At 42.5% G+C, this 125,472-nt stretch overlaps 16 protein-coding genes across 29 annotated transcripts; 9 read left to right on the plus strand and 7 right to left on the minus strand.

Annotated features, from left to right (window-relative positions):
• Positions 1–1,946: 1,946 nt before the first annotated feature.
• LOC136116631 (uncharacterized) lies at positions 1,947–14,434 on the plus strand. The gene is made up of 2 exons (XM_070994828.1): positions 1,947–2,646; positions 13,824–14,434. The coding sequence occupies exons 1-2, from the start codon at positions 2,532–2,534 to the stop codon at positions 14,084–14,086; spliced, it is 378 nt and encodes a 125-aa protein (XP_070850929.1). The 5' UTR covers positions 1,947–2,531; the 3' UTR covers positions 14,087–14,434.
• Positions 14,435–17,108: 2,674 nt separating this feature from the next.
• Positions 17,109–18,253, minus strand: LOC108008670 (uncharacterized). The gene is made up of 3 exons (XM_017072564.4): positions 18,067–18,253; positions 17,791–17,999; positions 17,109–17,729 (listed from the first exon to the last, which is right to left on the minus strand). Exons 1-3 carry the CDS (start codon positions 18,143–18,145, stop codon positions 17,412–17,414), a joined length of 606 nt encoding a protein of 201 aa, XP_016928053.1. The 5' UTR covers positions 18,146–18,253; the 3' UTR covers positions 17,109–17,411.
• A 696-nt stretch (positions 18,254–18,949) lies between these two features.
• LOC108008567 (uncharacterized) lies at positions 18,950–21,796 on the minus strand. The gene is made up of 4 exons (XM_017072437.4): positions 20,294–21,796; positions 20,006–20,238; positions 19,557–19,953; positions 18,950–19,492 (listed from the first exon to the last, which is right to left on the minus strand). Exons 1-4 carry the CDS (start codon positions 21,755–21,757, stop codon positions 18,983–18,985), a joined length of 2,604 nt encoding a protein of 867 aa, XP_016927926.3. The 5' UTR covers positions 21,758–21,796; the 3' UTR covers positions 18,950–18,982.
• A 1,433-nt stretch (positions 21,797–23,229) lies between these two features.
• On the plus strand, positions 23,230–28,295 carry Cap-G (Chromosome associated protein G). The gene is made up of 7 exons (XM_017073054.4): positions 23,230–23,645; positions 23,716–23,892; positions 23,964–24,778; positions 24,833–26,363; positions 26,431–27,030; positions 27,090–27,245; positions 27,548–28,295. The coding sequence occupies exons 1-7, from the start codon at positions 23,403–23,405 to the stop codon at positions 28,133–28,135; spliced, it is 4,110 nt and encodes a 1,369-aa protein (XP_016928543.3). The 5' UTR covers positions 23,230–23,402; the 3' UTR covers positions 28,136–28,295.
• Positions 28,296–28,640: 345 nt separating this feature from the next.
• On the minus strand, positions 28,641–38,576 carry Ack-like (activated Cdc42 kinase-like). 2 transcript variants are annotated; one of them, XM_070995158.1, is made up of 8 exons: positions 38,543–38,576; positions 37,202–37,271; positions 36,733–37,132; positions 35,593–36,675; positions 34,801–35,531; positions 34,522–34,738; positions 29,246–30,565; positions 28,641–29,025 (listed from the first exon to the last, which is right to left on the minus strand). In XM_070995158.1, exons 1-8 carry the CDS (start codon positions 38,559–38,561, stop codon positions 28,834–28,836), a joined length of 4,032 nt encoding a protein of 1,343 aa, XP_070851259.1. In that variant the 5' UTR covers positions 38,562–38,576; the 3' UTR covers positions 28,641–28,833. The 2 variants fall into 2 exon arrangements, with proteins under 2 accessions (XP_070851259.1, XP_070851258.1); XM_070995157.1 differs by lacking the exons at positions 28,641–29,025; positions 29,246–30,565 and adding an exon at positions 30,703–34,299.
• A 961-nt stretch (positions 38,577–39,537) lies between these two features.
• TppII (Tripeptidyl-peptidase II) lies at positions 39,538–45,362 on the minus strand. Its single transcript, XM_017073055.4, has 12 exons — positions 45,053–45,362; positions 44,405–44,741; positions 43,796–44,345; positions 42,988–43,542; positions 42,401–42,522; positions 42,186–42,342; positions 41,917–42,122; positions 41,697–41,860; positions 41,526–41,637; positions 40,470–41,465; positions 40,080–40,407; positions 39,538–40,022 (listed from the first exon to the last, which is right to left on the minus strand). Exons 1-12 carry the CDS (start codon positions 45,221–45,223, stop codon positions 39,650–39,652), a joined length of 4,071 nt encoding a protein of 1,356 aa, XP_016928544.2. The 5' UTR covers positions 45,224–45,362; the 3' UTR covers positions 39,538–39,649.
• A 452-nt stretch (positions 45,363–45,814) lies between these two features.
• ND-MWFE (NADH dehydrogenase (ubiquinone) MWFE subunit) lies at positions 45,815–47,502 on the plus strand. 2 transcript variants are annotated; one of them, XM_017073059.4, is made up of 3 exons: positions 45,815–46,022; positions 46,198–46,284; positions 47,091–47,502. In XM_017073059.4, exons 1-3 carry the CDS (start codon positions 45,924–45,926, stop codon positions 47,283–47,285), a joined length of 381 nt encoding a protein of 126 aa, XP_016928548.3. In that variant the 5' UTR covers positions 45,815–45,923; the 3' UTR covers positions 47,286–47,502. The 2 variants fall into 2 exon arrangements, with proteins under 2 accessions (XP_016928548.3, XP_016928549.1); XM_017073060.3 differs by lacking the exon at positions 47,091–47,502 and adding an exon at positions 46,890–46,999 and having other exon boundaries at positions 45,817–46,022.
• A 149-nt stretch (positions 47,503–47,651) lies between these two features.
• Nrk (Neurospecific receptor kinase) lies at positions 47,652–51,023 on the plus strand. The gene is made up of 4 exons (XM_017073056.4): positions 47,652–48,026; positions 48,170–48,449; positions 48,522–48,764; positions 48,822–51,023. The coding sequence occupies exons 1-4, from the start codon at positions 47,652–47,654 to the stop codon at positions 50,102–50,104; spliced, it is 2,181 nt and encodes a 726-aa protein (XP_016928545.3). The 3' UTR covers positions 50,105–51,023.
• A 5-nt stretch (positions 51,024–51,028) lies between these two features.
• Positions 51,029–51,433, minus strand: LOC108009053 (uncharacterized). Its single transcript, XM_017073057.4, has one exon. It carries the CDS (start codon positions 51,431–51,433, stop codon positions 51,029–51,031), a length of 405 nt encoding a protein of 134 aa, XP_016928546.3.
• A 146-nt stretch (positions 51,434–51,579) lies between these two features.
• On the minus strand, positions 51,580–56,119 carry GLaz (Glial Lazarillo). The gene is made up of 5 exons (XM_017072452.4): positions 55,990–56,119; positions 54,568–54,778; positions 52,340–52,494; positions 52,206–52,278; positions 51,580–52,017 (listed from the first exon to the last, which is right to left on the minus strand). Exons 2-5 carry the CDS (start codon positions 54,700–54,702, stop codon positions 51,745–51,747), a joined length of 636 nt encoding a protein of 211 aa, XP_016927941.3. The 5' UTR covers positions 54,703–54,778; positions 55,990–56,119; the 3' UTR covers positions 51,580–51,744.
• Positions 56,120–57,475: 1,356 nt separating this feature from the next.
• Positions 57,476–77,010, minus strand: Drip (aquaporin homolog protein drip). Of its 2 annotated transcripts, none has more exons than XM_017074923.4 (4): positions 76,399–77,010; positions 66,217–66,395; positions 58,200–58,553; positions 57,476–58,137 (listed from the first exon to the last, which is right to left on the minus strand). In XM_017074923.4, the coding sequence occupies exons 1-4, from the start codon at positions 76,412–76,414 to the stop codon at positions 57,949–57,951; spliced, it is 738 nt and encodes a 245-aa protein (XP_016930412.1). In that variant the 5' UTR covers positions 76,415–77,010; the 3' UTR covers positions 57,476–57,948. The 2 variants fall into 2 exon arrangements, with proteins under 2 accessions (XP_016930412.1, XP_036669236.2); XM_036813341.3 differs by lacking the exon at positions 76,399–77,010 and adding an exon at positions 74,952–74,970.
• LOC108010103 (uncharacterized) lies at positions 61,189–62,001 on the plus strand. Its single transcript, XM_017074924.4, is given in 3 exon segments — positions 61,189–61,330; positions 61,391–61,688; positions 61,691–62,001. Coding segments are annotated over 3 exon segments (672 nt in total). The 5' UTR covers positions 61,189–61,252; the 3' UTR covers positions 61,987–62,001.
• Positions 77,011–84,055: 7,045 nt separating the features above from the next.
• Positions 84,056–90,384, plus strand: Prip (aquaporin prip). Of its 4 annotated transcripts, none has more exons than XR_005013885.3 (7): positions 84,056–84,205; positions 87,991–88,061; positions 88,149–88,304; positions 88,364–88,507; positions 89,217–89,639; positions 89,884–90,015; positions 90,080–90,384. XR_005013885.3 is itself a non-coding variant. In XM_017075153.4 (6 exons), exons 2-6 carry the CDS (start codon positions 88,026–88,028, stop codon positions 90,113–90,115), a joined length of 795 nt encoding a protein of 264 aa, XP_016930642.1. In that variant the 5' UTR covers positions 84,056–84,205; positions 87,991–88,025; the 3' UTR covers positions 90,116–90,384. The 4 variants fall into 4 exon arrangements, 1 of the variants encoding a protein (XP_016930642.1); XR_010653547.2 differs by having other exon boundaries at positions 89,887–90,015; XR_011603788.1 differs by lacking the exon at positions 89,884–90,015 and having other exon boundaries at positions 87,992–88,061; positions 89,217–89,764.
• A 334-nt stretch (positions 90,385–90,718) lies between these two features.
• Positions 90,719–100,554, plus strand: qvr (protein quiver). 2 transcript variants are annotated; one of them, XM_017073892.4, is made up of 7 exons: positions 90,719–91,340; positions 93,241–93,335; positions 93,387–93,464; positions 94,064–94,111; positions 95,984–96,036; positions 96,097–96,190; positions 96,357–100,554. In XM_017073892.4, the coding sequence occupies exons 3-7, from the start codon at positions 93,416–93,418 to the stop codon at positions 96,578–96,580; spliced, it is 468 nt and encodes a 155-aa protein (XP_016929381.2). In that variant the 5' UTR covers positions 90,719–91,340; positions 93,241–93,335; positions 93,387–93,415; the 3' UTR covers positions 96,581–100,554. The 2 variants fall into 2 exon arrangements, with proteins under 2 accessions (XP_016929381.2, XP_016929380.2); XM_017073891.4 differs by lacking the exon at positions 94,064–94,111 and adding an exon at positions 94,841–94,897 and having other exon boundaries at positions 90,720–91,340.
• Positions 100,555–101,230: 676 nt separating this feature from the next.
• On the plus strand, positions 101,231–103,308 carry LOC108009263 (uncharacterized). Of its 7 annotated transcripts, none has more exons than XM_017073461.4 (2): positions 101,231–101,383; positions 102,482–103,308. In XM_017073461.4, exon 2 carries the CDS (start codon positions 102,682–102,684, stop codon positions 103,306–103,308), a length of 627 nt encoding a protein of 208 aa, XP_016928950.3. In that variant the 5' UTR covers positions 101,231–101,383; positions 102,482–102,681. The 7 variants fall into 7 exon arrangements, with proteins under 7 accessions (XP_016928950.3, XP_016928951.3, XP_036669664.3 ...); XM_017073462.4 differs by having other exon boundaries at positions 101,270–101,454; XM_036813769.3 differs by having other exon boundaries at positions 101,354–101,372.
• A 152-nt stretch (positions 103,309–103,460) lies between these two features.
• Positions 103,461–112,911, plus strand: E(Pc) (Enhancer of Polycomb). Its single transcript, XM_036813768.3, has 10 exons — positions 103,461–103,613; positions 103,679–103,814; positions 104,067–104,305; positions 104,375–104,529; positions 105,054–105,221; positions 105,286–105,467; positions 106,045–106,430; positions 106,488–106,603; positions 106,671–109,999; positions 110,206–112,911. Exons 1-10 carry the CDS (start codon positions 103,461–103,463, stop codon positions 111,423–111,425), a joined length of 6,084 nt encoding a protein of 2,027 aa, XP_036669663.3. The 3' UTR covers positions 111,426–112,911.
• Positions 112,912–125,472: the final 12,561 nt, after the last annotated feature.

The following is a 125,472-nucleotide window of genomic DNA, read 5'->3' on the forward strand; positions in this document are numbered from 1 at the left end:
TAATTGCAGGGGAATGAGTGAGCCAAGTCGGGAGCCGGCAATCTCGGCAGGGCAGAGTCAATATTGTTCCAGCATGAAATTGTCCAAGGAAAAGCAGGAGTACGTGTCTCTACCAGGATTCTTAATGATGGATGGCCACAGGGAGGGGATGCCGGGGGGATAACAGATTATTATTCATTACTGCTCAGACTGCTCCTCAGTTTCTCAGCTCTTCAGCTCCTTGGAAGTAATTGAAAAGTTTTCCCACTCCAAGCCATCCATTCAGGGCTCATCTTCTGCTCATCGCATCTCATCAGCCTCGTTCGGTTCCGGAGACAATGGAAAATGCTCAATTTGTCACTTGCCGGAGGAGTTGAAATTGGAGTAGGAGTTGTAGGACTTGGAGGCGTGCCAGACTGACGGATGATGCGTGTGACTGAGCAGAAACCCCATTAGAAATCTCTACCCACTGCAGCTCCTTTGCCTGATTATGATTGAGTTGATGTAGTTAATATGTTATCGACTAAGATGATGACTGTAATAAGGAATGTGCTTCAAGCCAGCCCTTCCCAGCGTCAATATAACTTCTCATCTTGAAGTACTTACACCCTGCTGGCTGTTTGTCTTCTGCTCCATTCGAATCAGTTACAGTGATTCCACTCAGAAAACACAGCCAAAAACAAACATTCCCCTTCGTTTATTTGTCTTTTGAATTATTAATGCACTCGCTGAATGATTTCGGAAGCCCAAGGATTCCTGGGCCAACTACGGTAGTCCTGCTGAAGATGCTTTTGCCTCGGATGTTGTTGAAGGAGATGGTGGGGCTGATAGGAAGTGTGGAAAATGGTTCCCGAAATTTAGGATCGCTTTGCCAACAAACCCGCGATGCTCTTTTGGGCAGATAAGTTTAATTAAAAGGACCGCAGCATTCTTTGGCTTAACTCGGGAATTGCTTCCATCCGCTAGAAAACTATCTTGTGTTGGTTAAACTTTAAAATTCCAAAAATGTTTCAAGGCAGAAAAAAGGGGGAATCGGAAAATGAAGGCAACAAACTTTTCTGATTTCGATTTTTATTGCGGCCAGAAAATGGGGAAAAGCGAGAAGAGTATTGGGGCAAGAGTCAAGTGGAGAACGGGAAAGAAGCAGTTCTGGTTGCTTCTTGGCAACAATTTTGTTTTGGGAGCACTCGACGATGCCGGTTCCATTGCCATGCCCACGATCTCCACCCAATCACCCACCGACCCTTGCACTTTGACCTACCTTCCCCTGCAGTTGGCATTCCTTTCGGGTTACCTGCACACGCAACCACCAAGGATAAGGGGGCAATGGATAAGAGGTAGGGGGAAGGAGCAGCTGAATAAACACGTAGACCAAACAACAATGAGCCAAGAGGGGTAAGCCACCTCAACCACTTGAACCACAAACATTTCGAAAGCCAAAAGTTGTTCCCTTTTCCCAGTTCATAATTTATGCCAAACAAACACATAAATATTACCTCAAATTTATTAAAGCACCAGCCATATCCAACCACCAACTCATATGCGAAGAAAGTAAGTGGGAATGGATCTCTTTTGGAACCCGTAAGCTGTTAATCATTTTGCAACTTTCTAATTACTTTTGCAGGGAACAAACTTTTTATTTTGCTTCTGCAAATTGTTTGCACCACTGAACCACACATCACCACATATACAGACCCCAAATCCCTAATCCAAACTCCTCACATTGAAGAAATCCCCTCCTTATAAACGCATCTCCTTTTGTCAACTTCTGTTTTCTTTTCTGCAGTCTGATTTGCACTAAACTAAATCACTTTCTATTCACCAGGAACCGAACTTTAACGAGGGAGAAATTGGAGGAGAGTTGGGTAGCTGGAGAAAGGAGAAAGGAATATGCAGTGACCAGCAGCAGAAAAGTGGACAAAGTGACAGGCGATAGCCGCAGAACAACACAGGAAAGTGGAAGGCAGGACCAGTTGACAGGAGCTCAGCCAATAAAAGCCAACCAAACTCGGTCCGGGCCAAATTTGGACACACTGATGCAAAAGGGCAGCGGAGGAGGCCAACAGCAACCGCAGCAAAACAAAACTGGAAAAGTTGGTCTAAAGGACTGCAGAAGGGGCAAAAGAGAGCAGCCAGCGGAAGCCGAGGCTGAAAAGTTCCCAAATTTGGTAGACAGACCTCTTTCAGGCCATCCTATCCCATCCCAGTTCCCACTTCCTACCGGAACAGTTAGCAGCAGTTGGAATTTGATTTTAACGCTGGGATCTGTTCTGAGTCCTCTGTTTGTGGCACCAGCAACTGACAACCATCACCCAAAGCAGGGGCAACTGGCAGCCGAATTAAAATCCGCACCAGGGAAACTTCACCCGGAAAACTCCACTCCCCCCTCCCTTCAAGGATACGCATCAATGGAGACACATTGAGATTGGCTGTCAAAGGGAGGATCCGGAAAAGGGAAGTGGAGCTGTGGAAATGCTCGCCACTTGCGGCGACACATGCTCTGACAACTTATTGACTCCTCGCAGCACCCACTAAACAAAACCCACTCCAATATGGGACTCCTCCCGCCGCCCATCCCGATCCTGCTCTTGTGCCTGGCGATATCCACTTCAGTCAGCGGCTATCTGAACATTTTCATCAGCCACCACGAGGTGATGAAACTGATGGGTAAGTCCAGTTCCAGTTCCGGAATAGCTCCTAATCCATTAATGAAACCTCGATGGGGAAGTGACACACCCACTCCAACCCAGATCTATGATTAATAGTTGGAGGCCAAAGTGCGACAGGACAAATTCATTGATCCCTGAACACGAAAACACAAACAGTTGGGGACCATGTCACAGTCATTAATAGTTCCGAAATTATAGTTGACCATTAAGGAAAGGTTGGTTGATGGAGGGGAGGTGGAAAATAGGGGAATACTTATCCAGGCGAACCAAAACAAATCGCACACAAATCGATTTCCGCCGGGCCTAAACCACCCGCCTCCACCTTGCTGACAGCTGCAAGTAGCTTTTCCATTTTCCACTTTCCTCGAACCTTTCCCTGGCACCCTCCTTCAACCCACGTTCTCCTTGTTTGTTTTCTTGTTTTTCCGTTTGTTGCTCCACGCGAATCCTTGTTATTGATGGCGCCGGCTCCATATCGAGCCAAGGCCAAGTTCCCCAGCCCTACTCCACCAACTCCTCCTGGTGGGAGCTACACGGATTTCATAGACGTGCCAAGGCGGAATGGCCTCGTGCTTGTCGTTTGGCTCGCGATTTCCCTGCTCCTCAGCTTGATTAATGGACCTCAGAAATACAGGATGGGAATATAGGAGAGGAAGGGAAACTCCGATGGAGTGGCATGGAAAACTGGCCTAGTTCGCGGTGCTACTCCATCAATCGTCGCTTAGCTGGTCACAGCGTTTTCCGGCACTTAGCTGTAATTGGAGCATAAATGCTTCCATCTCATTATGCAGGTTCTCCTATTCGTTTCCTGGTTGCCAAATCAGGGCACTTCAATTAGCTGATGGCGTAAATATAATCCGCTGTCGGATAAGAATGGATACTAGATTGATGGATGAATAAGCTGCGCTGCATCCAATTATTCTCATCCACCTGCTATCATCCATCTCTCAAGGCATTCAAATGCATTCCGGATCACTGGGGCAAGTGGGCTCCTTCCTGGCAATTGCACTTTATAAGCAACCATCACTTTCCCACTCTCTGAACTATTTACCCCGCATGCAAATCGGATTTCATTAGCGACATTTCAAAAGATGTTTCCACTTTGTTTGTTGCTCCTCGCCATTTCCTTTGCTCCACCAGAGGGGATTCCTTTTGAGCTTCATCCCAGAATTCCTCCTTCCATTTTGAAAAGCTCGTTATGTTTCTAACGACCAGTTAACACCCCTGGTATACTTCCCCCCTATTTGCCATGGTTGCCACCCTCCGAGTTGTTTCGATTTGAAAATTAACAAGCAGCATGAAATCAAACAAACTGACCCTCATCCTCCGCATTTTTCTCACACCCTCGATGAAAAATTCCTGTGCATGATTTTCCCTTAGACTTCCACCTCATTTCCCTTTCATCCTCCGCTGCTTTTCCGTCTCCATGGGAGTTTCTTCATGCGGAAGACTCGTCACGGATGCATGAACTAGTTCCGTTTCCATGGGATTCTCTTGATGCATTTCCCCACATGGAAATATAGACTTTCTTCCTATAGTTTGTTGTGCAGTTTTCGGCTCTTTTGAAGACTTTCTCTGTGCAGAAAAGTAAACAAAGTTCAGATCTGTCTTCCCATTTCGTCTCTATTGTCACAGACGAATCCTTGAACTTTGGCCTTCGATGAAGTGTCGACAGCATTAAAATTAAATATTTTCTGCGCTTTTGTTGGAGATTTTCCGCCTCTGAGTTCAATTTGGATGTGTTGTCCCAGCAACGAACCATTTTCCCCGTTGCCACCGACTGCGTCACTCCCCCCCCCTTTCTGAACCCCCCTTCCGTTGAAGACTTTCCTGTTCAAGGGTGCGTAAAAATGCAATTTCAACAAGTTTCGCTTTGATGTGCACACTTTTTCTTTGCCACCCGATCCCTGGTCCCGCCCTTCGGACCTGCTTCCATCTGCCCCACCCCAGGGTGGACCACAACCTCCGGCGGGTGGGCTCGGAAATTTCCCTGCAAATGAAAAGTTAATGCAAAAGAAAATTATTTTTAATGAATAGAAAACAGTCGAAAAATCCCCACATTAATATGCTTCCCCCAGGAGATGTTCCGTCTTCAAGGGTGGTTCGGCATCTGGAATCCATCTTAATTGCCCAGAAATTGGGGGAGCAGTAGGGGGAGGAAATCAGAAACTGTGCCAATTGAACGAGCACTTCTCATCTCTGATTTATTGGACAATTAGCAGGAAGACCCTTAATCAGCGACGAGGTGAAACTGCACTCCCCTGAGATCCTGAGATCGGAAGAGGAGGATTACGAGGAGTGCAGTGCACCTCCCCTACTAATGACACTAATTATCCTCGTAATCTTTTATGCAAATAGTGTCTCCTCTTTGTTGGCTATGTGAGAGCTGCAAAACCTACACGGCACTGAGATTCACCTCAGCCGGTTTCTGCCAGTCTTCCGCTTTCACCCCACTTTCTCCTCCGTCCCTGGAATCATATATGCCCCCCTTTTCCCCTCTATAAGAATATGAGTTGCGGTCGTAGAGTCACGTGTGTGTGGCGGAGTCATTCAGACAATCGCAATTGCAGGAATTAAAATTACGACCAGGGAGGAAGACAAGTTGAGGTGGTATTACCATGGAAGAAGGGGTATTGCAAGAAGAGAGCTGGGAAGAAAGGGGGGCCTCTATAAGCGCGTCGAAACTTTCGCAGGCAAAGTTGGCGGCACCGTGATATGAAAGACGAGCAAAGTTTGAGACTGAAAGGGGATTCCACGAGATATCCCATCCAGGAGCAGGATGAACTTATGCAGGGGGTGAGAATGCCAATTGATGCTGCTTAAAGTGCAGTTCAGGATGGTGCTCCCCAGTGAAGCCAATAGAGGTGACAGGAATTACAAGGGTTAAGGAAATCGAGAGATTGAACATTTGTGACATCCCGAAATCAGGACTGAATTAATTGCGGCAGTCACTTATTCAAATAACTTCCACTTCCCTGAAACTTCCCTTGGGAATGCTGACAAAAAAAGGTAAAGGACTAAAAGGCACAGGATGACATAGGAACATTGTCCTTTTTCCGTGCTTTTGCATATTTGATGGGAAGCACTTTGGGGTTATGTTTGTGTTTTCCCACTAGCTCAAAGAAATTTCGTGTAGCAGCAGGTAGTTGAGGATCCAGAAAAGTTGGAGGAAAGTGGTGCACTTGGCCCAGTCTGAAACCCAGGCTAAAAACGCGACGGGGAGCAAAGCAATTTGGGACTCAAAAACAAACCAGAAATGAAAATGAGAGAGTGGAAAACGCATAGAAAACTGAACTGGCGTGGAAAACAGTCTGAAGATGTAGATGAAGCTGAGACCTGAATGAAAGCTAACGAAAAATGCTTTTTCTTGTTCTGTAATTGGATTTAAAATTGTTTTAAGCAGCTAGCGAGCGCTTTGTTCTATCCTAAATGCAGGGGCTTTCCTCCTTTCCTTCCAATCACCCCCAACTCGTTTCGCCGGAAGCGGAATTGCTACATTCAACATCCGGCGGAGTCTGAGGAAGAACAAGCAGCAGCAGCTCGAACTTGAAGCGGGTAAACATCCAGGACACCACTCCGCTCCCACTCCTTTTGGCTCTGGTGAATAGCGAACTTAGCCTGATCCCGTGGAGTAAATAATGCACCCCCTTAAGAGGTGGAGGAGGAATAGAAGTAGGAAGAGCCACAATAAAAGCGGATGAAGAAATTTAATTTCACGTCGTTTTAACTCAACCAGCTCGTCTTTCAATGCCAGCGGGTGGGGAGTTCGGATGGAGAGTGGGAAAGATCAGGATACTCCAGGACTTTTGAACCCTCCAATACGGTTCTATCCGATGAGGAAGCAGTCGCAGTTGACACCTTTTAATATCCCCACCCGAATCCCTTCTCCCAGAAGACCTTATCCTAGTCCTAGAGGAGAACTCGAGACACTCCCTGCATCGTCGCCTGCTGGTGACGGATTCGATTTCGATTATTATTGTGTCTTGGGTTTTGTTTACCCACCAGCATTGTCACCTCGTGTCGAGTTGTCCCCTTTTCTCCAATGAGAAAATCAATTTCCGCTTAATGGTAAAAAGAAAAGCTCGAGGGGAGTGTAAACAGCAAATGCACGTAGTTTGCTCAGCAGGAGGGATCTCAGCATGTAAGGAAATGGATGCAGTCTATCCAAGTTGCGTTAAAACTTTCGTTTATCGTCTGCTTTCGCTTTTATATTCTATCCTTTGTAGAACTTACTCATCACCTTTCCAGTACAAGCAACTATCAACATCCTTGAAGACTCCTTAAAACATTTACCCTTTACGAGGTTCCAGTTCCCCCTGATCTTTATGCATCGCACCTGTAGCTGCCCATCAATGTCAACAAGATAATAAGCTTTTCCCCGACTTAAAAGTACAAGTAACACCCTCACTCAACTTATTATTCATCAGCCATCACTCATAGGAAGCCCCAATCTCATTAACAAGCATCTCACCTGAGCCCAATCAATCGCTCTTCCTCTGATATCCTGGCAGGCCAGCACAAGTCTTTAGACCAAAAGTTGTCTATAAGAACCATTGCCACCCTCAACAAATATTAAGCTCCACTCTTTGTGACCCTGGGAATTTCCTCAACCAATCCACAGGTTTCAGGAACGACGAACAAACCGCATAGGCGATTTACTCGATGACCGAGTCGATCTGTCCCTCGAGGATTTCCTACTATGCCTCCTCTCAACTGACCCAGGTGAGTGCTGAACCACTATCTGAACCACTACCGACTATTACTATCCCTGGGGTTTGATTGGATTTGAAATGGGGATTCGGACTGGGCTCCACTGCGGAATCAAAGCCTTTGATATATTACGACACGTGGCGGGCGCAAATGGAAATGGAAATGGCAATCCCCTTGAAGCAGACTCTCCTTTCCCCGTTGCCAGGACTACCCTCTAATTTGTGCCGAGCACCACTCGATTGCTCCCCAGGCGGAGGACCCTTCATCCAACCACCTTTCCTCGACGATAAAAATTAAATTCTAATTTATATTTACGAGCTGATAAAGCTCCCGTAGTGCGTTAAACTCGAAACAAGAGCCATTCATAAATATGCGGCTTTTGCCACCCGCTCGCCCCTCAAGGATGTCTAGATGTCTGGTGTCTGGTACTGATTTCGGAAGGGGAAACTTTCGTGTGGCGCTCACGTACCTCATGTGGCAGGTGGAAGGCATAGACTGGAAGGTGGAAAGTGGGCGAAGGTGAGGCGACACACAAACCCAGTGCCTCGAGAGGCAAATGATGTGAGTCCCTTGAGGAAGGGCTGGGATGTCCGCTTAGATAAGCGAAAGGTGCTCCATTGAGTCAGACGCAGACAGTCTGCCCCTGTTTATCTTAGCTTTGTTTCCAATCCAGTGAATTTCAGGCAGTGCATGCCCCTTGGGCGAAAATTAGTAAACTTAATCCAAACTAACCACAGAATGAACCGAAATCATTAAGAATCCCTTCAAAACATTGGGATTATTTCCCATCAACTTGAGGCTTGATGTCTCCTCCTTAAAGGCACTTGCTCCCTCTAGGGAGAACATTAGCATTTCTTTCGGGCCAAGTTAACTTCTTGGTGTTGTGGAAATCTCTGGCAAATTGGAATAAATTATTTAGCAGCCTCTTTCAATTGTTGTCCTTGGAAACATTCCTGCGACCCAACTCTGGAATTTTTCTAGTCCTCCGCCACTCTGTCTAACATCATGATGTCTGGGCCATTTTCGTCACCAAAGTCTAACGCAATTTCCATCGACGCATAATTAAATATTCAATTTCCATGGGGACTCGAGGGGATTTTTATGTGCTTGGCTTAAAGCAGCTCCTTTGGCCTGATCCTGTCTGTTTGCCCAACGAATTCAGTTTGTTTAGACTTCAATTCCATCCTCATTATGAGAACAGCCTCCCATTGCAGATGGGAGGGGAGGCAAGGGCTGCTCCTCCACTCACCCACTCGGTTATCGGGCCACACACAATGCCAAGAGTCATATCCATTTGGGTCCGCTCTATCTAGTGGAAGGATGCACGCATCGAAGCAGACGGCAGGGAATTAAATGAATTCCCCATCTCCCTCTAGCTTCGCCTCTATCCCAATCTCTCCTAGGATATACATAATTCCCCCATTTCCACCAAAATGGGAGTGGATATTCTCTTGGATGCGAAGTGGGGATGGTGAAGGGGATGCGGTTGGAGTTTGAGAGTGCTTGCCATAATTATTGTTGTTCCATTCTGTTCGGCTCCCCATCCAAAGGATCCTTTGCACCCCGACCCCAACCCACTCCTTCCTTCTGGCCATGTGTGAGCGTTAAGCGAAGTATGGCACATTTTGGGGGCACAAACAAGAGGCGAACGCACTCATTTAGTCAAACAATTATATCCAATTGCACACAGATACTCAACGCACCCACACACACACATCCGAAGTCTGGCTCTGTTCATTTGTGTGGAAATATCTCATTTGTGCGGGGATCCAACCCCTCTGCCTCCCCTTTTGATTCTATTAAATCAGTCTATAAACGTCGACCAAATGGCTTTAATGTGCAGCGAAAGTTTAGCAAAAAGCAGTAACAGTAGAGGCCATAACAATGGGTTTGGAAGGGGGTTGGAAGGGGTTCTTTATGGAAGTAGTGGTACATAACAATAAAAACAGCAGCGAGCAGAAAGCAGGCTACAGCTGTTGAAACATGACTCGGTGCTTGTTTAGAAACACTTGCAAAATATTATTGCAGCACCAACAACAAAAGCCAAATTCCTAGGGGGTGGGTTTAAGCAGGGACCACAGGGCGGATGCGCCATTTGCAGGAGATCCAACAACCATGGAAACAGGCTCCAAGCAGAGGCATTAGTATATTGGATCAGCTGAAAAATGAGAGCAAACAGTGGAATCAGAGCAAAAAGAACCCAGTTAGGCTGTAATGGGTTAAGCAGAAGCCAAGAACATCGTGCCACGCATTTGAATTGCATCATTAGGGGGAAAGTTGTCGAAGTGCTTGGGCGTACTCGCAGTACCGAGGAAATTACGAGGCGAGCAGCGGGGAAAAGTTGGAAATTAATTTCCATGGAGCTGCGAGCATGTCCTCCTGTTTTATGGAGATTACTGGATCGACAAATGGCTGACTAACCTGAACAACAGCAGAAGCAGGTGCTAATTAAAAATGTTGTTGGCGCCCCATTAAAGAAATTTGTAAATCAACCTGCTCAGCGGGGGAGCAAGTCTAGCTCCATGGGGGGAAGTCCTAGAGAAAAGGGGAGCTAGCTATATTTGGAAGTATATAGTTCGAGGCAACACGTACTCCCTTAATGGATTTAGCACTGTTGTTCTATTTGATTAAAACGCATTATTCACATTTGTGACAAATTTTGGGGGAATGGTGAAACAAGTTGGGGCTTTGAGAGGACAGTTAATGGGTGTCATAGTACGATGGTGATTCCAAGCGATTAAGCCGCCAGACAAAAGCCACGGCCACAGGTTGACAAATTACACAATGGTCAGTCGTGGGTTTTTTCGGCTGGTTCGCAATTCAGCAGTATTCCCGAGTATTAATGTCGCAACTGAACGGACCAACTTCACCGGAAGCACTACACTATTGATCGCTTCAGAGGTCAGCGGAAGTTGGTCCTGGTGCAGGGATATCCCGTAGACCACACAATCGGACATCGTCCATAGTTTTGGCCTCCGGCGGGATGCCGCGGTTTTCGCACCCAACCGCTTGAACGGATCCAACTGTAGGATGGACACTATAGATGCCCCCGCTGATTTCATTTGCGGTCAAGTGGTTGTGGGCCAACAACAGCTGGCCCTAATCGCCCCACCCGATGAATTGCAAAATGGGTGGTTGGGTGGTTCAGTGGGTGGTTGGGCCTGCACTTAATGCCCACTGTCAACTATAATGGCGCAATCGGGGTACATGATTAGCAAACAGTAATTGAAGACAAGGGTTTTCCATAAAAGTACCGGCTATAACTGGGTCAAAGTGCTCCACTGAATGGGAGGATTTGGATCGGTCGAGTGTTTGACAGGCTCTCCACTGAAATGTCAATTAGAGCGGTGGGTGGAAACGCATTGTGCAATTAAATCGATGTTTCAAAACGATTAAATTTCTTCCTTCAAAAGATTATTGGAACCAAATCGATAGTCTCGAAACCCCTTTGATTATTTTCCCTTTGCAACCCAAATTGCTTATGTGGGTCAATGCAATTTTCTTTCGATACCAACGCATGTTATGTGTTTTGGGTTTATTGCCTTGACTTTCTTATTTTTAGAAAGGAAATGAGAGTGACATTAATTTTGTTTCTGTACAAAACTCTCAAGAGATTTGCATTATAAAGCTTTAGAAAATCCTTTTAAAAGGGAATAATGCGAGATATGTTTTATTTAAATACATTTCAGAGATTTTATTCGCTTCCATCCTGATTTATAGGGTGTTGAATGCAAATTCTTTGCTGTTAAAGTGGTTTGAAGCAGTTAAGGAAGTTCTCCAAACAAATTTTGTCTCATATTGGACTCGTTAACTCAATGCTTGTCATAGAATTTAAACTGAAAAGGAAAAAGGGCCTGCTTTAAACTGACCTTGAAAGAACTAAGTTTAGTTTATTATATTATTTTCTTTGAGCTTTCACTTTTGCTGTTTCTAATCTACCTACTCTTTTAATACTTATCTAATTTAAATCTACATTTTCTCCTTAACAAATCTCAAGCTAGTCAAGATAAAGGAAAAAAGTGAAGTCAAGCTGCGACCTTGATTAAGGACCTCGAGAATAGGGAATCTCGTGGGTGTCCCGCCGCACAGCGGAAGTTACGAGCGACAAAATTGAAATATAAACGCATGCTGTGCCACGCCCCCGGGTTTCAAAAGAGGGCGGTAGGGGGGAAAAGGACACCGAGCAGCGACACCTGACTAATTTATGTTCATTAAGCAGGCGTTAAGTCGCCTTGAGAGCAGCTGGCAACATCGTGGGGTCCTCATTTGCATACGCTCGAGGGGATGGGTCCGCAAGGGGGTTTTCGGGGTGTAGTTCGGGGCAGAAGGCCAACTTGGGGGATTCCCGAAAGCTTTGCACACACAGCTGATTACGTTTTACGTGCCGTAATGCCGAGGTGACAAACCAAAATGTGTAGTTCCGTGTAATTTCGGAAAGGTTGCCAGGACATAGGGATGAAAGGGATGAAAGGAGTTGGGGTTGGGGAAAGAAACCCAAGATTAATATGCAAATTCATGTAAAGCATTAAACGTGAGCAGAGAAACATTTTGTGTGTGCATCCAAGTGAATCTCCCTGCACAGAGAACTAAATGCTATACAATAGAAAACTTTAAATGTGCGCGCTAGACACTAAAAACTATGATATGTTAAGTTTCTTTATTACAATTGGCATAATAAGTAGCGTAAAGTTTATAAAATTCAGCTTGATCTAGAGAACAAATTGTATCTTTTACTAATTCCAATTATGTTAGAACAGAACACTATATCATATTATATTTTTACTTTCACTTTTATTTTTTCTAAAAGGTTCATGTATTTTACCATTATTTAGCCTTTCTATATAGAGTTTTTCCCAGTGTGACTGTGTGCGAGCAAATTACCGTAAAGCTGGCAAAAGAAAAGACACGAGAAAATCAATTTCCCAACAAGAAATTTCCCCTGCGCTCTCTAATTTACGCTTAGTGCGTTTCCGTGTCCTGCAGCTGGTGAAAATGGTAGAAATTAAATCCAGAAGTCTGTGGGTGGGCGAAAGGGACTCCAACCAGTCAGCGGGCAAATTCGAGTCACTCGAGACGAAAGCGAACTCGAAACCAAAACCGAAATCCCATCAAAATCTATCAAAATCGTTTACGCAAATCGCAAGAGCAGAGCAAGCTCTTAATGGAGAAAATCCAAAGTCCTACGATTTTCCACTATCTCTTTATCCCTATTTCAGTTCGCTCCGCTTCCATCAACATCGCTTTTGCAGCACAGAAAGCTGAAAATCCAATAAGGGATGAGCTGCCGGCAGCAGACTGGTGAAAGTTTATTAAAAAAAAAAGAAAAACGAAAACATTTCGCACCCAAAGTGGCGCCAACTGACAGCTTAGGTCACCACCCAAACACCCAGACACCCAGTCACCCAAAACACCCATCCCCCGCCCACTATAATGCCCCCAGGATGTCAGGCAGTCAGTCAATTGTAGTTTTCGTGGCTGTTACTCAAAGTTTTAATTACACAGTCGCTGCAAGGGACCCTACCCTCCAGCAGTGGGTGGTGTGTTGTGGGTGGTTGTTATTGTAAGGGGGGCCTCGAAACAGGCGTCTACAAGGCCACTGACATTCGGGGGCTGTCAATGGACGTGGGTGGCAGGAACATCAGCCAGGTCTTGTAGCTGCCTGCTGCGCCATGCCCCGCCAGATGTTGCCGCCTTGTTGGCCCTTGTTTTTGGCCAATTTTCGGTGTTCTGCATGTGCATCCTGTTGCCCAGGCGACAAGGACTTATCACCCTCGAGGGGATATGAGAAGGCTGTTTAAAGAACCCGTTTAAGGAATTTTATGACTAACAGTTTTTACAAATGCAGAAAGCAAATAGAAAACTGGCAAGGTGGCCCACAATTTCGTCTGAGGTATATTTAAGCTCTCGTATTTTCATAAATTGTTGGATTAAAGAATTGACTTGTTTGGTCTATCCTGTAATTTTTTAAAAATATTCTGCTACCTAAAAAATAAGTTAGGAGCAAACTATAAATTATAAAACAATGATCTTTTCAAACCAATCTGTCTGTTGCATATTTTTCGATTACAACCATTAACTTAATCAAAGCCTTTAAGATAATTATTTTATAACTGGTCTTTTATTCTTTACTATTTTTTGTGCTTCCCTATGATATTGAGGATTAGTACACATAAAACCGTAACTATTTTTTAATACTACATATTATCTCCTCTTAACTCAAAGACTTGAATGACGCTGAAGCCAAAATATTTCAATATTTTCCAATAGGATAATTTGTGGTTATCAAACCCCATCGGATGAAAAATTAAAGAAAATGCGGTATTCAAAAAGTATGCTACACAAAGTGCTCGGAAATCATAAATAGAAATAGTTCTAAACTTATTATCTATCATAAAAGCACGTCCAAAGTTGGAACTTGAGAATCTTTCCCACTAAACTTGCTGAAATTAAACTTATTTTCCCTAGCTCATTATGGCAGTTTCCAAAAACACTGGCCAAAACTCCCCATTGCCGTCTGGCCAAAAACTTGCAGCAATGAAAAGTCATTTGCCAGCCATTGGCGAGACGTGCGACTTTCGTGGCTGCCAAATTCTAGGGGTCTACCAACAGAGAGGAGTACCATGGAGGAGTACCAGGGAGGAGTACCAGGAGGAGCACTAGGAGGAGTACCAGGATTCCAGGCGGGGGAATGTGTCGCGGTTTGTCAGCTTGGCGCGTCGCCACGATGATGGAGTGCGGCATTGTTGCATTTTAATTGAAATTTCTTTGTGGACTTGGCGCGACAAAGCAGCAACAACAACCGCTAACGAGTGCACAGAGTGATGGCAAATAAAAACAGACAAAAAAAAGGACAAACAACCAGAAACATGGCGAAACACAGTGCCAATGCCAAAGTGGCAATACATAATAATGAATGAATAAAGCGGGCAAAGCAATAAAGCGAGCGGGAATCTCTGTGACATTTCCCCTATAAAACCGGAGGGGTATGTTAAACATTTTAATGATTTTAAAACAATTTTCGCAGACTGATTTTTAAAAACCCATAAAAGTACACATTTGGGTGAATATCTTAAAAATGTATACTTTTTCCCTTTTAATAGTCGATAAAAATTTAAAGAATTTCAAATTTTGACCCACAATGACCTAGAATATTCGTGACCTTAAAAGTTGGGCCAAAATCACATGATCTCACAGAGATAATAATGGATCTAGGGATCTAGAAGAACTTGAAGTTACAACTCCAAACTTTCCTTTTTGCAGATTGATTTTAAAAAACCCATAAAAGTACACATATCGGTGAATATCTTAAGAATGTATACTTTTTTCCCTTTCAATGATCGATAAAAATTTAAATAATTTAAAATTTCGACCCACGATGACCATAAAAGTAGGGCCAAAATCACATGATCACAGATAGATAATAATGGATCTACTGATCTAGAAGAAGTTGAAGTTACAACTCCAAACTTTCCTGCAGAAATAGGTTCTATCGGTCGTCGTCGTTGACATGTTTTATCACTAAGTATGGGTTTTACTGCCCAACTGACAGATTATAATATAAGAAAAAATCATTCAATGTTGTAACTATAAAGAAGAGGTCAAAAAACGCACTTCTACGAGGTATTACTGAGATTCAATTTACTAACTTAAAGAAACCAAAATAACATGTAATTTATTAAAAAACATTTATAATTTTAAAGTAAAAAAAATAAAACGGAAAGTGTATTTTTAACTCACTATCGCTCGTTCGAACAGTGTCATCAACATTTTGGGGTCGAGGTTCGAAATCCGTCGCATTTTTGCGGCTCAACGCAAATATAATAATAAATTTTGCATATTGCTGTGGCTATTATTTTTCATAAATGAAACTGTTGTCAATGGTTGGGCCGCAGTCGCCTCCTCATTCTCTCCTTTAATGGTTATTTTGGTTGTTGTGCTATGGCATTGTTGTTGCTGTTTTTATGCCCATCCTGTTTGCCTTTTTGTCACCGCTTATTGTTTTTCCTGTCCAAGGATATGGAGGGCTGGGTCCTCGCATTGCGGTCACTTTATTGTTCGCCGGATACGTTCCGCCACATTTCGAAAAGTGCCCCCGATACAGCAAAGGATGCCGCAAGGAGCGGTGGGTGTGAGGCACAATGGAAACCACGTAATTTGCCGTCTGATGAAGATTTACGACATGAAAGCCGCAAAAATAAACGCCAAATACACGAAGGCCACATAAAGCCATCCGCCCCCCACTACGGCACCCCCACACTCCGCCACCCACGGAGACCCATGATGGATGGCCAGCCGGCTGAACCTGAACCTGAACCCTATCCGACATCCTGGCCCTCCCCTCGGTCATTTATGTAAATTTGCTAAGAAAATTAAGCCCGAAATGAAGAGATTTGTCTCGGCTTTATTAGCCAAGATGGAGGAACCTAGAAGCCGGAAGTTCATCTAGGAGTCTTCGCAGCACAGCATTTTTGGCCCGGCAAATGTCCCTCCAGGGGCCTGAAAACTGGAGCAGGAAAACCTCATGTGCACTGGGAAACAAAATGATGCTTCAAATGCTCGGATTTCCAAAGAATCATTTATATTACAAGAAAACACGAAGTACTGAAATCTTCTGATTGTTAAATCGGGGTCAACATAAACTATATTTAAATTTATATTATATTTAAAATTTAAGTTTTTAAAAAAAATGTAAGGTTGATATATTAAGATACCTTTTTTCTGTTCTTCCTTCAACGCTTGGTGATATTACATTTCTCTGTGTAAGAATCCTTCTGCAATTCATGGGCGTTAACGAGCCTTCTTGTATGTGTGTCCCAAATGAGGGGGCGTGGTGCATTCCAGATCCGAAAATAAGGACAAAACAAGAGTGCCACGCACGGAAACACGGATGCAGCATGTCTCATGTTAGTATCTGTTTTTAATGGCAACTCCATTAGATGTTCAGGATCTGCCGCCCACCCAAGGCCGGATAAGAGGTCCTGATCCCCGCCCCTCCCTGCTTATGAATACTCCTCCATTGCGGCGACTGCTTGTCCAATAAATAATTCATGTCTGCCCAGAAGAGCCGCCCCACAGAATCCGCCACCCGCCTCCAAAAACCGTAATGCGGATGCAGACAGAGGAAACTGGCCATGTTGAAGCGGAAGCGTAATGCAATTTACGGGGCCAATTGAAGGGCTTAATGCATGTATTCATGGCACCAATGTTTACCAGAATATGGAATACAATTTCCCTTGGGGCCAACGGATACCGGGCATACACCCAAAATTTAGAGATTACAATTATTCTATTAACATTTTGCATGGGACTAAGCTAATGGCATACGAAGCTGTAATATTCGACCTTCAATTAAGTAATGCGCTTAGTATTTGAAATGTTGTGCAATTAGCCAGATTAATTTCGAAATTGTCTTTGAAACTTAACCAAAAATAGGAATAAAACACCATATTTTTATAAGCTATACCAAATGTAGAACCAAAATGGGCGAAGAAAAAAGATTTAGAAGTTAAGAAATTCAAACATGTCTTTGAAAAGATTCAAATGTGGAATACATTTTAACGATCGTTCACAAAATAGTTTACACCATCAATAATTTTTATAATACACTCTTCGAATTTAAATTAGTAAAATATATTAAAACTTATACAAATAATTTTAAAACGATTCATTTAAGGGCTATAATATAACTGCTTGTTTAGGTAATGATGACGGAATTTGATGAATTTAATGATAAGCTAATTGAAACACACCTTGACTAGGGAAATCTATATTTAATTTAATGCAATCCATGGTAAAATATAATATTATTACTAGCCTACAGAAACAAGAGGCAAAATGTGGATTTCTCGACTTGTTGGGTGTGAACTCGCTGCAGTGACGAGGCCAGCTTTCAATATCACACGGCATCCTGATGGCCTAACTACTTTACAGGAGACACACGTAGATCTAAAATTAGCTAGGATTTGGCATTGAATGGAGTTGAGCTGTGGAGTGTGGAGCAGCATCCTTAAGAGGACTCTCTGCCCATAAATTCAATGAGGTGACCCCGCAGGACTATTGCAGCTTGAGGAGAACGTGGCCGGCGTGCCGTTTGTACAGCACCAGCGACATGTTGACCAAAAAGGGGGCGGCCAGCCAGAAGAGTCGTGTGCCAATGCCCGTGTCCTCGCGATGGAAGATCCCAGAGGCGGCTCCGCGTCCCGTGTTGCAGAAGGACTCCTCGCAGCAGGAGGTGCAGGCATACAGCTTGGTCCGTTCGCCAATAATGATGCAGCCGGGCTCACAGTTGGCGGCACACCGCCGATCCAAGGACCACATCTTGGGTGAGCTGGTGGAGTTCTCCGTGCTGGTGGTGTACGAGAATCGCTTGACCTGGAGTCCAGAGAGCGATATGGTTAATGTTTCTAGTGGTTAACCCCTGACCAGCACGCACCATGCAGATGAACTCCTCGCCGTGGCACTTCTTCATCAGAGCCGTGTCGTTCCTGACCGCCACATCCACGCAGGCCTCCCCGTCGTCCATCGTGTGGCAGGCGTAGCACCACAGCAGATTCACCCTCTCGATGGCCGCCGCCGTCCGGTGGATGTGCCCGCTGGTCAGCGAGGTACTTGGTCCTGGCCCCGGTGAACTGGTACCCGTGACTAGACATTTGGATGGAGGGTTGTATTGATTTTTCCCTGCCAAGGTCGCCTTGCCCCCAGGACTCACCATTATTCACGCAGGCCGTGAAGACGATGGAGGAACTGGTCAGCAGGAAGTAGAGCAGCGTGACGAAGGGCCTGATCATCCTGCCGCTGACCTCTGGATTCGTTGGCTAATCTACCGAGGCCCGAGAATCTATTGTTTACGTGCTCCTCATTCCGCGGACCTCACTGCTCTCCAACTGACACTTGAACCCAGAATGTCAGACGCAGTGCCAGACGACGAGGACATGCGCAGTGCCTTTCCAGAAATAGTCGGGATGCAAACCATGGTTTTCGAAAAAACATATATTTTTTAAAAATACCATATCTTTATAACAACTGAAAAACATTTCCTTTTCCCTTTTTTTCGATAAAATTTCATATAATTAAATAATCTCCCAATACAAGAATAGGAAATGTTTCCTCAAATAAATTATTCCACCCAAATGTTATTTTTTATATAAACAGAAAAAAATTGTATAAGATATGATCATTTTTTGAAATTCACTACAAATTCTTTCTAGATACGGGGATTATGTTTTTGATGTGTTTGCCATCTTGCTTTTTGCCCTCTTTTTTAAAGACATTGAGTTCGAATAATTAATTTTAGGAGCTATCTCCTTGAATTTTTAAAAAATAAAAAATTATAATTAATTAAATTACAATGCGATATAAAATTGAACACTTTGATTTTTTTAACACGGTTAGAAACTATCTCTCGACTGCTTGAACCTAATTCACTTTAAGGATAAAGAATTGTTAAATTATTAACTTGATCTGCTGTTAATTAAAAACACGACTTTTATTTTGAAAAACTTTAGGCCTGCATTTTCGAAATAAAAGCTTAGGAATTATAAGACTACATTTTCCGAAAAAATATCTTTAGCACTAACACGACAAACAACTGGACAGGATAATTTTGTAAATTGAGAAAGTGGGAATCAGTAAAGTCGCAGGTACTGCAGCGCCTGCCGACTCTGCATCGGATACAGTTCGCCCACGTTGTACATAAGGTCCACCACGTGGGTGGGTCGCAGCATGCGCCAGGGCATGAACTTGAGCGTCTTCTTGTCGCAGTGCACATCCTTCTCGGGCTCCAGGGGCAGTGGTACCTCGTTGAAGAGCATCCTGCCGTCGACACTGCGCTGCAGGGTACACGGTAGACCGATCTGGTCAGCCAGGCCCTTGAAGAGCACAGCCCGCTCGAACTGGCAGCCACTGCGCACCATTCCCAGTGGAATAAAGTTCGTATGGAGGACATGGCGCAGGTCCTGCAGATGACAGCGGACCGTATTCTTGCAGCACTCCTCCGTCGCATTGAGGTCCAGAGGCTTGAGATTCTCGTTCATCACTGCAAAGACTGCCTGGGCGATCAGCTTGCTCCGCTTGGCCACGTTGTCAAAGTCGATGGAACGACGGATGCGCTCCGGATTCTCCACCAAACCATGGATCTTAAGGAAAAGAAGGGTTTCATATATATATTCCTAGTACCCATCGAAATCAAGGTTAACCCACCGCTAAAGTCTGATTAAGTGCCTCCAAGTACTGCGGCAAGTAGAAGTCTCCCGGTCGCTTACAATAATCCCAGCTCAGATCTCCAGGCATATCGGAGACCGTATTTAAACATCTTAGTGGCACGTCGATCACATCGTTCTCATCCGGCTTGGGACGATCGAAGTTCACCACCAGGACGGCGTCCAAGGGCGAGCAATCGTTGCGCAGAATGTCCTGGAATTTACGGAAGTCCTCGAACTTCCTGCGCGACACGTAGAAGTCCTTGCCGGCGGTGATGTCCGTGAAGGTCAGGCAGTTGCGGATGGCGAACTTCATTGTGGGGCACTTGGAAAGGATGCTCTCGATGGCAGGACCCCAGGTGGAAACGCAGAAAGCATGCTTCTGGAACTCCAGCAAACTGGGAACGAAAGGTATCAACACAATTGTGGGAAGAGATGATAGATTCTTACACTTCCAGGATCCCACGATCGATGTAGGCGTCTATAAACTCATTGAAGCGCGTGGTCTGCAGAATAAAGTTGGTCACCGAGGTCTTGACCAGATTGGACAAGGACTTGAGGGCCCGCTTGATGGAGGAGACTATGAAGTTGGCCAGCAGGGTCTCGCGCACCGGAGCCTCATCGATCAGGGTGCACAGGCAGCGGAAGATGTTGTTCACCAGGATGGAGTGGGCATAGGATCGCTGTCATCGGAACACTCGATTATTAGGATACAAGATGATATATCTGAATAACCACCATTAGTAGCTGGGCAAGCTGCTCGGTTAGCGATCTATACTCGCCCAGGATCGTGCGGTACTCCTCGTTCTGGGCCAGACTCTCGATGATCGTCAGCAGCGAGAGGATGAGATCAATGGACAGCGTTGGCTGACCCTGGGTGATGACCGCTGTGAGAACGGCGGCGATGTCCTGCTCCTGCAGTTGGGCAGCTGTGTCCCGGAAGGCGGCCACCAAAAGGCGGGACAGGAACTCCGCCGCCTGCTCCCGGACCTTGATGGGCACGTCGGGCGACAGGAGGATGGCCACCAGCTTACGGATCGCTCCCTCCTCGTAGGCGGCTACAATGCGACGCAGTGCATCCGGATGCTGGGACATGCGGTGGAGGCCCTGAATGACGAAGGCTGCCGGCGCCGGCTTGTTTTGCATCAGGCAGTTGAGGAACATGTCCGTGATCTCGGCCCTGTGCATCCGCTTCAAGAACTGCTCATACTGAGCCGTCTCCGCGAAGATCGCGATGATGGTGCAGCGCATCTCCAGCGGCATCAGGTCCATGTGGCTGCGCACCTGCTCGACAACCAGGTCGAAAAGATTCTGCTCGAAGAACAACTTGGTCATCTTCTCGGACCGCAGAGCCGTGGCCAAAACCTCCACGATATCGGCGGCCTCCGGTCCCTGGGGATTCTCGCAGAAGGCCTTCACCAGCTGCTCCAGAACGAAGAAGCAGCGATGCAGTGGCTCGAAGACACTGTCCTCGCCGGTGTCCGCCAGCAGGGTCTTTAGGGTTTTCAGCGCCGCCTTGCGGATCTCCTGGAACTCGTTGGTCACCTCGCAGATAATCCGATCCACTGGAAAGTCAGGCTGCGTGGTAAACTCCAGCATCTGCTCGGCACTTTGGACTAGCAGCATCCGATGCAGTGCCTCAATTGAATTGAACACCGTGTCGGGATTCTCGGAATTGACAAAGACCAACTTGAACTTCTCCAGGAACTCGGTGGCCTCCACAATGCCGTGGGCCATCTGGGGATCACGCAGGCACACGTTGAGTATATAGGTCAGGTACTCGATGCAGAAGTCGTCGCTCTCCTTCAGGTAGAATCGGCAGGCCAGTTCCAGGATCTGATCCGCCTGCTCTGGCTCGTAGGTGGACATGTCCGTGTTGTCCAGCAGAGCAGTGAGCAGGTACAGGGCGAAGCGGCGGATCATCGTGTTCGCCGAGCTGATGAACAGTTCCTTCTCCAGGAGCAGCTCCAGCAAGCCGTAAGCCCGCAGCTCCAGGACATTCACATCCTGGCGGCGGGCAAAGTCCGTGATGTGGCTAAAGACGGTCAGCAGGACGCACTCCTCCTTGGAGCTTAGCAGGAGGAGGGCCGTGTCCAGCTTCTTAATCGGCACATTTACCTCCGTGAAGGACTTCTCCTCGGACTTGGTGCGATCCGGATAAGTGGTCTTCGCCTCGTAGACGCGCTTGGAAATGCGAGACATGTTCGTGGCCCAGTCAGAATTGTTTTCTATTAGTATAAGCACGTCTTACATGTATGTTAAGATTTTTCAAATGACATTCTTCTACCAACGGTAATGATCTTCTATTAATAAAGTTTAAGTTTGTCATAATGGCAAAATTAATACAAAATACAATATCAACAAAATTCACGACCGATTTCAGTACTTTCTCCCTTTAATCAACTTGCAGTCGATCTGTAGCTTATTTCTCTTCTTTCTCATCCCGCCCAGATAATTTTTAAGGAAGGACTAATAAGTTCGACCTTCAACCCATCTGAGAATTTAGGCCTTCTTTCGATCTCGAATAGGTGGCCCATAACGTCTGCTTTGGATATATTCTAGGATAGAAGAGTATTTATAAGTATTAGAGAAAAATTCTGACTTATTTAAGCGCAACATTAAATAAAAGAGATTAAGCACTGAAACAAACACCTTGCCTAGGGAAAGCAAAAGAAATCAAAGTAGTAGTAGATAAAGCTATTCTAAACAATCGATTCTGAGTAATGGGTTCTCCTTGTTACAAAACTAGATTTGAGCTTTAACAGCTTAAGTAAAGAATACTGTTTTTCATATAATCCAATGTCAAGTGATAAGCGACACATATCGTGAACACACGATATACCACAATATCTGAAACTCAAAAGCAAATACAACCCGTTCTTATCAAAGGATAGATTTCCTTGCAGTATTTGTTTTTAAATTTGAATTCCGCCATTTCGAGATAAAATTCGTAAATATATTTCTGAGTATTCGGAAATACAGTACGTGGTTTTGAAAAACCACCACCAAAAATACTTATTGCCTTTTCTGGGCGGCAGATCAGAAGTACAGCATCATTATGTTACAATTTGTTAGGTACCATTAGGTATCGGGGTTGAAAATGCAATGATCTTTTAAAAAACAAATTTAAAATAGAAAGGCTTAGTTTTTAGGATTTCAATTTAATATAAAAATATAATTTTATAATGTTTTAAAACTAAAGCCATTTTAAGAATTATATTATTGAATATTTTTTTTAAATACCATTTTATATTTTTCTCCCTCACAATCTTTATTAAAATCATTAAATTTGGAATGCAAAAAAAACTAATATTATTATTAAATAATAATAATATTACACTTTAAAAAAATGTTAACTCTAAAACTTTTTTTAAAATTGTAATCCTTTAGCTAAAAAAAAATATTTACATTTTTTGTTTTATACTATATATTGATCTGAGGTCTAAGCAAAAGCAATAACGAAATAACGCATGGACAGGCTTAGGATCAGACAATTGGAAATCAAAATTCAAAAAATTCTAATAAAATGTTTCAGATAACTGATTATTTTGTTATCGGTGTATACATATTTCAGTTAAATTCAAAATGGAACACAGCAACCGATAGGCAAGCGATCTCACTCATCGATCGCAGCCCCGTACAAAAACACACTAAAAAATCCACACGCGTCATTTGAATTTAACAAGCGAACGGGGGTGGAAAGCGGAGAAAGCAATAACGCGACGCTTGTTTGTTTCGCCATCGCTTGGTGCAATTTGAAAACAGTTTTTAACTTAAACTTAAAACACGAAAAAAGCCGCACCAACAACGGCTGCGGATCACGATCACGCGAATCAAGCTACACGGAATGGCCAGACCAAAGGGGAAGGCGGCCGAGAAGGCCAAACCAAAGGCAACGGTTGGGAGAAAGCCTCGGGTGGCCACCAAAAAGTCCAGCAAAGATGTTGAGAAGGAGAACGAGGATCAGGGCGTGGCGGCGACCACATCCTCCACATCCCCGGAAGTCATGTACTCGATAATGCGACAGACCGAACTCAAGGAATCTCTACACAAGCGCTACGTGAAGGAGATGCAGCAACTGTACACAAAGGTAAGTGGCGTCGGTACTGCTGGCCGATTTATCTGGGATTTCAAGCCCTAACTCTGGTAATTCCCGGCAGATGGGCCACGAGCACTTCCAGCAGGTCTTCATCAACGTCCTGAAGGCCGTCCTCGAAGCTGAGGAGGGCAATGAGAACGCCACCATGGCGCTGAACTTCTGCGCCACCTTCGTCACGACTCCCACCGAGGATCGCACGGAGCCCATGCTGGCCGAGACCTTCCGCTGGCTGCTCACGGTGAGTGTCTACTGTACCTACTGTACTGTCAAAATGTACCTATAACCTCCCGGGTTTCCCCGCCTTCACAGACATATTCCAGCAATCCGCACATACGCTACCGCATCTGCTACTTTGTGAATCTCATACTTAAGGAACTGGGGCCCAATGCCGCCTTGGATGACAATCAGTGCGATGATATCCTGGACGGAATGCTGGACCGCGTCAAGGATGTGTCCGCCAGTGTGCGCAAACAGGCCGTGCTAGCCATGCAACGTCTCCAAAATCCGGACAATCCCAACGACCCCGTCGTCTGCGCGTATCAGTACCACCTAACCGCCGATCCCTCGCCCAATGTGCGCCAGTGCATCATCACGTGCATGGGCCGCAACTACATCACCATTCCGCACATCCTGCAGCGGCTGTGGGACGTCGATGAGAAGGTGCGCCGCCACACGTATGTGAACATGTGCAACTACCCGGTGCGCTCCTACAAGGTGGCGCAGCGACTCACACTGCTGGAGCAGGGTCTGAACGACACCTCGGCCACCGTGCGCAAAACGGTGGTCAACTACATGCTTAAGACGTGGATCGAGTCGTACCAGCACAACTACATCGCCCTCACGGCGGCCCTTAAGCTGGACTCCAACGAGGAGGAGCTGCTGCGTTTCCGGCGTGTGGCCAAGCAAATGCTGAGAGTGATTTTCGACCAGACAGACCACCAGAAACTCATCGAACAGCTGCCGTTAAGCGACGACTGTGAACTGCACCGCTGCATCCCACACGATTTGCTGACCGTGGAGCTGCTGCTATACTGGCAGTGTCTCAGCGAGTACCTGGAGATGGAGGCGCCCGAAACGGAGCCCGTTCTGCCGGAACTCAGTGTTTTCTGTAACTATATGGATAAGTAAGTCAGTCTGCTCCTCAGCAACATTCGGTACTAAATGCATTCCGTTTGCAGATTCTGTCAGTTTCAAAAGCCCGACATGGACAAGTTCGCCCAGGTCGAGTTTCAAAACATGCTGCTCTCGCTGGTGGAGATACTGGAGTCGTACGATCTGGGCGACGAGATCGGAAGAGGAAATATGCGCTTGCTGATCTCAAACCTGCTGAAGGACTGCCTCTTGGACCACAAGATCGTGTGCGTGCTGGTGCGCTGCATGGAGCAACTGATCACCGACATGAACGATAGGATGCAGTTCTTCATTGAGATTGTCTACGAACTATGCGAACTTAACACCAAGCAGAATGAGCTGATACACGACCGCAGTTTGATCAATAAGTTGCTGGACGACTTGGACACGCCGCTGAAGATGAAGATATCCTCGCTGAAGGTCAGGATTCTAGAGATGGAAGAGCAGGAGGACAACTATGTGCGCCAGAAGGAATACATACGGGCGCAGTCCGTAAACGATGAGAAGATGGCTGTCACCGAGGAGTATACGGAGTTGATTCGCCCTCTGCTGGAGCGGAACGGAGTGCTCGAGGTGCCCGCCCGCCCAAAGCTGTCTAAGCAGGAGCGTGTGCTAAAGGGCCTGTACATCTGCTACTACATGACCGCTTCTCCGCACGTCGACAAGCTGACGCCGAGCCTTTGCCAGCTGTACAAGGACTTCATATGTCGCTATCTTCCCTGCGCCGAGGTGGATATCTTCGAGTGGGCAATCAAGTGCGGCACCACGTTTAGCATGTTTTATGAGGCATACTGCAAGGAGGTCTTCGAGGTGGTGGTGGACCAGTTCTGCAACAACAACATCGTGCGGCTGTGCGAAACGGCGGCCAACTGCATGCTGGAGCTGCTGGATCGCTACGGCGTGGACTACTTCAACGATCTTAACCAGACCGGCGGGCCGCAGGTGTCGAAAACGAAGCGACGACAGCTGTACACCATGCAGGACCTCTACGATGACGACGATGGCACCCAGTCTCAGAACAACGAGCAGAACAGCGATATCATCATGGTTATGGGACACTACGTGGAGCGAGTGCAGAACAAAGGCGTTGGCTTGGCCATCGTTCGCGGTCTGTGCCGCTTGGTGCTCCGCGGTCATCTTGACGATCGAACAGATGTGATGGAGCAGCTGCTGAAGCGCTACTTTAACCCGAACACCGAGCCCATTATCAGCCAAGTGCTGGGAATGTTCTTCGAAGAACTGAGACGCCTCAACAAGCAGAATCTCTTGCAGCCGTGTTTCCTGCCCACCGTTTGGACCATCATGAATTGCAGCTTTGACTCGCCGCTTAACGGCGTCCAGCCCGAAAACTTAACCAAGTTCTTCCTCGAAATGACAGTGCAAGAGATCAGCACGCCCCAAACGAATATCCACAACAAAATGGCCATAAGTTTTCTGCAATATATTCAGAACTACTTCACGGAACGCAAGGAAATGTGCCGTCTGCTAGCCAAGGAGCTTACGGCTTTATCAATAAACGTTTTCAACGGATCGGAGATTAAGACTGAAATGTTCGAACTGGCGGACAAGCTGATAGCTGTGAGTACTTTTGCATTATATGTTTCAAAAAAATCTTGTTCTTATTTGATTCTTGTTAATTTTACAGAGCGACTTGGATCCCCGCGTGATTAAGAACATTGAGAATTTCAAGCTGGTGGTGAACGGTAGCTTCAATCCGCCCCCTCGTCAAAATCCCGGAGAAGGCGAAAGCGATGAGGAATGCGATACAGCCACTGTGACAACTGCGGAGTTGGAAACTGAAGTGCCAGCACAGTCAGCCCCTCCAGTTCCCGAAGATACGACTCATACAACTCAAACCGCTGCTTCAGAAACTCAGCAAAGCGAAGCATCGGTACAAGAATCTGCTGAAACTCCAAGACCAGTCGAACCAGCAGCGCCAACGCCCGAGCCCATCGTAACTACTTATGGAAAGGATAATATTGTCGGAATACGTCACCTGCGTCGATCCATGGCCATCAGCCATTCGGAAGCCGAAAGCTTATTAGGTCCACAAACGCCTGAACCGGAGGAAAAAACTGAAACGGAGGCCGCAGAGACATCCAGGCGAAATTTACGACAGCCGCAGATAAGACGTCGCCTTGAAATGGCGATGGCTAGGTCGTCGAAAACACCAGAAAAACGGGTGTCTAGTGAAGAGGAATCGTCCGACGAGGAGATTTCTGAGAGTCCAACCGTGACAAATAGGGTAAGAATACCATTTCTCCCCACACAATTGCAGCTACTAACTTTGGGTCTCTCTTTAAGTCAAACGATTCGGAGGTAATCGAAGCATCGCCCACAGCCGCCTCACCCAGTCCGAAAAGTGCACCGGATGCCAGCCATCTACGCGTTCGATCGCTGCGCAACAGAAAAGCGGCCAGCAATTCTATATCCCAGACAACACCCAACCCAGTTAGCAAAGTGAGTATCAGGCGCTTGCGCATGCAGCTCTAGCCACTGCCAAAGGACTCACTCACCATCTACCAGCTGTTTAGTTTAAGATCAAAGTTGCAATCGGCATTAACAATCAACAAATGTTTCCAAAACTGAACACAAATTGTAGTTTCCTTTAAGCTTACTAGAATTAATGATGCACGCCCTGTTTAGTTTCGCATCCGGGTAGATCCTGTATAAGACACTCACTAATCTTACTTGGTAAAGGGGACAGCAGCATTCATTTGATTTTCACATTTTTGTTTTCGTTTGTTTTTGATTATCATCAGCGAAAAGTCCTGCATCTGGAGACGCCTTTAAGAAACGGCCGGAAAAGAGTGCTGAGACGAACTCCGTCAGATCCCAACTCCCGCTCCGTGCAATCAAGTGAATCGACAGCTCCATCACCGCCCCGCGATTCACCGCTAAGAAAGCAACCGTGTCTGGACAACAGGAGTTCCCGGCGACAGCAGATGGCCAAGAACACGAACAGTCCCACGGACAGCACTTCGTCGGTCAAGGAAAACCAAGTGCCTCCTGCAGTTGTTGTACAATCGGACTCCGAAATAGAGTCTAGTTCTGAATCTGAACCCGAAACTGCAAATGCACCAGAGCCAAGGCCTACCAAGTCCAAGAAGCCAATCAATAAGGCGTTGTCCTTAATCCGATCCCGCCCCAGTTCCAGCACCCCAAAAGTCACCACGCGCAACGAGGCGCGGGCACAGCGGATCAATTCCATGTGCATGACCCGGAAACGGATGTCCCTCGAGATGAACCTCAGTGGCGGCCAGCTGCAAGTGTCCACGCCAAAGCGAGTGACGCGGGCCGTGGCCCTGACCATGAGCATGGACGGCAAGCGCGGCGGCAGGCGGAAATAGCGCCCAACTGAATTCACCCTGACCATTTCCCGTTGTGTATTCTGTGTTCGTTCGTTAGAGTTAAGTTGTGTTGCCGTTTCTTTGTGTAAAATATGTGTAAATTTTATAGTAGTTTCAAGTTTAAATAAATCGTTAAATAATTTAACACAAATTCAATAAACATTTTTGCATTTTAATTGGTAAAAGGCGTATATGGTTTCTAAACAAACGTTGATTTGAGAAACACGCGATTGAGCTCAGGACTGTATAGCGTAACTTCGAAAACAAATGTCTTGGCCGATCGTTTTAAAATTGGTCTAAACACACAACATAGAAAAACCGGTTAAGTTTGCTCCAAGAAAAAATAGATTTATTAAGGTACTTCAACCATACAAGTCCCCTCAACCCATAAAAAGTACTAAAAATAATTGAGTTACAAAACTAAATCTCTGAGTGAGTTTTTTTATAATTTATTGAAAATTATATAAGTAGGTGTATAAATGTGTATTTTGATGCTGCAATGCAGACCAAGCATGCGTGAATAAGTACATGCTGAGATTCGATCGATCCGAATGAAGGAAGCCAATGGCGAGCAGTGATTACGTTAGTTACTTAAGTCTTAGCTTACGAATTAGAAACGATAGTTATGAGGTTAAGGCAACGGCGGTCGTTTAAAACAGATCAGGGCGATCGAAGAGTAGGGGTCCTTAGGGGACTATTTAAAGTTTAAGGCCATTCAGTTTGTGGGCCGTGGTGTGCAAATCCCATTCGTGCTGCTGCAGCGCCTCGAAAGAGGCTTCCAGACTGAGATTGGCTTCGCTGACCAGGTTCTGCAGCTTGATTAGCTTGATGGACTTATGAACGTCCCAATTGATAAACTCCAGGGCTCCCAAGCAGCGGTTGGGCGTACTCTGTGGAACAACCATTATGATTAGTATTAGGGTTATATATAGTTGTACAAAGAATAATTTATGACTCAATTTCGAATAGAAAATATGAATTTAAAGTTTTGTCTTGTATAATCTTATTTTTAAAAAACTATTACTAATCTTATTTGAAGTTGAATAATAAGTCTTTCTAAAAAAAATAGTCTAAATGGTTTGTTGCCACATAAAGCAAAAAATAACTCACATCCTTGCCGAGAACTTTCACCATGATGCGCACTTCATCCGAGTCTACGCCCCTTTCGCATCCCTTGGGCTTCTTGTCGGAGAACTCCAGAAGATCCTCGCAGCTCACCGAATTGGAATCCGCCAGTCGAGCCGCAGTGGCTGCAAAGTATTCGGCCTCAGTTTGCGGCTTGGCAGAAGTCCCTCCAGGATGACTGCTGCTGGAACTCGTTTCGCCAACGGAGTTCCGATTACTCATGGCCATATTTACGGAGGCTCGAACCTTCTTAAACAGAGCATTGCCAGCCAGCTCATTGTCCGCACTGGAGAAGCGACGACTCACTTCCGGAGCAGCCTCTGCTGGGGGCTGTCCATCTTGTTGGCTGGCTTCCGCCTCCAAGGCACTACAACTGCTGCCTGGAGTGGCCGTCTTCCGGCTGCTCTCGATGTCCAGATTGCGCAGCTCGTCATCGTTCACATACAAGCCGGAGATCTGGGTGGCATCGAACTCCGCATCCTTGCCCTTGTTGTAGTGCTCCTTCTGGATGGAGAAGTTGTAGAAGCCATCGGTCACGTCCGGCGACTGCAGGATGCCCTCTTTGCTGGAGTCTGCCTCCAGGATGGACTCAAACTGCAGCGAAGCCGTGTCCGTAAGGCCGGCAGCATCCGCGGGAGCCAACTTATCTAGGTTCTGGTAGGTGTGGGCCGATTCACTGCCCACCGCCGGCATGTTTTCGTACTCCCGCTCTGAGGGGCGTGATGGGCGTCGCATGCTGTTCGGCCGAACAGCGGCCACCACTTCGATGGCTCGACCTCTTTGCTGTTGGGTAGAGGAGGAGATCTCTGGAGTTTTCCCAGCATCGTCCCCGAAGTCCGTCAGCTTGCTGAGAGTACGCTGCAGTCCGTTGGCCGGGATGATCAGCGGATACTTGCGCACATGGCGCTTGGTGCTGGTCTTCACCTGCTTCTTGCCCTCGCGCGGTGGCAGGGGAATGGGATTCGGTGACTCCGGCTCTGGCTGCGGCTCCGACTGCTGCGCCTCGGGGAACTTGTAGCTGCCGTGGGTCATGTAGCTGGGACTCTCGCAGGTCTCCAGCGAATTGGAGTTCTCGTCGTTTGGGCGACTAAAACCGGCGGCCAGTTCCGCCTTGCGCACCCGCTGGGATGCTCCTCGAGTGGGCAACGTCATCGGCCGCTGCGACTGGTGAAGGCTCTGCAGGTCGAACTCGTCGGTATCCAGGTGGCGGAGCAATGTGGATGCCGGACTGGGTCCGATGTCCAGAAGGGCCTTGCGCTCAATCAAGCTGTTGTAGGCCTCCAGTCCCTCCTTGCCGATGAGCGACTGTGGGGGCGGGGTAGGAATAAAATGAATGGAAATGAAATTGTACAAAATGATAATGTTGGGATAAAAAACCATAATAACTAAAGCGGTGCAAGGAACTAAGGTTTTGTAATCGATCTTAAAAGCCAACGTCAGAATTGAAATTCAGAATTAGTTTTTCTTTATTGAATCCCTTTAAATATGCACAACATTTTCTTTTTTGATTACCAATTAACTTTTTTGGTTCTTAGAATTCAAACTCTTCCTTTTTTTTGAAATACTTGTTGCTTAGTTAAATGTAGTTTAGTTTAGTTTTTTTGGGGTTTCTTGTATAATACTCGAGTAAATTTTGGTTTTCATTTAGTTTTATGTTCTCTGGGTTGAAACGCTTCAAACGCATAGTTTAGAATATCATGTTCCGTAATGCTTACATTACCGCATACGCCACTATACTTGTAAACATATAATTAGGTTGATTTAGATTTAAGTAGGTGTATATATAATCTGTATATCATACTTTCAATTTGAGTTTATCCATAAATGCATAGAATGCGAAAATCTTTTAGTAAGTATAATCCATATAATATATGCTTAGTGAGGTTATCAAAAATGTTCGGCACTCTGCAGCCGTCGGCAATTTAATTAAAGTTAATTTTTAGTTTTGCTTTTGGTTTCGTTATGGTTAGTGGGCCAATACTTGACACTTCAATCTCCAATCTTATAGATACTATAGGGTTCGACACTCTAGTTAAAGTGAGCTTAAATGCTTCTCTTGGTTTCGGTATCGTGTAACTTGTTTGGTTTTTGTTTTTGTCTTGGTTTCGCTTTAGCTTTGGTTTCATAAAAAATGCAAGCGTCAGGATATGGCACATAATCCGTACGGGATTCTTGCTCCGACGAATGTCTTTTGATGTGGACAAGTTCTGAGGATTGTCAACAGTTGTGTGTGGATGACTGTTTGTCTGGTTGTTTTTCTGTGTCTGTGTGTGACTTATAATTACCGCCGTGAGATCCTAAGTTGCAGTTCTCACTGGTAATAGGTAATACCCTGTCTAGTTGGAGTCCCCTCAATAAGTCTGAGTGTTTGTGTTTGTCTTGTGCCTTGAAATACTGTTTCCGACAACCAAGCTCTTGTTAGGTTTTATTTTTAAAAAATTCTTGAACATTTTTCATTCCGTTTGGAAGCCATTATATTTGTTATTTGTGTTTCTTGTAGTGAAAAGTTGAAGAAAAGTTTTGTATATTGACTTTAGGCTACTGAATAGAGTATTTGTTGTTTTGTTTGAGAGATGTGGAGAAAAGTTTAGATGTATTACCTATTTCGATTTGGATTAAATTTGACGAAATGACGGTGAAGGTCAATTCCAAAACATGATACTATATTTCGTCACATTTTATCCAACTTGAAAAAGGAAACCGCTATTATGTATGTAATAAAGTGGAGTTCAGCTGTTGATGAAGATGATGTACTGGATGATAGAATGGTTTTGGAAGGTGTGCAGCTGATCTGCACATCATTATTATCTGTTCTGAGAGGTCTTCGGTGTTTTCCTATAAGGCACACTCTCATCTCGCTTCAAAAATGCAAATCCAAAAAATATATAATCTATTCGCTGTAAATACTTCTTCAATTTACTCTTCGACGCCAACACTCTACGCTCCCTTCTTCACACACACAGACAGTAGCACAAACACCACATCGCCAAGCTCCGCAAGGAGCCTACATTCGTGACCACGACTTTCCGGATCCAATTCGCATCTATCCATCGCCTCTAATCGGACATCACATTGCCAAACAGTAAATTGAGAACGTATTTCAGCATTTTCCTTAGTTATGGAGCCGGACTGGGCGGAATTCGTGGCGCCACGAACTCGCGGCGAAACTGGAACTCATCACCGCTCTCGGTGCTGGATGAGGAGGAGCTATCACTGGATCTCGTGGCTGCCACTGCCACTCCTCCACTCGCCGCACCAATTATCGTTGCTGTGGACAGCTGCTGCTGCTGCTGCTGTTGCATCTGCCTCCAGTGCATCTCATGCTGCTTCACCGCCGATGCGTGTATCTTCTCCGGCCAGTGGAACTCAGTGGGTCGCTGGGGCTTCACCAGTTTGTTGGTGGGGGCTAGCAGTGAGCCCACCGAAAGCTGGCGCTGCTTAAGTTCCTCCGGCGAACTTCCCACAAAATTGGTGGAAGTGGGGCTCTTTCCCGTGAGCCGGCTAATGTCGAACTCATGCAGGGCAGCTCCACCGCTCATGGGTCGCTGTATGGGGGCACCAGCTCCCGTCCTGTAGGTGGCCTGCACTGCCGACGAGGCAGCCGAAGAGGATCCCGATCCGGATCCGGGTAATTCGGTGCCGTTTAAAATGTAACTGGGCTTTTGACTCGTGCTCATATAGCTCGCATGGGCCATATTGTAATTGTTGCCAGGACCACGTCCTCCGAAATCGTAAATGCGCTCGTCGTATTGGAACTGTTCGTAGCCACCGCCCATCATGCCTGCTCCTCCTCTGTGAAAGCTGCGCCGCTGCCCACCAATGTTGTAGTGCGGTGCAGACTTGATGCTCGAATTGGAGCCGTAGATTTGGCGAGGAGAGATGATGGTCTCACGTTCATCATGACAAGCGGACTGCACCTGGCGATTCATTCCCGCCCGTCGGCGTCTGCCCAACGAGGAATTCGAACTGGCCGTCACTCTGGCCCGGATGTCGCACTCGGAGCGCGCAAGACTGGGCTTGGTGGGCTCCTCGCCGCTGGAGGAACTCGAATCCAGGGTCATGGGATTGTAACTTAGCCGCCTTAAGGTTCGGGCTCGGATGGAACGGGGTTTATACGAGGCGGAGCGACGTGGCAAGGGCGGCTGATGCTCCATTCTCACCTGCCGCTGAACCACGCCTCTTTCCCGCTGCGGCGGCTCGGACAGAACCGGTGAAATGGGATGAAAGCTCTCGTTGAAAGATGTCGAGCGTTGGCGATAGCCCTTGGAACCCATGTAAACAGACCCACTGCTGGCATTTAATCCAGCTCCAGACTTAATAGGTGAGGCACTGGCCAGCATCTGCTTGGTGGCTCCATTTCCAAAACGCTCGTACCCGAGCTCATCCTTGAGACTTGCATAGCCACCTGACATAACCACTGGTGGGGCGCTAAAAAGGGCCTCGCCCTTGAGCGGAAAATGGAAGCTCTCTTGGGGACTGTAGCTGGACTTTTGGCTGCTGCGCCGTGACAGGGAGATGTTGGTATCCCGCGAGGCGAATCCAGTGTCCGGGGTGCTCGAGCGCTTATCCTCCATGGGCTTGGGATCCACCGGAACAGCAGCGCTCAGCTGCGCCTGGTTGTGCATATACTGCAGGTGCTTGTCCAGATGGCTGGTGGCCGCATTGAAGTCGAACATGGTCTGCACTCCGTTGCTGTAGCTGTAGACCGCCGACTTTAGGCTGCCTGTGGCACTGCTGATGCCGTCGTCCAGGCAGACCGGCAGTTGGTCGTTTAGAATCGTATCGTTGGAGTCGCTCTTGTCCAGCTCTGTGTATGTGTGCATGAAGTCCAGGTTCAGCGCTTTGAGTGTGTTCTCAATGTCCATGATGTTGTCGTCGATGCTCTTCGGCGCCTGATCCTCCGCCAGCTCCCGTTCGAGATTCAATGGCCTGCTGAGGATCTCGCGTGACTTTTGAAAAAGGAAGTCGGAGCTTTCCTTGTCGAAGATGGGCACACGCAGGTCAGTGCTGTTCTTAATCTCGCTTAGCGAGCGAAAACGCTGCTCATAGATCGATGTAGGAGCAAAACGAGAAAACAACCAAAACAAAATGCCAAATGCAAACGCAAAAGGGGAAATGAATGGGCAACGATGTTGGTGAAGGAGAAAGAGCAGAGAGTGTAGACAAAACTTGAGGATTAGAATCTATTGCAGAACCGGGGATCGATGGCGTAGCGCTTACTGGGATAAAAATAAACGAATCTGTCCGCTTTATTTGCTCACCTGTATATCCGGAATGCTCTGCAGCTCCTCGGTGAAGTTCTTCTTCTTGGAAAAGGGCGATGCGTTGCCATGAGTGGGAGTGTGGGCGGAACCGCTGGCTCCTCCTAGGCCACTGGTCTTGTCACCATTATTACTCAAGTGCGGAAACCTGAAACTGAACTTCCGTTTGGGACTGTGGATGGCGGGGGTCTGATCAGAGACCAGATCAATCATCGATCTAAAAGGAAAAGCGATTTAAATAAGCGTCTATTTAACAGATGCTTAAGACTACCATCTCACCTGGCACTAATCTCGTTTGCTATTTCGATGGCGTGGTTGAGAATCTTCTCGTCCTTCACAGAAATGGGCTTCACAGTGCCCGACGACTTCTTTTTCGAGAGCAGACCATGGCCATGCTTATTGCCATTGGTGTCGCCACTCTTTTGGCCAAGTTTGACAGACATTTCCGCAAACTCGTTCTTACTATTCACATGATCAAATCCAGGGGACTTGGGGTGGCTACCGGAGGCCCCGCTTATCGATCCAAACATTGAGTTAATCTCGTCCAGTAACGATGGCCCGAAGTCCAGCTTGTCGGCAGCCATCTCATCATCTGATATTTCGTGGTACTCGTGAGGATCATCAACAATACTCCGAGAGCTGGGCCGCCACCCGGCCTCACCCGAATGGATACTCTTGCCATCCAAACCGTAGTTGTTGTTCTGCAAGCCAAACTCCAGCTCGTCATCCCCTCTGTTCAGGAAGAACGGATTAGTGGATCCGGTGGCAAAGTCGAATGAGCTTTGGCCGTTCGTAGCTATCAGCTTGGGTGTGTGCTCGGCGGAGGGAATGAATGTGGGATTCATGGAGGTGCCCATGGCACCTCCGCTGCTGGCACCCTCGGGGAAATAACCACTGGCGGTCTGCAGCGAGTCAGGACTGGTGGGCGTCGGTGGCAGTAGGAGGGGCGTCTGCTCAATATCCTCCGAGGGCTTGTAGGGCGTCACAATCTGCTTGGGCACGTGATTGTACTGAGATAAACATTACAGATTAAACATTACAGCATGGAACCGATGGGGCCAAATAACTTACATTCTGCGAACTTCCCAGGAAAGCGATATCGCCGAAGGTTGCTCCGTCAATACCCACGTGACCGGTGTGCTTAAAGTCGTTTTGCGGTTTTGAAATCATCTCGGTGCGTAACTTGCGCTTGCTGATCCTGTGGTCGCTCACCCGGCTGAAGGAGTCGCGGCTGGAGCTGGGCAGACCTTCGAGGAAGGCCACGGTGTTGGAGGGGTTGAAGTAGCCCGTCTTGCCAGTGCTGAGTACTCCCTTCCAGAAGGGCGTGCCCGTATTGCGGTCAAGAACGCTTATAATATCGCCCTGGCGATAAAGGAGATGGTCCTTTTTGGGCTCCGCACAATTCACAACGGCCTTCAGCTGCTCTGGCTTCATATCGGGCAGTTGGTCATAAATCTCACCAAAGCGCGGTCGCTTGGCAGCATCATCCTGCCAGCACTTCATCATCAGCGTATAATACTCGCTGGGACAACAGTCGGGCTGTTCCAGTCGCTGATAGTTGGGTGCGTCGATGGCCTCCAGGATCTGCAGGCCGGTAAGTGCTGCCCAAGGCTGGAAGCCGTAAGAGAACATCTCCCACAGACAGACCCCAAAGGCCCACACATCGGAGGCGTTGGTGAAGCGTAGATAGTTGATGCACTCGGGCGCACACCACGCAATCGGCAGCTTTAAATTCACGTTGAAGTTGGTCTTGTAGTAGTCCTTGCCCACCCCCAGGGCCCGCGACAGACCGAAGTCGGAGATCTTGACCTTGTCCTTGCTAAACACCAGGATGTTCCGTGCCGCCAGGTCCCTGTGAATTAGGCGCTTCTGTTCCAGGTATCGCATTCCATTGCAGATCTGCAGAGCAAACTCACAGAGCGTGGGGATGGTGAGGAAACTGACGCGCAGCCCCGAATCCTTGAGACACTCCAGAAGCGAGCGCAGATGGGCCAGCTCAGTGACCAGCATAAGCGAGTCCGTTGCCAGGACGACTCCGTACAGCCGCACGATGTTCTCGTGCTCGATGGAATGCATAATGGCTGCCTCCTTGAGGAACTCCATGGGATTCGACTGCATGCGCTCCCGGCACAGGCATTTAATGGCCACTTGGATCTGGAGAAGATGGATTATAACTATCTTTGACCTGCTAAAAAGCTTATTCCGACTTACCCTTTCGCTGCCATTGGACCAGACGCCCTGCTGGACGATCCCAAACTCGCCGGTGCCCAGCTGCTTGTTCACGCTAATGGAGTCCGCCGGAATGATGTGCTTGTTGTTAGGCACCTTGCCCGGCGAGCTGGCCCCGTTCTTGGCGGCTAGCGTGGAGCAGGCGGAGGCGCCATTACCATCGGGCGCCACTTGACCTGCACCGCCGGACGCCTCCTCCCGCTTCACCATCGTACCGGGCGCCTGCAGCAGACGCTTGATCTTGCTGAGGTAGCTGTGGGGGAAGTGCTTCTCGTAGAACTTGCGCAGCCTCCGGATTTCCGGGCGCGAGAGCCCAATGAAACGCAAATCCTCGTCCGCCGCATACTTGAACTGGGCCGCGTTCGTTATTTTCAATTCGTTTCTACGGGGAAGCATAGAGCGTGGGGTTAGTTCGGTTGGGGGAGCTGCTTCCGCTTTTTGGGTCACTCACTTGACGGCATTGTAGTACTGCTGCAGTTCGGACTCAGTGAGGAATTCGTATAAATCAATTTGTGGATACTCTGGAAGCGGGGAATGTACAAAAATAAACACATTAAGATCTTGAGTATATATAATATAGATACTATATAAGCGACCGCACAAGAGCAAATCTCGGGGGCCCTTATCTTTGACGTAAAGAGAGAGAAAAGGGGGGAATACCCTAGGCAATAAATAACTTCTTTAACGATCGATCCGCCAACGCAGATGATTTTTTTTTTTTGGTGTTTAATATGATAAAATAAAACACACACATCTTCTGCATACCCAAAAAGTTCCGCTCCTCCACCCCACCATCTTAACACACAAAAACTCTCTCGCAGGAGGACGTGAGCACATTGACACAGAATTCCGATTGCCTGGCTTTATACCCCTTGTACGTATAATAAGAGGGGTATGTTATATTGTAGCTTAGGTACATAAATAGGAAGAATAGATAAGGTATTTTAAGAATATGTCAACATCATATCAAGTCTTGGGAACTATTAGAACTACAAATTTGGGGAACTGTTTTATAATACCTATTGGAAGATCCAAAAATCTCTTTCAATTATATTCTAACCAGAAACCTTTTGAAAAGATCGAATACGTTCTAAAGTCCAAATGAATTTATAGATAACTGAGAGTTTAATTTTTCACTTTTGATTGATTCTGATAATTAGTCGCACCTTAGGCTAGCTGTTTATAAGTCAATCGATTATAGTGTTTCTTTCAACATGTTCATAATAAAGTAATGATCCTGAAAGGGATAAGTTTTTCTAAACAAATACTTAGGGTGGAATGGGATTTAAGTGAAAACCACTCATATCTAAAGTCATTGAGAAGAGGGTATCTGATAGTCGGACCACTGGACCAAGGCGTTCGTTCTTGATGTCGCTGCACCCGCATTTGTCATCCGACTGCAAGGGGCCATTGTTTGTCCTCTCCGGAGTTGACACAGTGGGTGGGCGAGGGGGAGGGTTCGGAGGGAGGGGTGCGGCTGGAAGAGATGCGGGGTGTAACTTGAGCAACAAATGCATGTACACAGATTGCGGAGCTGATAGTGTCCCGGGTATTGGCGATTACTGAGTCATGGTGCTCCGGCTCCGCCCCATTTCTGGTTTCTTCATCGGATCCCGATTCCGGTTCCGGTCGCACTTTCCCGCAGGACTTCACTTGTCCTTGAATATGCAAAATAAAATCGATCGGCCAATACATACACGCACACACACACTCTCACACGCAAGCGGAAGCCCAGTCGTAACTACGTTGCAGGAAAAAGCCGTTTTAGAACCGATTTTCCTGCACTTTTCACCTGCCGCCAGCGAGTTCATCTTATTAGCCGCACAATAAGATCGTTTTTCAGCCTTTAACAGCTCTTTTTCTGTCAAACTTACCCATTTTACACTCGCGTGTGCGTCTGCATTGTTTTTTGTTTTTTTGCTGCAATTAGTATGACCGTCGTGCGGAGTCGGCTCAATTACCAAAGGCCAGTGTTGGTAAATACTCAAGTCGTCGGTGTAACGGTAGAAAGGGAAATTTAAATATTCCGTTACGTTTTAAATAATTTCACAGCCCTACCAATTTTGCACTTTTTCCTTGAAAAGACTTTATCTACTTGATAATATATGTATATATTTAAATCATTCAACTATATTACTTCTTTTTGTGCATATGTACTTCGCAATAAGTTTTGGTTTTCTTAGTTTTAATAATACTCAAAGTTCGGCAAAAACTTGGTTTTTCTAGTTCTTTATTTTAAGTTTATTTAAAATGTTAGTTTTACATTCGCTTATATTTTTTAAAGCACTTGTTTCATCACCAAATAAATGTGGAATCCAAGTGTCTTTTGCGTGAAACTCCATTGTACATTTTGTCTGGCCCCGCTGCTAAATCAAGTTCCCAGGATCCAGACGAAGCTGAAATGAATGTACAATTATATTTTATTCACATTTATAAATGCAGTGAGTAAGTACCATTTTCCTTGTTTTTAACATCCGGTCGATGCTCTTTCTACTCTAGTCTGGGCTTTTGACGGATTTATGAATTGAATATTTTCATATTATTCTCCGATTCTAATTCCTGGGGAGGTAAAGTTCCCCTTATGCATTCAATTTCAATTTCAAAGAAAGAAAAATGCTGCTATCTATAAGGAAGTTAGGTCATATATAATGATATTTTAGCAACTCAGTGGTTTTTCTGCGAAGTTCTTTAAGAAATGGTTTTTAGCAATTCGATCATGTTTAAACTGGAATTGCATTTGCACAAAGTTCTCCTTAGTCTCAAATAGCTTGTTGATGACAATGTATGTAACCGATTCAATTAATAGCATTTATTCATATACATATGGATTACTTTAGTTATAAAAAACAATGATCGCATCAAAGCGTGAATATTTGTGGCGTCTACTGTTAAAAGGTGCTCAGAACAAACGGAAGCTGCTGGGGAAGGCGGTGACCATCATGCGGTTGATAACAGTCCGGATGTGCTCGTGACCCAAGGCGCCGTTGATGGCGGCCAGCTCCTCAAAGTGGTCGCGCGTGCGCTTCTCCTCGATCAGCTTCACCACGTACTTGTACATGCGGCCGTAGTGGGCGTTGGCATAGGCGTGCCACAGGGCGAACTGAATGGCCTTGGAGTCGTTGGCATCCACGAACTTAATAATCTCCGTGTACAAGTCGTTAATCTCAACCAGACGATCCTTAATGCTGTCATCTAAAACGGCCAACTTGGCCAGGGCAATTCCCTTCTTGCTCAGCGCCTCGATGAGATTGTTCTTCTGCTTGTCCATGTTGCTAAAGGAAAAATAAAGTTAATTTCCATTTGAAATCTTTTACCCACTATCCTCTTACGTCTTAATCTTGGCTGCATCGGCACGAGTGTCGTTCTTCAGGCCATAGTACGAGAGCAGGGCCTCGGCATCGGTTTCCTCGATCACCTTGTCGGCCAGCTTGACAATGCGCTCCAAGGCGCTGCGCAACTTCTTTTGGTCTTCCTTCTGCTTATCGGAACTTTCTCCTGCCTCCGGGGGTGAAGTTTTCTGGGCATTTGCGAAGGTCAGAGGCAATTGCGACTTCAACTGGTTGGTCTCGATGTTCTGAATGAGCAGCAGGTTTGCCTGCAGGTGCTTTGGATGGGCCGCCACCACCTCATTGTAGATCTTCTCTGCCATTTCTAGCTCTGCAAGGCGATTATTAGATTAAATAATATTACCAGAGGATATGTTGTTCTCATGTAGTTACCACACTTGACGATGTGCGAGCACTGGAAGTCACGTAAGCTTTCAGCATAGTCATCAGCATTGGTCTTTCCTTTTTTGGGGGAGGCGGGGCAGGCTGTGCTGTCTACCGGCGAATCGCTCTGGATCGTGATTCCATCGCCAGCCGCGGGATTGGTCACCGAGGTGGCCGCCTGGGGGGTTGCTGGAGCCTTGGGTTTGGCCGCATTGGCCGTAGCGGCGGCGGCTGCAGCTGTTGTAGAACCTGCAGCGCTGGAACCGTTGCTTGAGCCATTCGTGTGCGCCTTCTTCTCAGCGGGATTGAGAATGTAGGTGAAGGGATGCACCGCTACGCGTCGACCGGCCTCGTCTTGCGGAAATACCAGGTTGCCGCTCAGCCAGGCACACTGGGCGGGCAGATTGGCCTTGTTGAGACGTTCCTGGGTAATAGGGGCGATGTACAGCACCCTGGTGGATTCCCTTAGCAGAGCTGAGACAAACTTACGGCCGCCCACGACGCACTGGTTATAGTTCTCGTAGAAGTCGAGGGTGAGCATGTTGGTCAACTTAAAGGAGGCCACAAGATTGGCCTCCGAGATCTTTTCCAGCAGTTCGCGCTTTTCGTGACGCACCTGCAACCGAACTGTGTAGTCGCCCTTCTCGAGCTTTGTGAAGAACGTCTGGGAGTGGGCATCGCCGGTGGCCACCAGGGCCTTGTTTGCATCGTACAGCATCCACATCTGGGACTCGAACTCCGCCTCGTACAGCAAATCGTTGAAGATCGGTGCGTACAGGGCAACCTCTGCGGCCTTGGCCACATTCAAGTTGAACACTAACAGGTTCTGGTACACCTGCCGTCCCTCTGGGATGACGTCACGGGTGGCGCTTAGTGGCGAGATCTTGGCCTCGGTGGGCTTCAGCACCACTGCGGCGCTCTTCAGCTGCAGCACCGGCTGCACATCCTCCGAAACCAGGGCCTCGACCTCCAGCTTGTGAATGCCCCTTCCCGCGTGCATGACATCTGTAAGATATAAGTATTGTGTGTTCAATGAAGGTTATATAAAGTTCACCAACCACTCACAGGCATTGGGATTGTGTGCTTCCACACCGCGGAACACCAGGCTGTACTTCAAATGACTCTGGCCGTAGTTGGACCAATACTTGGCAATACACAGCTCCAGAATCTTACCAGACTGCAAATCATTAGTTGGTTAGTGGGAACATACACAGAGGGTCAATTTGATTTACCCACCTTAACCTTGAAAGCCATGGTGGATTCTTGCTCAGAACCGACAGCCACGATCTTCATAGTCTCAAGTTTGCGGCAGGATTGCTTTGGAAGCAACTGGTTTGTATGAACGAAGAACTTGCCAATGTCCTTGCCACGATTAGGATCGGTGATGCGCATGCGCAGCTCTTTAAAAAAGGGGAAAAATTAGTTATTTAAACACTTTAAGAATGTGGACACTTACCTGCCCAAGTGGCGTGCTCGGGAACCAGGATGAAATCTCTCTGAATGGTGTTTGGCTGGAACTCCACGCTTTTGTCTCCCTTGGAAGAGGCGGGTTCAAAGACGGGTGTATTATGGTCTGACTCCAGCACATGGGGCTGGACCACCGTGACGGGGATCTCAAAGAGAGCGCCCTTTTGCACATTGTCGGTATCATAAGCACGAATCCTAAAATAATATGAATACATCGAATTAAGAGTTGCTAACGTTTTGTGGCGGGGAGCATCTTACACGGCGCTGTGCACGCCTGGCTGAAGTCCAGTGGGATCGATGCGCACCACAATTGTACGTGTGCCGTAACTAAGATCTAGGAAAGCTCCACACTGCACCCAGGTCTGTGAAGCAATAAGATTCAGGCGCACGTTGAAGTTGAACTTGTCCTTGGGATCTGAAAAACAGAGAAGGGTTAGAGCTCGAAAGGGGTGATCTATATAGTTTTAACTAACCCGCCTCCTTGTCGTTGAAGAAGACCGGCTCAATGTTCACGTTGTAATCGATGAAGTTGCGCTGCACACCTTGGCGCAGGTGAATGCCCTTGGCCTGATTGTTGCCCACGCGAACCGAGAACCTAGGGGATTAAATAAATATAAATATTATATATTAAAGATATAAATATATTTAATATAACAATGTAATTTTTTCCAACAAACGACCATCACAATTTCAAAGCTGTATAATCTTCGCGGTTTAATCACTATTTTTGCAAACAAAAGGAACATGATATCAACTTTTATAAGATGTATAAACATAAAAAAACCTGAAGGCTCGCCTATCAGATATCTGATAAACCGTTTGTTGCAAAAATCGAAACTTTTCATTTTACAATTCAAAATTGTTTATCGACAAAAAAGATTAAAGCAGATATCATAACCGGTAAAATTGCTTTCGTGTTCATAAATGGTAATTTGATTTTAACTACTTATAAAAAATAAATAATTACACCGGTTTGACATATCTGCTTTCCCTTGCAATTGGGTATTCCCAGATTTGATTACTCAGCTATTGCCAGTAGAAACCTCTCACCAGAACCCACCTCAGCATATTGTCCTTGGACTGCCGGTGTTCCGTCAGATGCTCGAAGGCCTTCTCCACATTGAGCAAGCCATGACCCTGGGCAAAGGGATCCACGTAGCCCAGCTTGGTGGCAGTGACGCTGATCGCCCGCTTAATACTGTACGGCGAATACTCGATGTTCTGTTGCTTCAGTCCGGAGATGAGCAGGGCCACAGCGCCGGCCACATGAGGTGCCGCCATGCTGGTGCCGTTCATCAGCTGTGATTTGCTCATGGTGAACTGCGGCACGGACGCAATGGCTCCGCCCGGAGCGCACACGGTCACGCCCTGGCCTCCATCGATGCAGGGATCTCGCGATGTCCAGGTGTACACGTTGCCGGGTAGCTTTTCTCGCATCGCATACTCGGCCTCCATCATTTGGGGGGATACGTAGGCACCCACGCCAATTAAACTGGGCTGGCTGATGTCCGGAGGAGTGCCCACGGTGCAGAGTGCCGGGCCGTGGTTGCCGGCTGAGGCTACCCAGACCACGCCGTACTTGTTGACAACCTCGTTCATCAGGTCCCCAATGCGGCTGCAAGAGATTAGAGATAAAGATTAGGCCTCTATTCATGGATTATGGTGGCTATCAGTAAGGTTTGTGTTTGGCGGCTGGAATGTGTCGGAGACAAGAGGACTGGAGTGTGTGAGTATTCGGATTTCGAATGTCATTTACCTCGACGCACACATCTTCTTTCTTCTGCGACGCATTTCATCCAACCCAGACCCACTAAAAGATATCCACAATTCTGGGATTAGCTGCCGCCAGACCTTTCGCACTTGCTTACCCGGAGTTCGACCAGTTGGCGTGCTCGCCGTAGCTCATGTTGATCACGTCGATGCGCCTGCCCTCGCGACACAGCTCCATTACCTTGGTCATGGCCCGCACCAGAGCCGTTCCGGTCTCCATGGATCCCAGTCGCCCATCGCCGATGGTCATCGACACAATCTTGGCGTTTGGCGCCACGCCATCAACATCCCGGGAGCTGTGGTTCCCGCTGGCAATGGACGAGACGTGGGTGCCGTGCGGTGAGCACATGCCCACCACCTCCAGCACGTTGCCCTCGTCGTGGACGTTCACGGATATTGATAGGAAATCGTCTACATTGCGGGTCTCATGTGTTCGCGAGTATTCCCCGATGCGCAGGGCCTGCTCCAGGTCACCCTGCTCCGTGGTGTCGATGATGGTCAGCCAGCCGTTGGCCGTTGGGAAGAGAATGCAGTCGTAGGAGGTCTTAATGTCATTATACACCTTCTCATAGCTGTTAAGCATCTCCAGCTCGAAGTCAAGGTTCTCCTTCACTATCTTCTTGTCCCAGGGCAGCTTGGAGGCTTCTCCTGCGAAGAGAGAGTTCATTGGACACTCAGTTGCAGGAAAGGAAGTGATCTAATCTCACCTGGATTTTGTGACTCGAATTCGACAATCTTGCGACTGGCATTGGCAGTAGCCGTTTTGTGCGGCTTGTCCCAGTGTTTCAGCTTGGCCTGTGCCACGATGTTGTTTCTCACCTTGGACGGCACCAGATCACTGAAGCTCTTGAGGCCCACCCGCACCGCCTTGTCCGGGTCCGTGTTCAGGGACAGCAGCTCCGGACTCAGCTTGAGCGTGTTGCCGGACAAGCCCTTGAAGGTCCCACTCTCGTCCGGCGTCACCTTCTTCTTCATGTCAACATCCCCGCATCCAGAGCAGTCGTACCGCTCAATCACTTTTACGGTTTTGCCATCGCACAGCGTCTGTTGGTAGGGAGTAGGGTAATGGTGGTGTAGATTAGAGGAGGAGCAGGTGGAAGGGAGAAGCAGATGGCAAGAGGTGGATGTAGAAGGAGGAACAGGTGGACAGAAAGGCCATATGGAAGGAGGAGGTTAAAAGATAAGTGGGATGAAGGGGGATTAGATTAAAAAAAAAATAATTAGGTATCAGGTATATTTATGGATGAGTAAATTTAAGGATGAGTAGGTTAAGGAAGGAGCAGCTATAAGGTGTGGCCAAAGCGGAGCACCAGCTGTCCACCGGCAAAGAGCGTATGTGAAAAGTGCCAACTCACCTCCAGTCCCGTTGCCCGGGGATCCACGCCGGAATCGAAGATGGCTATGGTGACGTCGCGTCCGTCGTACTCCGGGTACTTCTGTAGGAAGTTCAGCACCCCCGTCTCCGCCTTCGGGACCAGGGCGCCCGTGGGAAATGACTCGACAATACCGCTGGTGGCCATGCTCATGCTCCTGCTCTCCGCTACTTTGTCGCTCTTCTCGTTCTTGGTGTTCTTCTGGATGTTGTTGTTGCGCTCGGAACTCTCTGCGAATTCCTTGGTCGCTGTTTCAATGGAGAATTGGATTGGTAAGGTAGGACCGAGACTTGGTTGAAAAAAAAACGGGACAACTGACTAGGCAAATATACCGTGAAGATACCAATCTGATTTGAATGTAAGCTGGTCACACCATTTTACACCGAAAATTAAAGTTTCTTCCAAGACAAGTATTTAACTTTTATTCAGAGCGAAAATCCAGTGAGGTGAAAGAATAAGATTTGACTTTTGATGTAGGAAAATTAGCCTAAATTTAAATTTAAAAAAATATTTTAAGCTTTTGGAGTTTAATAAGATTAAATTCATATAATTCTCCTCATTTAATATCTAATTTTAAAAAACTACTGCATTGTTTATCATTACCTACAATCCTTTAGTACTTCTTACTTAATTACTACTTACTATTACTTAAAAAATTTCACTTTTTAAAACCAAGTAGCAGAACGAATTTCTGTCACAGTTACTTTCTTATCGGTATTGCATCACCTCTAATTCAACAATCACTTTTTAGTATATTTTTGCGGGCCCCGCTGTATATTTTAACGGGTCATACGCGGTCCCACTAGGTTGTCGTCTTTTGGAAAATATCATAACAATCTATTTACCCGACAATATGTGGTTCGAAATCTTACCTGGTGCCGTGATCATCACCACGCTCCTGTCGGTGCCCATATACGCCATGTACGGCCTGGACAAGCTGACCATCGGCAATGTGAGTTCCAGGAAGGCCTTCTGCCCGAGCAGCTCGAAATTCTTATATAACCGCAGCTGCTGGTGCACCAATCGGAATTTGTTTAACATTATTTAAAGGCCTACCTTTCGCACTGGGTTCTACGGCACTACGACACTTGCTACGGAGTTTCTAATAATTTTCGTATGCTTTACAGGCTTTCCGGCGCAACATGGACGAGCGTTTCAGCCGAGTGATGTACCAGCGCGACTTCCGACTAACCGACAATCCCTACAAAATGAACGTGAGTGATATGCTACAGTCTGGCTTGCTTAAAAATCATTTTTTGGGCCATTTTTGGCGGAAATTGTTATCTAATTGGGGTTTTTCCAAAAGTGTTAACGTTTGTTTTTAAGGTTTTGGATTAATTTCATTTAATTTTTTTCAATTTCAAATCATTTTCATTTTATTTACTTAATAATTTTACGTATCATCTCACTCTTGTTGTGTTATAAAAAAGTTTTTTGGACTACAAATTTTAGTTGACAACCATGATTTTAATATACATATGTTTGTTTATTTGTTTAATTATTCAACTTCTAGCATTAATATATAAGGTCCCTTCAGACCATTTTCCTAAAGGATTCGTTAAATAAGCTTATAATTTCAATGGGTCTTTATGTAGAGTGGATTTCAGTATTTTTTTTTTTTTTACATTAGAATATAGATTTATGTCTATTATTTTACCTTGCATGGTGGTTGGCTTTCCTGTTCTAGTTTCAGTTTATGATCTGAAATTTCCATCCTATATTTTGTGCTTTTCCATCATACCATCCATTTGTGCATGTTTATCTTAAGAGGTTTAAGATCCCATATCTTCTATTCAGAACCATTTCAATTTTCTTGCAGGGTCTGGATGCCATACCTGATGAGAAAACTAAATAACTTGATTTAAGTGAAGTTTTCCATTTAAGCTTAAGTGCAAAAGTGAATAAACGAAACGTTTAGTTCGAAAGTGATATGACAGTTGAATTGGTCGTTTTTTAGTTTTCCCTGTAGTTTTCCACCGATTTGTTTCCCTGCTTTGGTGTAAACCCCCTTCCTTTCTAGGGACTTGAACAAATTCCCGATGAAGAGGAGAAGAAGGATCAGAAGGACCCCAATGAGGATTACGATGTGGGCGATGATCCCGCGCTGTTGAAGAAGAGGCAAAAAGAGCGCAAGTTAAAGGAAAAACAGCTGAAGGAGGAGGAAAAACAGAGGGAGAAACAGCTGAAGGAAGAGGAAAAGCAGAAGAAGAACTAGTAGGAATAAAAACAAACATTTCGGCTGTGTAGCCCCCAATCCGAATAAAGGACCCTCGGCCTTTGCCGCCATTTAACAACCCTGTTCTCGTGACAGGAAACCACCCCTATGGGAGAAGAACGGGTGGCGAAACATCCCGTCGTTAACTTTGTGGTATTCGGTGAAAAGGCGTCGTCGAGCTGTGAGCGCGCAAATAAACAAATATTTTACCGACTAATTCTAGATTTCTACCTTTAAAAATATTTAAGAGTTCGGAAAATTAGAAAACTGTAAAGTTAATCCGTAAAATGTTTGAGTTTTTGGGTGCCTGTAGGTATTTCGCTTAGAAACGGTGTGGAAAACCAGGCATACACATAAAACACAGCCATGACTGCCGGGCAATGGGTGGGGGTGGCTGAGCTGGTGCTCCGGGTGCTGGGGGTCAAAAGGGGAGCTAGCTTGGCTTGCCTGGGGATGTGCGTGCTCTTCTTCGCCAGCACCACGCACGCGAACTCCCTGAACGCCATCGAGGAGCCCGTCACCCGGCGCCACCACCAGCGACATCACGAGCGGGAACGCGAACGGGAGGAGAACGGCTACTGCGCTCCGTACAGCGGCAAGGTGTGCAAGGAGTACCTCACCGGCCAGGTGTGGTACAGTCTGGATGATCCCACCGGCGGATGGAAGAACGAGCAGGTGACCACGGCGCTCTGGGACGAGCTCATCTCCGATCTCACAGGTCTGTGCCGCGAGGCTGCCGAGGTAAGTTCATGAGGCGGGAAACACCTATTTTATATTTCTTTAAAAAATATATGAATATATAAAATTGAATATGAAACTAAAATCCTTTTTTTTTACCGTATAACCTTTTTTAAACCATTATTACTAATCGCAATCCCTTATAGAAAATGCTCTGCGCCTATGCCTTTCCCAACTGCCACTTAGAGGGTGGTCGAGCTGTGAAGGCTCCCCTGTGCTTCGAGGACTGTCAAGCCACGCACCTGCAGTTCTGCTACAACGACTGGGTGCTCATCGAGGAGAAAAAGGAGCGCAACATGTTCATCAAGAGCCGCGGGCACTTCCGGTTGCCCAACTGCTCCTCCTTGCCGCACTACAACGCCTCCATGCGGCGGCCCAACTGCTCCTATATCGGTCTCACCGAGCTCAAGGAGTCGGAAGTGAGCTGTAAGTCCATATAACCTGGATCACCCTAAAGGCGTTCTTAAATTGTATTAATATTTTCCTTTTCCTCTACAGATGACTGCCGAAATGGCAACGGGCGCTTCTACATGGGAACAGCAAACGTGTCGAAGTCCGGTATTCCTTGCCAGCGCTGGGATACTCAGTTCCCCCACAAGCACTTCCAACCTCCTCTGGTCTTCCATCAGCTCCTGGAGGGCGAGAACTACTGCCGGAATGCGGGTGGCGAGGAACCGCATCCCTGGTGCTATACTGTGGATGAATCAGTTCGCTGGCAGCACTGCGATATACCCATGTGTCGTAAGTAAAAATAGTCCCTGCCTCCAATGTTTATCTAATGATCTCTTTTTATTTTAGCGGACTACGTAGACCCCAATGCCGGCGATTTGAATACGCCGATTAAGATGGAAAAGTTCTTCACGCCCTCGATGATTTTCCTGCTGGCTGGGATTGGTTTCGTGGCCATCGTGGCCTTGCACCTAATGATCCTGCTCGTCTACAAGCTCTCCAAGCATAAGGACTACTCCCAACCCCCAGGAGCAGCCACTGCCGATTGCAGTGTTTCCATGCGTGGAGTAGGAGAGTGCGGCGGGAATCTGAACACCAGTCGGGAAACTCTCGGAGGCAATGTGAATACCAATACCTTGGCCAAATGGGGAACCATACGAAGCACGGCCACGGTTCACAGCAATTGCGTTGCTCTTACCACGGTGACCAATATCCCTGATGGGAAGGGCTCCAAACCGAATGCACGCCTGGAAAAGCTGGAGTACCCGCGTGGGGACATAGTTTATGTGAGATCCCTGGGGCAAGGAGCTTTCGGTCGAGTCTTCCAGGCCAGAGCTCCTGGACTTGTCCCCGACCAGGAGGATCTCCTAGTGGCCGTGAAGATGCTCAAGGACGACGCCAGCGATCAGATGCAAATGGATTTCGAGCGCGAAGCCTGTCTGCTGGCCGAGTTCGATCATCCCAACATCGTCCGGCTGCTGGGCGTGTGCGCCTTGGGCAGACCCATGTGCCTACTTTTCGAGTACATGGCGCCCGGGGATCTCAGCGAGTTCCTGCGCGCCTGCTCTCCATATGCCACCCACCAGGCGCCGACACGGGATCGCCTGCAGCTGAATGAGCTCCACCTGCTGCAGATGGCCGCCAACATTGCAGCGGGCATGTTGTATCTCTCCGAGCGGAAGTTCGTCCACCGGGATTTGGCCACGAGGAATTGCCTAATCAACGAGCACATGGCGGTGAAGATCGCCGACTTTGGGCTCTCTCACAAGATCTATCTGCAGGACTACTACAAGGGCGACGAGAATGACTTCATCCCGATTCGCTGGATGCCACTCGAGAGCATCCTGTATAACAAGTTCTCACTGGAGTCTGATGTGTGGGCCTACGGCATCTGCCTGTGGGAGGTCTTCTCCTTTGCTCTGCAGCCGTACTTCGGGTTGACCCACGAGGAGGTGATCAAGTACATCAAGGAGGGCAACGTGCTCGGCTGTCCAGACAACACGCCGCTTTCCGTCTACGCGCTGATGCGTCGCTGCTGGAACCGCAAGCCAAGTGAACGTCCAGGCTTCGCCGAGATCAACCACTGCATCCAGCACAGCATCGCCGAGAGTGAGTGCAAAGCGATGCTCTAAAGGATCGCCGGCGGAGTCGAGGAAAGAAATCAGTGTACCACAGAACGATCGTCCGCCGTCTTCCGGGGCATCCAATAGAACCGTATATATACACGCCACGGTGGGAGCATAAATCGTAGATGGGAATGTCATCTATGGAAAGTTAAATCTAATGTTTTATTATAACTTTATTTAAAAATGATTGGCACACTCGTATATCTTTTAAAGTGAGTTTAAATTTACTTTTTAAGAATTTAATTGTTTTCTTATCTTATCCAAGGAACCGCTAATTGAAAATTACGTTTAATGTATACATCCTTAGAACTCCATAGATGACACTCCTAGACTATAATTATTGAATTCAACCCACCTTATTACACACTCTTTTATACTAACATATGCAAATTGATTTGAAGTATTGCACAAGGTGAGATCAGAAGGGCAACAGGATTGTGATTAAGTTAGTTTCAAGACCACTCCATATCTTTAAGAAATCGATCCGGTACTAAGTCTTTCAATTGATGCTTCCTCACCAAACTTTGTTTACTTGATTCAAACACTATTTTGATATAATTATACCCACTGATCTCTCGTCACCAATCGAATAGTCTGCCACAACGAACGCATCATCAACGTTTCGTACTCATATCTAGTCTGTAGTTTAAGTTTATCTATATGCGCATATGTAGATTGCATTTTAATGGGATTAATTTTTGACTAGGCTTAAGCTCTGCCATCGCAGCACTCCACAAAGATCAATGATCGCTGGGTGGGCAAACAGGAACCACACACCGGAGACCATCAAAACAATAAGTTGTATGAGATATGGAATATTTAGAGAACTGTCTACAGCCCGAATTTCTGGGTAACTTTACATAATCTTTGTAACTAAAACAACGTGTTGATTGTAATTTGTATAAATAAACCATCCATAACCGTATCACATCAGCAGTAGTAGTAGTTGTAGTAGTAATTGTCGTAGTAGCAACGGTTGTAGGTTGCGGGATAAGGAACAGGCAGAGGCACCGGAAGAACTCCGCCGTAACCAGCATATCCACCGTATCCTCCGTAGCCGTAAAATGGCCGAGCACCTCTGAAACCACCGGGTGGTGCTCCTCGGAAACCTCCACGACCTGGTCCGCCGAATCCTGGACTCCTGCCTCCGAAACCACCTCTTCCGAAGCCACCTCCTCTTCCGCCTCCGAATCCGCCGCCTCGTCCTCCTCCGAATCCACCAGCATGACCGCCTCCGCCATGTCCTCCTCCACCTCCGCCACCGCCTCTCGCCTCCGACATCTGTGACAGGGCCACCAAAATCATCAAGCACAATAAGATCCAGAACTGGGACATCTTAGGACAGAACCTTATCGATTCGCTGTTAAATTACGACTAAGTTCAGATGACTGGGAAATTCTATTTATTGCAAACTAATTAGGACACCCACGTTAATTGGCAATGCGAGCATGAGTTCATATATTGAAAATCCCCGATCGATATACTCTTATTTGTTTCTGTATTTGCGTTATTTTTCCTCACTCCGCCGATTCACACTCCTCGATATCACAGCAGCCTAAATGATTAGGCATTAAATGGAATTTGTTCTTAACCGAATGAACTTAAATATATACATATATGGGGGGATGAGCCAGAAAGAGAGCATTTTACAGCGCCTCAGGGCATTGTTTGTTTTTGCTGATGATCAGCCTTTCCGGATCCAATGAGAGCCGCTTCAGCACGTCGTACACCTTGGAGCGGATGTCCACCTCAAAGTCCCGGTCGCGCCCAAGAATCCAGATCTGGTCGGAGTGGCCGAGGGATCCAATGCTGCCGCAGGACCACAGAATGGCAAAGTTATCGTAGTCCGTGTAGAGCACCTGGTACTTTCCAGAGCCTGGTAGCAGTCGGGCAATTACCTCCGGAAAGCGGGTGGTAAACTAGGGATATAATAATAAGATAATAATATAGATAATATTAAAAATATCTAAAGAGTGGATCATACTAAAATTGAATATATCTTCTTAGTAAGTCCTCCGATTTTGTTCAGTGTTACTTAGATAATAGACAATATAAAAGTAACATTTCCTTTCTTAGAGATGTTTGATTTTTGAAAGAAAAGCCATACCTTGAAATCCATAATCGATGATCGACTGTTTTCTGGCGTCGCATACCCGATATTAACGTTTGGATTACCAGTTCTAAATAGGAAAAAGTGATTAGTTAGGGATAATTTACTGTTTAAAGGTCTAGGTGACCTACATGCGATTGATGTTTTTGATAGCAACCGCCAACTTGAAGTTGGAAAATTTGGACAGTTCCCCCTTGTTGTACGGCTCAAACTGGAAGGTAGTGCATCCAGAAGCGATTTCCGGAAGGTAAAAGGAGCGCTCCACTTCGTACCAATGGCCCAGAACCTGGATGATTTGAAAATTTGAATTAAGAAAAGAGAAGTCAAGAAAGAAGATTGTAATATTTGCATCTATACTGAAAAAAATTGTGTCTAAAAAATACAATAATATATAATTATTAATATTATCCCTAAGTGTGATTAGTGAAACCTATCCGGTAAAGAAAATTTTTTAAAATGCATTCTTCTGATCATTTTCTTAAGCTGTACAAATATTTTTAAAATATTTTTCTAACCATATTGCCCACATGTGTTCTAAACATTGTTTACCCAGTTTTTCATTCCAGAAACTGTTATTGTTCCTTTGTTATTCAACCGTCTTATCAGAACTTCATGCATTGGGCATGTGGACTGGATCTAGAACCATCTTCAAGCCTGAAACCCAAAACCTAAAACCTTTCTTGGAACTTGCACGATTTGTCACCCAGCGTTTCTCTCGGCCAAGAAACACTTAACTGGGTTACTAATTCAGCGCCCTACCATCCACCACAAACCACTTAACCCAAACAATGCGTAAAACGTAAACATTTTGGGAACTGGTTTTGGTTTTTGGCTGCTAGCCATTGAGAAGAGTCGCACTTTTGGCAGCAGCCCAACTTGCAGTTCAAAGTCGGAGGGCGCCGCATCGCATTTAATTAGTACTGACGATGATCCGAGGTCTTTGCCCCGGGTCAAAAGCGGGCGTTGGGGGCGGGGACCATGTCAAATGGATAAATTCACGCCTGTCAACAGCTCAATTGGATGATGTGCTAGTTGGGGAAGTGGAGAGGAGGTCGCCAGACCCACATAATGTGAATCACAATGCCTCTTTCTTACTCTGGCAATTATGGTGCATTATCATTTATGCAAATCAAGGCTCAATCAATTTAATTTCAGCTGCTAAAGTGATTGGGCCAATTTTCTAGTCTATGATCTCAGCGGTGCCAATTAACAGTGGCGATGTGTTTTAAAAAATTCCGCTTATGGTTTCAGAGGAACTATAAAAAATGTTTTACGTTCATAATTAGCCTTTTATTTCCAAGTGTTAAAAACAGTTTTATTTCCAAAATGAAACTACTAGTTCCAAAATTTCTCTTTCTTCAAGAAAAGAAATCTTACAAAATAGATTTCTTTACTTTCAAATAAAGATATGGGCATCGCTCTACAAATATTTGATCCAATTCGGAAGCACAAACTTTGTGTTCCTAAGAAAAGTCGCTTCCAATGGAAGTGTTATTAATTTAATGTTCGGGTTAGGGATGTTCGACTGTAAATACACTTTGTTGTCCTTGGCATGCCCATGTCTGAGCATTGGTACTGGTTGATTTACTTCTTTATAAAATAAGTGGCTTGTTTACCATCGGACAGGCCATAAAGCTTTTGTGCCTCTCGCCTCCTTCTGTAAAACTGGTTTGCATTTTACACGGCGGATCGAATTTGGTGGCCTTAAATTGGTTCAAGTTCATCTTATGCACAATCCACAAAATGAAGAAAGGTCTTCGTCTTCGGATGCCGCCTTGTGCTAATTAATCGAAGATGTGACACGTTTAGGATGATGGCAAATAACGATGACGTGCGGATTTTACAATGAATCTCAGAGTTGTAAGTGGGAGAAACCCAAATGGATTTAGCTAGTCTCAATAAGCACTTCCAGAATCCCAAGTCAAACACAAAACTCTCAAAAATGTTTCGCGGCTCATATATTTATAAAAAAATATAGAGAAACCCAAAAAAAAAGAAAGCTACTTTAGATAAGAACTTCTAGAATCCCAAGTCAAACATCAAAATTTCGTGTTAAATTTTATTACAAAGTACTTTTTTCATATAATATCCAAGCAGGTTCTCGAAGGTAATTATCATAATAATTTTGGTATTCACATCAACAGATATATTATGGTATCAGATCTTGAAAATAACTTGACGTAAGAATTTTAAACGAAACGTTATAAATATCAAAAATTGACCCTAACACTAATACATAAATTATTTTTCAAAACCAAAAATAATTATATTTATTTGTATAGTCTCTAACGAGTGTGTATTATAAGATCTCAAGATCGTTTAAAAATATTATGAGCGATGGGGTCAGCAACTAACTTACCCGACTCATATTGAACTTTGGCATCGATGGGTAATTCGGGCAACGTCCAAATCCGTAGGCATTTGTCCCGGCGAATGTCAGTAATAAAACTCCGGACAAAAGGCACACACTCGAGACCAGTGACTGGCCAGCCATAATTGTTTGTTTTTTTTTTAACTTTAACTATTTGGTACTTGAAGCGGTAGAATTGGCACAACAACACCCAACTAAACTGTGTAGAATTCGAAATCAGGTAATTATTTTCATTGAACTCGACCGTATTCTCTTGGCTGTGCACAAAGTGATTTTCGATTCGACGGGTTCACTTGGCCAACGAACTATGTATGGATCAACATTAGCATTTACATTTCCTCAAAGTAACCATCCATTGATATTCCGGATGGGAAGTGTGCGATAATGAAAACGTGCTGTCTACCGGCTTTGTTAAATAAACCTGGACAACTTGGTCAGTACCGAGAAGAAGTGAAAACCACTAACTGGGTTGGCCGCGCTGTTTGTTTATTTTTAATATTTATTTTGGATTGGCTCGTGCCCGTTCAGCGGGTTACGTAAAAGAAAAGCCAACGTCAAAATGCAGCTTAAAACTGGTTGCCCCAACGATTTTTCGCACACATGAAGAGATATTGCGCATTGCAAAAAGCGGGTAAAAGCGAAAATACCTAATCGAGGAAATACCGGGATGCATCAATTGTGTCATGGAGTTAGTCGGGTGCATTGCTCGATTTATCTGCGAAAGTGTATGTAAGTGCAATGTACATTTATAAAGATTCGTTCAGGCGTATCAAGTTCAAGACAAGTAGGAAGACGGTTTTCTCTTCACAACCATGGCATTACCGCATAACCGTGGAAATAAGCCATTACTAATTGACCAATAAATAGAGATGTGAAAGTACAATCTACCTAAACACGGTACATAAACACAATCTCAATATGATTTGGGTTTTGTTATCATAACATGATCAGTAAAATTGATACCACTGCTTTATATTTCAATTTATCACAAGCTATTGAACTTATCAATAAAAAATTATAATATATAAGAATTCCGCATATCTTGTTTATCTAAAACCAGTTTAAAGAGAATAAATGTATTGATTTATTCGACTTGAGATTCGATTGGAAATTAATAATTATTTAAAGGTACATTGATAGTACCGATATGGTAAAAACACAACTGATATCTTGCACCTAGGTACCGCCAAATAGACACTTCCCATCACTGCCAATAAAAAAAGGTGTTAATTCCATTGGAAACGGCAACAAAAAGTGGCACAAAATAAGCCAAGGCAATTGCAAAATACTCTTGTTGTCCAGCTGATTTCACTTTGTGCACATTCAACAGCCCGTTTCGTTTCGCGTGTGAGCAAAAATGTAAAAAAACACTAAATATGATGCAGTTTTATCTGACATCTCTTTGTTTACATCGTTTTTAGCAATGTTCTTTGTCTACGCGGTTTTTATCTCGCCAACTCGAATCTCGAATAGCGCCGGAAACGCGAAACGTTCACATCGATCGACCGCTCGCGGCAACCGTTGAAATGAAAATGAACTGAACGGTCATTTGAATTCAATTCACTGCTCGATTGCTGCTCTGCCTATCGATATTAAATCGATTAGAGAACCCAAGCTGGTCACATTATTTGATTGCCGCCTTGCCTATCGATCTTATCTTTTAAAAATTACGCATTTTTTAAAACCCGTTTCCGCTTTTTTGTTTTAACCCAAACCTATTTTATTTCTTGGAATATTTTTCCAGCAAGCATTTTAAATTTTTAAGCTGCAGTAAAAAACACACCGAATATTCATTTAACACTGATCATGAGGCTAATATAGACATGATCGTCTGCTTGTTCAGCTTGCCATAAAACCTATCGATTAAATAACGTTTATAAAAATACACAAGGTTGTAGTCTTGGCTAACGACATGTAAAATAAACTGTTAAATAGTAATTTGCAAGTAATGTAATGAATAATCCGATATCCATTTAAACTAAATGAAATAAATATTGTCAAAAAGGTTTTTCACCTTTTAAAATAGATAAACATAGAATCCATTTTGGAGGAGGATCTGACTTTTAGGGCCAGCAAGTATCTGCAACAATTCCATCATAGTTAGGAGCTTCCTATTACACTTTCTATTAACAATACTTCTTAATGCACATATACTAGTTTTTAAATAATTTATTAATTTTATAGTTATTTAAATAAGTCGTTTTTATTCATTAAAAAGCTGCCGTACTAGAAAAGCTGAGAAATTTAAAAGTATCCAAGTGTCCAACTCGTCCATGATCCTTTAAATGGGTTCACTGAGATTAAATCCTTAAATCATACCTGAAATTAGAAAATACATTTTATAAAAACCGAAACATATTCTAAGCCCCCGGAAACCGTGTAATTGTTTACTAAATACCTTAGTATCCTACTAAATACACGTAATGATAGCCCTTTTCCTGGTTCCAAGTTATGTTTGCGTTAGCACGCAGTACATCATCAGTAGTATGCAAAGGATACTAAATGCAAACCAAGCCATCAGGGGGATTCTGAGGGCATCAAGAGACCACAATGATTCATGACCTTGGAATGGAGTGCAGCCTTTCTTAAGCTGAAATGTATACATTAGCCTCCGCACATAAAAATAAAATCCCAAAAGCGATATCCATTGAATACTCTCCTCGCAAATCACGGAAAATGTGGCTCCATTTTCCGTATTCTTTTATTTCCACAAGCAGCATAGGTCTAAACTTGAGAAGTTAGTTAATGTCACCAGATGATTGCCTGTGATGTGTGATCTCATTTCTTATATTACCCAGATAGTTTTTGCTTTTGATTTTTGAATAATTCTTATCGACTAATAGCAAATAACAAGGATTGAAGCCCCAGGACATTCAGACAAAGGCGTTCCGTAGTATTTTCTTAATTTTTTTTTATTACACATAGTCATAATACAATTCGTAGGTGCTCAACAAGTGGTGATCAACTGAATGAGAATCAACCATATTTGGTGGTTCGGATTTCCATGGGATAGTGCTTTCGAGGTACAATTTAGTTAAGCTTCAATACAGTTTTCCTTCGATTCGCGTAATGATGTTGTGCATATAATTTAGCTTAAAATTACTCAAATACAATATTGCATATTTTATGTGACAGCTTCGCGTTACAACTAAAACGATACATTTCCATTTTTTTTATTCTTTAACAAATAAAAATGATACAATTGTGTGTGGAAAGTTCAGGTTGGGTTGGATTGGTGGAGCAAACCTATTCTAAGAGAAATTTCGGCAGCGAATTCGATGTGACCCTGGATGGAAAGCAAATGTGTGATGCGAATGGAAAGCGGGTGCGGACATTTACAAGAATACATATATGGTATTCGGTTACTGTCTAGAAGTCGTACGAGTTGGCCTCATCGTCGCCCTTGCGTACCTTGAAGATGAATCGATAGAGGATTCCGGCCAGAAGACCACCGGCAATGGGACCCACCCAATAGACCCAGTGGTAGGTCCAAACACCCTGCACCACAGCGGGGCCAAAGGATCGGGCGGGATTCATGCTGGCACCGCTCAGTTTGACCTGTAAAATGTTTAGTATATTGAAAATAAGTCAGGTATGTTCCTATATCATTTTATACTCACTGCGCATAGATGTCCAGCGGTGATGGCCAGGCCCACGGCCAGAGGAGCCGATCCCTTGATATCCTGACGTCCCGAGTCCGAAACCGCCTTAACCACAAACACCAGAATGAAGGTGATCAGCGCCTCGATCAGCACTGCCTGTGCGGAATCCAGGGAGGGATCAAAGGAGGAAACCCCCAGATCGGCACCAGCCACTCCATTGAGTGCCACCTTGATCACAGCTGCTCCAGCGATGGCGCCCACACACTGCACGATGATGTAGAAAGCCGCCTTCAGGATGCTGATCTCGCCAACGATCAGGAAACCAAGAGTTACAGCCGGATTGATGTGGCAGCCACTCAGATGACCCAAGCCCTGGAAGAGATAAAACATTTGCGATTTATAGGGATATATTGCTGGGTATACATAAGTTTATGATTTGAGACAGAGTTTATAATAACCTAGAATTATTTGTTTTTTGAGTTTTCTCCTACTACTGTATAAACATCATTTTACTTTTTTAAATAAATAGGTTTAAAATAATGGGATCACGTTTTTAAATAACAGAAATCGTTATAAGTTAAGTAAAAAGAACTAGAATTATTATACCCGTTACTCGTAGAGTAAAAGGGTATACTTATATACCCCATAAAGTATATATATTCTTGATCAGGATCACTAGCCGAGTCGATCTAGCCATGTCCGTCTGTCCGTCTGTCCGTCTGTCCGTCTGTCCGTCTGTCTGTCCGGATGAACGCTGAGATCTCGGAAACTATGAGAGCTAGGCTATTGAGATTTGGCGTACAGATTCCTGAGCTTCTTACGCAGCGCAAGTTTGTTTCAGTAGACTGCCACGCCCACTCTAACGCCCACAAACCGCCCAAAACTGTAACTCCTACAGTTTTGATGCTAGATAGAAAATTTTAACTGAAATGTATTGTTCTCAACAATACCTATCGATTGACCTAAAAAAAAGTTTGCCACGCCCACTAAAACGCCCACAAACCGCGAAAACCTGTGACGCCCACAATTTGCATGCTAGATAAGAAATTTTAACTGAAATGTATTGGTGTCGTCAATACCTATCGATTGATCCAAAAATAAATTTTCCACGCCCACTCTAACGCCCATAACGCTTAAATCTGTCTACCGCCGGTAGGTGGCGCATTTTAATCTCTTGCATATCTCCATTTCCCTTTGAGTAACGGGTATCTGATAGTCGAGGTACTCGACTATAGCGTTCTTCCTTGTTTTTGTTCTATACTTCCCTAATGTTCTATTATGATCTTTTTACTATTTCAAAAAAATCCTGTTGGTAGATAAAGCGTTTTTTAAAATGTTAATATTTTAAAGATCTTGAAACATATTTTGTATTAACCTTAATTCTATCATTTTAACAGATTAATTTTTATGTAGATCTATGCTATATCTAAGGTAAGAGCTAGTAAATCCTGTTGGTAGATAAAGCTTTTTTAAATGTAAATATTTAAAAGATCTTGAAGAATATTTTTGTGTTAACCTGAATTCTATAATTTTAACAGGTTTATTTTTATGTAGATCTATGATACATCGAAGGTAAAACCTAGGAAGGCGTAATAGCATATCTCTCCTTTGATCGATGCCCGCAAATGTCAAGTTGACAACGCAACATCTTAACCATCTTCTCTTAATGTTTGCCCTTTGGCATGGCAGCTGATTCTTCGATTTTCCGAGTATTCCATTGCACAATCGCCTGCACATCGAGCTGCCAACGGATACAAGCAATTTGTCAGACCTGCGATGCACTCGAGTGCATTTATTGTGTTTAGCGTGTCTGCAAAGTTCAGATCCAGCTGGCTGGAAAGTAAAAGTGTTTCGTTTTTGGGGGGGTTCTGTTGAGTCATTGCCCGAGAAGAGATCACATGGAACCACTTAAATGGAAATCACAGCCAACAAATTGATCGGATCGGATCGGATCGGATTCAAGTGTTATGAATGAAGCCGAAACGCATTGCCCAAGGTCGATGTGCAGGCTTCTATGTTTGATATCTCTTTCCAGCCGTGTTTTTTCCACGTTTCGGTACGTTTTTTGGTGATACGAACTCGGCTTCGATATGGATTTCGCAGTTCGCCGCATGGCCAATGTCGTGCGTCGCTTTGCGTTTAATTAATAAATGCGCAAAAAAATGCCTGTGCTGGCCGCTCGGCCACAAAACGCTAATTACAAATGCCGCCAAGAGCAAGATCGAATCGAGTTTGGGCCCCAAAAACAGCAACAAATCCGAGCAGCAACTACAACTCGAACAACTTCTTGACATTTTGGTTATGCTCATGCGTGCAATGCAATTTCGATTTCGTCTATAATATTAAGTTGCCGCTTTTGCCTTTGCTTCGGCTTTTGCTGCCACTCCACCTGATCTCTAATCGATCTGCGTTTTGAGCCCACAATAGTAGGCCTATTGTTCTCAACTCAATACCCCGACTCGTCTTAATTGCACACACTCGAACAGTCGTGAAATTAATCAAATTTATTGTCGAGCCCGAAACCCATAATTAAATTTAATATATGCAACGAAAGTAATCGCGATTGAACGACCGGCTGCGTGTGAAATCCGAGATTGACGGACATGAGTCATTGATGAAATATGGCTCTAATCAATTTAGGCCTATGATTGATTAACTAACTTTACTATTTATAACATTTGCTTGGTTAAAATATAAAAAAATAATATAAAAATTCTAGTAATTAAATGTATTCCATTAGGTTTTCAAATTATAACTTTTGGGCACATACATTAAAGTAAATATATTATATCATCTTTGGAATCAAATTTTGGCAATAGTAGTTTGCAAAAGTGTATAGTATTATCGAACTATTTCCCAATATCAATCTTTTTTTTCCCTGTGATATGATAAGCGAATAATGACGTATTTAAAGTGTATTTGCCTCTATGGTATGAAGACCTGATTGGCATACATCATTATCACCTCTTATCTTGCAGCGTAAGATTTACTGCTGGATGCTCTTTACAATATTTGGTAGCGATGCATTCAAGTCAGTCTTATTTTGCCTTGCGACTTGAAAAGTTACGAAGATGAGAGCAATGCAGATCTATATTTTAGTCCTGGTATTTTCGATACACCTAAGGACATCCTATTCAACAGCCTGCAAGGTGAGTGGTGCATATAAGACATTTAAAATTTCGATAAATTCAAGTGATATATCTAATCAGGGAGATGATTGTCAGCCCCAATGTGCTGCTTACTGCTTTGGGGTTTTAAACCCGTGCATGTCGAACCTGGCCAACCTACAACGACGCACGGAGGCCTGTGAAGCAGCGGTTGCTATTGCGAGACTAGCTCTTAATGATCGAAGGCTGGATACATTTGGTTCTTTATTAACAATGCAACCGGAAAAGAAAAATAACTCACAGCTACTTTTGGCACCCACACCCGAAGCCCGAAAATTGGAAAGAAACGACCATTTTCAACAATTAGGTAGCAAATATTACAACATTGAAAAAGAAAGAAAGAAAAAATGGGTGGCTATCTAGCCAGTCTTCAAAATCAAGAGGAATTGGACGCCTTCAGTGGAAAGTTAGATGGTCTAAATCGCTACTGGATCGACGTGACTAGTCAGTTCAAGGATGACGAATTCGTGTCTATAACTAAAGGATTAAAAGCTAACTTTCTGAGTTGGGCGCAGGGTGAACCCACCAAAGATGGCCAGTGTGTGGATATACGAACCTTTAATGGGAAGACTACCATGAATGACAATACGTGCTCGACAAATCTTTTTTTCATCTGCGAGAAATCGAACGAAATATAGTTTCTTGGTATTTACCTCTTTTGCATTTGAATAGAAATATCATATCTTGCCTAAACATCTTTTTATTAACTAATTAAAAGTAAGGGAAAGGTAGAAAATGTGTGTACTACCTGAGCAAATAACTATTAAAAGTGGATCTTTGTATAACTCAGCTCTAAAGACTGTTTTTTTGAAACATAGCACTTGAAAAAGTTGTACTTGCAATAGGATCTAAAATCAAAACATCATTTATTTTAAAAGTTATTTATTTTGTGTCAGCACTCTCCACGATCTCAAGGTTTTCCATCGGCTACGAAAAGTCTGGCAAAGTCTCTTCTACCGATCGAGATATACATAAATATATATAGAGATCGATTGGCTTACGCATGCAGTGGAAACCGCAGCTCGACATTTACGCTTAAATCATATTTTATGGTTTTCCAGCTGAAAATCGAATGTTAACTTGTTTGTTTCGTTCTGCTTTTCAGCAGCATTTTGGCGATTGTTGTTGTGTTTTGTTGTTTTTGCCTGTTTGCTTGTTGGCCGATTCAATTCAAGTTCGCATCGGGCCAAAGCCAAAGTCGAAGTCGAAGTCGAAGTCGAAGTTTGTTCAACCAACTTGATTCGATTGCGATCGCGAATTGAAAACAAAAACGTGAATGTTGCACGCACCAAGTTTTCTTGGTTTTTTCTATTATATATTTTGTTCTAACGCCGCCTGCATAATTAAATCAAATAATGGTCAAGTTGTGACTAATTTTTAATCGAGCAGATAAATTTATCATAGAGTATTTGATTAATTTTTAAAATTTTAAATAGATCTCAATATAGTTATGTTTATATCAATCCTTAATCACATTATCAGTAAACCCTTTTCTTTGGTGCTATATTTTCTTTATTGTATAAAGTTATTTAGCCAATTGAATATAATGTATTAAGTTCTAATAAATTGTTCTAGAAAATAGCTTTGCCTTTCGTTTTAATATCATCGGCCTTTCCCTGCATTCTGTACTTTTCCTCTACTAAAATCATTCACTCATTTCCAAGCCCTAATAAAAGCCAATCCCTCTCGCTGAACTTTCGATAACAATCGGTTAACATGACATGACAATTTACAATCCCACTTTAAGATCGGTTAATATAAATTTTTCCATGCACGTACTATTGTTGCTTGCCATTTTCTCTAAGCATTTTTAAATGCATTAAATTTCATTTTATTTTATTAGCATTTTCTTTGATTTACTTCCTTTTGGCCGACTGTCACGCGATTGTGTAGATGCACACAATGCATACAAATGTGGATCTGCCAGGGGAATTTGCATTTGAAGTGCCGATCTTGGGGTAATTCGATATCCTAAGCTCCAGCTTAGAAATATCATATTTCTTGACTCATATCTATCACTATTGCTGGGACTGGCCATTCCAGGGCCCCCAATTGCCGGTCATTAGCACGTTTTCCAATTTGACGCCACGCGTCTTGCTCCATTGAACACCCATTGCTGGGGTTTTTGCTTTGGCCATAGCGATAACGATGACGATGACGAACAACTGCACCATTGTCGTCACACCTGCTGGCGAAATTAGCAATGCATACCTGGCTCTATCTTGGGCTCGAGCGGTGCCAATCGATCGCCGCTGCAAGTCATGGAAAATGGTGTATGGAAAAGGTGGAAAAGCTGCCACAGGTTGCAGTCATGTGACCGATCTGTTCACGTGATTTGCCAAGCGAGGGGATACTAATTTGCCACTAATAGCGAATATGAATGTTGCAAGTGTTTTCCGCGGGGAAATGGCTGAGACAAGCATCATTATGTTGGCAATATTGCTACTTGATTTCATTATGGAAATTATTGACGCTTTCAATATGATTATTAGATTGCAACTTTTGAGGCGTAATCATAAAATGGAAAGGAGAGCGTTTGCAGAGTGCCAGCCAATATTACTCATACGACATGTATGTCATAGGAAATTTTGCGAGTGAAAAAGTATACAGTTAAACTCAACAGGATTAGGTCTTTATGGAAGGGTTTTAGAAGGGTTTTTCATTTTCTTTATAAGTTTCTCATGCCTTTATAATATGAATTTAGTTTTAAATTTCTCTTCTTCTGAAGATCAAGAAGTAGAATTTATTTTTTTAAGTTTTAAGATTAGTTTTAGATTACATTCAACTAAGAAATAATAGCGAAAGAACTTAGAAAAAACGAAGATTATTGATTCAAAAACTTAATTTGGAACTTAGAATTTTCTATTCAAAACTTTAGTGCAGTGGTCGGCACACACATACCATCACAAGTTTGCCTTGCATTAGTGTGAGTGTAACAAACACGAAGTTTGCGCGCGGCGTGCTGAAGCGAGACGTTTCTCTGCTTTGCACTGAGATCCTCTGCCGCAGCAACAAAAAAGCGAGGCGAAGTTGAGAAAAAAATGACCAAAAGACCCATGCCAAAGTTACACGAACATGTACGTTATACGTGAGCGAGCAGAGGATGGGCAGAACACTTCCCTATGCTCACTAGATAGGCCGCTGCCGACCACTGCTTTAGTGTGACCAAAGTGTTTCAGGAAATTATATCATTATGTTTTAGTTATTACACGTTCTAAGTATAATTGAGAGTACACATTTTTGATCCTATACCATTTTTCAGGAATTATTAATATCAAAAGCGCATAGCTTGATATAATGTTAAGTTTTAAATTTCAAGTTGCAAATGTTCTATTTATACAGATCCAATAAATGACACAGGTATCTAAATATAGAACATCATCATCGCGTTCTTGATGGATTCGGTTGGTTGTGCTTGACTTTTGTAGTGCCATAAATCGAATGCAAAGCGCAGATCGCTTTAAATGCTAAAGCACGACAACAGTCGTCACTCGCACAGCATAGCGTAATTAAACGCATAATAATCTAATTGCATATTTTGCGTGTTGATTAATGTTAATTGCCCGCGCAGACGCTTTTGCTGCGAGCGCGCATTTATTATTCGCACTGCGAGTGAGTTCCAGTGTGCGTTTGTAAATCTGTCAATTTTGTAAATTACATTCGCACGCAGTCTTGAGTTTTTGAGCGGCAAGCAGCATTCGCTGGTCGCGTTTTTTTTTTTTGTTTTTCAAATTTTTATGGCGGGCCCGCGATGTTGTCGCTTTTAAATGCCAATGTCTCTTGGCCAAAAACGCAGCGTTTGTGAATGAGCCGAAAGTGTAACGCGGCGGTGGCGTGTCCTTGAAAATGCCCGCCGATCAGCGCACGCACCGCCGACTTCTGGCCTGAAATCCCCGACTTGGCCAGCAGATCTCAGATCTGAAATGCTCTAGCTCGATGCGTTCTCTTTGTGTGATCTGTATTCTATTGAAAAGAGTGGACCTGAACTCATAGGGTTGCATGGTACTATAAACATAGAAATAAGTCATACGACATGTTGACTATACCAGGTTACTACACCCAATTTATCTACAAATAGGTTAATTAAAAAATATTACTTATAATATAATATTGCATTAAATTTAATAAGTCTTTAAGTTAATTGGATCATTGTGGAATATTCAAAAAATTATAAAATAGTTTACAATGCAGCATCCTTAAGAAAGTTTTGAATATCACAAACTTTATTAGAAATGCACTGTTTCCTAAGGAGAACTTTTAAAAGAACTAAATATTTAACAATGTATGTTGACTATGCTGAGATATTTTCAAACCTTGGTCGAACTTTCGATAAAATTGTATCGTCTATCCACAGGGTTCTTATCGAAAAGCATCCTGAACATTCTATCGATCGACAAATGTCAATAATAAGACCCTTTCTTAATAATTTTGAATTGTAAAAATGGCCTTTTCTTACCATTTAAAGTACGACCTCAGCTAAGGATTACCTAAGTATATCCCAATTTATAGAAACATTCCAATTTATTTAACAAAGTTTTCAAAAACTAATTTTTTTTAATTCAAGAATTATTTCAATTAAAAGATGTTTAAATAATTATTAGATTATTGACCATTTAAATACGATTTCAGCTAAGTCTTACCCATATCAAAACTTATCCAAAATGTATCCAAATTTAAAAAAAAATAAATTATTCAAGTTCCAACAAAAATGTTTTGATCAACAAGTTTTAAGTTAAAACTAAAAACTAAACATATAAACAAATGAAAAACTCAAAATTTAAGCATCAAGAGCGGTGGACCTAGTTCCCAGAGACAAAGCCTCAAAGTCAGAGGTCCATCCTAGCTGAAATTTGTATGCGCATAGTTACCTGGGCGATTGTGGCCACCGTCAAGCCAAAGGTGAATGCGATCTGTGGTACACTTCCGCTCGTCGTGCTGCCAACGCCGACGAAGACCAAGAAAAATGTGCCCACCAGTTCGCCGAGCAGCATGCGCCAGATTTTCTTGTTCTCGGTAATGTCGGCAACGCCAACGAATTTCGACATTTCTGCAATTGGAAAACACAGACCGAGCATTAGAACCCAATATTAGTAATCGCAAACAAAAAGCACTGAAATCGGCGAAAAAACCATTGATTGATACTTGCGCAGCGCACGCCAAATCATTATTAATTATTAGTTTTTGTCAGCTTATTGTCAGTTTAAAGCAGCTCTTAGTCAATAAAGTCGGCACGAAAAAGTCAAAAACAAATCAACACACTACTGTCTAGTGTTTATCTAAGTGTAACCACTAGGAAAAAACAAACAAATTAGGTAAACTTTTTTAAGTATTAATTTAATACTTAAACTTGTTGTGCAATTTTCTTTAATATTTTATGGTAGTTTATTTTAATTTTAATATTTTTAAATATAAATACGTTGCAGTTTGTGCAAAGTGACATAAAAACAAGGAAGAACGCTATAGTCGAGTACCTCGACTATCAGATACCCGTTACTCAGCTAAATAGGGATATGCAAGTAGCAAAGCGAGATTAAAATGCGCCACCTACCGGCGGTATACAGATTTAAGCGTTATGGGCGTTAGAGTGGGCGTGGCAAATTTTTTTTTGGACCAATCGATAGGTATTGACAAGACCAATACATTTCAGTTAAATTTGTTTATCTAGCATGAAAATTGTGGGCGTCACAGGTTTTCGCGGTTTGTGGGCGGTAAAGTGGGCCTGGAAAACTTTTTTTTGGACCAATCGATAGGTATTGATGAGAACAATACATTTCAGTTAAAATTTTTTATCTAGCATGAAAATTGTGGGCGACACAGGTTTTCGCGGTTTGTGGGCGTTAAAGTAAGCGTGGCAAACTTTTTTTTGGGTCAATCGATAGGTATTGATGAGAACAATACATTTCAGTTAAAATTTTCTATCTAGCATCAAAACTGTATGAGCCACAGTTTTGGGCGGTTTGTGGGCGTTAGAGTGGGCGTGGCACTCTACTGAAACAAACTTGCGCTGCGCAGGAATCTCAGGAATCTGCGTGCCTAATCCCAGTATTGTAACTCTCATAGTTTCCGAGATCTCAGCGTTCATACGGACAGACGGACAGACGGACAGACGGACAGACGGACAGACGGACATGGCTAGATCGACTCGGCTAGTGATCCTGATCAAGAATATATATACTTTATGGGGTCGGAAACGCTTCCTTCTGCCTGTTACATACTTTCCGACGAATCTAGTATACCCTTTTACTCTACGAGTAACGGGTATAACAAGGTATTTGATGTATTTATGTGACGTTGTAGGCAATAAAAACACGCTCTTGAATATGCACGTTTATTGCAATTACGTCAATGAAGTTATAGTGAAAATTGGCAGCTCATTTTCTTGGAATACCTAAGCTTACTTAATATAAATAAAACAACGAACGATTAAAAAATTCCTTAAATTATGATATTGTTTACTTGTTGTTCAAACAATTTGCCCTTTACACTTGCGTTGCCAACAAATTTGCATCGTTTGATTAATTGATTTGTTTAATAGCACTTGGGTGTTTACTTCCTGACAGAAGCCTTTCATTTGTCATTTCATTGCCCGTGCCAGGCGTAGTTGAGTGCTAATGAGTGGGTGTTAATTAATTTGTCTACGCGCCAAGCAGTCCCAACAAATATTTGCAAAAAAAACTGCAGCCTAAGCCCCAGTTGCACTGCCAATAAAATTATTTATAGGCATGATGACTGCCGTTTAATTTGGTGCAATTAAAAATAAATGTATGGCTTATCAGGCGGTTGAGAAATTCATGGGCTTCGCCTCGTTTTTTAAGCCGCATTTAAATAGACATTTATTTTATGGCTGTCACTTGACCAAAATGCCTGGCTAAGTGATGAACACACAACGCCCCTTTTTCGACTGATAAGTGACGCGATCTTATCGCCAAGTTCGCACACTTCACTTAATACGGCAATTATCTGGTGTCCCATGACTCTGAACCAACCGAGATGATAACGTTGGTAGGAAAATCCCATAAAAATCTGGGTGTTACGATTTACTATTGGCATCAGCTCGAAAGCAATAGAAAACTGCAATTCAAATTCAGCTGGGGTATATCGAGTGAAAATATCAAATGCAGGCTAACGTGATCTGAATTGGCTGAAATCCCTGAGGAATTCCCCCGTCGAAAACCCAGGAAACCCATAAATAACTTGAGCTGACATTAACTTGTGATATTTCTTGGAATTCAATTGAATTTTGGCGTCACTTTTTATCGGAATGAAACTAGAAAATGATAAAGCAATGCCAAAGAGAACTTAGGGTGTGACTAACTGCCTTTAAAAGTGACAGTAAAATTGAAAAATAAAATCAGTTATCACTCTTTTGGTCTAAATATCTTAAGCCCAGGAAGTGCCCATTAAAGAATATTAGGAGCAATAACCATTTTATCAAATGAAATATGATAGTCGCGACTTTTTGGTAGGCGCTATTGCCGATACACCCACACAAGGTGCGTAAATAAGATTGGAATTGAAACCAGATCGACCTGTTGACAAGAATCGCAATTGGCCCAAACTCAATTAGCATAAGTGTACAAAATTTATGGTTTATTTGCCATGAACATTTGTTTAATTCATACGGCGTTCTCTCTATGTTAATTTGCAACGTCGAAGACAAAAACAAATGTAAATTGAATTTAATTAAAGATAACGAAATGTCAAACATAATTACACGATCATTGTGGGACAAACAAACACAAATTATTGGCGAACTGAGCATCTCCGTTTGACAATCAATCAATACGGCGAGGGGGGGAAATTAATAACTTCATCTGCCAGATATTAATCACGGCAATTGAATTGAAAATCGAGATTCAAGTTCAATGGAACCTCAGGATCATTAATAAGCAATTTGTGTGGCTTTCATTTGAGGCTTTGAGCTGTGAAATGCACTTGGTTTGATGGCTGTTAGCCAGTTTAGTTGACATTTAAATTGGCAGTAGCTTTCAGCTGACTTATAAAATATAGTATACAGTACTTTTTGGTATAGGCTTGTTGGGGCCCACTAAAGCTTAGGCAATCATCAGCGGCAATCAGTTCTATAATTGATGGGCTTTATATCTTGGGGTTTGTTTTCAGGGAGCCAACTAACTCAACAGGTCTCCATAAAGATAAAGTAGTGAGTGCCACCTAAAAATAAACCTTATCTTCGGCGTTTACCCAACTTAATCTAAATGGCCCGGTGCGATTTGTTTTGGGCCTTACTAACAACCTTCGTAGGCCTTCTTGTCACATCCTTGGGACTTGGCTAAGACCTAACAAAAAACATCTTGATACGCCATTGAAAGTGGTCTGAAGAAAATGCGAAACCCAATAAATTATTGTGTGGCCGGCAGGCACTTTAAAAAATGATATTAACAAAATAAAAAAAAATCATAATAACAACAATTACACACAAAAGTCATCAATTGGAAGGTGAGGGCGTGACGACGTCGAGGCTTTTGGTTATGTGTTTTGGCGAAAAAACCATATAGACATAAAAACAATCCATCAGCAAGGCCAGCCGAGATACATTTGTACATTTGCCAGATGAAGATTTATCTGTGTTAATTTCGTCTTTTAATTTGTCGAATACCATTTGATAATGTTCATAATGAATCGTAATTAATTTAATTTGAGGGAAAAGTTAACTTCGAAGATCGCCAAATGTATTCTTAGTAATTTGATTAGAGCGTAAAGGTGTGTTCTAAATAAAGTCGAGAACTGGAACCACTCCATCAATTTTCCAGCCCATCAATCAGAACATGATATTGTCATTGCCATTGCCATTCGACATGAAATTAATTAGTGGGGCGCACATCAAAAGCAAACTTGCTTCGCTATCGCAAGAAACATAAACATTTAACATTTAATTTCTTTCAAATCGAGAAATTCCGGGCGTATGCGTAATAATATTTATCGTCTGCAAAATCGTTCTGGGTTCCTGCCATCAAGAAGTTGGCTTGGAATTGCCTGACCCACATACCAAAAAGTACCTGTTTTTTTTTTAGTATCACCAATGGTGTACCTGTACCTGGTACTTGAGCTTGATGGCTGTGTCCCGTTTTTAATTTTTATACCCGTTACTCGTAGAGTAAAAGGGTATACTAGATTCGTCGGAAAGTATGTAACAGGCAGAAGGAAGCGTTTCCGACCCCATAAAGTATATATATTCTTGATCAGGATCACTAGCCGAGTCGATCTAGCCATGTCCGTCTGTCCGTCTGTCCGTCTGTCCGTCTGTCCGTCTGTCCGTCTGTCCGGATGAACGCTGAGATCTCGGAAACTATGAGAGCTAGGCTATTGAGATTTGGCGTGCAGATTCCTGAGCTTCTTACGCAGCGCAAGTTTGTTTCAGTAGACTGCCACGCCCACTCTAACGCCCACAAACCGCCCAAAACTGTGGCTCCTACAGTTTTGATGCTAGAATAAAAATTTTAACTGAAATGTAATGTTTTCATCAATACCTATCGATTGACCTAAAAAAAAGTTTGCCACGCCCACTTTAACGCCCACAAACCGCGAAAACCTGTGACGCCCACAATTTTTATGCTAGATAAAAAGTTTTAACTGAAATGTATTTGTCTCGTCATTACCTATCGATTGACTAAAAAAAAAGTTTGCCACGCCCACTTTAACGCCCACAAACCGCAAAAACCTGTGACGCCCACAATTTTCATGCTAGATAAAAAATTTTAACTGAAATGTATTGGTCTCGTCGATACCTATCGATTGATCCAAACAAAAATTTGCCACGCCCACTCTAACGCCCATAACGCTTAAATCTGTATACCGCCGGTAGGTGGCGCATTTTAATCTCGCTTTGCTGCTTGCATATCTCCATTTAGCTGAGTAACGGGTATCTGATAGTCAAGGTACTCGACTATAGCGTTCTTCCTTGTTTTGTTTTGCAGAACCAGCGGAAATTTGAAATTCAAAACAGGTAAAGAGTGGCTTCGTTTCGGGCTTGTCTCACTCTTTTTCTTTCACTCGGCTTCCGTGTTTGAAAACAGCTAGCAAGCTCAACAATGCACGAAGAAAATAAAACAATTTTTTATTACTCGTGCTTCAAGAGATTGAGATCTCTCGCCGGCAAAGTTTCAAGCGCTGAATACCCTCCCAAAGAGTCCTAATGCTATATGATACTAATTAAATAAAATAAAAATCATATAATTGTAATAAATCGTCTACTATGCAACTATTATTTTCATAATTTAACACTTGCTTATAATAACCTCTCAAAATAATGGCTAATTCTCATAATTATGGTTTATTAACACCTAAATTTTTTTAATGACTAGACTGATAACAATTTTTTCACCTAGTCAAATGCATCTCTATAACATTTATTATTTGATAGCAAATACAAGGAAAATATGTGCTTCTATCTCAAATAAAAGTAATATATTTTATTTATTTAGGGTATACACCCATCGTATACCCCAAAGATCCCACAATTCCAATTCAAATGTCAAGGTCGCTGCACATTTCACAAGCACGCTTGAGTAAAAAATCTTAGCACTTTCGTTATCGCTGGCAGGTCCCTTAAATCACGATCCTCGTGGGAAAAATGCCTTAGGAAGTGCTGTTGAATTTCACTTTCACATTCCTAGAACCTTCCCCACCATTCAAGTGGTTCTCGTAATATTCAACTATTTTGCAATACCTCAGATAGCATCTTGAAGTACGTACGTTCCGGCCGGCGATTTATAGCTATTGCCTGAACTGACTGAATTACCGACCGATAAGATAGGTGAGTCAGGTGAGCTGTCTGCTCCCAGATAGCCTAAGAATTTTGGATCCCCATGTACGGGTTTAATTGACTGGCCTGCATATAATTACTGTATTATTAGCAACTCCCTGGCACTGGAAATTGCTTTGGCCCCCGACCCAAATATAGTAATCCACATTGTGTGTCCGAATAGGAATCTATGCCAAGTTGGCCTGGACTACTAAGTGCATGTTTCTGAACCCCGGGAAAAGCGGCGTTTCAGTTGCCATAAACTTGATGTTGCCGCGGATGTCCGCTCGACATGGTCTTGCACCTGTTCTGGTTGTACTCAATGTGGCTCACATCCTGAAAACCTTGTACGGAGAGGGCACTGAGAGAAATCGGGGCTTACTAAGAAAATGGAGAAACAACTTCTGGATGAATATTAAAATCCAAGTACGATTATAACCGATTAACAAAGTAGGCAAGGTGTAGTGATAGAAAAATTGTATGATATCAAAATATAATATTCAATATTATTAATCACAAACTAAACCTTATTAGGAAAAACAGTGACAAAGTGCAATTCGTACTACTTCATACAAAGTTCTATTAGCTTTATAATTATTTTCTTAATAATATTGTTTTGTCTTTCGGAACAGAGGTATTTTATTAAAGTAATATACCTAAAGACGTTGGTTCTTCTGTGAAGTCGTTTTTTTTTAATATGATTTTTAGCGGTCCCCATAAAATATAATTTTTATTTTAATTATGTGTTAAAGTTGTTTTACATTTCGTAGTAATATTTTCTTTAAAGTTTAAGCCAGCGCTCGGCAGCCACTCATTAAGCAGTAATAAGGAATAGCTTTGCAAGATCTCTGTCGCAACACGTACAGTGTACACACATCGATGAACTGTCCATTGCACTGTGCCGACCGCTGTTTAAACTTTTTTTTAAATATTTCGCAATTTGGATTACTTTTTGTTTCAGTGCTTCTTGAGTCCAGCCTTGGCAACAGCGAAAATCAAGGTGTGGGGGCGTGGCGCTGCACACGTGCCCATGCCCACGGCTAAAGGCCAAGTCAAAGGCTTGGCCCCCAAGAGCCGCTCCCAGGTCCTTCCCTGAATCACTTGGCTGGTTATGTTGATTGGGGAACCTGGGTAAGGCTGGGTTAGCCATGACTTATCTGCGTATTATTAGAACATGAGCAATGTCATCGCCTGTCGCTTTTTCTCACCTAGTTTTCAGATGGCAAGCATTTTCCGCTCTTGCAACTCATTAATTTGCTCCTGGCACGCAATTTCGGCATAAGTTTCCTAATTTATGACCATTTTTGCTCATATGTTTCTTAATCATTTGGGGAGGGGGCCAAAGAAATCGACTGGGTAACGAAAAGGATTCACAAAAGCTAGTTTAATGGCTTATGATAGTTTTTAAGGTGGATCAAATGGTAATTTTCCAAACTGACGTCACATTGACACGTGTGTCATTATTATCAACGAGAAAGTTAAAAAAAATCAGCGAAATTGGAAAGACAGCTGCTTTAATGGGTTTTACGTAAGACTCTGATTCTGCTACATTAAGAAAAGAGTGAGCAACAAAGAACTTAACTTTGGGGAGTGTTTTAACAATAAGTTGAGTAAATTTACAAGGGTTATTTTCGTCCATATATGCAAATTATGTTATGGTCGTTCATCCGAAGTTAATTCCAAGCAACGGGGAATAAATTTTCCATATGTAAGTGCAAAACAAAAGGTTCTCGCATATTGTTTTCAAACCATTTCGTCTACAACAATTAATCAATTTAATCGGATTATTAATATCGGTTTGCGCATGTCTTGGGCACTTTTGTTCGGCAAGGTGATGATTTTATTAATAACAGTCTCGGAGAAGATCGAAACCTGTTCGCTGGCCATTAAAATCGTTATAAATTAATTAGCCAGATGGGCAGGGACTATTCAGTTTTCGTTTGCTGTGCGGGAGGAGTGCGTACAAATTCACTTATAATCTTTATGGGCTTTTGCTGAAGCGAATTGATGTCGCCTTAACTCGTTTACAATGTACCATAAATCAGGGGCAATTTATTGGGGTTTGTGGTTTATGACTAACTTTGAAAATTACCAATTAATTGCGATAATTTGAGATGACAAGATAGGGAAAATTGGTAGATCTTGAGGGGATTTTTCAGGGAGATCATTAATAAATAATCAAAAACCTCTAAAAATCTTTACAACTTCCAATTAATTTAGTTATTATTTCCGTTCTCATCGTAGTACATTCCATTGCAAATCAGAATAACTCAACTTTGGACACTTAAAAATTCCAATTATTATCCCCGACACATTTCGCATTTAATTCAACGTTACGTGAATCAAAAACTTTCCATGGGAACCGAGAATCTTCGCTCCTGTGCTTCTCAATGGCAGCCTATTATCTTAATTATAAGCTATCTGATTAACAAACAAGTTGATCTTCCATTGAGAACCGAGCTGAGTTGGGTGTTATTAAGTGGAGATGTGCACTAACTGTGCTAAATGTCTAATGTCTAAATGTTCTGTCGGTCGTACCAAAACAATTTCCTGGCTTTAAGTGTGCTACTGTTTTGAATGCCAATTTCACCGTGATGTCATGTCGACCCGGCTCACGATTATTACTGTAATTTTATATCTGCGAATCACCGACGCCATAAAAACATAAAAAACTAACGTCAGGTGGAAGTGTATATATAGCGATGTTGGCCCAAGATGACAACGCATTGAATTATGAGGCGGGGAAGATGTTTAACCGAAAGAGAGATATCAAATTAAACACACGTTTGTGCTATAATTTGCAGAATTTGAACGCCAACGGGTCGCGAATTTCTCACGCACCTCTCACAAGACTATTTTTAACGGCTTACCAAAGTATACTAGTCTAAAAATTCCATTCGACCATTAACCACTGAACCAGGCAGTGAAAATATTTAATATCTAAATCAAACATTGAACCTTGTGTTTAAACACTTGATCAAATAGAAGCTCTGGCGTTGACATTAATTAGCTGGAACCGAGAATTTCAATAATGGAGCTTGGCTGGCAAATGAATATTTAGCGCTGGGCAAATATTATCGCCATTATCAGAACAAGCGGCGAAAATGACGCCAGAGATCGGCTTTAATTCTTCGCGGTAAACAGAAAATGCAATTAAGTTTTTAATTAATTGCCTTTGGAAGCTGGACAAATAAAAGTTCCTATTTTTCGGGCCTTTATTTGCTTTTCTTCAGTTCATTCACTTGAGGTGGTGTAGTTTTATTGCTTTTGTTGGGGAGTCATCAACATCATCGTCGTATAAATTGCCCGTCTGTAGTTTCCGCTTTGTTGTTTACCTATCTAAGTTTTCTTCTATCTATCTTTTTTCTTTGGAGGCTTTTCTGTCATGCAAACTTTCAGTTACAGAAATCATCATCAAACGCCACGGAAGCTAAATCAAAGCAACAAAAAAATCAACATTCAACTATAGAAAAATAACTTCAGGCTAATTTACTGTCTTTGTCATGCTGCGCCACAGAAATTATTGAAAACTAATCATCTTGTTATCGTTATCGACAGGCGGGCTACCCATTGATTCAATCATCTATCCCAAGGAAAGGCGATCTATCAAAACTATCAAAACATCTTTGGATGGCTTATTATAGATGATTAATTACACATGTATGATATATTTTAGATTCATCTTAGCCACTGGGGGTTTGTTTTGAAAGTGAAAACACAAGTGTATTGTTTTTAGATAAGGAGTACCATAGACCAGTTTAAATATAGTTAAAGGCAGGCTTATAAAAAGAGGTACTAACAAATTATGTTTTTATAATTAATTTTTTTTTTTAACTTAAGTTAAATCAAATCAAATCCCATATTTGTATATATTGTTTAAGTAAAGCTCTTTCAGAACTTCTTAAAAAAATTTTTTTTTTTTATTTCCTCTTTTTTTTTTTTTTCTTTTTATCCCAAAACTGAAAATAATTTTTGGGCTAAGCACTTTTAAAACTTAGTTTTCAAAAGTGGTCATAATTTTCACAATGATTTGTCAAAACGGGGTTTATAGCCAAAACTATCGAACATGTGGGTAGAGTTATTAAAATTCGACTCATTTTATTTAATTTCATATTTCGAACAAAGGAGGAAAGCCCCAAAAGAGTGGCATTAACTTTCGTAGCAAATCAAAACAATTTCGCGCACTCTTCGCCCCCATTTTATTCGCAATTAACCTTCGCACACACGCACACGCATTGTTCGCATTCTCCAGTCTACAGTTTCCAGTCTCCAATCGCCAATCACTCACCTGTTTTCTCAACCATTTTGGCTGTCTTCTGTCTTCGGTCTTCTGTCTTCGGTCTACTGTCTTCTGGGGGCTGCCACTTGATATTTGGCAAGCGTGGGGGGTTTCAAATCGAATCGAATCGAACTTGTGCTTTGCTTTCGTTTTCAAAGCGCGCTTTTTGCTGAATTTTTTATCGCTGCTGCGGGTAAAAGTGAGTTAGCGAGCACTTGAATCGAACTGAATTGTGCCAATAGTTTTTTGTGGCCAAAATATAATTGTTAAGGTTAAGAGTCTTGAGGTTGCACAATTGTCAGGCACTTGACCACGGGCGAAAAGTGGAGTTGTATACTTTTGTCAATTTAATTTCACCCGACTGCCTTTTCTGTTTTTCCAGCGTTTCTCGTCGTTTCGTTTATTTTCACACTGGGCTCAATAATTATTTTCTTTGAAATTGGAAAGCGCAACGAACAATAACTTGATTTTATTATTTTCAATTAAATTAACCGCTCCGAACTCGATTTCCTTTACGAATTTTCCAAATTACCGTTGCCGTGTCTTGGCTTTTCTTTCTCGGAGATTGTGACTGGATTTATTTAAGCTGTGCTACCACGTTCGCTGCTCGAGCGCAAATAAACGTTGGCAACGTTGCGGCTGTAACTGATATACCCTCTGCCGCAGTCGCAGTCGCCGCTGGCGTCGCAGTCGCTGCTGGCGTCGACGTCGACTGAGGCAGCAAAAGCAGATTTTTGTTTTGGGGCTTGGTCAATACGCTCCACTTCGCTATGGAGGCAAACGAAGGATCTGGGTTCGGAATACGGAATACAGAATACACCTGCCCTGATGACTTAATCGAATGGGGGTGTAAAAACATTTATTATGGCTCTAGGGCGGGGAAATACATATGTATATTCGCTTTTTTGATGGCTCTATTTTGCCAATCTGAGTGGCTTACCTTCCTGTTGCAAGTGCAAAACATTAAATCCCTTCTGGCAAAAAAAGTTGGGCTTGGCCTAAGTGAGCATGACGTTTTTTCAACTATATTTTGTAATCCAAATTTACAATGTTTATATTAATTTAAAATGGATAATGGTTGTAGTAATATTATCAAAGCTATTTCATAAATGATTTCGTGATGATTGCTGCCTTAAAGTAATTTCATAGCCAATTGGCATAAAATTGGTTTAAGTAAGTGAATTAAATTTGAATTTACCCGATAAAAGACCTCAAGACGTACAATCTCTCCAAAACTAAAATGAAGATAAGATAAGTATTATAAAAATATATTATTAAAGCGATAGGTAAGTAAGTAAAGTGAATGCCACATTTTTAAAAAATATTAATCCCACAAAGCTACTTTAATTCAGCATTGCTAATATGGTGGCAATTAAAACCCCATGAATTTCAATTAATTCAAAGATGTGCCAAATTTTTAATCTAATTGTTATTGACCAAGGGGAAAGTTCAGAGCCATTTTCGGCTTTTGCGCACAGCCTAAGAGCTATCAGCCTGCCATTTTGGGCACTTGATATATGAACGTGCCCGGTTTATAACACTCAAAAAGCAATAAACATTTTTAAGTAATCTAATTGCGCTGGTCATGCAGAACCTCAGACGAGTTATCGCTCAGATCTTATCATCCCAGCAGAGTTCTGACTTTTGGTAATCCACAAATGGTTTAACCCAACCGTTCCTCTAAAAAATGCCTAGTTGCCCACCCACCTCAGTGCCGGAACATTTTTCATTTAATTTTAATGGCAATTTATGGCAGCTTTTCCACTCTTAACTCGGCTAATGGGTTATGGACGGTTGGGCCCTTATCAGTTTCACTTTTAAACAACTTTCCACAGCTTTAATTTGCCCTATTGATTGCGGGGTTTTCGCTTATGAATAGGGCTTTTACCTTGTCGTCGGGAACCTATTTTTATCTCTGGCCAGAGCAACAGTTGCGAGTTATTGACAAAACAAGTGACAAGCCAAAATAAAAGGAGACATTCGCGAGGAGCCCATATTTTGTTTGTGGAAGCGTCTCAGCCCATTATGAAAACAAGAGCCAAACTTCAGACGGTTTTATTTATGCCTTCGGTAAGGGAAGTAAACCGAAGTGGAGATTTGCCGACTTTGTTGCTTTAATGAGTAATTATGTTTAATGCCAGTTAACCATTAAAATGGCACGAACTCTGGCTAAATGGGCGAGATAATAATCGCCGCCGTTGAGATGGTCTATGCTTGTCGAATTACCAATAGATCTTGGGCTCCCGCCTCCTTTTCATTTGGGTTTTCATTCAACAAAGTAACTCCCATAAGCTTCCTCAAAGAAAACCAATTAAACTGCAATTTGTTCGGCACAATTAGATAGAGATAGTTCAAATCGTCAAATTAGAATCGCCTTAATTGTTATTAAATGAATGAGATTATGGGCGAGAAGTTTGTACAGTAGATAGGGACAGTAATAATTGAAAATGTATGTATGTATTTATAATTTGTTGGGAACAATTAGATAGAGATAGTTGAAATCATTGAATAAGAATCATATTAATTGTAATGAAATTAATGAGATTATGTGCGATAAGTTTGTAAAGTAGATAGGGACAGTAGTAATTGGAAATTCACCCTTGTTAAAGTTCTTGAAAAAATAGACGTGTTATTAAGAATATAGGGTTCTATAATTACTCAATTAAATCCATAAAAACGATAATGCGTTACTAAATGGAAAAATAAAAAACTTTAACTACAGGTTTGGACAGTAGGAATTAAGAAATGTATTTATATGTGTACCTATGAAATGTATCTTCAATTTACCTAAATGATGTTTAGGACCCTTATAAATCGACAATTTTATTATTATATTATTTTTTGTATTATGTGCCATTAAGTAAGGTCAGGAATTCCACATAAGTGAAAGCGGGAAAATTAAAACGGGAAAATGTTTTAAACTAGCCAAATGATTTTTCCCAAATGAACCGGAAAAAATTTGAATAAAACCCATGCAAAACGATATACAACTGTACAAATGGAAGTTGCAATTACCGAAATCGAATTGAATTTAATTTGGTTTTCTGCAATTATCTGTTTTCTCTGCACTTGGATCTTGTGATGCTACGAAAACAATTCAAAACACGGTAACAATAATAACAATAATAACTCCAGTGACATTGAAACATTTGCAATTGTAACTGAAAATGACGGGCGATCGGCAAGTGGACTGTAAAAAAAAGGGGAGAAAATTAAAAATAAAAAGAAAACAAAGCTAAATACATAAATGCGTAAGCGCACACAGAGAGAAACGATAATAATCTCAGATCGAATCGCTAATATTATGTTTGCTTATGGGGGCGGCTAATAAACGAATTGAAATGAATTTTAGGCGCACAATGGACGCCAATGAGTCGGTAGAAAATTAAATGGCCCGAAATTGGTTCAATCAGGTGGCAAAAGGTGGGAGCGTGTGCCTGTTTGTTTTTCGCATGTGATCGATTTGGCCCGCGAAGCAGCCAAAAAATCGAATAAAGGTCAATGTCACAGTCCACCCCCTCTACACAAGCTTTTTTCTCCAGTCCGAGATGCTCTATCTCCGGCGTTTGACACTCCATCAATCTTGGTTAGTGGTCGCTGTAAAAGTGTGAGTCTCGAGATGCGTGAGTGCCCAAGTCAACGACTATGGTCTATGCAAATTTTGTCAGCGCTCTGATTATGGCTTGCTCAGTTAGTTTTACTAGCTATGATGTATGATACAACCTATTAAGTACAGTAAACCAGAGTTCTACGGACTCAAGGAATTTCAGGTAAAACATCTCTTTTCATGATCTATAAACAAGAAGAATCTAGGTTTTTACATTTTATACATATTTATTAACTTGTTACTCTTTATATTGTTATTAACTTATATTTATAAGTACCCATCCTTTCCATTTTTTATACCAGTGATAGGCTTAAACTCGAGTTCCATAACATCAATCAATGAATTTCGATTAAAACATCTTTGTTTATGATATACCTTACAAACTTTTCAGTTTTTCTTTCCTTTTTTTAATATCATTCAATAATATCTTTAGCTCACCAATATTAATCATCGAATTCCTCTTAAATCATATACTTCCCTGGTCTATGAAAATGCAAACTTTTCAGTTATTGAAGCCCATGATAAATAATTAATTAATTCGATGAAACTATATTTGTATATTTTATTATAAATTATTTATTTGCATTTTGTTGTTAACTTGTGTTGATAAATTACTTTCCTTTCCTTTTCTTAATATTAATGGTAGAGTAAATCTCGAAGTTGAAGCTTAGAAAGTAGTTATCAGGACTTTTATGTACTATGAAGAATTATATGGTAATTAGTAACTACTTTTATAATAGCTTTATATATATTTGCCTTAGCCTATCTCCACTGTACACGTAGATCACACATAATGTTTCAATAAGGCCGCCGCTTGGGGCTGTTGGCGTTTGGTTTTATTGTGTCTGGTCTTGCGGTTCTCGTTATTGTTTTTTGGCAAGCCTCGTCCAAGTCCAATTCGAAATTTTGAATTGTTGTTGAGCTATTTGTTTTGCACATTTTCAGTCGCTTGTCGCCTTGCCATGCCTCTCCATCCACATCTCCACATCTCGAGACTCCATCATATTTTTGCAGCCATGACTAACAAACCTCTGGTTGTTGTTGTCTTCAAGTTGTCTTCACGCATGCGCCGTGGGAAATATTTCCAAGAGCTTTCGTAGAAGCGAATCTTATGCGGGCATCGCAGCCGAATTCTGGTCATGGATCGCAAAATCTACAACTCACATTCTCTCCAAGCTAAATGTTAAGGTTAATTCTGGCACACGAGGCGTATACTCACTTCCTGTAGCAGGTACACGCTGCGTATGAGCAATGTTGAAGCGCGTGCCGGACCAAAAATTGCAGGTAATTAGCCAAAAATAAAAGGCACTACATCTATTGCCCATCTGTCCGGGCTTAAAAGTTCGCAGCACTCCAATATTGATTGGCACAAGCACTCGGTTGTACTTGTAGAATTTTTGCCCATTTGTGTTTACCCAACTTCTTCGGTTTTTGTTCTCGCACTGGCTTTTGTTTTATATAGAAATACATCAAGAACGGATGGTTTTTTTTGTCGCAGCTTAGCGATTTGTTTTGTTTTCAATTTTTTATTTTATTTTTTTTGTGATAAAGTTAGGCACGGCATCTGTTGACTTATGGCGTACGTGTTATATATCGAGAGCCCATTAAGATGGAGAACGGTAATGGGCACATAAAAATGGCAATTGATGAAAATTTGCTTATTTCCGATGCTGATAAGCAGTCGCAGATGTTTCGAGCTTTTTTTTTTGCTTTGCAATGTGACTTTAAGCGGTAATCAAAGACCACTTGAAATATATATAGTATATATAGTATTATATATAGTACGGAACTAAACGGAATTAGCTCTTTGTCTTTGAAAATTCGATGAGCTTCCGGTAAAGTCTAAAAAAAAAAGAGAACCTTACTTAAAATTCGCGGGGCGTTGAACTAAACTAATTGTTTCCAAGCCAAGTTAATGCACTGCTTTTAATCGAAATCTGGAGAATCAGCCACTTGTTTTATGGGCGAGGAAGTGGCTAATCCGATAATACATTCGTGATTTATCAGGAAATTGTTATAGCTTGACGTAAAACATCATAGAACAAGTGTTAAAAAGAATTACTGATAAGCTGGAGAACGATTATAACGAAAGAATTTCAGTTCTCGTAAATGAAAAATTTCAAGGTTTGAAGACCTTGAAAAAGGTAGCTATTTTGTTGTGTTCAACATTTTTTAAATAATTAAGGTATTAAATAAAACGCAATTGAAATAGCTCCTCTACAAAGAACTCATTTCCCAGATCACGTCACTTTGCCACTGCCAGCTTTAAATTCCAGCTCTGTCTGATTTAATTAATGGCTTCCCACTTGGGGGCGCTATGACCGGACAATTCTAATTTATTATTTCGCCAGTCAGGACACAATTACTTTGCTTTTCCATATTTCACAGTGAGGCTCCCTGCCAACAGAGCAAAAAAAGAAAATAAGCAAAAAGCCCAGCCCTTCCACAGGACTACGGTCATATGCAAATGGGCGTAATGTCGGGCCAAGGTCATCGCAGAACCATTGTGTGCTGGCTGAAAAGTGGGCGTTGGCCAGGTGTCAAGAGTCAAGAGTCAAGTGTCAGGAGGAGTCGGCTGGTTCATTTATTTCCATTCAAGTGAAATGTGGTCTGGATTTTTCTTTTTGTTCCAACACAGCGGTATTCTGTTTGCACCTATGTAAATTAGAAAAGATCTTTATCTGAAGCAAGTAGTTTCTGGGATTGGTATGTCATAATTTTAGGGAAGTCAATCAAAATGATTTATACAAGGGCAATCTATATAGCTCGTCATTATGTAAATGAGTCATTTTCTTGGTGGCGTTTTTGTTATAAAACACACTTGTTACATATTCAAAAATGTAAGGTATTTCCCTTTATTGCTTAGATAAGGTATGAAATCACCATAGCCCTAAATAATGTTTGATTCGACACCTTATTTAATTCCCTTCAAGAAGAGTTTAAGCTTTATTTTAATTTATATATCATTGGTGCCTTACTTTGATTTTTTGCACTCCGCCAGGGTCAAAACTCATTGTTTGTGTCTTGTTCTCAGCTTTATCTCCCAAAAAGGCCCTAAAAACATAAATCTATGAGCTCTGAAATAATTCACAACTATCATATAATGGCAAACAATGATATAGATCAACAAACCACATCCACCATTTATGATCTACCATCTGCCTTGAACATTTTTTTAAAGGGGGCTATAAACTCAACCTACTGTATCTATTAGCCAAGTTTAATTTTTATGAAACACCATGGGATAATAATTAAAAACGTATCTGATCTTTTAAAGATTATCTTACAATCACGATCCAAACTCAAGATCGAGACTTCAATAAATTCGTATATCTACATTTTACACTGTATCTTACATCTAGCTCACAGGCCATAAATTTGTGCTTAAATAATTTTATGGGGGCCTCATAAAAGTGTGCTCGAATTTCTGAAATGCATTTCCTGCCGTTATTAATTTAAAAAGGCAAATACAAATAAAGAAAACATACAAATAAAGATAAAGTGAATTTGATTTTACGTCAATATTTCATGGAAAAGTTCAGTGTTCCCCGGTCGGCATACAGAACACTAAATTAATTAAGGAAATTGTTTGCAAAAGACATGATTTCTGGGCCGATTTGGCAGATAAGAACGCCGAAAAACGATGGAAACTTTTCTGCAAGCGTCACTGTCTGACGTTGATGATGGGTGGGATAAATATTACCCTATTAAATAACTATTTGTAGTTCATAAATTAATAAATTGCTTTTAGATAGACGATTGGAAGGAACACTGTTTACATGTGGTTTGTGTCTTGGCTGATCCGCACCAAGTGTGGTGAGTTTTGATGTTTGGTTTGTTGTGTTTTTGTCATTTAATAATTTCAAGATAATCGTACATTAAAATCGTCCGTTTTAATCGTTGCGCCCGCGCTCTCAAATATTCTAGAATTCTTCTCTTCAATTCTCCGGAGAAGCTCTCTCTTATTTTGATTACTTTTTACATCGAGCTCTCTGCGATTTCGTCTTTGGGGCTTTGGTTTTTTGCTACCAAAAGCGGTCGCGCAGTTTTTGTCGTCGAGTCAAAGTGCGCGGATCGCTCGAGGAACTCATATTCCTTCCAAATAAAATTAAATATTTGTTAAGTGCATGTTTAGGTGTTAGTTGTTGTCGCAAAACCAAGTTCGTAAGCAGGTGCAAAGGTGCAAAAGTGAGCTAATAACAAAGCAAGGTAAACTTCTAATTGAAAGTGATCATAATTAAAAACAATCCAAAAAATGTTTGACAAATATAACCCAGTTGAAATTGCTATTTCTGTTGTGAAATTAATATTTTTATAAATTTTAATTCATTTAATTTTGATCAAAGCAGGCAGTTTTAAAGTATTTAATGGTTTTCTAAGCATTTTTGCTAAAAAAAAAACGTTTTTTCAGTTTTTGTTTTGAAAAATATAAATTTAATTTAAAAACAATTTAACAATTTAATAATTTAAGTTAAATAAAACCACACACCTATGTACATTTAAATTTTGATATAATATTTAATTGTTAAACCAAACAGTAAAATCCTATTTTAACTACAAAATTCTATCTTTGAAAACTTGTATTTTGGCTATTGGCCATTCATAAAAATTGTTTAATTTTCTTCCTGTGCACTGCAACTAATCTTGTAATACCGCTTTGCATTTTTTCCACCCCCTGTTCATATTTTGCCAAATCTACTTTAATCTATATTTCTTATAAAGCGAGATAAACACATCGGCGAGAATGCCCTCGCATAGCCAATCGTAAAAATATAACAATTTATGTACAGATTTTACTTATGTATGTCCGCCAGAGCGATTCCGAGTAATTAAAAGCCGCGGATATAGAATAAGCATCTTGCCAAAATATATTTAAAAATTAAACCAGAACATTGAATCATTTCATTGTGCTTTTCATTTTAAAACCATCGTTGCGTGAAATGATGCGGTCGTGCGATCTGTTTAAGCTTTTAAGATTTCTATATGTTATTTTTCATTGTTTGGTTATGATATGATATGGTAATGGGACTTACGAAGCTTGGGGGCATTCATTCATTCATATCTGACACCTGTGATTGATGGGTTGACCACAGCAATTTTCTGCTCTGTGATTTGGTAATTGGAGTGGCCCCCTTTGACATTATCCGTGCTTCACTGTACTCCCGAACACGTGTGGGAGTTTTGGGTAGTAACTCTGCAATTGCTGCTGTACTTTCCCCCTTTTTTTATCACTCCCACTCCTCCCACGTTCGGCGTTGCATACAAATTTAAAGCTTAAGTAAGTTTTATGGCTTTTTAAGTGACAAAGTTGCGACAAACAATTGCAAACGTCTATATCGGCAAGTGTCATCAGCAGACCTACGCAATCGGGGCTAGGCTAGATGGTATTTTAACTGTTAAAAATAAAAATAACTACAGGAAGACATTACCTGGAAGTATAAGGTTATTAAAATGTATAAAATAGTACCGAGTTAGAGTTTTAGGTAGTATAGTAGTAATGAAAATACTATTAAATGTGAGAATATTTACTAAACGCCGACTGCTTGTAACTGTTTATAATATATCCCATTATAGTAAGAACAAAAATAAGGTTTTTAAAATTTATAAAAACGTCTTTGTCTAAAGTTTATAGGTTTATTTCCTAGAAAAAACAGAATTACGTTTAATGAAAATACTGTATAGTATTTGAACATGTAAAGATCATGCGACTGCAATATTTTTAAACGCTGACTGCTTCCAACTATTTGTAATATATCCCATTATAGCAATAACTTTGAGGCCAATAAATGCTACTCAAAACGCCCATAGATCTAACATGACTGGTCAAATAACTTATTTACTTGCTTTTAGAGACCATAAAAAAATACATCAAAAACAAAACCGAAGAAATTACCTCATCCGATCCATCAACGCAAGATTTATACTCTTGTTATCTGGATGTTTTAATTAATGACGAATGTGTTTGTGTGCTGCGACTTTTCCCAACGACATCATTATTTGCATATAATTAAATTTTATTGGAACACATTTTTTGGCAGCCTTTCAGTTCAATTCGGTTTGAGTTCAAGTTCATGAACCCGCCGTTAATACACGTTTCGAAAGTCTCAAAAATACCTCGAATGACGAAAATCAGCTCGAAATGCGTTGAAATGCAATCTACTTGGCTGGGTGTGCAAAAATATGTGTGAATTTTGTGTGTTTTGTTCTCGCCGTTTGTGCTAATTTGTTGAGCAAACTTCTACTTTATTGTTCGGATATTATGCGAATAGGCACGGACACACTTATACGCTGCCAATTTGGTTATTAGCGCGCTATTGAAAATTCCACAATTGGGAAGAAAAGTGGGATCGGGTGTTGGGTTTCCAATTATAAAGCTAGCTTATCGTCCATAAAATGCTTCCCAAAATAATCGCAAAGCAAACTTTAATCAGTGCCGTTGAATTGTTTAGATTTTTTATTTGGGTCCCCCAAGAACATTGTTGTTCTACACCTATAAAATTAGAGATAGGAACTTTAATTAGCCTCGAAAAGAGAGTATAGGCACCTGTGAATCTGAACTATGGAATGCCAGTTAGTAGCTGGCCAATTAAAAAATCATTTCAAAAACTAATTACGATTATAATTACATGCTCAAATTGTTGAATCCGTTTTCACAATGGGTGATTAACAGGCGATGACAAATATTTAAAGTCCCCCGGATTTTACCCATTTTTCGCGGCATTCCAGTCAATGGCAGTGTTTGTGTGGGATGGTAACTGCTCTATTACAAGGTATTCCACTTATCCGTAGGCCCAACCTTAAGTCAATTCAATTACTATCAGCTCATCCAGCACACTCCTCCTCCTCGGTTCCTCAATTAAAGAACAGAACCCGCGTTTCCATATCAGAGCACTTGAGTCTATTGGCTGATATCGATATGGGGGTTCTAGATGACGCAAATAAAACACGAAATTCATTAAGATTGCATTAAAAAAACAAATACGAAAGGTGATGAACAACTTGAATATTTTCTGAGCATAGAAAATGGGAATTAACATTGAACGGTCGTTGATTGATGGCATAGACAAATTGCAAATAGAATATGCTATATGATATATGTATATAATTGAATATATTTGTAAAGCTCTTGAGGTTTGGTGTGGGGGCATGGTCAACGAGTCTTAGCCCATTTTTGGGCCTGTTCGTGACCGCATTGCGCCAAAAAAGAACAGCAAAACAAACAGTTTCCACTGATTCCACTCTATAAAAAAAACAGGCCTAATCCCCCCGCGGCGGTTTAACCTCCTTAGACCCCCTTAACCCCCGGTTAAACACTCTCAACGGCTGATTCTCGAGTGCTGTTCACATCTGACGGTGTTGTACTCAAATATTTACCGCACTTTTATGACTCGTTGCCAATTAAATATTATACATTTTGTTTGCTCTGATATATTCTCACATGCAGCTGCGATGGCCGATAAGATGGGTTCCGTTGAGTTAGGAGGGGTGGTGTCTAAAAACACCTTAATTACCCACTTTTGACACAACCACGTTGGGTTTAGTAAAGCACATAAACATTCCAATTCAGCTGGATATTAAATAAATAAGCGAGAATTGAGTTTAAAGACATTTGGGGGTCGAAAACATATTGCGAAGAACATTTAAAAATATTAAACTTACCATGAAAACTTTATAATCCTCTGTTATTAATCAACACAAAACACATTTTTAAAAAAGAAACTGACTACTATAATTAAAGACCAGACAAAAGTGTCAACTAATTAGGCACCAAGACAATTGCAGCGGAAATGCAGATATTTAAAATGTCACCAAAGGCCAAAACAATTTCGCACCTTAAATGAGTGGAAAAAGTGGCCATCGTTAGCAGTTAAAACCTGCTCATGTTTGACAATTGTCCACATCCATTTCCAAACACATTTCCATTTACAATTCGGATTGCGATTTGCATTAACTGCCAGACATAGCCCACTGATTTTTCATGTGTTTTTTTTTAGTTCACCAGTTTTAGTTGAAAGGCAAGGCGAAGAAGATGGGAAAGTTCGAGTACTCACTGGGTCTCAATGAGGTGAGTTCAAAATAGTTCCTAAATATTAAAAATATATTTAATATAGTTTATTTACACATATTATTAATATTATTTTATGTATCCTAGCTCAAATCCAAGGAGCTGCGATTGTGGCAGGCCCTAATTGGAGAATTCCTGGGTAACCTGATCCTCAATTTCTTTGCCTGCGGTGCATGCACTCAAATTGAGGATGGTACTTTCAAGGCCCTGGCTTTTGGCCTGGCCATTTTCATGGCCATAACGGTGAGATAATCCCTAAATTTTAATATTATTCCCTCTCATTTTCATATATTCCCTTGCAGATTGTGGGTCACTTGAGTGGTGGACATGTGAATCCTGCTGTTACCGCTGGAATGCTGATTGCAGGACGAATCAGCTTGATCAGGGCCATTTTCTATGTCATCTTCCAGTGCCTGGGTGCCATCGCTGGAACTGCAGCTGTTAAGGTGAGAAAGCATAAAATATTTATTTGCTTAAAGCTTTTGAACAAGTTTTTGATAAGATATAAGCTTTTCCCAAAAATGTGTTTTCGAAACGTTGCTATAAATGTACCAAGAAACCTTATCACATTTTTGTTCGTTCGTGAAACAAATTCTTTGAAGACGCTTGGTTGTGCTGCCTTGGGGCTAATCTCGCTTACTTGAACACCATCGTACGAGTTATTTGTCTCTTACAGTTTTTGATTGTCCCACATCCGGTTGTGGTTTAAAAAGTGACTCTTATTTCGACACTTGCTTTTCTTCATTGAGTGCATAAAATAATCTTTACGGCAATATATAGAGTGAATGCATGAGTAAATCCGTTGATTACTTTTAAGTACCCAAACAAACTTGTCTCAAAGTGTTATCTTTGACTTTTTTTATTTAATTCCTCGAAAAGTAACACATTCTGATTACTTCTGCTTACAAAAAAGTAAATAATATTAATATAAAATATTCACACTGATTCAACCAAAATTCTCAGCTTGAAAATATCATAATATGATTCAATATATATACATTCACCTAAATGACTCACTTAAATGATCTTGAAAAATAGTCATTTTATTTTTTCAACAAGGAAAATTATCTTTAAGAAGTTATTTTAATAGGACTAAGTTATCTAATGAAGTTGGGAGTATTATTTAATAATTTCTTTTACACCCCTCATCCTCAGATCCTCATCGATCGCGACTATTATAATGGCTTGGGTCACACTTCGCTGGCCCAAAATATCACAGAACTGCAGGGCGTGGGGATCGAGTTCTTCCTGGGACTTTTGCTGGTTCTCGTTGTATTTGGAGCCTGCGATCCCCACAAGCCCGACTCCCGCTACACGGCGCCCCTGGCTATTGGAATGGCGGTGACCCTGGGTCACTTGGGCACCATTCGGTACACCGGGGCTAGTATGAATCCCGCCCGCACAGTGGGCACTGCCTTTGCCACCGATAACTGGACATCGCATTGGGTGTACTGGGTGGGACCTGTGCTGGGAGGCGTGGCTGCCGCCCTGCTCTACACCCAGGTCCTGGAGGCGAAACCCGCCCCAAAGGTGAACGAGGCTTCCGAGAAGTACCGAACGCACGCCGATGAACGCGAGGTGAGAGTCAGGTTGATAAGCGCCTGGAGCGAGGAGTCCTTCTACTGATCAGTGATCACACCCACACTCATTCCACACCCACTTATCACACACAAACTCACTCACCTCTCACAAACACACACATTGTAAATACCCCAAGTTACTTGATTTCAGGGATGCAAACCGAACCGCAACACCAAAACACTATCGTATAACTCATTTATCTATAAACTATTTAAATGTATATATATTTTTATCGCTTTAGCAGCAGATATTCGTTTACTAAAGCTATTTGCAACCAGCCTTCAAAGCTTATCCAAACCACTTTTGTGAACCAAACCCATTGGTTTAGATATTCTTCAATCCTTTCAACCGAACCCGCCCACAATTTCGATCGGTTTGCATCCCTGCTTAATTTACTTAACTAATTTTTTGTACTATTATATATTCATAATTTACAGATGCGCAAATTGGAGGGAGCACGCGACTATGCCTAAATTTAAGGGATCTTAGGTGACTCGAATCTAGAGATAGAGAGAGAAAAGCAGCCGAGGAGAACAGATTACGTTGTATCCATTCATTTCAGTGTCTATCATAATTATTTCGTGTACTCCTTCGTTCGTGTGTATTTATGTATTTATTCATAAAAAAATCATTTCTGAATTAACTAATATTTAAATGTGTAAGCTGCCCTAAAATGCAATCTACAAAAAAATTACTTGTATTCTCATGCGTTCACAATAAAGTGGAAAACATTAACTGAAAAGCGTTGATTTGAAATTATTCAATAGGAGTTCGAAAACAGTTTTCTAACACTATAAAAAGCCTAATATTTTCTTTAAATTTTTTTTTAAAATAATAATCTTTAATAGGAATATTTTTCAGTAAAATGGATTTGGTTGCTTAAACAATCTTTAATTTTGATTACTAAATCCATTTTTCCTCAATTTTCCACCTTCAAAAAGTGCGGCATTTAAAAGCTTATGCTGTAAGCTTTTCCGCAACGAATTTTCCAACACTTGGTATGCGGAAAAGCTTCCGCGGAGCATACGGCAAAAGCGTCATGCGCCAAAACTGTCAAAAAGCGTTAAGGGAAAATCGGAAAATCCGCAGTCGTCTCCGTCGTTGTCAATGTCGTTGCGTGTGACCTGCTAAATAAATTACAAAATTAACAAATAAAAAACGGCAGAGAGCAGAAATTGCCCCCATATAGCCATTAAACAATTGATAAATTATTCGAATTAGTGAATTAAACAATTGGCAAGTGCACACACTGTTAATTGAAAAGCCAGTTGAAAATCAAGGCAAAGTGATGCACTAGAGTGTTGTGAGCGAAATCAATAGGAAAACAGTAGGGGGAAAAGTCAGCAAACGACTTGGAAAAACGACACCGAGACAACGGCGAGGGTCGAATGCAAATTGCAGTAGACCCCGGAGAAGGCTAAAACATAAGTGGGCCGAGTTAAGCTGGCCAATCGATTCGGGAATCCAGAACACATTATGAAACAACGGCCCAACAACCGACCCGGAAAAGTGTGAGAGGAAAGCAAGGGAAAGGAAAAGTGGAAAGCGGAAAGTGGCTGGGAAAAGTGGAGAAGCTGCAGCGTCGCGTAAACACAGCCACACAAAATCAATACTCGCGTGTGTCTAGGCCAAACGAAAACCTGGCAGCCAAACATGAACGAAAATTCAATTTCAGTTAGCCAGTAACTGGGCCAACAGGCAAGTAATTAATTGGTTTAAAGGAGCGTTTGAGGATAGTGAGCAAAATCAAACTAAGGGCGTTGTTTACATTCTGCTCTGCGTTTGACCCACTCTGCAATTAGCTCGTTAGAGTCATTAAAATTTGATGAATGGCCAATGAAATGCGATCGGCAGCCATAATCATCGCTAAAACGACGGCATTGCAAACACTTGTTGAACGCCAGGCGGACACTGAACCACATTTTGACCCACTTGCATGTGCAACGGTGGTGCGGTATGATAGTCACTGTGGTTTGCCCCATTGGAGAGACTTCAATATTGGCGGAAAATTGCGCTAATTTTAGTGCAGCCAGGCTAAAACCTTAACCTGAAAAGCTTGAATGGATTGGTAGTTTAATGCTCCACCCATATTAAGGGGTATATTGGTTTACAGATTAAAGGCAGGCTAAACTTGAAGATAACAACTCATAAGATAGTTTCAAATTTGTAGAGTTTATTTGAGGACTTGCACTTGTAATTAATGGCAGCTATTATAATAATTTAAAGCTTATACTACTCATATTCTTAACACTCCCCTAGTGAAATTAATGTCCGATTACTCTTAGAAATGCAATACACCCAGAAAAATGTAAAGCTTTAGAAGCATAGATCAAATGCTCTAAAAAGCTCGGCCTCTCATTTTTTCAAGAATAAACGTTCTTGAAACCAAGACGAATGTGCTCTCGAGTTTGTTTATATAGCTGACACTGTGAAGAATAAGTAGTCTCATTTTTGTTTGAAGATTCAATCGATCTAGGCTCTTTTTTGAGAACAAGACAAAGTTTTCCAAAATCAGGGTTTTTCCTATACGCTATATTTAATTTTCTACTGATTCATCAAATTGCTTACATTTAAATATTGATCCGAAATTATTCCTTGAGTTTGACAAAGGGTAGCTGACAGCCAGTCATCCCCATTAATTTCTCTACGCTTAAAGAATATTCTTAGCACTGGCATACATATAAATATAAATAGTTCTGTCTGCCACACCCCTCGCTTTTCTTTTCGCCCGCCCTCGCGTTATTTTGACACTTTGCCAAAGTTCAATGCAAAAAATGCCACAATAAATTCAGCCAAAGCAAACTGAAAAAATGTGTAAAATGCAGACCAGAGTGTGAAATGTGAAAAGCGAACGATATGATACTGATGGTTAGCATTCGAACAGCCGGTCAATCACAGGGACCAAAGAACCATTGACATCAGCAGCAGCCATGACTTGAACTCACACACGCCACCCAAAAAAACACACACCACCACTCACTCCGATTGACCTAGAACACTTATTAGAGGTTGGGTGGCTCTATTTATAGAGCCATGTTTTTGATCCACTTATATCTGCACCATATATACATATACCATCCATATATTTATATTGTCATATTGACGTACGCATTTCAGTCAAATTAATGTATCGCCATAAATATGAGGGCCACAAATCATTTTCATTTCAACTCTTGGGTCAACCCTCGCACATGTGCACCATTAATGCGCCATAAAAGTTGGGAAACCAGAGTTGGTCGTTTTTTGGGAAAGTGTTACATTTTGTGCCTCCAATTTTACTGTGGGAAATCACTAGGGATTAAAAATAGGACACATTTTAAGGGGAAACTTGCTAGAACTTCTTTATATAGAAGACAAATTTTGGTCGCTGAAGTGTTTATGGAGATGAACAAGTCACGGATCTTCGTGGGGTGATTTACGACAATCATCATTTTATTCTTTAAAAAAATCAACTCAATTTAATATAGAGAACTTCAGAAATATAGTTTGTATATGTCCTGGGAAGGTGGTATTTGAGTTTCAATAATACAATTAAATCACTACATATCTAGTTTTATTGAAAATAACACTTTAGATAGTAACATTTCCTATCTTTTAGTGACGGCAGCATAATGCTTCGACACAGGAACAGGATCTGAGAGCAGATTGCAGACAGTAGATAGTAAAAACTCAGATAACTTAAGCCCACTTCAAGTAAGTCTCGATGCTACTTTAAACAATCAATAAAATAACATTATTTTTTAGGTGGGTGGAAAGCCGGAAAACCGACCAACATGTGGACGCAGAGAAATGCAGTCGGCAATTGGCTGTTCGTCTTAACAGGTAATCCCTTCACTCATCCATCACCACAGACATTAAGCAAACACTTAGATATAGCCTGAAAAATAATCATCAAATTAATAACGAACTAAGGTCAACACGATATCGAATTGAATGATAAACAGAAGCCGAACAATAAAAACGGAAGAGCCAGCATAAATTCCCGCTGCTTTATGGACCATCAAATTTTATTCTCACACAGATCAAAGAATTGACTGGGAACTTGTATATATACATGATTATTAGATTTGTTAGTATTATAGCAGACACAGGGAATTGTGGAAGGCGAAATGAGAATTTGATCGTTAAATTTACTACAAAATCATGTACTATAATTTTGATTGCTTTAATTTAGGCAAATAATATCTTTCGTGATGTTTTAATCATACAGTGCAAAATGTTACTGTGCAAAGTAAGACTAACAAAAACTAAGTGCAAGCTGATCGATCGAATCGAAATTGTTTAGATAGGCACCGAGATGATTGATTTTCATTTGCCTTGCTAGCTGCTAAGCCATTCATAATTCGATTGAATTTGATTGAAAACATGTTTTACATTATTTTTATTTTTCATTTCTCATCGGTAACTAAAATACTATATAGTTTTTTTGGCATTGGCAAAATTCGCTACCACCGATAATTGTTTTCCAAGTAAGTTTCATTTTGCGTATGATTTCCCCATTCGATTTGAACAAAATTACCTTCAGTTTTTGTACTAATCTAAAAAGAAAATAATCCCTTGTAAAAACGTGAAAAGCAATTGTTGCGTTCGATTTGAGTTTGGTTTGGTTTTCATTATTGGTTTCGTTTCGTACGTGCCGTTGATTGTAAATGCCGTTATATATCGACTGTAAGCAGCTGTCTGTACTCTATACATTCTATCTACCCATATATATTGCATATTCCTGGTCACCCAACAACAACACGTATGCGTCTTGAGTTGCAGTGAAGTTCACACCAAAATGTAAACGTAATTTGTAAAAATTGTCTTTCCTCTGTGCCTTTTACAACACTGTCGCCTTGGTAATATTTTCGGGTAGGCGGTGAAATCGAATGGCTTTCCAACACTGAGTGCACAGAATATCGAGAGTGTTTTACATAACCCCGCCCCGGCGTATGTAGAGTATCAACATTTTACCCACCAACTCTATTTTCTCCTTAAACTCAAACCTTACCCTCAGCTGATAGCCCAATGGCAGGTACAGTTGTGCTTGTCCGGGGGAACATGGAATCGGAACAAGCTGAGAGGTCAACTGTACCTGTCACGGGGTTTCATCTGGTGCCCTCTCCTCCGAAGCCCCTTGATTTTGTATCTTTGGTTCGTGCTCCTTCTACTGCCCACTTCTACTTTGCTCTCTCTCTTCCATTATTTATTTGCAGCCTTTATCGGATTTCTAACTTTCATATGGATTCCGCAGACCTCAGCCGAATGTCAAAGTATGAGTCCATTGTCTTTCCAAACCAGAAACCATTTGCTTAAACCTATCGATTACCTTTTTGCCAAAATATAAGAAAATATGAGTCATGCATAAGTATATGTATAATCTATTTCTAACAAACTCGAATCGGTTTATGTCGAGTTCGCCATGAATAAGGAATATTTTTGGATTATCAGTGTTACTTAAGATCTTTTTGATTTCGTATTCAAAGCCCGATCGACCGCAAGATCGGAGCTATTTCGCTCATTCCTAAAGCTTTGCCACCAATATCCATTCAGTTCTTTGGGGCATCCCCTTTAACTCTTTCCTAACTTCACTTTTTTTCGGTTGCACTTTTATCAGTAGTATGTTTGCACCAACGCTTTTTTGTCTTTCCTTCCTTTTTTTGCTTTATTTACTTTTAACTACCCGTCGACCACCCATTAAATCAGGTGTAATTCTGTGGTAACGTTCGTTTCGGAACTAAGGAATATCAACATCGAAATTTTAAATTACAATTGTGACAATCGTTTGAAATATATTTATAAAGTTGTCAATAATTAACGATTAAAATTTTGGTATCTCAAAATATTATTTAATATAAGGAAGTAAGTTATAGGGACATAGCTCTGAAACAAACTGTATCCGGAAGACCGATATCTTATCCTAGTTATTTGGTGTGTCTGTATGTGGTATACGATTATGTGAGTGTGAATGCATGCTTTAAAGGACACTATTCCATCATTTCCAGTAAATCCTTCAACATAAATGTGTTTTTCTGTTTTGTTAATTTTTTTTTGCCAATATAGGTTAGTTAGAGATATTTAAAATACTTTACGAAACACTAGCTACCCAAAAATTCAAAAATACCACACACCCAATTCAAAAGAATCGCAACAAATCACTTGTTAAATTAAAAAACTGGTATCGATAAATGTTTTCTGCCTGCTGTTTGTTTGTGTTGGCAACTCTTTAAATGCTTATGTGTGTTGCACGTTTTGGCGTTACTGTACCACAGCTAACCTAACCTCAAAATAACCCGAAGATCGGAAGAGGAGAGTTGCGTATTAAGAAATTGATAGTAACGAGATATCTTTTCATATAGCGCGATCGATTTACTGCTATGAGTGCGACTCCTGGACAGATGCCCGCTGCAAGGTTGGAAAAGAGCAATGGAGCAATGATCCGTGAAGACTAAAATTGTTTGTATTTATCCAGGATCCCTTCAACTATACTGCCCTGCCAAGGGATCAGCCTCCCTTGATGACCTGCAACGGTTGCTGCGTGAAAATGGTGCGGCATCAGAGATCACGTGAGTAATTAGCAACCCCGACACAACTGTACCCCGTACCTTGCACGTGACTGTACCCACATATCCCGTGATCTCAAATTGATTATCCTTTCACTGATTGATCGACACCCTGGTGTGTGCGTGTCCCCGTCTCTTTCTCTCTTCTCTTGCTCTCTCTCTCTTTCAGCGTACGAGGTGGTGCGACGCATGTGTACGTCACAGTTACAGATCAATTTATTCATGGTCGATCACGTGTGCATGATGGAAAGTTCAGGCAATGGACATATGTGCTTTTGTGAGGAAGATATGTGCAATTCTAGTAAAAATTTACACACTAACGGTTGCCAGCTGCATCTCATACCCATCGCAGTGGCAGTGTCGTGGCTAATTGCTCAATTGCTCAGCAGATAGAAAGTGTTAGGCTCATCCACAGAAATCCACACACACTCAGAACATACAGAAACATACAACACACCTAGAGAAAATCCTACACGAACTCACTATCTCTCTCTTATCCTCTATTTGAACGTATGATTTGTAGCTTGATTTGATTTTATTACGATAACAGTTTAACAATTGCGATTGATTTGTTTTGGAGCACAGTTTACGAAGTACGGACTTCGCGTAGTTTTGATCAGCACCAAGCGAAAGCTCGAGATCCAGATCTAAGGAATGTGAATGCATACCAAAGCTTCCAAAGACAGAAGGCTTGCCCAATTTCTCTATCACACACAGTAAACACAGACTAAAGCAAGAGTTCTTCAAATGCGAGTTTAATCGAATCGCATCGAAATCGAATCCGAGTCCGAATCAAATCACGGTACTCGTGCTCGGATTTTGAATTGCATGTTGTTGATGCTAAAGCTGAAGCATGTAGCGCTTAAGTAGGAATCGTAGTGATTATTACATTTTGATTTCGTTGTTACTTACATTTGTAAATGCCCCGGCCAGAGGGACAAACCGAGAAACCAAAGCCAGTAATCGATTCACACCTAAATACGTTTATAGACTTACTTTTAAACATTTGTCCAAATCATATGTAAACTTGGAATAACTCGACACCCAGACACACTGTATATATAGCCAGCCCCAAAGAAATCAAAGATCATCCCAAAAGTATTTGCAGTGACCAAGTGGAACATTTGCTCATCTTGTTTATTCCAAAGTCGGAAGAGAACTCCATAATGCATAAAACGTTACTTTGTTGTTAATACTCTATATCGTAGATCTAGCCATTAAGCTATACTTTCGGTTCTCGCTTGGACCCCAAAACAAACAAAAGAAATCCCACGCATCATATCACGTAACGAAGCAACAATGAGACCGAACTTTGGTAACCTATCGATCTTAGTGTAGTTAGCCTCATAGAACCTGCCACCAAGCACCAAACTGTATAAAGTACCGATCACCCTGGTCCCTTTGGTTTATGTTCAACAAGTGATAATTAGATTGTAAGTAGAAGATCCCCGATCCCGATCCCACTTCCGATCCCGAACCCACGATCTGTTAACAACCCGTAACCCTCATTATGAAATTGAAATTGAATCAATTCTCATTCATGCTAGTGATAGTTTTAAAACGAATCGAATCGAATCGGAACTTATAGCTTACATAGCTTATGATTTACATTTTTGGAATTTGACTTAATATTATGAATTAATAGTTATTATTATCATCTCGTCTAGAGTATTCAACTTGAAGTTGAAGTTTTGTATTCTAAGCGTAAACCTTTTCATTTGTATAATTGAAGATTGGCTAATAAACAACCATTTTTACCATACGTATATATCTCTAGCAAAATTTACTCTCAACTTTTGACGTTAACTTTTAGCTTAAATATGCTTTATCTACTTGCTACTCACTTAACCAACTTTTCAACATTCGTGCACTTCTGCCCACGCATTTGTACAATACTTACCCCTAGACTTGGCTTTAGTTAAAAATGCTTAAAGAAAATAACTAAACAAAAAAAATAGAATATCCATATCCGTCCAACCGGGAAGCATGTGAACTAATTTCGTTGCTTGGGCATACCAGGTAAGTCACAAGCCAAAAGAAACAAACTAAAATCAAAAAATTCAAGTACAGTTGCGCACCGTTTTCTTAGTTCGATCTTGCCTCGCTCGTAGATGGATGGGATATCGGATTTTAGCCGGCCTATCTTGGTGGTACACACACACACTTTCACTTCCCCCTCGATCCAGCACCCTTCCACCTCCCTCCCCCTCCACAAGAACCCCCTACACTTAGCGAAAATCCCCAATGCAATGTTAACACCATTCGATTTTAAGTTCGATTTGTATTGTTTCTTGCTTTCCTGGTATGTTGGTTTGTTTAATAACAGATAAACTTATATATTTTAACCACAAATATCTAACCGATTTTGGTTTGTGAATGTTGACAATATTCTTATAACCAGTATTTGATTGATTGATTGAAGGTTAATGCGTTTCAAAGTTTAAACATAAATCGAAACAAGGCAATGAAGTTAAAAAAATACACACACGAATTTTGTAGTGCAAAAATAACATATTTTAATTTAGTACTTTTTGTAGTTCCAACATCTATCTCAGCGCCAACATACTCTCTATTTCTCTTTCTCTGTATCTCCTCTATATATCTCTCTGTATATCTTTCTTTCTGTTTGACTATCTATCACTCTCCTAACAACTCTGTTTGATCTTAAGACTCTTTTTACTAACTTTCTTCCAAAACAGAAACCACATAGAACTCTTCCACTAGAGCCACACCTGTAGCATAAATTGAGAACAAAAGCAAAAATAATTAAAGTACACGCCAAGACACAAAAGAACACACACTGAATGTTAGAGAAATATATACAGAAAATACGATACAGATACATACATAATTAGCGATGCACTTAGAGAAAACACTCAACAAACTCATGAATATACTGAAAGCCAATGGTAAATTTTTACTACACGTAGGCGCGATTTTCAAAACAATAATAATATAAAAACCGTTCGAAGAGCCCAATAATGGAGGGCCTTAGCTTCCACATCCATAGATTCCTCACAATACAAAAAGCACTAAATTAATATCAAAGATCTTACCAATATAGCGAAATGCTAAGTAAAATGATTATTGGTATTGGTTGATGAATATTGCAAAGAAACGAGAAAAACCGCAGAAGAGACACAAAAAGCCCACATAACCAACTCTCTAGAAGAATCAACAGTCGCTTTTTGCTTTAAGTTGATTTATGGGTTCGTTTTTTTTTCGATTATCCATCTTAAAAATAGCAGATATTTCAGATTTTAAATTGAGTTTACACCTCAACTCGCCACGCTCACATCTAGTATTTCCCACCACTCGCTCACTCTCTCACCTCAACTCACCTCTTCACCTGCGCAGATGGCGTCCACATATGTTCCACCAGTGGCGTACGGCGAAATTTTCAAAAGGGGTTTTAAACTTTTTCATTTTTTTTTTATTAAATACTTAAAGCTCTTATTTCGGATGCTATAGTAAGTGGCAAAGCAGAGTTCACCTCCCCCTTCGTACGTCACTGGGTTCCACCAACAATAAGGTTGCGCAGGCGCGACAGAGGGCTATCCATCTCTCTCTCGCTGCTGCGCAACGCCCACCAACCACAGCCCCCCGCGAAAATGGTGCTTTTTCACATACGACACCACTGTCTGACTATGTTTTTCATCATGTACGCCATCGCAATCCATGCCCAGTGGTCGCAATGCCGCGACAGCCGTTCCACAAATGCATAATAATATTATTTAATTTTCTTTAAAATTAAATCCTGGCACTTTGTGGGCGGCAGGCGCGCGTGCATTGCCGAGCATCTGAAACGTCGAGGGTAAAAATAATAAAAATAAAATCGTGCGCCGCCTGTCACCGGCGAAGATATCCAAAAACATCGCTTTTGGTATCAGGCGGTCGCCGCCCCAACTGTAATTGTGAACGTCCGTGCGGCCATTCCCCGAAAAAACCGAACCCCAAATAAAGTAAAACAAAACCAAAAAATACCAAGGATACTAGAGCAGCTGAAAAACCGTTGGAGGATAGGATCGGCGCGGGATCTTATCAAATCAAGCTTCTTCTGCTTGGGGCTTTATAAACAAAGCTTTGAGGCTTACTTTTTACTAAGCAGGTGCTTCCAACTCGCTTTGCTGGACAAAAAACCAACTTAAATTACCACTCAACATCGCTTGGCCAAATCAGCATTACTCCCAGAAATTGTTAAATATCGACAATATTTTAATTGTATTCCAAAAAAAGATGATAAGTCAACGAGCACCTTTAAAACTATCAAGACATTGTAACTAGCAAATAAACAAAGTTAAGCAAAACAGCGAGTACGAAAAGCCTTGTAAGAGATTATAATAAAAAAAAGCATTTAAACGAAAAAATTAGATATTTTTTTAATAAAAAAGTAGAAATCAGATGGAAGATGTTGCACCTATTTTTTCAATTTTTATGTAATAATCCCAAGAATAAAGCCAAATAAAATGCTAACATTTTAAGTACACGATAAAAAAAACTTTTTAATAAACATTGGAAAAAAAACTTTTTGGTATAGTATGGGATATTCCTCTGTTCTATCACTTTTCTGAAGCTAAATATAAATTAAATATTTTTAAATCAAGATAAAGATGAGACAACATTTTTTCGGTCTGGCAGCACTGAGTGCTTTACATTGCCAGTGGCAACGCTGGAGTCTTTAATTTACAAATTTTTAAATTTTCAGAATTTTGGTTTGGGTCTAGGCTTTAATGTAATCCGTTTCTCCACATTTTAAGCCCACGCCTTAGTGCATTTCTGCCTCCAACGCAATGGTGAGCCTATCCGATAGTCCAAACTCAATACCCTAACGCCTGGACACTCCGAATAATTCGCCCACCACTAGCTGGGCAGCTGGGCGATTTGGGGCTGCGTAAATTAACAACAAATTAAATAAATGCAGCTGGGCCCCGGCTATCCGAATGCATGCATCCGACCCCTCTCAAAATTCCACAGATTTAGCCGAAAACCGCACTCAAAACGGTCAACTATTTCCCCCGGAGGCCTAGCCAAAATAATTTCGCCACTCTGGCGACGATTTCGTTCGACTCCGACAACTCCGAAATTTCATTCGTAATGGCCGCCCATAAGTAAAAACGTGTCCCGCTGCTGAAGAACAATTTCGAACGTTTGCGCTCGCCCAACTGCTAGAATTTAGCTGCAAACGGTGCGGCAGTGGTAAATACGCTGGAAATCACATCATTTGTTCATATTGCGGGCACAAATGCCTGGCAAAGAGTGTGAAAAATGTGCGTGAAAAAATCTAAATCGATTTTTTTGTTTGTGAAAAAAAAAGTCATGCAGCGTTGGGCCTAGTGCGCGAAGAGCTCGCCAGGGGGCGCTAACTAGACGTTCGGAGTGTCATCGGAGTGAGAGGCCGGCAATTAGACGCGCGCAACGGCGATCTATCGATAACAGCTGCCGACCAAAATTTCATAATTTCAAAGAAAATAATCATTTTTGCTGGGCCTAAAAATTACAAATACGATTTATTAATTATTACCAAGCAGTACGATAAGTACGGAAGTGAAATCAAACGAAATAAATCGGCGACCGCTCATCGTTATCGCCGCCGTCGGGGCAAATTAATCGCGGCCCTGCAGTCCGCGGCGTCGTCGGTGTTCGGCTCTCTGGCCGCCATTATTGCTTTCCAGCGAAACCACGCTATACGCAAAATCGGGTTTATGTGTGTAAATTTTTCGAGCGATTTATCAACCAGATTGCGCTCGCTGCTGCACGAAAAGTGCGGTAAAGTGTGTGAAAAATTAGCCCGGTCCCTACAAAATACACGCACTAGTCGGCCGAATGCGAATTTGCTAGATAAAAGCAAAAAACAAAACCCACATGAGGCGGAGTTTGATTGCGTTTTTTTTCTCACTTAACAGAGTTCTGTACAAACAAAATGTTAGCTAACAGGGCTCTGCAAAGTGAGATATCTCTCGGAAAAAAAAAACACAGTACTAAATTCGCCGCGTTTGTTTGAGACGTGTGATTGCGCGCGTGTGTTTGTTTATGCCGCCTTTTTCTTCGTCTCGGCTTTCTATGATTTTGCGTTTTTCGGGCAGTTTAATAATGGAAAAAATGCGAAATAAGCTGAGCAAAGGCAATGAATCATAGCTGGCATGTTTTTCTGCGTGTTTTTACTAATTTAAAACAAAAGTGTGTGTATTTGTGATATTTTTCCCGCGCGCGCCCTAGCCACCACTTTTGAATGTATGCGTGTGTGTGTGTGTGAGTTGTTTACTTACTAGTTTTTGTTGTTGTTCTCGATTCCAGATTTTTTATCAGCCCAACCGATAACAAAAAAGCCAAGGCGAAATAATAATAAATAATAATAACAACAACAAGAAGAGGGACAAAAGAAAAAGAACAACATTTCGATTTAGCCCAAAAACGATGATGATGAACTGAAATGTGCAAATTTGATGAACGTAATTATGCCAATTCACACAGAACCTTCGATTTCAACGTGAAAAATGTCGTCGACACATTTGCTGCATTCGCTGTCACTGTTGTTGCTACCACTGCGTTGTCGTCGTAATTGCCACCAGATCGTTTCCTTGGCCATTATCCTGCTGTCGGCGCTGTCAGCTCGAATTCCCAGGGATCAAGGACGACGACGAGGAGAGGCGAGGGAGGAGGAGGAGGAGGCGGCGAAGGAGGAGGAGCGGCAGGCGGACCGCCGGGAGGGTGTCCAGGGGGAGGAGGAGGAGGACACACCCTACATAGTCGCCAATCCACATCCAATCCTCACCAGCAGTGGCACTACGTCTTCGGCCAGGGCAACGGGCACAGGGGCTGCGTTAACCAGCTGGCAGAGCAGCCACAGCCACCGCAGCCCCGGTGCTCAGGATCGGGATCGGTGTCAGGATCATAAGGATCTGAGGGCGGAGTACCTGTTGTACCCCAAGAAGCCACAGCACCAGCAACAGCTCCAGCTCCTGCTAACAAAAACAGCACCCGCAACAGCGAGTAGAGGAGCGCCCACCACGCATCGGAGTAGATCCTCCAGGATCCAAATTAGCAGTAGCAGCACAAAACCTGCCCACTGCAGTTGGACAGCCGGAGCTAGCGTCGCCTCCATAGCATCCATAGCCACCTAAGCAGCCAATTCCACTAGGCAAACACTCAAAACAGCCACAGCAACAGCAAATAGAAACGTTCCACACACCACACAACAGCCCAAAAACCACCCACAAGCACAACCACTACCCAAAACCAAAACAAAACCCAAGCCGAAACAAAAGCCAGCAAGATGTCCAAGCTGTCGTTCAGAGCCCGCCATTTGGATCCGTCCAAGCAGATGCCCATCTACTTGGCGGAGGAGCTGCCCGACCTGCCCGAGTACTCTGCCATCAACCGGGCGGTGCCGCAGATGCCAAGTGGCATGGAGAAGGAGGAGGAGTCGGTAAGTGGTCATCTCTCTCACAGCTCCTCTCAATAGAAACTAATTTCGCCCATGATCTCTTGCAGGAACACCATCTGCAGCGGGCTATATGCACTGGCCTGATCATCCCCACGCCCGAGGTGCTGCAGACGGACCAGCCCTTCTACGATGCCTACTATCCGCCGGACTACAAGATGCCCCGCCAAATGATCCACATGCAACGTAAGCGGGGGTGCACTGTTTGAACCCAGACCTAATCCTGTAAATTCTCGTTTTGCGGCTTAAAATCATTCAGTTTGTCGGATTTATTGAATATGTTAAAAAACAATTCTGGAATTCATGCCATTTCCTTATACAAATTTCTTAAATAGTAAAATATCTTCAGATCGTTGGATGATAGTTCTAGTACCCCATTTTTACCCTGCCTTAATTAAGCATAATAAGAGTAACTAACCACAATTGCATATCCCACAGCTCTTGGGCTGGATACCGAGGTCCCTGACTACGACATGGACAGTGCCGATGAGGACTGGCTAAGTCAGCAGCAGCGCCTGGAGCTCACCGAACTGAAGTTCGAGCAGATGATGGACCGGCTGGAAAAGAGCTCCGGCCAAACGGTAGTAACGCTGAACGAGGCCAAGTCGCTACTCAACCAGGACGACGAGACCAGCATATCCGTCTACGACTACTGGCTGAACAAGCGCCTCAAGATGGTAATAATCCCTTTGCTTGGCCATCTCTCAAAGACGATATCCTAAAGCAACTCTTTCCTCATTATCCAGCAACACCCGCTAATCCTCACGGTGAAAACGGAGAGTCGACCCGGCGCCAGCTCCAACAATCCGTATCTGGCCTTTCGGCGACGTACCGAAAAAATGCAAACCCGCAAGAATCGCAAAAACGACGAGGCATCCTACGAGAAGATGCTCAAGCTGCGGTAAGAATTGAGTGAAGATGGTTTAATGTCGGTTGAGAATTTATGTCCAATGCTGGCTAATCGTGACGGACTTTATTTACTGGAATCTGAACCAATACTCGTTATTTTAATGATTCATTTCAATTGAAAACAATCAAACTTTCTGAAGTTTCCCATGTCTGGCTGAGTATTCTGCTTGAGTCATTCACTAGATGAACCTAGGGAATATATATTGTTCTGTGGTTCTATACATACGATATCATGATTGTTGAGTCAATTTCTTAATGAAAAATTGCTGTTTTCTGCGGCTTTTGGATTAGTAAAATCTTTTTACTACTAATTGAAATATCTTTTGATATTTTTTTACGATTCATTTAGATTTTGTTATGACACATTAATAGAACTGCTTAAAAGTTATGGTTCCCATTAACCCAACATTTTCCATACATTCGATACCAGGTAGTTTCCGTTAGCCAGCATATTTTATTACCCAGTTCCCTATACCTGACCCTTGCTAATCCACCTTTTCTTTGCCTGTACAACAGACGCGACCTGCAGCGCGCCACCACTATACTGGAGATGGTGCGGCGACGCGAGGAGACGAAGCGCGATCATCTCAAGATGACGGTGAACATCTTCGAGAAGCGCGTTGAAATGCGCGACTTCAACGGTGCTGTCTACTCGGAGCTGAATTCTCAGTACAAGAACACAAGGTGCGTTCCCCGATGCCTTTCAATTATGCAGAAATGTACTGAAATACTCCTTGTTTACTTGCAGGCCCGCGTATAATCCACTGTATGCGAATCAATACTCACAAGGGGCGGCGGCGGTGGGAACGGCTGGTGCCATTCTGGCCGCCCTGCCCACGGGTCTGCTGCCGAGCGGTGTTGGAGCGGCGGGCAATGCGAATGTCTTTGGCTCAGCGTCGCAGTACCTGAACACGTCGAATCTGACCATGGGTAAGGGTGGGTTTAAATCATTAAATTAATTAGGAATATCGTAAACAGTTAATACGGATAGTCTGTCGGTGGTGCTACAGAAATCGCTTAGCTCAGAAATACCGCGACATTCTTATGTACATCAGTATAAACTAGTCCAATTCAGCGCAAAACGATTTATACATATACATACTTTTATAGTTATTGATGCAAATAAGACCAAGTTACTATAGTTTACCAAAATCGTTCTTGAATGCAATTCTTAAGATCCTAAAATCTTTTTTTTATACAAAGACAATAATATTTTATTAACAATCCAAAATTGTATGGGCAAATCTTAATCCTGTACGTAAGAATTGCAGTTCCCCTAACTGTGTTTAAATGGCTTTTAGTATAGGGACGTTTTTTCGTCCGCATGTTAAACTAAAAGTAGGTTTTAGGACCAAAGATTGTCTAGAAAAGTATTACTACTAGTTTAACCTACTTTTAGTTTAACATACGATTGAGAAAGCGGACCATAGATTTATATTTGCATTTTAAAAGATATCAAAAACGTGATTGTATTAAGCAGCATTTTAATTGGGAATTTATTTTTCAGACTCCATCAACAGTGGCGGCGGCAACGGGAGCAGCAGTCGCAAGGAGAAGCGTCCTTACAAGAAGCGCAAGCACAAACTGCCCCGCGACAAGCAGCAGCACCAGCAGCAACCGCCACAGCAGCAACAGCAGCAGCAACCACAGTATTTGCCGGCTCTGCCGGCGGCTGGCGGCGCCGGAGTCTCGCCCGCGCACCACCTGCCCCACCATCTGCACCACCTAAGCAGGCAGCAGAGCGCCTCGCCGGCGGCCAACGACTCGATCGCGGACAGCGAGGAGGAGGACTACTTCGGCGCCGGTGCCCAGAATGGCAACAAGCTGGGCTCCGAGAGCGAGGAGGAGACGCCGTTTGCATTTAGGCGCAGGTCAAGCTGTATTTACCTGCCGGTAGGTGTTTTAAATGTTAGCTTAAGGGCAGATTTTGAATTATTTATATTTCCCCAGTCGCGTCACCAAGATGGTCGCTATCCGTTTGATTCGGCCGACGAGGAGATGGCGCCCAGTGGAGCTTGCTCGGATGCCAAATACCGTTACACACTGACCTCCCTTAATTATCCCAGGTTTGTTGCCATTCTATTTGGCCTATGTCCATGCCCATACTCACTCCGAATCGGGCTAATCTTACAGGCCACGCTGCATCGGCTTCGCGCGTCGTCGAATGGGTCGTGGCGGTCGTATCCTCCTAGACCGGGCCACAACGAATTTCGACGACTTCTGGTCGCAGCTGGACTACACGGTGATGGAGAGCGTCGTGGTTGATAAATTTGGCGACAAACTCAAGCAGGAGGATCCCGAGCAATTGTGCAAGCCTAGTTCGCCGCCCACGGTGGTGGATCTGGTTCCCGCCGGAAAACCCGTTGAGGGTGAGCTGCCAGCCCCGGATCTGATAAAGGTGGAACCTCCCAGCGATGTGGAGAAACCTGCAGCTGGAGTGGAATCTGGCCAGGAGAGCAAAGAACTGGAGCTCGAGGAGAGATCTGAGATCGAAGTGGAGGATGAATACCTGGCCACTGACGATGAGAATGTGTCACGGCTGGGAATCTACAGCTCAGCGGTTACGTTACCCCAAAGTTCGATAGATCTTCGCCAGAAACGCCGCCGCCTGCGTCGCAAGAAGCAACAGTTGCGAGAACTAAATGCAGCCAAGCGTCTGAAGAGATCCTCGGAAGCGGTAGCAACAGCTGGGGAAGTTGAACTGGAGGAGGAGGACACTAAACCAGCATTGGGTCCTCTGCCCAGGGCCTACCTTCAGCGTTTGGCATTGGTTCTCGGCCAAAAACTCAAAAAGGAAGAGGATAAGGAAGTTTGCGAGAATCTGGCACCAGAGCTGCTGGATAAGAATGATAAGGAGCAGTTGCAGCCTCCGCGAGCCAATCATCAGCAGCACCACCGTTCCAACAACAACAACAACAATACCGTGTTGAACAACAACAACAATAGTAGTAGTAGTAGTAACGTTATGAATAAGGATGTTAGCATTAGCGAAAAAATCAATGTGATAAAGCAGGAGGCGGAGGAGTTAGTCGGCGTCGAAGGCCAGGATCAGCCGGTGGCTTCCACCTCAGCCGCAGCGGCCGCCGCACGTGCCGCTGAAGCAGCCGCTGCAGCGGAGGCAGCCGCGTCGACGGGCACGCTTGCGACCGCGAATGCGGGACCCTCGCTGGAGGAGGTGGCCAAGACGATAAAGCGCGAACTGATCGATGCCGACGACTCCAACGAGCCGCTGAGCATCATTCGTACAGCAGCTGTCCTACAGTCCTCGCAACCCGATCCCGAACTCATGGACGACGAAGCGGAGGACGATGTCAATCTCGCCCAGCTGAGCAGCATTATCCGGCATACGGCGGTTAAAAAGGAACTGGAGGCCCAGCAGCATCAGCAACAGGTGGAGCACGAGCAGATGCAGGCCGCCAGGCGTATGGAGGAGGATGAGGCCGCTCCCTGTCTGAACCAGCTGCCGGATGTGATTCGCCTGCGAAATCTGCGCAACAGCCAAGTGCATGCGAGGCCCAAGGACCTGTTCATACAGCCTCCTGTCGATGATGAATTCAATGCGGACTACTTGGGTGGACTGTCGCCCACCTCCAGCCAGCGATTGGACATATGCAATGAGTTGCTCTCGGAGATCCGGCGTGATTGGCTGCACTTCCGGCCTAAAACACCCACAGATGAGCTGTCCGATAGCGAGGATTGCGAAGTGGGCAAGTCCTGTGATAGTCACGCTGTTGACTGGACCCAGGACACGCCCATAAGTGTGGAACTCAATCGGTTGGGCAAGCGAGAAGCGGAGGAGTCCGATTCCAACTCGTACTTCCTGAGTAGCGGCTTTAAGTACACGGATCTCGAGTCGGATGCCCAGCTGCTGCAGACGGTGCAAGTCCAGGAGTTCGCCCGCGGCAGCAGCAAGAGCCCCAACTGCTCAGGATCGGGTTCGGGATCTGCTCTGGAGTTCAACCTGAGTGGCGGCGACTCACTAAACGATATCAACAACCTGTTGGGCGACGATGACGAAGACGACAACCACGAGCATATGCTGGACAACATCCTACAGGAGTGCGCCATGGATGATCCCAAGGCACTGAACCAGGCCACTAGCTTCTGGAACGGCATCCTGGATGGTGAGGCAGCGGTGGACGAAGTGGAAATCGCCGATCAGTTGCTGGATTGTATAGATGAAAAGAAACCCAAGGTGGGTGCTGCTGATTCATCAAAGCGCGCAGGCCGCAACCGCAAGACGAAATTGGCTCTAAGCTCGGTAGGAAGTTCCACGTTTACAGTGTGTCCCACGGCGGAGTCGATCAAGGAGCGTGAGCTCTTCTTCAGCCAAGCCCCGCCAGTTGTGGTGACGCCCAAAGAGGAACCTCCTGCGGAAGTTGAACAGCCTGAAGTGGTGGCCAAGGAAGCAGTGATTTTGCCTGTAAAGGTTGAGGCGGTCGAGAAACCCCAGGGAGAGATCGTTCCTGTCGCTCCGCAGGCACAACAGCTGCCACCACAAGCCATTGCTCTGCCCACGACGCAGCTGATCAACATACCCGCCCAGATAACCACGCAGAAGCAGCAACAGCAGCCGCAGGTGACGCAATTGCTCAATCAGTTCGCCAACGCCGGTCCGCAGATCATCGCACGCACGGAATACGGCGGAGGAGCAGCCGTGGGCGATATAGTGACAATCACTCCGCACACGGGAAGCAGTCCGCTGCCCACGCTCACCGCTCAGCAGCAGCTGCAACACCAGTTGGCGCAGGCTCAACTCCGGAACGTGACTGTCCAGCAGCGACAGGCGACACCTCAAACCGCCAACCAGAACCAGAATCCCCAGCAGCAGCAGTTGCTCTTCCAGATGCAGCGGGATCCCTCGCGCTCCCTGACGCCTCTGCAAGCTGCCGGCGCTGGCGCCACGGGCAACCAATTGATTTACACAACCAGCTGCGGTGAGATTGTCACAGCAGCAGGTGCGGCGGCGGCATCCCAAAAGGTCACCTATGCCATCCAGAAGGCGGGAGTCACAAGTGGAGGAGCCACCACCGCTTCCATTGGACCCAACACGGTTATCACGCTGTCCAATGTGAAGGTACAGAATGATGATATCTCCTCGGGCAGCAGCGGCAATTCGGGATCTAGTGTGAACATCATCAACACTGCCAGTGGCCAGCAGCTAGCCGTGCACAGCATTGCCGGGATGCAGCAGCAGGGACAACAGCAGGTGCAACAGGTGACCACCAGTACGCCCTTGCTTGTCGCCACGCCCACCCGCAACAATGTGCAGCAGCAACAGCAACAGTTAGTGCAGCAGCAACCGATTGTATGGCGCCAGGTGAGCGGGACAAACACGGCGGTGGCCACCACAGCAGTGCTCTCCACAACGGTGGACTCCTCGCCGAAGGCTGTAACCAATCAGATCCTATGGGCCAGCCGAGCCACCCAGAAAAGGCAACTCAACGGACCGGAGAGTACGGGTAAGATATACCAGATAGATTGTTAATTTTTGTTAAAAGCTTATTAAAGGTTCCCTTTCTTTTCTTGCCTTTAACCACTAGTGAAATTAAAAAGAATGCAATCTAATCTGCAGTCTAGTTTTTTTCCATTTGGTTTCAATCCATTACAAATATTTAATTACCTGTATGTGATAGACAACATTAATTAAACTAATGATCCCTTACAGACATCAACAAACTCCTGCTCAATCGAAAGCTGCCGCGCAAGCAACAGATGCAGCAACAGCACCAGCAGATCCAGCTGACCAAGCAGCAGCTCCAACAATTGGTGCAGCACGAGGAACTGGATGATCTGGTGGCCACGTCGACGGGCAACAGCAGCGAACAGATGGACACGAGTGACGGACTGACGCAGCATCAACAACTGCAACAACTACATCAGCAGCAGTTGCAAAAGCTCAGCAAGGTGATCAAGATGTCACAGTTCCCGCTGCTCGTATCGGATGTCAATCTGCAGCAGCAACAGCCAGTCTCTGGTCAGGGACAGCAGCAGCAACTAAAGCCGAACTCGGCGGCAGCGATAGCGGCCAATCACAACTACAGTCTGCACCCTGCCTCGACGGCAATCATCACCGCCCAGGCGACACCCCAGCAGGCCAACAAGATCTTCCTGACCAGCAGCAACAGCGGAGGCGGCGGATCAGCTGGCAACTTTACCATCGCCACAGCCAGTGAACAGCAAGCGGCGGCGGCTGGCCAAAAACTGCACTACAAGGAGCTGCTCAATTCAAATCTGAAGCTGAACTTTGTCAGCAGCGCCGGCACGGGTGAGCAGGCGCAACAGGTGGGTGCCACCACGGTGCTACTGAACAAAGCCCAACAGCAGCAGCAGCAACAACAGCAGCATCAGAAGCTTAAGACGTTGGCCACAACGGGAAATTCCCAACCTGGCCAGGGAGATAAGCGTGTGCTCTACACGAGTCTGCTGAATGTGAAGCCGCTGCAAAAGAACAACAGTGGCCAGATGCAGATGCAACTTGGTGGACTGCAGCAGGTGCTCCGCGGACGACTCAACAATTCGGCGATCATTACTAGGACCCTTCCCCTGGGCACCACTGTGAACAGCACAGGTGGTGCTGGAGGACCCACCACCACTACAATTAGGCAGTTGGTCAGCACGAATGCGAACAATGTGAGCACTCAGGATGGAAGTCTGCTGAATGCCAAGGATGTGGGCAAAGCATTGACCGTGGAGCAGGTGATAGCCAGTGCCAACAATGGCGGAGTGGTGCTGCCTACGAGTAACAACAACAACAATAACAACAATGGCAGTGGATCGGGCGGAAATGGAGGGACTTTGAGCAGCGGTGTGAATGCCACGGGATCTGGCGGAGGCGGAGGAGGTACTGGCACGGGAGCTGGTGTGACGTCCACCATCAACAGATGAGACGCGGACGGCAGCAGAAGCAGCAGCTAACATCGAGTGCAACCCTTGCAACAACCGCCCAGCGGCACTTCGCTCAGTGTGACAGCAACGCAATCGGAGGCGGAAGCCCAGGCGGTGGCCATATCCCTGCCTCTGGCGGACGCCCAAGAGGCCTTGGGCCAGCTCCTGCAGCAGCCCCATTGCTGCTGCACCCTCTGTTTGGTCAACAAAAGCGAGCTGGTCTGAAGCCAATCAGTTAGTAGGTTTTTCAGAATTTCATATGCATACACAAGACCCGCGCACACAGAGAAACCCTTCCGACTACTTGGTGTGATTACTAGAAGATTTCTAAACAAGGTGTTCCCAATCTGTAGCGAAAGGCAGCCAGCAGCAGGGAGATCTTTTAGCCAGAATAGAAAGGGTCATCAGAGAGAGCGGTGGGTTGGGAAAGAGAAATTGTATAAATGAAAGCCACCATTAACAAAGTTCGCTTAATTTGATTTTCTATAGCCTATATATAGAAGCATATGTGTGTATAACGATTTAGGTCTTATTTTTCAAGATCGCCTAACCCTAAAACCATAATAAGAATTAAATTAATAAAACAAATATATATATGTACAATGTATATGGAAATGCATACCGAGAACTTGGCTCTTTCTCTTGGGCTAGAGATCCCACCCAATCCAAGCTCCATCCCCACATCCAACCTTCCTGTCCAATACCAACAACCACAGCAAAAACTCAAGTGTTAAATAGCAAACTGTAAATATTCGATAATAATTGCAAACACACAAAATAACAGCAAGAATTAATTATTAATGAAACTATGTTAAGTGATACGAATAGTTGTAACGATGGAGAAGAGACCACTTCTCTCCGGCTTACGCCGTTTCAGAACCACGCGCTTTAGCCGGGCTGCTCGACCGATGACCCACCGCCCCCCGCCCTGCACCACCCTCGACCCGAAATTGGGGGCGTGGCAAATCAGGGCAGCCCGTAGAAACAAAAACAAAAAGTAACAAAACACATTTTTCAATGTACGTAAATTAAATTAACTTATCCTGTAACTTAAACGAAAACAAACACATTAAACTACATTTAGTTTTTTTAACTAAGGAATGCAACTTCAGAGGCAACCGATTGAGAGAGATGTAGGGAGTTGCAGAAGAACACTATTATTGTATGCTATTATTATTATTATTTTTTGTACAAGGTAATAATTTTAATTGTATTCGTAATTACAAACAGAAAAAGCATGCTTATGGCGGCCACAGCTACGACGGCATAAACAACATAATAATAATAAAGATATAATATAAACTATATTGATAACGATAATATTTTAAAATCCAAAACAAAACCGAGTAAAACAAAACGAAAAAACAAAAACATTTAAACAATAATTATTTAGCGATGTAATTTCGTAGTTTGTAAATTGTAGATCGGTAAGAGCGTAAGCAAGAGCGATAATAAAATGGAAAACAAATTAAATTGCAAACTTAAACCGAGCAAAACTCTGATTAAATCGAAATTCATTCAGCAAAAACTGAAAGCGAGATCATCATTTTTCCTTTTCGTTTCTCATTTTCAGTTTAGCACTCGATCCCCACATCAGATTCTCCATATCCACCTCCAACTGGAGGGGACAGCATGTTGTATCTTGCATCTCGTACCTTGAATGTGTAGTATCGGAACATCTAACGACGACCATAATTTCCAGTCTTCTTCGATCCCTTCTTCCTCCTCCATAAAACATATACCATATATATATCGATTGTGATGCGTACCACTTTTATGATTTGACACTTCTGCAACAGCAAATACGGGTAAACACGAACACGAAACTCTATCTAACCAGTCAACATATAACAAATTAGTAAGCAGAATATATAAAGTAAATTATAGCCGTGTATATAAACATTAATACGATTAATGCCGACTGTCTGATATCCGAGTAATCATTTTTATCTTTCCATTTTCCATTTACGAATCATTGATTCGAAACAAACTGATAGGATCTTGAGGCAGAAAAATTAGTAAAAAAAAATCCATGAAATCATAGCTTTGACTTTGTAAGAGTTTTTTAACTCATTTTGTCTAGTACTTTACAATATCTGTAAATAGTTATGATTAACAATAGTTATAGTAAGCAGCCTTGTTCTGAACTCCGATTGCCTTTGAAACAGCGGTCGCCAGCAGAAGTAGAGCAAACATGTAGGAATTTTGTTTGTACGAATTATTTGCTTAGCGAAAGATGTATACGCTGTGTGTGTCGGCAGAGCGGCGGCAGAAAAAGTTTGTACCCCATGGGCTGCCCGCTCTGCTTCTGCTGACGACCACTGCTTACAACATAAATTCCATAGCTACTTAAATGTTTCCATAAAAATTATTTAGCATTGATCCAAGAGCACAAAATGTTTTGTAAAAGGTTCTTTAATTTCTTGAACATTTGCAAGAAGTATTCAGTACAAGGCTGAATATTCATATTTTTTATACGTACTTAACTGTTTTTAACTTCTTCTTTTGCATGAAGTGTAAACATAAAAAAAGGGAAATTATACAATATATTTAAAAAACAAATATTTATGTATTATATATAATCGATACAGCCATTTTGCGTATTCGTATTTGAACTTAAACAAAACTACATGTGAAATTGTTTACAGCGAATGCAGCAGACACATCTAAAGGATACGACCTGTGCGTAGAAGTTACCCTTCCCATCCTCCTCCAATACATCCTATCAATCTACCGATAATGCTCTATAACTAACTAATATGTGAAATTTACCAATCGAGTATTAATATCTTAATCTGCATGTAGCCTCTCTGTATAGAACTTTAACTACTAGGAATTCCAAAAAATGTTTAAGGTATTTTTTGTTTTTCTTTATTTTATATATTTTAATTGCACGTCCAACGTAACGCGGTATTTGGGATCATAATTTGGAAAACCTCGAAATAAATAATTTGTTTGTGAAAGTGTCATCCAAACTCTGTAAGCTCTAGACTTAAAGAAAATGAAAAACACGGGTTGTTAACTTTGACTTCTCATGAAAAAAAATTAAAAATGTATCCAAAAGATGACCTTAAATTCCGGGTTATGTTGGTTGTGACCCATTATATTACATTATTAAAAAGGGTTTACCATTTTGATTTGATTTTAACCATATTTTTTTCATATAAATTACATATTTTTTGAATTGCTTGAATTTTTTTCCGAAATTTTTCGGGGACTTTAGGCCCATTGAATCGAATCTCATCCATATTGAGCTGGTTCCCCCTATCAAATATTGTATATGAATGTATTGTTAGTAAATCAAATAAGAAAACTGGAAACGCTTGTTGTGGTACTTAAGAAAAGAAATCCAAAACAGAAATTAATACTATGTTTAATTACTAAATATTTAATCTACATAATTGAGACTACTTGCAATACTGTAAAAAATAAAACGAAGCACAAGAAAACAAGACAAGATATAAAACCAATATTATCGTAGAGATCGATGGATAATTGAATATACTTACGATTAAAAAGAACATAACAAAAGGCATAAGCGATTTTAACTGTTTCTTGCATAAGCTATCAAGTACTAAACCAAAAAAGAAAAACAAGATTAACATAACACATTTAGAAGCATGGAGCTGAGAACTCATTAAAATATGTGTAATTACGAATCGGATACGGATTGCGGGCCATATCCCTCCCAAAAAAGTGTCCTGAATTTCAGAGGTGTACATAAAAACAAATCGATATAAATATTAATATCAGCGGTGATGAAAGATTACGAATATTACGGAAAACCAATTGAAAGCTGACAGATTCCAAAAAGGCAACCAAAATTAAATGCAAAACGGCAGAGTGCATGATTACGACAAGAAATAAAAAAAAATATAAAAATTAAAAACAAATTTGCGATTTTATTTTGGAGGACGTAAGCATGGGATTTTTTCAAGTAAGGTCATATATAAAATTCGTTAAGATACAAATGCTGATTCAATTCAATTAGATACTCCACCTATTTACTTTAATCACACATTACAATTTCAATCTCGTTACAATTTCGCGTTCAATTAACACTCCGATAGCCAAGTTCGTTTCGGCCCACAGAGCTGTCAAATGGTTTTTTTTTTGGCCTGGAGTGTGTTTACTTTGCGCCTCGTTAAAGCGCCAAAATCAATTAAGGCGGCTCGACGTTTGACAAAAAACGCGAGAAACGAGCAAAAACCAAATCGAAATCAAAAATCACACGAAAAGCAAAAAGACTGAAATTGAGTTTTGTAAATTGGCAACAGATGCGAATAAATGAATGCCAAACTGGCATTGGTCGAATCAAAGAGAGACGCCTTGCCCGAATGCAAAAACTACAGTAAAAATTCGGTTACATTAAATTTTGATAAAAGCTAAAAAAAATTAGGTGGTATATCTAGGGGACCCATAGAGAAAAAGTTTCCCTTGAAAGTTACCCACTTTGAATTCGACAATAATTTAGACCTTTGGTTCTTCCAAACATTTAGAAGTAAATCTGAAAAGTAAATCTCTTACATCTCAAATTCTTATCAAACTTAAAATCATTGTTCCAAAATCAAGTATGCCATTTGCGACTAATAAGTAGGCTTTAAAAAAACTGTTGCTAAAACAAAACCAAATTTTGACTGAAACACTTCTACAGATTATGTTACGCGTACGGATTTTTTGGTTCGTTTTTAAGTAAAAGCCTTAAAAACTGTAATACCTAATCTTTGGAATATGCAGAACGAGGATGCTACAAAAATTACCCTTCTTGTTTATATCACAGGTGTCTGAAAATATGCAAGAAAATATTTAAAATTCGGTTTCCTCATTTTCTCTGCATACTTTTAGGAATATTCTGTGGCACTCGCTTTAATCCCATGGCAAAGCTATAGATATTTTACAATAGGATCATACATTTTTGAAGTTCTTAGCTAATATTCACTGTAGGCTAATGTCCACTCTCCCTGTCCGTGTTTATATCTTTCTGTGAGTGCGAAGTGTTCGGTTTGGCATCGATTTCACATGCATTTGGTGCGTCGAGACTGGGGCCCCGAATCTGCTGCTGGAGGCTGGTGTTAAATATTTGAAAGCCATGCCGTTGCAGTTGTCACTCACTCCGGTGGCTGCCGTTGCTGCTGCGGCGGAGATCTCGAAAAGGAGTCGGGCAACAGAAGCTCATTTTGCTGTCATGTCGAGGTGTCATGTTGCAATGTCCCAGCTGCCGTTCAAACCAGAAAAAAAGCCAAAAAACCGAAAAAATCAGGCATGAAATTTGTTCAACGGTACCGTTGACACTCGCCTATCAAGATGTGCATATCGCCTGACCTTTATTAGCATACGACTGTGTGTGTGTGCTCTTGCCACATTAAAGATGCAATTAAGGCGGTGCAACCACCCCCCTCCCCAGCCCAACCCCCTTTTACTTTCCTCTGTGGGTCAGATCTGCAAGGAGAATTCAACTTTGTTTCTTTCCTAATTTGATTGCCTCGCTTAGATTTCTGGGCGACTCTGGCCGAGATCGTGACCAGGACAGCCAGTTGCTGCACCTCCGGCCTCCGCCATTGTCGAATCTCAGCCCCGAATTCTCCATCTCCATCCCCCCATTTCCATTCTCCGGTCTCCGGTCTACAGTCTTCGCGCTTGTCGTTTTTCGCTTTTTTTAATTGGCTACATGACGCGCCAACTGCTCTAAGACGCTAAGTAACATGGATATGGCCCCGACAAGACATAAGAAGTACCTCCTCCAACTGGTTACATGGGGAAAAATAAAGGCCTTTAACTCGATCATAACTTGGGTGGGAAAAGTCCCAAGTAGTTTGCTTGTAAATAATTCTAAGGTGTTATAAATCACGGTAATTACTAAATAAGGTTTAAGGTTTAATACAAAGTATTATTTTTATTATGTCGGAAACGAAAAGTTTTTTAAGTAACAATATTATACCATGATGATTTAACTTTATTCTATATAGACTGAGCTATGGTGGAAATCAAGAAGAAAGAATTCTTGAAATCAAGCACGCTTCTTACTGAAATCAATCAGAAATCTCTCTTAAAAACAAGAACAGTTTGTCTCGAGAGATATTTTAGTAATATTAAGATAGATTTACTCTTGAAACGAGAGCGCTTTTTCTTGAATTCGAGAACTCTCCTTCTCGAAACCGAGAGCCCTATTAAATTGGATAACTTATTTTTAAAAAGTGTTCTCAAGCCAAGGGCATGTGGGCTTTGAGAAAGAAAATACTGAGATCGAGACTGATGAGAAAGGTTTTTTTTCTCGGTGTATATATCTAAAATCAAACATTACTTGGTTTCAAGAGTAACCTTGTGCTTATTAAATGCGTTTATGGCTATATCATTGTGAAGACTTTTCCCTGAGTGTAGCCCATCTCTTTGCTGCGCCATATTTTGCACTCAATTCCAGGTGCCGACTCCTGGCTACTCCTCCTCATCTTTGGCCCCATCCTCCAGCCTCCATCCTCCAGTTTTTGCCTGCTCCTCTGGCCGAGTGTCGCAGTTTGTTTGTTGTTTGCTGACTGCTTCGTTAGCATTGTCATCCGTTGATTTAAGCCACTTTTGTTAGCTGGTTGGGAACAGGAATGGCATTCGGAATCCGTATCGATGAGACCCGCAGGCTGTGTGAATATCGGAGGACTTTCCTTTCGCCGTTGACCTTTTGGCTTGACATGATGTTTATTATAATGCAGCCATGTCTGGGGCTGCATGTGTGTTTTGTGTGGTGTTGGAAATTGATGGGAAAATCACTTGGGAGCTTTTTGTTCAGCTAGCAGCTCATTAGCGAGGGCTGTCAGAGCTGTGAAAGCGAGTTGGCATTAAAGGAGTGAAGGTTTTTAAATGGGGTAATGTAGAAAATGGGTTATAAAGCAATTCCAGAGGATGCTTTCTTAAAAAGTTAAGGAAAAATACAATATAAGGTATTTATACCATCACGGTATTGTTTGGATAATTCACACAAGCTTTATTACCTATTTCCAGCCGTGAATTTCAGAGTTTCTTAAGCCCGAAATCCCGTCGCGTGCAAATGTCGTCAGCAATCAGAACTGTCATTTTGTGCAAATATCAATAGAAATGTGTATTTTTTTTGTCGTTCGCTACAGTGACTTGACACTTCCCGGTCACAAAAGTTAAATGAGTTTTATGGCGCCCAAACGGAGAGCAAAAAGTTTGATCGATTTGAATGTGTCAATGTCCGATGTCAGCAGATTAAATATTCTTTTGGTACAGTTACGGCTTTCTTTCGAATTTCACTGTTATTTGGCATTGCGGGCCCTTTGTTTACCAGTATTTTTACTGCGCTGACCCCATCCAATTAAGCGTTAAGTGTGGGCTACATTTTTTTGGTTAATTGCCGTTGTCCGTTCGAGCCGCTTTCATCGCAGGCATTTCGTCCCAGGGGTTAACAGCAGCCATAAGTCGTCTGGGACTGGTTGTTACCCATTACCAGACTTCCCCCCCCCTCCCATTGAAGCCCAGCGAAATGAGTTCGTCATGAACAAATCAATTTTGAATGCAATGAAGCGGTTGCCTTGCGCCGAAAAAGAAAATAACAAAACCGTTAAATGTGGCAAAAATGCAAATTTTCCCGCTTATGGCTTGTGGCCCCTTGAAAGTCCTCTTCTTCTTCGGCTTCTTCTTCTCCCTGATCCCCTGGCCTTTTCTTCTTCTTCCTGGCTGGGTCGCCTGACCTTTTGTTTCTCGCAAACTTTGCCATTACAGGGTATTCGTGTGGAATATTAACTTTTAGGGAAGACTTGTCTTATTCAAAACTGTTTTATATGATGTAGAAATTAAATCTTAAATTGGTAAGGTTACGATTTTTTTTCTTAAATAAATTATAGGAATTGTTTTGAAACAATCTTACCAATTTAAGATAAAACAATCTTAATGATAATGACCTTTTTTTCCTAAGAATTACAAAAAATAAATAAAATACACCTGGCGAATGGGTTTTGGAGATAAGCATTTAAGACCTCTACTATTTAACAGACAGTTTGAAGAGAATAGATTAAGTCATTTAAATTTATTTAATTATCTAAGCAATAAAACTTAATATCTTTTAAATGTAAAGGCCATTTGCCATTCGACTCCTTTTGCATGTACTTTGCGACCGCCATGAATGAAAACATTTGCCATCGCGAATTTGGCCCGAAGCGTTTGGTGGGAGCAGGTGGAAAGAGCACTGAAACCCCTTCTTGGGGGGGAGCAGGTGAGAGGGATCTTGGCCGGCATCTCGATCGTTTGGCGTTAATAGTTTTGTTGCACTCGCACCGTCTCGTTCTGGCCCCCGGGCTCTCCGTCTCACTCCCTCGTCCGCTTTGGGGGCATATTTCCATGTTGATGATTAAATTGCGATAAATTTTAAGCAAATTGCATTTCGTGTACAACAAATTGCAGAGGCGTCGATGCTTTTGTTGTTTTTCGTTTCGGTTTTCCTGGCAGATCCTATCGATGATAGTCCACAGATCGTAGGCGTTACGGTAATTTCTAAGGTGAAAGCTGCGCAATGTCCCCTCATCACCGTAATTTCATGGTCTGCAATCCATTGAATATATTTTACAAGGTAGTGATACTTTACAACGTACAAAAATATAAGTAAAATGAGCATAAAGATAGCATTTTAAAAATTTAAATATTCACTCTTAGCTTCGTAGTAATAATACCTTAAAAGACAGAGTTTTTTGTTGTAAGGAGAAAACATTTGTCTTTCCAATATCCACCCACATCCCAAATTTCATATCGATTGGATGAATAGATTGGAATCTAGAGCCATTTAAGGTGGCTTCTTCAATATTTCACACACTCTATCGCCAGAAAGTATGCAAGGATTTTTACAAACTGAGGGCAATGCCCCATTTCGGTAATATCTGTCTTTCAGACTTCGAAGGCTAAATCAAAAACGTTCATTTCACCATCCCATCACAGTGGATATGCGATGACCATCGCTCTGGACATTATCGGGAATAAATCAAATAAGTATCCGCACACATGACACATGACAGAGAGGCCAGAGGGAGACCGCAAGGGGGCGGGAGTGAGAGGGGGAGCTGGTAAATTGCATGCGATTGAAATTGAATGGTTTAAACGGTCATTTCAATGGCTGCAATTTAACAAGCCGTAATTAGTTGATTGTTGTACCAAATAAACTTAAATCAACAACAACTGACAATTGACATTTGCATGGTGGAGCGACGGTTAAATTGAAAGGACCCGCCAAAGAGTCCCCTTCTCCGACCCTCTCTTTCCCGCATACATAAGTAAGCAGGCGTTACACACACATAGGCAAGCTTTCCCTCTCCCTCTCGCGAGCACACATGTCAGCCGTGTCGGCCATATTGTGTCTGTCCGTCTCGCTCACTCGCTCGACCGCAATGTGTGCTTTGTGCTATTTATTAACCTTTTATTTAATGCTATTTGCTTAAGCGTTCTGCAACGACAACAGTGAGAGCAACAACAACGAGCACGAGCAACTGATGACAGGCCATCGCCTTGCAATTACCCCACTCCCCCCTCAAACTGCCATCCCGCTCTTTGTGTCGCCGCACTGCTCGCACTTCAATTAGATGTGTCTGTGTGTGTGTGTGAGCGACAGTGGTTGTGCATGTAATTAGGTGATTGTCAGTTCGGTTCAAATGTCGCGTTTTATTTATTTGCCTTGGGTCCCATTCGCTGGGGGAATCGGAAATAAATGGATGGGTATAGGAAAAGGGTTCTATTCTAAGGAGAACCACAAGACATGCAACTCTTTAAAAAATGGTTTAGAATTGTAAAGAATTTCAAGAGGTATTTAACATCTGAAGAAAATGGTAGAGAACTTTTCAGCATAAGAACTTTATAAAAGGTGCTAAATTATTTTGGTAGTATATGAATGTACACAATTTATTATATTATTATTATAATTTTATTAAAAAATATATATATATTTAAAATGTTGTGTTTTTTAGAGTATTTTCCATTATTATTTTAAGTTATAATTATTTTACAACCCTCTGAATTACTTTATCTATTTTTACATTACATTACAACCACCTTAAATAATAAATGGATGGGTACGCGTGGGGTAGGGTATAGGAAAAGAGTTATATTCCAAGGAGAATTACAAGACATACAACTCTTTAAAAAATGGATTAGAATTCTGAAGAATTTCAAGAGGTCTTTGAAATCAGAAAAAAAATTTTTTACATTTTAAAAATTATTTTTAATAACATATTTAAAAGTTATATACACAGAGAAAACTATCTAAGAACATTGTTCTTGAATTGAGAACATTGTTCTTGAATTGAGAACATTCGTTCTTAAAAATCGTGTATGTACATTTTGGTATCAATATAAAAACAAAATGGTGAGAAGAGAAAAATTAAATTGAGTTTATTAAACAAATTTTTGATAAGTATACACTAAGGACTGAACTAATGGTTTATTTGTACATACAATGTACTTAAATAACTCCAATTCAACTTGATTCGAGCTAAATAAAAACATTTTCAACTTAAAAATGTCGTTCTAGTTTAAAGAACATTTTCAACTCAGATGAGAACGTCAGAATTTTCTCTGTGTATATATGTTAATAATTTTGAGTTTTATAGAGTATTTTCATTATTATTTTAAGTTATACTTTTTGTACACACCTCTGAATTACATTATCTATCATTAGATTTGTTTTTTAATATTCCGCCCCCTTTTTTTTTAAACCACCTTATCAATTTAACCCGATAAAACTGTGGCCTACCTCTGACATGTACCGTATTTCCTACTTATTAATTTTCCTCGAAAACTTTTCCACTGCTAATTGGCTGTTACGCACCACCACCCCACCCGGTAAACCCCCTTCTCTTAACCCCCAACAACCCCATTGGCATCTGCGGGCCAAACCCAATCGATTTCCATGGCGAGTTGAAAACCATTTAACTGTCAATTAAATACAATTTCCACATGCCTGTTATTGATTTTTCTCTCCAAACTGTCGACAAGTGGAACGAAGTTGGGGATCGAGAAATGGTATAATGGTAGGGGAGTTCGACTGCTGACTGGTGAGGATGATAATGATGGAGGTGATAATGATGATTACCGCTGTCGTCACGTGTTAATTGCAATTAGAGCAGCACGCTCTCAAACGAATAAATTATGCAAATTTCAATTGAGACAAGAAATCGAATTCAATCAAAGCAAAATCAAATCGAATCACAACACACGTCAAAACCAAATTGCGCAAGCTGAAAGGCAAAATATTAATTTGCGCAACCAATGTTGGCGAATTGTTGCTCGGGTTTGTTTGTTTGTTGGTTTGTTAACTTATGGCACAGCCATGTCCATTGTTTGCTGAACGACATTAGACAAACTGGTCGCAAAATCACAACAATTACAGTCTCCGCAATCCACAATCCACATCCAATCCCCAGTCGCAACATAATAACTGCTACGATTCGATTAAAAGATCAGCAAATACAAACGCAGAGACAAAAAAAAGCGGCAAATGCAGTTCGACAGGGTTGCTACTTCATGAGATCAAAAAAAGCCAGATCGGAATGGGCTTTTTAAAAAGCGCTAGACCTGGCGATAAAATAGCCAAGTGGGCAGCGCCACAGTCCTATGAGATTGACAATGAGAGCGGTGAAGCTAACGAGGGCCATCGATCCTGTAAGCGGGCGCGAAAGAGAGCTCCAATCCGCGCTCTGTCCTGTTCCTGTTCTTCTGATGTTGCTCGTTTGTAAGCTACATACATTTTTGCGCTTCGCCCGACAGCAGCGGCCTCTGAGATCGGGCCTCAACTCGAGGTCCCCATTCTTATTCCCCAGCTCAGTTCACTTAGCTACTGCTAGCTGGAACAGGGCTGAATTCAAGGACAAATGGGGGTATATATGGCTCATAACCGTCTTATAATAAGTCTCTATAAATAACTTGAACGATATTATTAGTTAGGTTAGTCTACAACAAAAAAAAAATAAGCGTAGTGAAACTTTTAAGTGAATTGAGCAGAGTTTATGTATTCTGTTGGAGTACAATCGATCATACTGAATTAATGTGTTGCAAAAAAACTAATACATACAGGCAATTTTCCATAAACAAATTTAAATCTTACTTTAGACTTGAAAAATAAAAAAGTGGCGCCCGAGCAGGGACTTCGATAGCCTATTACACGACTTAAAGGATGTCATATCAAAGACATTTGCAATTCAGTGTTATAAGAGGATTTTATAATATGTGAAGAATATCACAATTTTGCTGATGCTGCATCGTTATAATAAAACATTTTAGCTTACCAATGTTCGGCGTTGGATGCTGCTCCTCTGAAAATGTGAAATTTAATGATATAAGTAAACATTAAAGTTATAAGCCTTACTTTGGGCTTAAAAACTTAAAATTAAATGTGCCGACCAAGTAGGGACTTGCCGCTGCACCGTTTAAATAACGTATTGTAGTGTCCCAATATTCTGTCTTTTGATTCTGCTCGTTTGGAAATCTGGAAAATATTGATATAAAACAACTTGTACCCTCTTCTAATTTAAAAATCTAACTTAGACTTAAAAACTAAAAGGGTGACGCCCTGAGCAGGGACCTGACGCTGCATCGTTTACAATTCAGCCTTTTAGCGCCCCAAGCCTTTTGAATTCGACCCTCCGGGAATCTGTCATTCAATGATATTAACCACTAACTACCACTAACCACCAATTTTAAATCATACTTTACTAAAAAAAATGGCGCCCAAACAGGGACTTGCCGCTGCACCGTTTACAGTAGAGCCTTTTGGCGCCCAAACCCTCTGCCCCTTGAATCCGCTCCTCTGGAGCCTGAATCTGTCTGCCTGACTGAGCAGCTTCATTGGCGTTTCTTGCGCTGCTGCTGCGCTTTGTTTAAATAAAAGCCTCTTTAAGTTTATCTATTGCCGCGCATCTAAATTGTGTGCCCAGTGGGGAGTTGTTGGGGGGCGGGTGGGGTGGCAGTTGCCTCGGCTCACTCACTGCGATTATGCTATTTGTTGTTGTTGTTGTTGTGGCTGTTGTTGGTGCCAAAGCTGATGCTGTGGGTTAAAAGAGAGAGAAAGAGAGGGAGAGGTATAGAGGTCTTGTAATGTTTTGCCGGCGCGCTTTGCTCTTTTGTCGTTGTCGTTGTGTTGTCGTTGTTACTTATTGCTTGCGTTGTAGGCTTCATGTTTTGATTGTATTTATTTTAGTTTGAGTAACTTTACTGCGATGCTTTTTGTTGCTTTTTCCCCCCGCGTTTCGGTTGCCGTCCATTTCTGATGAAGATTTTCTGCGCGATTAACTAGCGAGATCGCCTTACGCTCCGCGGCGTCTTTTATGTGAAAAGCGTTTCGTGCGCGGCTTTAATCATGTCCCCTCTCTTCGGCTGGATTCTTCAGGAAATGGCTGGGGATCGCGGAGAATCAGTTTGCTTTTCAGACATTTTGAGCAATTGCGTGTAATTTTATTCATAATTCGTGGTCTTGGGTTACGGCAGTCGAACTTCTGTAACTCAAACAGCCATTTAGCACATCAAAATGGTAAGTAATGGTAATGATTGGTATGGGGGTTAATGTTCAAATCTTCAAGCAGATATAACGTTAGGATGATTACAGCTCCAGTTTGTAACTCTTCAAATGGAGGTTGAAGTTAAAGAAGCTCGACTGTAGATCTTTTATGTACCCTTTTTCCCCCTTCCTTCCTTCTAATCGCTGTGTATAATTGTTTCTTTTGTCGAGGGCTGGAAATTAAGCCTGATTAATTCGTTGGTCGGGGGCTATGCTATCGTTGTGTCGGCATCTGGCACTCGCTGCTTTGTAATGCTGCAACAAAGTTATTAAACTGGCTGGGATTGGTTTGCATTTCGGGGCGTGGTTCTACCGCACCGATTCGACCCGATAATAAAGCGTGGACAGCCCGAAAACCTCCATGATCCGGGGCTTTATGGGTTCAACAGCAGCGATAAAAAGATCGCTGGAATTCCGATATTTTATGACCAATCTGTCGGCGATAACGGGGAAAAAGGTGCAACTTTGATGGTCGATTTTAGATATGAAATATGACCCATTAACCAC

Source organism: Drosophila suzukii, chromosome 2R (assembly GCF_043229965.1).
Source record: "Drosophila suzukii chromosome 2R, CBGP_Dsuzu_IsoJpt1.0, whole genome shotgun sequence".
Classification (NCBI taxonomy): domain Eukaryota; kingdom Metazoa; phylum Arthropoda; class Insecta; order Diptera; family Drosophilidae; genus Drosophila; species Drosophila suzukii.

Coding starts and splice junctions, on each gene's coding strand:
- LOC108009263 (XM_017073461.4), top strand. CDS start 102,682: ATGTCGTCGACACATTTGCTGCATTCGCTGTCACTGTTGTTGCTACCA.
- TppII (XM_017073055.4), bottom strand. CDS start 45,223: ATGAGCATGGCCACCAGCGGTATTGTCGAGTCATTTCCCACGGGCGCC. Junction 42,343..42,400: donor CTTCAACGACAAGGAGGCGG/GTTAGTTAAAAC, acceptor TCTGTTTTTCAG/ATCCCAAGGACAAGTTCAAC. Junction 41,638..41,696: donor CCATGGCTTTCAAGGTTAAG/GTGGGTAAATCA, acceptor AATGATTTGCAG/TCTGGTAAGATTCTGGAGCT.
- LOC108009053 (XM_017073057.4), bottom strand. CDS start 51,433: ATGTCCCAGTTCTGGATCTTATTGTGCTTGATGATTTTGGTGGCCCTG.
- Prip (XM_017075153.4), top strand. CDS start 88,026: ATGGGAAAGTTCGAGTACTCACTGGGTCTCAATGAG. Junction 88,305..88,363: donor CCATTTTCATGGCCATAACG/GTGAGATAATCC, acceptor ATTCCCTTGCAG/ATTGTGGGTCACTTGAGTGG. Junction 88,508..89,216: donor CTGGAACTGCAGCTGTTAAG/GTGAGAAAGCAT, acceptor CCTCATCCTCAG/ATCCTCATCGATCGCGACTA.
- LOC136116631 (XM_070994828.1), top strand. CDS start 2,532: ATGGGACTCCTCCCGCCGCCCATCCCGATCCTGCTCTTGTGCCTGGCG. Junction 2,647..13,823: donor CGAGGTGATGAAACTGATGG/GTAAGTCCAGTT, acceptor TATTTTCCCTAG/CTCATTATGGCAGTTTCCAA.
- Drip (XM_017074923.4), bottom strand. Junction 58,554..66,216: donor CGGTGGCCACAATCGCCCAG/GTAACTATGCGC, acceptor TATCTCTTCCAG/GGCTTGGGTCATCTGAGTGG. Junction 58,138..58,199: donor CCGCTGGACATCTATGCGCA/GTGAGTATAAAA, acceptor AACATTTTACAG/GTCAAACTGAGCGGTGCCAG.
- GLaz (XM_017072452.4), bottom strand. CDS start 54,702: ATGGCTGGCCAGTCACTGGTCTCGAGTGTGTGCCTTTTGTCCGGAGTT. Junction 52,279..52,339: donor ATCAAAAACATCAATCGCAT/GTAGGTCACCTA, acceptor TTTCCTATTTAG/AACTGGTAATCCAAACGTTA. Junction 52,018..52,205: donor CATCGATTATGGATTTCAAG/GTATGGCTTTTC, acceptor TTATATCCCTAG/TTTACCACCCGCTTTCCGGA.
- LOC108008670 (XM_017072564.4), bottom strand. CDS start 18,145: ATGATCAGGCCCTTCGTCACGCTGCTCTACTTCCTGCTGACCAGTTCC. Junction 18,000..18,066: donor CACGGCCTGCGTGAATAATG/GTGAGTCCTGGG, acceptor CCAAATGTCTAG/TCACGGGTACCAGTTCACCG. Junction 17,730..17,790: donor GCGAGGAGTTCATCTGCATG/GTGCGTGCTGGT, acceptor TCTGGACTCCAG/GTCAAGCGATTCTCGTACAC.
- Cap-G (XM_017073054.4), top strand. CDS start 23,403: ATGGCCAGACCAAAGGGGAAGGCGGCCGAGAAGGCCAAACCAAAGGCA. Junction 23,646..23,715: donor TGCAGCAACTGTACACAAAG/GTAAGTGGCGTC, acceptor AATTCCCGGCAG/ATGGGCCACGAGCACTTCCA. Junction 24,779..24,832: donor TTCTGTAACTATATGGATAA/GTAAGTCAGTCT, acceptor TTCCGTTTGCAG/ATTCTGTCAGTTTCAAAAGC.
- Nrk (XM_017073056.4), top strand. CDS start 47,652: ATGACTGCCGGGCAATGGGTGGGGGTGGCTGAGCTGGTGCTCCGGGTG. Junction 48,027..48,169: donor TGTGCCGCGAGGCTGCCGAG/GTAAGTTCATGA, acceptor AATCCCTTATAG/AAAATGCTCTGCGCCTATGC. Junction 48,765..48,821: donor CTGCGATATACCCATGTGTC/GTAAGTAAAAAT, acceptor TTTTTATTTTAG/CGGACTACGTAGACCCCAAT.
- Ack-like (XM_070995157.1), bottom strand. Junction 37,133..37,201: donor CAGTACTACAATGCCGTCAA/GTGAGTGACCCA, acceptor GCTTCCCCGTAG/AAACGAATTGAAAATAACGA. Junction 34,300..34,521: donor AGAGCATTCCGGATATACAG/GTGAGCAAATAA, acceptor ATCTATGAGCAG/CGTTTTCGCTCGCTAAGCGA.
- ND-MWFE (XM_017073059.4), top strand. CDS start 45,924: ATGTGGTTCGAAATCTTACCTGGTGCCGTGATCATCACCACGCTCCTG. Junction 46,023..46,197: donor ACAAGCTGACCATCGGCAAT/GTGAGTTCCAGG, acceptor TATGCTTTACAG/GCTTTCCGGCGCAACATGGA. Junction 46,285..47,090: donor ACAATCCCTACAAAATGAAC/GTGAGTGATATG, acceptor CTTCCTTTCTAG/GGACTTGAACAAATTCCCGA.
- LOC108008567 (XM_017072437.4), bottom strand. CDS start 21,757: ATGTCTCGCATTTCCAAGCGCGTCTACGAGGCGAAGACCACTTATCCG. Junction 19,954..20,005: donor GATCGTGGGATCCTGGAAGT/GTAAGAATCTAT, acceptor TTTCGTTCCCAG/TTTGCTGGAGTTCCAGAAGC. Junction 19,493..19,556: donor CACTTAATCAGACTTTAGCG/GTGGGTTAACCT, acceptor CTTTTCCTTAAG/ATCCATGGTTTGGTGGAGAA.
- qvr (XM_017073891.4), top strand. CDS start 93,416: ATGTGGACGCAGAGAAATGCAGTCGGCAATTGGCTGTTCGTCTTAACA. Junction 94,898..95,983: donor GACCTCAGCCGAATGTCAAA/GTATGAGTCCAT, acceptor CTTTTCATATAG/CGCGATCGATTTACTGCTAT. Junction 96,191..96,356: donor GGTGCGGCATCAGAGATCAC/GTGAGTAATTAG, acceptor TCTCTCTTTCAG/CGTACGAGGTGGTGCGACGC.